This window comes from Hemiscyllium ocellatum, chromosome 6 (genome assembly GCF_020745735.1).
Source record: "Hemiscyllium ocellatum isolate sHemOce1 chromosome 6, sHemOce1.pat.X.cur, whole genome shotgun sequence".
In the NCBI taxonomy this organism is placed as follows: domain Eukaryota; kingdom Metazoa; phylum Chordata; class Chondrichthyes; order Orectolobiformes; family Hemiscylliidae; genus Hemiscyllium; species Hemiscyllium ocellatum.
The window spans coordinates 117,954,900-118,099,078 of NC_083406.1; the positions used below are offsets into that span (position 1 = coordinate 117,954,900).

The 144,179-nt window shown below is 45.1% G+C and overlaps 1 protein-coding gene across 2 annotated transcripts; it reads right to left on the minus strand.

The window, feature by feature from the left end:
* Nucleotides 1-1,920: 1,920 nt before the first annotated feature.
* Nucleotides 1,921-114,114, minus strand: LOC132816553 (calpain-5-like). Of its 2 annotated transcripts, none has more exons than XM_060826305.1 (13): nt 113,964-114,114; nt 72,873-73,046; nt 35,968-36,099; nt 33,396-33,604; nt 24,896-25,088; nt 22,772-22,965; nt 20,911-20,988; nt 19,524-19,719; nt 15,367-15,489; nt 12,946-13,142; nt 10,143-10,255; nt 8,970-9,106; nt 1,921-7,925 (listed from the first exon to the last, which is right to left on the minus strand). In XM_060826305.1, exons 2-13 carry the CDS (start codon nt 73,035-73,037, stop codon nt 7,743-7,745), a joined length of 1,920 nt encoding a protein of 639 aa, XP_060682288.1. In that variant the 5' UTR covers nt 73,038-73,046; nt 113,964-114,114; the 3' UTR covers nt 1,921-7,742. The 2 variants fall into 2 exon arrangements, with proteins under 2 accessions (XP_060682288.1, XP_060682287.1); XM_060826304.1 differs by having other exon boundaries at nt 10,134-10,255.
* Nucleotides 114,115-144,179: the final 30,065 nt, after the last annotated feature.

Here is a 144,179-nt window from a genome sequence, read left to right on the forward strand (position 1 = left end):
TGAGGAGAGCATCATCATCTCTAAACAGTCTGGCCAAAGATCCCATTTGATTGTCATCTCAAGTACTCTCCCAAGGGTGATTGCAGTAATTCCAAACCTTACTAATGCAGAGTGCAAAGACAGGTCAAAGGTCAGAGCCAGAGTGGGCAAGAAACCAAAATATCTTACTCATGTCTTTATTTTGTCTTAAAATATACAGAAATGGGCCAAAAGATTTTATTGTCTTTTAGGACTGTGTTAGATCAACATCAAAATTGGAGTATTCACCAACCTCTGGCCCAACTCAAGTGGTGATATCTGTGAATTTGTTTTCTCTTTTTTAAAGTAAATTTCTGTTTATTCCATAACCACAAAGCAAAAATTATCCACTCTTTCTTATCCAATTAAGTTTGAATATTCTTGCCTGGCCTCATCTCAACCTCGGCAACCGGTGCAAGGCCATTTGGACCCCAGAGAAACCTTGCGGTGATGTCATCAAGTTGTGCATCACTTGGTCTACATACCACAGTGTGGTGGAGTTAGAACAAATGAAAAGGAACAATGTGGAAGACACACTACAATGTGGAAGATACACAGACAGCACATGGATATGAACACATGAAGAAGATAGTTTAAATCATTAATGATGCAACTAAAAATTAGGGCTTAGAATATATAAAGGATTACCATGTACAATATTTAGTATTAATGTATAACTGTTAGTGTTACATTGAAGTCTAAATCTGAAGACAGCTCTTGAATTTTCTTTCTCAACCAGTGAAACTTCAACTCTTCCCCAACTCCACCACCTAAATCACCCAATGATTGCCTGCTACTGGGAAGAATGAGAGATCATCCCAGTCATAGCTCCCCCTTCTGGTGGGAGGTGCTTCTGCTCCCATTTGGCCTTAACACCAAAAGAAAACTCAAGACAAGGTGAAGAGACCTTAGAGTGAGGATTTTAAAAATCTCCAGGAAATTGCTGGGAGGAAAATCATTGGGAGGATCTGGGGAGACAATGTACAAGAAAAAATATACATTTATTAGTTATAAAATCATCATATATGCTGGTGAAGGTAATTCGATTGAGTCATAAATCATCCAATTGGTTAATGAAATATCAGAGTGCTTTCCAATTGGCTGTGGAAAGACAAGATGCCATGCGGATGGTCACCTTGGACAACTATTGGCAGGAGAGTAGCAGCAGATGGTGGCAGGTTGTGAGACCATTCCTCCAGGAATATGTCCATTTCAGACTTGGTAACCCTTATTGAGGTGAGTGGGATCTTGTGAAACAATGGTAGTCTGCAGATGCTGGAGATCACAGTTGAAGATGTGTTGCTGATTAAAGCACAGCAGGTCAGGCAGCATCCAAGAAATAGGAAATTCGATGTTTCGGGCATAAGCCCTTCATCAGGAATGAGGAGAGGGTGCCAGGCAGGCTAAGATAAAGTGTAGGGAGGAGGGACTTGGGGGAGGGGATGATGGAGGTGTGATAGGTGGAAGGAGGTCAAGGTGAGGGTGATAGGCCGGAGTGGGGTGGGGGCGGAGAGGTTAGGAAGAAGATTGCAGGTTAGGAGGGCGGTGCTGAGTTGAGGGAACCGACTGAGACATGGTGGGGGGAGGGGAAATGAGGAAACTGGAGAAATCAGATTTCTCCAGATTCCTCATTTCCCCTCCCCCCATCTTGTCTCAGTCGGTTCCCTCAACTCAGCACCGCCCTCCTAACCTGCAATCTTCTTCCTAACCTCTCCGCCCCCACCCCACTCCGGCCTATCACCCTCACCTTGACCTCCTTCCACCTATCCCACCTCCATCATCCCCTCCCCCAAGTCCCTCCTCCCTACACTTTATCTTAGCCTGCCTGGCACTCTCTCCTCATTCCTGATGAAGGGCTTATGCCCGAAACGTCGAATTTCCTATTCCTTGGATGCTGCCTGACCTGCTGTGCTTTAACCAGCAACACATTTTCAACAAACAATGGTAGTATCCCTAGCTTTAGGCCAAGAGACCTGGGTTCAAATCCCACCTGCCACAATGTGTCATAACATGCAGCAATCATATCGATGAGAGAAGGCCCTTTCTGAGGACAGATAGGCTAAGCAGTGATAATGTCGTGGGCCTGTAAGAGGGTTTGTGGAGAATCCTGATCCTGCCTCCTGATCAATAGTATAAAAAGGAGGGAGAATAAGTGAGAATATCTGGCTTTGTATGGGCCAGAAAACTGAACAGTCTTCATATATCCATTCCTCAACATTTTAAAACATGACTGGTCCCAAGTGACACATGCTGTGATTGATCAATCAGTGGTCCAAGATCATTAGACATAGAAGAAGTAGGCTTTTCAGCCCATCCAGTCTGCTCCGCCATTCAATGAGAACATGGCTGATCCTATCATCCTGAAGATAGACTGCAACCCAAATCACTGTGACACCCACACCAATAGGGTCATGCTTGGCCAATCAGAAAGGTGTTTCCAAACTGACAGATCCCTTGCACTTGGCTGAGAATTCAATTTGCTCATGGAACATTAACAAATGGACAGTTACCAGTTGGAAAAACCAGTAAAAGTTGCAAATGGTGCACACTGGTCCAACTGTATACTTAAAACAATCCTCCAGCATGACCATGGCATTCATTTCCAACTATATAATGGTATTTTCCTTCATGAACATAATGTAGACAGTCGTATATACAGCACTGGAATTGCAAATGGACACTGAGAATTTTTCATTTCTTTTCAATTCAAATTTCCGTTTTTTAAATTATGCACCTTACTAAGAAACCAAGAGATTATTCTAAACCCTATGGGATTCACCTTCGACCCATTTCAACATCAGCTAATGGATGTGGCTTCCAGTGACCTCCTGCAAGGACTCCCTCTGCTGCTGGGTTACTGCCTGGCACTCCCATCTCAATTCACCAGGTGAGGAATTGTCAGCAAGCCAAAGGTCAGGCAGAAAAGCCACATCTTTCACGAGACATGGGTGTCAGTGACACAGTTGGCCTTCAGTGGGCCACCTGGCACAAGGCTCAAAAACAAGGAACCATGAGGAAGCTGGAGATATGAAATGAAAACGGAAATTGCTGCAGAAACTCAGCAGGTCTGGCCGTAACAGTGGAGAGAGAAAGCAGAGTTAACATTTCAAGTCCAGTGACCTCTCAGCAGAATTGATAGTAGCTCAGAAAAAGTGGTATGTATGCTGAAAACAAGGGGTGGGAGGATTGAGACGATGAGCGGAGATGGAGTCCAAAGAGAGAGAGAGAGAGAGAGAACACAACTTTTATGCTCTTCCATTGTCATCTTTTCTTTCTCCCTGCCATACTATCATCCATCCATTTATCTGCCCAACTGTCATTCTCTGTCTCACTGGGTTCCATTTTGTCTCATAACTCGCTCCTCCCCACTCCATCTTCAACATAGGTACCACCTTTACCAGGCTACTATCAATTCTGAAGAAAGGTCACTGGATCTAAAACATTGACTGTTTCTGTCCACACAGGTGCTGCCAGACCTGCTGAGTTTCTCCAGCACTCCTTGCTTTCATAACAACCTTCTGGCAATTTGGCGTCCCATTGAGTTGTTTGCGATGTACACCATTTCAAAAAGAAGAGTGAAGATCTAATTGGAGGAGATTTAATTTGACACTAAATAGACATGGAGAGGGCGTTTCCTCATGTCGAGCAGCTGGAATGAGATGTCATAGTGTTAGGATATTTAAGACAGAGATGAGGAGAAATTACTTCACTCAAAGGGTCACGAATCTGTGGGAAGTCATTAGCCCAGAGTATGGTGGATGCTGAATCACTGAGTAAATTTAAGGATGAGATAGAGGGGTTTTTAATTAGTGAAGGGTTAAAGGGTTATCAAGAATAGGCAGGAAGATGGAGTTGAGGCCGAGATGAGATCAGCCATGGTCATGTAAATGGCAGAGCAAGCTCGAGGGGCTGAATGGCCTCCTCCTGCTCCTAGTTCTTCGAATTAACCTTACACAAGGTCCCGAAGCAGACTCAACTGAACCAGGTAGGACTTCTTTCCTTCGAGAATGACAAGTCAATTTCAAATTCTAGGCGGGGAAACACAGGAAGGATGTTACCATTGACCAGAGGGTCACAGCATCAGGATGTGGGCGAGGAGATGAGGAGAAAAGTCTTCACCCAGAGAATGGGGAGCCTGGGAATTCTCTGCCACAGAAAGTGGTTGAGGCCAAGACATTGAATGTTTTCAAGAAGAAGTTAGATATAGTTCCTAGGACTAAAAGGCTCAAGGAGTTGAGGGGAGAAAGTGGGAACAGGGGTTTGAGCTGGTTGATCAGCCATGATCATATTGAATGGGACAGCAGGCTCGAAAGGTCGAATGGCCTAGTCCTGCTCCTATTCTCTCTGTTTCAACCAGAGATGTGGAACTGAAGGGATTAAGGGGAAGTTGAGAAACAGATCATTTGTTTATTCACTTGTGGGACATTGGCATTGTTGGCTGGGCCAGCATTTATTGTCTATCTCTCACTGTGTTTGAGAAGGTGATAGTGAGTTGCCACCGTGCAGTCCAGATCACATCTCGAGAGTCTATACCTAACCCCTCCTCTTTGCGCTCTCCTAACCCACAGGGGAAGCCTCTGTGTAGGGCCCGGCTTACAGCAAACTCAAGCCTGACCTACATTCATGAAGTGCTGGACTACAGGTGGGCTTCCAGCATTGTAGTGAGTATTGTCCCTGTCTCTTGAGATAGAAGGTCTGGCTCTGAGCCCCACTGGAGTCGGTTATGAAAGTTCACAGTGTGGCCTGACAGGCCATGCTGGCGTGTTAGAATCATCGAAACTATATGTGTGGAAACAGGCCATTCGGCCCAAGTGCACGTTGACCGTCCAAAGGGTAACCCACCCAGACCCATTCCTCTACTCTATTACTCGACATTTACACCTGACTAATGTCCCTAATCTACATATCCCTGGACACTATGGGCAATCTTGCATGGCCAATTCACCCTAACCTGCACATCTATGGGAGTAAACTGGAGCACCCAGAGGAAACCCTTGTAGACACAGGGAGAATGTGCAAACTCCACATGTTCAGTCACCCAAGGGAAAAATCGAACCTGGGTCCCTGGCGCCATGAGGCAGCAGTGCTAACCACTGAGCCACCGTGCCGCCCATGCCCATTGCCGTAGCAACCTGAGCTAGCAACCGTGAAGGCTAGATGTTGTCAGTGGAAATACACGAGGAAGTACACTGTGTTGCTCACTGCTTGGGGCAGCCAACGCAGAAAGAAAGATCAGCTGGAAAACTCAAAGGTGCCTGAATTAAAACAATTTATTACCATTCACCATCATTTTGACACTAAAAATATGTGACGAAAAGATCTTAATCATCAAGATTAGTAGCTCCACATCTAACGGTCTCGAAGCGCGGTGTTTACTTCCTTTTCATGAATGTTTCTGACTTTCCTTGTGGTTCTTACTACGATGACAGCTACAAGTGCGAAGATCACCCAAGAGCCTAACTGTAATGGGCACCTTGTCCTAACATCCACAACAGTGACAACTCTTCACAGTTGCTCAGGACTTGCTTTGGACTGTATCAGTGTCACACCAACACACCAGTTCCCCTCCCCTCCCACACTAAGACTCCCCACTCCCCTGTTAAAAACAGAATGCATCTGCAGACTCTCCTCTGTTCCCCTCGGAAGCACTTTCTGGTAATGGCCGCTGGTCGGGAGTGACAGGGGTTGGCCAATCGTCATTCTGTTAGGTCAGACTCGGCGTGAGGCTTTGACCAGTCACTCGGACTGGGAGCACGGAGCCAAGGCTCCGATTACTCTCAGGGACGGTTCATAAGTAATCCAGTGACTTCCTCTGGGGATGGAAGAGGAGTCTGTGCACAGGATCTCAAGTTCACAAGATGCCCAAGTTTTGAACAGTTATTTGGGACATACCCCCATGTATACACACCCATTACACCAAACCATTTTACCATTGTCAACTAGAATGTTGCTATGGACACAAGCCCATCAACAAGGACATTCCTTCATTCCTAAATTGGCACAAAAAAATCCTTCATGCTAGTAAAACGAAAGCATTTTTAACAAAAAAGGTACAAAAAAAAAGCAATTTTTGATAAAAAGAATCCTAAGCTATTTCTTTCATACAACAGATTTAAAAAACGCTATGGCAAAAATCGCGCTCAAAGTGTGCATCATCAGAGAAGGCCTGTGGATCACAAAATGGCTTCCCTGTCAACTACTGGCCCCAACAGACAGTCCTACCCCTGGAGTTGCTGACATGGGGTCAGGTGGGAGTGTGAGAGTCAAGGTACTGACACAAGACACTGCCAAGATTCCCAAACGGGAACCAATCATCATTTAGTGGAAGGGTCAGCAGCAAGTAGAGTTTATAAAGGTCCAAAGGGACAGGAGGAGTGCCATTGGGAATCTGGGAGGGAGGAAGGGAGGGAGGGCAATAGGAATTGGTGCAAGGAAATGCATCATGTAGTGTCCTGAAACTCCGAGGTGAAATGAAAAGAAAGAGCTGATGGTGCTCGGAAAGGGAGTGTAATGATTGGCTGTCACAGAATTTGAATATTGCTGAAGGGAGACAAGTACTCATCTGGATAAATGCAAGAATGCCAAATTTTGAAATGACACGACAATTTATACTGCAGGGAAAGAGGGTGCTGATTGATTGGCAGGTCAGCTCTTTTTAATTGGTGAGTCAGCGTCCACAAAGCAGACTTTCCCAGCATCCTTTTCTTCTGTGTTACAAATTGTTGTGCTCGTTTGAAATTTGTCATTCTTGCACTTGTCCTGATGAGAGTGAAATGAAAAGCTTTACCAATTTGTCTCTTAACAATGTGACAGAGATTAGTATTGCACGAGGATGAATAATTGGTAAAAATGTTAATGTTCTTCTCCCCTGATGACCTAGTCATCAATGCAAATCTCTGGTCAGTGATAATTTCTAGATTAGAAAACTACTTGTTACTCAGAGGATAGTGGTGCTGAACGACAGCAAAGAGTAGGAACTGAGCATTATCCTGACTCCAAGAAAGGGAGTCAAGATATGAAGGGTCCACTAGGGGGGAGAGAGAGAGATTGGAAATTGATGGTGGTCAGCTGTTTATGTTTATCAGAATTAAATACAAGAATGCCAAACTTTACAGCAGTCACAACAATTACTATAGGAACAGTCTTCTTCCTACTTGCCCCTTCCTTTTGGCAGAGGGAGGGATGTGTTGGGAGTGGGGCGATGGGAAAGGGTTGGTAGTGTATATGTTGGGGTTGAAACTGATCATGGGATCCCCTAATCATTCCCTGGCTGTGACTGGCACAGAGTGGAGCTCCAGTTTCCCCTTCCAGTCTCAGTGTTGGTTAAGGCCAGCCAATGAGCAAGCAGGCTGGGTCTTTGGGAATGGGTGTCCATTGAGCAGAGCAACGTTGGGGTGCACAGTCTAAGCAGTGACCTTTGAGCATAGTGGGGGCGGGGGGGTTACTAAGCGAGAAGTGACTTCATGCGGAAACTTACAAGAGAGAAACCTACTGGGGCAGCCTCATGTACCCCACCCCCACACTCCCAAAGGGTCCTAGCATCAAGAAACAAGTACAGGAGACTCCATAAGGGATAGGGCTTAAGGCATCGGTTTGAGGGACAGGCCAGAAGCCTTTTCCCATTTCTAAAATTTCTTATCCGTGGATCCTGGAGGACCCGGTTGAACCCTGATTCGATCGATTGTTCCATGTTTCCGATGGCGACAAGTGCTTCTCTGTAGAGTTTAGATACCGGCCAGCTCATGGCTGCTGCTGATCTTCAAGCTGATGGTCCCAGGAAGTTCACTGCCCTGCCGGTTACTCTTGTCCTTCAGGTGAAGGGTGTGCTGTGGCTGGAGGTCACTGGGGTCAGCCGTCAAAGTCACTTGACCAAGGAACTGGTCACTCAGGACATTGTTATTCCAGATCTGGACAGAGAGAGGGAGAATAAAAAAAAGAAAACTTAGCCAGAATGCCATGGAAAAGAGAAACTTTGCCAAACTCCCAGCCATCAGGATTAAATGCAAGAGTGCCAAATTTCCAATGAATTTCGCTACAGGAGACGTGTGCACTGGTTAGCAAGTTTTCACTGATTGGCTGAGATATTGCCATGGAGAAAGAAGTAGGCTCCTGGGTAAGGCAGAAAATGTTACAAGGCTTGAATGGGTTCTTTTTCTGGATTGGCCTCTAACCTTCCATCAAGCGTGAGAACAAATTTCAAAACCTTAAAGCGAGTTATTTAAATCTGCATTGCATTGTGCTAATAATTGAAGCAAAATATATCCCCTTGTCCAAAATAATGCCATGGACCTTTCACATCTACCTCGGAGGGTGGAACGGGCCTGGATTTAATACCCCATGACAGAGGTGGCAACTCCAACACAACGGCACCCCCTCAGTACCAGCCTAGGTCTTTGTGAGGGAATCTCTGGGACTGCGACATGCCCACAATATTCCAACTCAGGGTGAGAAGGCTACTTGCCCCAAAATCATAGGTGACATGTTGGCATTGGGCACTCCACATGGGCATCACTCCTCTCACATCCAATGTCCCCAATCCCTGATCCACGAATGGGTATTGAAGATGCCAACCAACATGAAAGAAGATGGTGCCAAGACTTTTTCCATGCTGCCATAGCGGTGTGTATGGGAAGCTTGGTCAGAGAGATGGAATATCATACAGGGCACATGGGAAAGAAGGGTTTGGTTATGAAGCTAATTCCCACAGTTGGCCATGAGGAATCACCAACCAGGCTGATGGACTGGGTGGCAAGATAGGTGGGCAAATTAATTGGCTCGTTCTTTCAGAGGACTGGTGCATGCAATGGGCCAAGTGGCCTCCTTGCCTTCTATTTGGATTCTACACAGACCAAGCCCTCAGCTTGGTTCGCGATGTCTGTGGTATTGTCAAAGCAATATCTAAAAGAGAAAGGACAAAGGGAAATTGTCAGGGCACATCGAGACTCTCTCACCTCAATGCGGATGGGGTCCTTAGGATCTTTCCTGTAGAAGATTCCCTTGATGTCAAATTCCGGATTCACCGTGTTCTTGTGGATGGGCGACCGGACCTTCTCTCTTCCGCACCGGATAATGACATATGGGTCAGCTCCTGAGCAACGAAAGAGGTTACTACATCATTCTGATGGTTCCCAAGTCGCCCACGAAGAGGTGACCATTTTTGAGTACCAGGACTGTCATAACTACAGTAGTTGAACTCCAACCCAGTCTTGTTCATCCACCGTCCTTTATACCTGTTGACTTTTGTCACCCGCGCCAATTACACTTACAATTCCCAGCTCTTTTGTGTTATTTAGCCCACGGGTGGGAGAATTGGGGAGAACAATATGCACAGCACCATTGAGCTGGGACTGCTTTTACTGAGGACGTGAGGGTGAGCTGCCATCTTGAACCACTGCAGTCCACGTGCATATTATGGGTAGACCCACAATGCCCTTAGGGAGGGAATTCCAGGATTTTGACCCAGGGATACTAAAGGAACGGGGATACACTTCTCAAGTCGGGATGGTCAGTGATTTGGAGGGGAACTTGGTGTTCCCATGGATCTGCTGCCCTTGTCCTTCTAGATGGTCAAGCTCATAGGTTTTGGAAGGTAAATTGCCACAGTGTATGTTGTGGATGGTATGCAATGCCGTGACTGAGCATCGATGGTGAGTGAATCTTTAAAGATACCAGACGAGTGGGCTGCTTCCTCCTGGGTGGTGTTTGAGCTTCTGGGCTGCCATCTATGCCTTACTCAGAGTCATGCAACTCATCCAGTCAAGCGTGAGTATTCCATGGCACGGTCCCTCATAGACAGTGGACAGGATTCGGGGAGTCACGGAATCAACCCAGCCCAGAAGGAGGCCACTCGGCCCATCACGTCTACATTAGCTTTCCAAGTGAGCATTTCACCTGGTGCCATTCTCCAGCATTACCCCCTCAAGCCCCCAACCCTGCACACTGTTCCCTTCCAAACAGCGAATGCCCTTTTGAATGCCTCAAACTTGCCCCCCACCCCAGCACACCCTCAGCCAGGAACGGAGCCTAGTGCAAGCAGTGGGCTGCAGGCCTGGGTCATGGCCAGGATATGTAAAGATCCAATCTCTCTTTCTCTGTCTCTCTCTTGTGCATTGTACCTGTCTCACCGTCCTGTTTGGCCAATCCACTGGCAGCAACAACGTGAACTTGAGTCACCATCTTGGGGTGCCCGCATAGCCCAGACCAGCAGGTCCTTGGTGGCTCGTTGAGGGTGAGCTCCCTGTGAAGACGACCACAAAGAGAAACAAAAACACAACAAGGAGCACAGGTTTGTGAGGACATCAAGTTAAGGAACTGCCGGCAGCCATCTTGCCGAGTGTCCCTTTCAGAGTCATGTGACCATTCCTGCGATCTTGTTTCCAATGTCACCAGGCCACACCAGGGAACTCAATAAGGGGGATTTCACAAAGCGTGACACGCTGATGTTCTGTCAGGAGCTCATGAGGAAACAACGTGGTTTGGAAAGTGCTGGTGGAATGTTGCACCAATCTTTATCAGAATCAATCAACATTTCAAACCCACTGAGCTCCTTGTGTTAGGTTCCCACAGATTAAGTGTTTCTGAGGAGCTGGCCTGGAGCACAGAGCTCTGAACTGTTACTCGGGTCTGACAGTGAATACACCAGGAACAGTGAGGGAGATTGACCCAGATACGGGAGAACAACAAATGAAGGTAGTATGGTGGTCATAAGGAGAGAGACAGGGAGAGGGGCCGATGGGGAAAAGGCAATCAGTCCCACAGAGGGTGGAGGGGGACACACAGACAAAGAAAGAGGCATGAATCAAAGACACAGAGAGCGAGGAGTGAGATACAAAAAATGACAGAGAGAGAGAGAGAGAGACTGAGACCCCAAGGGAGAAATTCAAAAACAATGAGATGCAGTGGGCAAGAAAAAGAGAAAAAGGGTGCAGAAAGAGACACAGAAAGAGATAGAAAAAGGAGTGAAAAACAGACAGTATGTCTCACGTGCACACAGCCACACACTCTTTCTCTCTTTCTCACACACATATACAAACACACACAGTCATACACACTCACACAGTCACACACATTCAGTCTCACACACACAATCATACACACTCACTCTTAATGCAGTCATCCACAGTCATACACACACTCTCACACCATCATACACACACAGTCATATACCCACGTACACGCTCACAGTTGCTCGCACTCACACTTACTCACTCACTCTCACACACACACAGACACACATACAGTCATACACACACACACTCTGGATGTTACAAGGTCAGGGGTAGAGAAGAGTAATCGACACCTACACCTTCATCCTGGGTGAGAAAGTCATTCACAAATGGGCCACCAAAGTTTCGAAAGCCTGTCCAACAGCCAACTGCCTGCCGTTGATGTCATCCCCACTTGCTCCACTGCTGAGGAAATGGGAGGGGGACAGCAGGGATCACAGTTTGTTTTCCCTGAATGGCCACAGTCATTGGAGACAGTATCACTATATCACCACAGCACGCAGTCACCAGCAGCACCACAGCACCGTCACACTCTCCACCACCAAGGCAGCACCATTCCCAAAGCCAGGCTTCACTTCATGCACATTAAACTCATGATGATAGCAGCACAAATAGCAACCAACACTGAGCAAGGCAGATTAGATAGAATTAACAATGCAGAAACAAGTCATTCAGGCCATCAACTGGACTCCATCTCCATGTTATCTCCATCACCCTCTTCACTTCCCCTGATACTCCATCCCACTTCCCCTACTTTCATTGCCTTGACTTCATTCACACAGAGTCTAGATTAGAGCGGTGCTGGAAAAGCACAGCAGGTCAGGCAGCATCCGAGGAGCAGGAAAATCGATGCTTTGGGCAAAAGCCCTTCATCAGGAATAGGTGGTGATATAGTGATACTGTCTCCATATTCCTGATGAAGGGCCTTTGCCCGAAACGTCGATTTTCCTGCTCCTCAGATGCTGCCTGACCTGCTGTGCTTTTCCAGCACCACTCTAATCTAGACTCTGGTTTCCAGCGTCTACAGTCCTTGTTTTTACCCTTCATTCAGGCATCCTGCCTCTTCTTTCATACGCCATCACTGCCTACTTCAACTAATTCACACGGAAGCGAATTCCCCATTCTCTTCATGCGCTTTTCAAACAGAAAACTCCTTCTGAGTCTGTTTAAACCCATTTCATCTGTTGAAGAAGTTGTCTTCACTGACCCGGGAACAAAACGACAAGAACCAGGAACCATTCGGCCCATCGAGTCTGCTGTACCATCCAATATGGCCGTAGATGATCTTAGCCTTCCACGCCATTTTCCTGACTACTCACTCGCCCTATTTTGATTTCCCCGAGGGACTAAAACTCAGTCTATTGCGACCTGAAGCATATTCCACATTGAAGATTCCCTATCCCAGCCCTCTGGGGTCGGGAATTCCAAACATACCCCACTTCTGAGTGAAATTATTCAATCCTCAAAGTTTGGCCCCTTACCCCAAGACCATGTCCCTGCTTTTCAGATTCCAGACCAGTGGAAATGGCTCTCTCAGGCTCTGCTCCATCCAACCCTTCTACAATCCTAAAATCTTTCACAGCGATTGCCAGTAGGAGATCTCCCACCCTGTTCTCCCAAACTCTGGTGAATTGGTCTGCTCTGCCCTTTCTCCAGTACTTTGGGGAACATACCCGGGGCTGGAGGGGGGGCTGAGTTGATGGGAGAGAGGAGCAAAGGAGCAAGGTGGAGGAGGGAAGGGAGCACGTGGCAGTGTGTAGGCCTTTTGTGTGTGAACGGTGAGGCAGAGGGAACGTGGAAGTGCAACATGCAGGAAGCCAGAGGAGTGGACAGAGGCCTCTGATCCCCAAGAAAGCCTCACCTCCTCCATTGCCACTCGCTTCACTCATTAGGGCAGTCAATTTCCCACTCAAGGTCTTACCTGAAGTTGGATGGCACATCGGTGAAGATCCTCAGTAAGAACTCGCCCTGTATGCCCGGCTCAAAGGTGGTGGGGATGATGACATAGCGTCCCTGAGGGAGCACCTCCCGCAGGAAGATGGTCTTGGAGTTGATGTAGACTGAGCCGGCCACTTTCTGCTGAATGGTGTGCATCCTGTAGTTACGGTTCAACTCCACCTGCCAAAGCCAATCACCTCAACAGTCATCACAACGGTGGGATTCACAGACCGAGAGCGGGAGATAGCGTTCTCACCTCAGAACCAGCTCGCGTCCCGTTTTCCCTGCAGCGTCGGAGGCTGAGGGGTGACCTTACAGAGGTTTATGAAATCATGAGGGGCATGGTTAGGGTGAATAGCCAAGGTCTTTTTCCCAGAGCAGGGGAATCCAGAACAAGAGGGCATAGATTTAGGGTTGGGGGGGGGGGGGGGGGGAGGAAACATTTTTAAAGGACCCAAAGGGCAACATTTTTCACGTAGAGGGTGGTACGTGTATGGAATGAGCTGCCAGAGGAAGTGGTGGAGGCTGCTACAATTACAGCATTTAAAAGGCATCTGGATGGGTATATGAATAGGAAGGGTTTAGAGTGATGTGGGCCAAACGCTGGCAAATAGGACTGCATTTATTTAGGATATCTGGCTGGCTTGGACCGAAGGGTCTGTTTCTGTGCTGTAATCTCTGTGACTGTAAGTGGAGTCAGTGGATGTGAGTGAGGTCTTAAATGAATATTTCTCAACCGTATTCACAGAGGAAAGGCATTGTAGCTGGGGCTTTCAGGTGGAATGATAAGGTTCTAGGATCATGTTAAGATTAATAAGGAGGTGGTATCAGGTGTTTGAGTGAGGACTAACGTGTATAAATTCCCAATGCCTGAAGTGATATATCCCAGCCTGCTATGGAAAGCAAGGGAGGAGATTGCTGGGAACCTGGTGCAGACATTTAATTCTTCGCTGGCCTCAGGTAAAGTGTCAGGCAATTGGAGGATAGCTAATGAGGATAGCTAACTGTTCAAGAAGGGCAGTGGGGATAGGCCAGGAATTATAGAACAGTTAGTCTGGCGTCAGTGGAAGGGGCATTACTGGAAAAAATCTGAAGGTCAGGACTAATCAACACTGGAAAGGCAAGGGTTGTTCAGAGATACCCAGCACGGATTTGTTGGAGATCCTGACTGACTAATTGAATTTTTTGAAAAGGGACTAAGTATATTCATAATGGTAATGCGGTTAACGTATTCATGGACTTCAGCAAGGCCTTTGACAAGTTCCCACATGGAAGTATAGAAATGCTTACCCAAACTCAAAGATAGCTGTTGTGAGCGAGTTTCTTCAGGAGCATGCTTTTCTCTCGTTGCCACTGGAATAGCTCCACAGAGGCCAGTATCCTGTCACCAAATCCCCCTTTATTTATGTGTGGAGAGTGCTCGACACTGATCCAGCTCCCTCAGAGCCTGCTCTCAGAGTGAGCAGAACCTCTGACCCTCCTGCTTATATCTGTCAGCCAGGGCTCTATGACTGGATCAGGTTAACAGCCCCAATCAGGGAACTCATAATCTATCAGGTCCACTTGGCTGACCTTGTTACAGTCAATACAAACGTCAGGTTTCTTTCCCTCAGGGACATGAGTGAACCAGACGGGTTTTACAACAATTGATTACAGCTTCATGACCACCATTACCAAAACTAGCTTTCAATTCCAGATTTGTTTTAATTTAACTTCGATCACCCATGATCTGATTGAATGGTGGAACAGTTGATGGGCTGAATGGCCTACCACCTATCTTATAGTCTTCTATTCCCTGTCATGGGGGGGATTTGAGTTCCTGACACCAGATAATTAGTCCAACGTCTGGATTGCCGGTCCAGTGTTAATATTTGACTGGTGCCATTACAGAAGTGCTTCTCCACCCTCCTCGCCTGGCACTATTTGGGCGCTGGTAGTTATATTACAAATAAAAACACATGGCAGCTTGACACCACTTAGAAAAGTGAAGAAGGGCTTATGCCTGAAACGTCGATTGTCCTGTTCCTTTGATGCTGCCTGACCCGCTGTGCTTTTCCAGCCACACATTTTTAAGCTCTGATCTCCAGCATCTGCAGTCCTCACGTTTTTCTACCATTTAGAAAAGATCATCGGAGACATTTCAGCCTGGGATTTCCTCTCCATTGAGAGAGACTGGCTGCTTATTTAAATGCTGAAAATGTGTTGCTGGTTAAAGCACAGCAGGTTAGGCAGCATCCAAGAAACAGGAAATTCGACATTTCAGGCTAGAGCCCTTCATCAGGGCTGATTCTCCTGTTCCTTGGATGCTGCCTGACCTGCTGTGCTTTAACCAGCAACACATTTTCAGCTCTGATCTCCAGCATCTGCAGACCTCACTTTTTACTGCTTATTTAAATGGTCTTACCTTGTAGACCTCAAACCCCATCGACAGTTTCTCCCCTCTGCCCTGCTTTCGATTATAACGAACATCTTTCTGTTGGAGGCAGATCAATACTTCATCCGTTTCCTTTTTGACATCGAACATGTACTGCAGAGAGAAACCAGAGAAAACACTCTAAAGCACAAAGCGAGTGGTAACCAACACTCCACATTCAGTTAGAGTCACACTATTAGAGGTCAGAAACTTTTCCATATTCACACTCATTCAAGAGTTGCACAGAGTGTAAGGCCGCTACCTATTATAATAATGTTTGGCCATGGGTGGTACAGTGATTCAGTGGTTAGCATTGCTGCCTCACAGTGCCAGGGACCTGGGTTCAATTCCAGCCTTGGATGACTGTCTGTGCGGAGTTTGCACATTTTCCCCGTGTCTGTGTGGGTTTCTTCCAGGTGCTCCGGTTTGCTCCCACAGTTCCAAAGATGTTCCAAGATAGGGTGGATTGGCCAAGCTAAATTGCCCATAGTATTCAGGGATGTGTAAGTTAAGTGCGTTAGCCATGGGAAATGCAGGGTTACAGGGAGAGGGCAAGGGGATGTGTCTGAGTGGGCCGTTCTTCAGAGGGTCGGTGCAGACTCGTTGGTCTGAATGGTGTTTCCACACTGTAGGGATTGTTTGTTAGTGTCATTGTTAAGGTTTAAAAGAATTGGTGGTGAATATTAATAATCTTTGAGCACATGCAGACAGCGAGCTGCGGTACTCAGAGCAATGGGACTGAGCAAGTCAGTAAACTGTCTCCACAAAGGAATGGTCTGTTTCTTAATTTCTATCTAAGCCGACTCGATGGATTCCAAGAATGTAATGGCAATCCTTAGGTGCCTATCTCGAGGTGTCCTCAAGATAGTGATTGTGGGAAAAGATCTGACACCCTGCCTGTCCATAGTCGGCCCACACAGAACATAGGAAAGCAAACTTGGCCAAACAATACCAGAAACACCCAAAATGCCTCAGCAGTGACCAAACAGGCTGACAAGTAAAACCAGATAGCACTCGCAGACAAGGGAATACACTTCACACAGCACACTAACAACACCCTGTCAATGCAGCTGTCCCAAAGCCCCTAGGGCAGTCTGATAACACAGCAATACCAAAGCCACACAAAGAACAGGTCAGACAGAGAGGCACCACCAAGGACCTTGCACCCAGGACAGGAACAATGGAAACACCTTACTGTTTCAAAGGAGACATTCTCACCTACCTGAAAAGAGAGTTGGAATCTCCTGATCCCATCAAGAACTCACTGATACTCTCAGGATGGTACATTGTATCAAGTATCAGGACATTCTTCCGATAACTGCTTCTCAATTATCACCTTTGTTACTGAATTACTCCATTTCCAAATACTTTGTATCTTTCCCCATTTTAATTAACCTTATTGTACAAGATTCCTATAAAACCTGGCTTTGTCCTCAGCTTGAGGAAGAGAACCCTTGATTTACCTGGACAGACTGTCAATGTCTCTTCCAGCGATATCGCTTGTAATAAACAGCTTGTCAATTTCACCCGATCTGGTTTGTGTGGTCTCTGTTTTATTGCGTTGCTGGAAAAGCGCAGCAGGTCAGGCAGCATCCAAAGAGCAGGAGAATTTATGTTTCGGGCATGCCCAAAATGTCGATTCTCCTGCTCCTTGGATGCTGCCTGACCTGCTGCGTTTTTCCAGCAACACATTTTCAGCTCTGATCTCCAGCATCTGCAGTCCTCACTTTCTCCTCTGTTTTATTGGGCTAATTCCTCCGACAGTGATTCACCACTGCTACAGACAGTATGGTCAGAGTGCTTTCACTGAAGCTTGGATTCAACAGAGTGACATGATACTGGAAAACCGGATCAGGAATGGTTTTTTCATCCCCTTCAGACAATTCCACCATTGCAGATTATGACTTACTAGGTCCATGTCAGGGGGGGGGTAATGAAGATTGAAGCTGTGAGGAAACCTGATGTGGGTTTGGAGATACGTACAGGTCGACTGGGTACTTTTCCTTCCCTAATTGGCCAGATGGATTATTAATGACAATCGATAAACTTCATGGCCAGGTCTGCTACAGTCATAAAGTGATCGACTCATACAACATGGAAATGACCCTTCAGTCTAACTAGTCCATACTGACCATAATCCCAAACTAAACTAGTCTCACCTGCCTGTATTCTGTCCAAACCTTTTCTATTCATGTACTTACCTAAATGCCTTTTAAACGTTATAATTGTACCTGCTTCCATCACTTCCTCTGGAAGTTCATTCCACACTCGAACCACTCTCTGTGTAAATAAAGTCGCTCCTCATATTTTTTTAAATATTTCTCCTCTCACCTTAAAAATATGCCACCTGCCCCCCAGTTCTGAAATCCCGTACCCAATGGAAAAATCTTTGCTATTCACATTACCTCTACCCCTCATGATTGTATAAATCTCGATAAGGTCGCCCCTCAGTCTCCTATGCTCCAGTGAAATAGGTCCCAGCCTATCCAGCTTTCCTTATAACTCAAACCCTCCAGTCCTGGCAACATCCTGGTAAATCTTTTCTGAACTCTCTCCAGTTTACTAGTAGCCTTCTGATAGAAGGGCCACCCCTGAACTGCACATAGTACATCAGAAGAAGCCTCACCAGGGTCCTGCACAACCTTGGAGAAAGTGAGGACTGCAGATGCTGGAGATCAGAGCTGAAAAATGTGTTGCTGGAAAAGCGCAGCAGGTCAGGCAGCATCCAAGGAGCAGGAGAATCGACGTTTCGGGCATAAGCTCTTCTTCAGGAATCCTATGCTTCCTGAAGAAGAGCTTATGCCCGAAACGTTGACTCTCCTACTCCTTGGATGCTGCCTGACCTGCGGCGCTTTTCCAGCAACACATTTTTCAGCTTCTGCACAACCTTAGCATGACGTCCCAACTCCTATACTCAAAGGTCTGAGCAATGAAGGCAACATGCCTTCTTAACCACCCTGTCCATATGTGATGCAAACTTCAAAGAATTATGTACCTGAACCCCGAAGTCTTTCTGTTCTACAACACTACCCAAGTTCTCACTTTCACCAAAATGCAACACCTCACATTTATCCAATTAAACCTCATCTGCCACTCCTCAGCCCATTGACCCAATTGATCAAGATCCCTTTATAATCTAAGATAACCTTCTTCACTGTTGACTGTGCTTCCAACTTTGGTTAATCTGCAAATTTACTAACCAGGCCTTCTGCAATCTCATCCAAATTATTTATACACTAATATCAGTTATTTCCCAATTTTCATAAATTACCATTTGGTAATTGCCCTTGAACTGAACGGTTAGCTAAGTCATTTCAGAGACCAGTTAAGGGTCAACTTCTGAGACTCCAAGAATACAGCAATGTGGTTGATTTTTAACTGCCCTCTGGGCAATTGGGGATCAGCCATAAATACTGGCCAAGCCAGAGACATCACACACAGGCCAGAGCGGTAAAGACAGAAGATTTCCTTAATGAACCAGATAGGGTGTTACAATGACAGTGTGTTTAGGTCACTATCACTCAGATTAACTACCATTTGACTGATTTATTGACTTGAATTTAAACTCCACTCGTCACCACTTTTAAAAAATTAATTCTTGGGATAAAGGCATCACTGGTTTGACCAGCATTTATTGCCCAGGAGGCATATTGCTTTGGGTCTGGAGTCATGTGTAGGCTTAAGTTTCCTTCCCCAAAGCACATCAATGAACCAGATGGGTTTTTCCCCAACAATCAATTCCTGGTCATCAGTAGACTCTTAATTCCAGATTTTTATTGAACTAAATAATTTCACCGCTTGCTATGGTGGGGTTTGAACCATGCCCTCTGGATTAAGAGTCCAGTGTCATTTCCAATACCCAACTAAGGCTTGCTGAACATAAAGTCTTATTAAAGCTTTCAAGGTGAGCTGGAGTCTACCAGCTATTCGTAGGTTCTTTGAAACAGTGAAGAGCAAGTCAATAGACTATATCACCTCCAATAACATCACATAGCCTCTTGCTCCACCTCAATCTTCCCTTCGTTCACATGAACCACTGCTCCCTGATTTGCCTCACCTTCCCTCTTCCTGGTCTCAACCCTTGGAGCATCCTCCACATCAGAAAGATATCTGAAATATTGAAGAGCTCAACAAGACGCAGTCCTTACTTGTGGATTCTGCAGGAAGGTGTCGCGGTTATTGATGCAGCCTCCAGCACGGTTTTTCAGGGGGTCCTCGTGCCTGGTCCATGAGCCCTTTACCATGGCCTCCTCCCAGGTCTTGTAGAAGCTGAAGAAGGAGGTGTTGATGATACGGCAGACAACAAGGTCTGTGAAGTTCACACAGAAATCATCAAACGACATCCTGGAATCCAAACAAGGACTGTAGTCAGACAGCACGGCAGGTGAATACACACAACCCTATCTCTTTACTCAACACAGATCAGGGGAGTCTCTCCTCAGAGTACGAGTTAACATTGAAGCTTTCAACATCATTGCTGAAAATGTGTTGCTGGTTAAAGCGCAGCAGGTCAGGCAGCATCCAAGGAACAGGAAATTCGACGTTTCGGGCTAAAGCCCTTCATCAGGAATTCCTGATGAAGGGCTTTAGCCCGAAACGTCGAATTTCCGGTTCCTTGGATGCTGCCTGACCTGCTGTGCTTTAACCAGCAACACATTTTCAGCTCTGATCTCCAGCATCTGCAGACCTCACTTTTTACTCGAAGCTTTCAACATCACCAAAACAGAACTGTCATTGTTGTTTATGGGAACTTGCTGTGTACAATTTCTTACAATGGCTATATTTCATTGGATGAACAGAACTTTAGGCTGTCCTGAGGCTGTGTGAAGGCACAAACTTTATTAGCTTGTTATTCCCAATAAAACACCACCCTAACAAAACCATTTGTTTTTCTTTATTTAGACTCCTAGAACATGGACATCACTGGCTAGTCAACATCTACTGTCTATCCTGATTGCCCTGGAAAAGGTGGTGGTGAATTGTCTTCTTAAATCTTTAGCCTTAAGAACTATATCCAATTCAATATTTTGGCCTCAACTACTTTCTGTGGTAGAGAATTCCACAGGCTTCCCACACTCTATGTAAAGACATTTCTCCTCATCTCAGTTCAAAATGGCCTCCCCAATATCCATAGACTGTGACCCCTGGTTTGCTCCCACCAGTGGGGAGATCCTTCCTGCATCTACTCTGATCAGGGAGGGTCAGGGATCCATTCTTGTTTTCATTAGCCCTTCCAGCAAGAGTGAAACTTTACGTCCCTTCAATGTTTTCCCATATTTCTCACGCAGCCTCTTGCTCCACCTCAATCTTCCCTTCCTCACACGAATCACTGCTTCCCTCCTCCTGTTCTCAAACCTCGGAGCTTCTTCCCACATCAGAAAGGTGTCAACTCAAAGTTAATGAGGCTGGGAGTCCATGATTGCAGGAACTCAGAAGCGACCATTGATTAACTCTGGAACAATCTAGATTCCAAAAAGCAGAAACTTCAGAAACATCTGATCCATCGACAAAAAGAAGACTCTCTGGAAGACTTACCAGAACTCTCCGTCATCCCGCACGGTGACACCCATTGCTTCACGCTCTCCCTTGCTGACCTTCTGCCACTCTTGAGAGCTGTGAAGACAGATAGTTATTCCAGTCTCCCTAGGCTCTGCATGGAATAAGTCCCATGACCCGCGACTGAAACAGGACAAACAATGAGGCCATGTATAGTGAACAAAGGTGATTCACTTTGGACGTGTGAACCACTTCTGGGTATAATAAAAAAAATTAAAATAAAATTAAGGAGGAAATTCAAGCAGAATGTTTTTACTCACAGACATCAAAGTTCCAAGTTTGTGAGCACTGAAGGGCAATTAATCTAAATTGTTCAAGCCATTGTTAAACCCTAGTCAAGCCTCACTCCTTCAACATATCCATCACTTCCCTTCTCTCTCAGATGCTTTTCTAGATGTACCTTAAACAGATCCATCTCATTCTCTTCAAAAACCCTCATGGTGGTGAGTTCCACATTCTGACGTTCAGATGATGATTATCATGATCTAACTGAATAGTGGAGAAGATATGAGAGCCAAATTGCCTCTTTCTATACAAACATACCAGTAAGGAGCAGGCCAATTGGCTCCTCAAGTCTCCTCTATTCAGTCAGATCAGCCATGATCTTATTACCCCATCCTACTCCAAATGACCTTTCACCCCAATAGCTTATCAAGACTCTATCTTTGCCTTAAAAATAGTCAAAGGCTTTGCTTCTGTTGTCTTTGAAGGCTAGCATTCCAAAGATTCATGATCGTCAGAGAATAAAAAATGTCTCACTCTGATGGACCAGACCAGACCCTCTCAAAGTATATTAAGAAGGTAGCCTAGACCTTAATTTTTTCTTATTTTAAAGGTAAATGTCAGATGTTGTGTTCCAGATGCAATTCGATTGGTCAAACTACTCAGCGTTAAGCAAAACACAATTTATTCAAACACTATCATCAAAATACAACAAAAGGCAGATGAACTTGGAATAACTTAGCTCCCCTAAACACACCCTGTGGCGAAAGGATAATTCAGAAAACAGATCTTGCCTCACATGCAATTCAACAGCCCAGGAAGAGAACCCCCAGCTTTTGGCTGTAATTGAGGGTGGGAGAAATAGCTTCCATTTCTTCAAGGGCCCAGCAGCAACTGCTGCTGAAAACTAAAAACTAAAAAGTTCCTGGTACTGTGGGTTGGAGCTTGACCACACCCATTCAGACTGCTTCTATTGTTCCAGCTTTTAAAACAAAATACCCAAGGCTTCACAAGTTGCTCTTCTCTTGTCCCTCAATCCCTCTCGAAAAGAAACTAGGACAAAACACACGTCTTAAAGCCCCAGCATCTTCACATCACCTCTGTCTTGAATGGTTGACATCTTCTTTTGAACCAGTGACCGCAAGTTCTGGATTCTTCCAGAGCAGGAAAAATCCTTTTTGCTCAGTTTCTCCTCAGGATACTGTCTTCAACTACCCCCATTTTGCCACCCTGCCCCCACCTTCTCCTTTATCTGTAGCTCCCCCCCACACACATACACCCCAGTCCTGAATAAGGGTTACACCCAAAACGTCGACTTCTCCACCTCCTGATGCTGTCTGGCTTGCTGTGTTCTTCCAGCCTCTTGGATTCCAGCATCCACAGTTTTTTTTTATTGTCTCTAACCTCAATTGCTTGCTGTGGCAGAGAACTCCACAGGCTCCCCATCTCTGGGTGAAGAAGTCTCTCCTTATTGGTTATTGTTGTGACTTGACATTGCACCAAGGATCACCTCAGCCAATGCCAACATGGTGAAGCTGAGTGCTGTACCACAGGCCTCACCACATGAAGCTGCACCCCCCCAACCCACACCAAGCTGTCGAAGGGGGGGGGGTCTCACCTGTCACTCCACGCCCCGTTCCATTCCTTTTGACCCCAGGGATTCCTCATCCTGATCATGAAGAGCTTTTCTGCCTTGAAGAAGGCCAGGAGGCCGTGGCCCAGGCGTACTTTCCGGACATCAGTCACGGCGTAGGCGTGGCCTTTCACCAGGCCAGTGCTCAGGCGGGTTTCCATCTCGGCAGCTGATGAGACCTACAGTGAACGAAACAAGCCCCAGGATTAACTTAACACGGAGGGAGCTCATGGGACCCATGATCCCAGGGGCGGGGCGGGGGTGGTGGGATGGGGTGGGGTGGCAGGTTTGGACTGAGCTACATGGGGAAGGTCCAAATGGCCAAATAGGCCAGATGGATGGAGGGGGGGGAAGAGGTCAGCAGGGGAACCACTCTTTGCTGTCAGGGAATGGCAACTGACTTTGTTCAAATAACACACAGGCTCCTCGCTCTTTGGGGTCAAACTCAAACAATACCTCCATGTGGGTGTCAGGTCTTGTACCCTGCACCTGGAGATTTATAGAGATGGCCATTCAGCCTCTCAAGCCTGCTGTACTGTTCAGCAAGATCATGGCTGATCCTCTACCTCCATCTCCAAATCTCCCTTATTTCCCTCAGAGCTGGCAAACATTGACATCAATCTTGAATGCAATCGACGACTGAGCATCCACAACCATCGTGGGTAAAGAATTTCAAACATACGCAACCCTCTGAGTGAGGTGGTAGCTGATTCCTGGTTCTGACACTGTGACCCACCCCACTACGGGCGCAGACAGGTCAGGTGGTGGAGTCAGGAAGCATTGACTGTACTTCAAGAAGACTTTCACCGGTTATAAAGCCTTCCTGAGATAGTAAAACGTCAAAAAGTGTGGTGCTGGAAAAGCACAGCCGGTCAGGCAGCATCTGAGGTGCAGGAGGGTCAACGTTTCGAGCATAAGCTCTTCATCCATGCTTGAAACATTGACTCTCCTGCCCCTCGGATGCTGCCTGACTGACTGTGCTTTTTCCAGTGGCACACTTTTCAAACTGATCTCCAGCATCTGCTGTCCTCACTTTCTTCTGAGACAGTAAAAAGCTTTATATCGAGTCAGAGGGTCATAGAGATGTACAGCATGTAAACAGACCCTTCGGTCCAACTCGTCCATGCTGACCAGATATCCCCAGGGTGGGGGAGACAAAAACTAGAGGGCATAGGTTTAAATTAGATTACTTACAGTGTGGAAACAGGCCCTTCGGCCCAACAAGTCCACACCGACCCGCCGAAGCACAACCCACCCATATCCCTACATTTACCCAACACTACGTGCAATTTAGCATGGCCAATTCACCTGATCTGCATATCTTTGGACTGTGGGAGGAAACCCATGCAGACACTGGAGAACATGCAAACTCCACACAGTCAGCTGCCTGAGGCAGGAATTGAACCCGGGTCTCTGGCGCTGTGAGGCAGCAGTGCTAACCACTGTGCCATCGTGCCGCCCAGGTTTAAGGTGAGGGGGGAAAGATTTAAAAAAGACCTGAGGAGGAACTTTTTCATGGAGTGGGTGGTGCATGTATGAAATGAGCTGCCAGAGGAAGTGGTGGAGGCTGGTACAATAACAACATTTAAAAGGCATCTGGATGGGGATATGAACAGGAAGGATTTAGAGGGAAAAGGGGCAATGGGACGAGATTAAGATAGGATATCTGGTTGGCATGGATGAGTTGGACCAAAGGGTCGGCACGGTGGCACAGTGGTTAGCACTGCTGCCTCACAGCGCCAGAGACTCTGGTTCAATTCCCGACTCAGGCGACTGACTGTATGGAGTTTGTACGTTCTCCCCATGTCTGCGTGGGTTTCCTCTGGGTGCTCCGGTTTCCTCCCACATTCCAAAGATGTGCGGGTCAGGTGAATTGGCCATGCTAAGTTGTCCGTAGCGTTAGGTAGGGGGTAAATGTAGAGGTATGGGTGGGTTACGCTTCGGTGGGTCGGTGTGGACCTTTTGGGCCGAAGGGCCTGTTTCCACATTGTAAGTAATCTAATCTAATCTAGTCTGTTTCCATGGTGTACATCTCTCTGATTCTGAGTGCAGTTTCCTGTTATTATTAGCTCCCTGGTCAACAGCACCAAGTGGAGAGTTGATGGTTACCCTGATCGAGCTGCTGATGAGGCCGTCACGGCTGAACACCTTCAGGAGCTTCTCAAACAGTTGCAGTCTCTGATCCTCCAGGGTGCTGAAGTTCCCCTGGACCAGGTCGATCGGCTCCGAGACACCGCCGGTGAAATCCACCAGAGCATCTGCAGTGTTCCCGCCATCCAGAGATTCATAGCAGCCGGCCAGCCTAAAAGAGAAGCAGCCAGATGGTTTCAGCAGCAGGAACATGCATTTATATAGCGTCTTAACATGGGGAGGATACCCCAGGACAATACCAGACAATTAAATATCTTTAAGGGGGCAGAAATAAATAGATTCTTGATGATCGAATGGGCCTGAAAGAGGATTTGGGGACATATAGGAAGGTGGTTAAAATCTCGATATTACTGAACAGCAGAGTGGCCTCAAAGGGCCAAGTGGCCTGTTCTTGATTAGATTAGAATCTCTAACAGGCCCTTTGGCCCAACAAGTCCATACCAACCCTCTGAAACGTAAACCACCCAGACTCATTCCTCTACCCCGACACTATGACCAATTCACCTGACCTGCACATCTTTGGACTGTGGGAGGAAACCCACACAGACACGGGGAGAACATGCAAACTCTACACAGACAGTCATCTGAGGCAGGAACCGAACCCAGGACCCTGGCACTGTGAGGCAGCAGTGCTAACCGCTGAGCCACCCTGCTGCTCACAGTGTATGTTCCTATGAAATTAGTGAACAAAATACTCAGGCTGAAGGGTAGCGTGGTGGTTGGCAGGGACAAGTTGGACCTAAGGGTCTGTTTCCATGCTGTACATTTCTATGGCTTTATGACCGGGAGAGTAATGGAGGTGGAGAGGGGAGACTAGTGAAAAAGATTCCAGGAGGGAATCCCAGAGTTTAAGTTCCTAGGATCCAGGAGGGGCCACTGAAGGTGCAGCAATTGAACTGGGGTGTTACGAGAGCTCGGAAGAGTACAGATTCCCTCACAGGAATGTAGAGCTTAAGAGGGTTTCAACATTGGAGAGGTCCATATAGGAATTTGAGAACAAGGGTGGGAATTTTTAACACAGTAACAATTCTGGATCAAGAGTCAATGTGGATTATTTGGTGGTCAGGGCTTGGTCTGACTCAGGGCTTGAGCAGCAGAGTTTTGGTCACTCTCAGGTTTTACAGGGATCAGTCAGGGGTGTGTTAGAATAGCTGAGTTTAGAGACATTGAAGGCATGGACGAGGTGAACAGATGAGATAGGGAGAAAGTCGCTCACCAAAAAAAACGAATGCTGCAGATGCTGGAAACCTGATATAAAACAGGAAGTGCAAGAGAAACCTCAGCAGGTCTTTGCAGAGAGGAACAGAGTTACAGTTTCAGATTTCTGAACAGAGGTCACACCAGACTCAAAACATGAATGTTATAGCCAGCTTTTGTTGCTCATCGCTAATTGCCCTTGAGCTGAGTGGCTTGCTCAGGTCATTTCACAGAGTAGTTAAGAATCAACTGTGCTACACTCAGAGACATAGAGATGTACAGCACAGAAACAGACCCTTCAGTTCAACTCGTCCATGCCGACCTGATATCCTAAATGAATCTAATCGCATTTTTCAGCAGCTGCCCCATATCCCTCTAAACCCTTCCTGTTCATATACCCATCCAGATGCCTTTTAAATGTTGTAATTGTCCCAGCCTCCACCACTTCCCCTGGCAGCTCATTCCACACATGCACCACCCTCTGTGTGAAAAGGTTGCCCCGGAGGTCCCTTGTAAATCTTTTCCCTCTCATCCTAAACATATGCCCTCTATTTTTGGACTCTGCCATGCCACGGAAAAGACCTTGTCTATTCACCCTGTCTATGTCCCGCATGACTTTATGAAACCTCACCCCTCAGCCTCAGACGCTCCAGGGAAAACAGCCCCAGCATTTTCAAACTCTCACTATAGCTCAAACCCTGGTAACATCTTTGTAAATCTTTCCTGAATTCTTTCAAGTTTCACAACATCCCTCTAATAGCAGGGAGACCAGAACTGCACACAATATTCCAATAATGGCCTAATTGCTGTGGGCTTGGAGTCACATGGAGGCCAGACCAGGTCAGAGATTCCTCAATGTTCTTTCTTGCCTCCATAAACCGAGCTCTCCTTTGGCCCCACAATTGTTCTGTTGATCCCTTGCGTATTCTTGAGTCCTTTCCCATGTAATGCTTGTAATTGGATATTTAATTAATGCAATTATTGTGCCCATTGTTGCAAGGTTGTTTTGTAAATGATGGGAGTGTAGTGTTGGAAAAGCACAGTGGCCCAGTGGTTAGCACTGCTGCCTCACAGCACCAGAGACCTGGGTTCAATTCCCCGACTCAGGCGACTGTCTGTGTGGAGTTTGCACATTCTCCCCGTGTCTGTGTGGGTTTCTTCCAGGTGCTCCGGTTTCCTCCCACAGTCCGAAGATGAGCAGGTTAGGTGAATTGGCCATGCTAAATTGCCCATAGTGTTAGGTAAAGGGGTAAATGTAGGGGTATGGGTGGGTTACGCTTCGGCGGGTTGGTGTGGACTTGTTGGGCCGAAGGGCCTGTTTCCACACTGTAAGTAATCTAATCTTAAAAAAAAGCACAGCTGGTCAGGCACATCATCAGGAAGGGCTTTTGCCCGAAACGTCGATTCCCCTGCTCCTCGGATGCTGCCTGACCTGCTGTGCTTTTCCAGCACCACGCTCTCACCACTGGGCTCCAGCATCTGCAGCCCTCACTTTCTCCTTGTTTGTAACTGATGCCATTATCAGCTAAAACTATTACTCAATGTTGGGTTCAAATGCCTAATTTTTATCCAATTTGAAATGAACAATTATTTTCCTGTCATTCCCTCACAGGATGCAGGCATCACTAGCCGGGTCAGAATTCAGTGGCCATCAAACTGGATAAAAATTAGACATTTGAATACAATACTGAGAAATGTTTTTACCTAATAATGGTATTGTCTACAAAACAACCTTGCCCATCCCTCATTGTCCTCGATATGGTGATGCCGAGCTGCCATTTTAATACAATCCCTACTTTGAAACTACTTTGATTCCTGAAGAAGGGCTTATGCCTGAAACATCGAATCTCCTGCTCCTTGGATGCTGCCTGACCTGCTGCGCTTTTCCAGCAACACATTTTCAGCTCCTGCTTTGAAACTAGACAGAATGGTTTCAGATTTTGCAGAAAGCAAGGTCAATAGTAAGAACTGAACATGATAATATTGCCGTCACTTTCTTTCTGAAGCAGAGTCATACCGGGTTCGAAACGTGAGCTCTGTTTTCTCTCTCCACAGATGCTGCCAGACCTGCTGACTTTCTTCAGCACTTTGTATTTCAGATCTGCAGCATCTGCAGTTTCTCGCTGCATGTCCCTTCCATAGCTCTCATCTCTCGGGTCATCCTTTAATTTCTTGCAAATAGGCAATAAATAAAACAATCACAGTCCCTTGGGATCTGAAAAAGGTTTCAGTGGACTTTGTCTTAAATGCTCTTATTTTTTAAGGTTAGATTACTTACAGTGTGGAAACAGGCCCTTCGGCCCAACAAATCCACACCGACCCTCCGAAGAGCAACCCACCCAGATCCATTCCCGTACATTTACCCCTTCACCTAACACTACGAGCAATTTAGCATGGCCAATTCACCTAACCTGCATATGTTTGGACTGTGGGAGGAAACCGGAGCACCTGGAGGAAACCCACGCAGATACGGGTAGAATGTGCAAACTCAACACAGTCGCCTGAGGTGGGAATTGAAGCTGGGCCTCTGGTGCTAACCACTGTGCCACCATGCTGCCCATTTTTAAAAATTCCTCTTTTTTGATATATTAGGGTGGAAGTACTGTTATTCTGAACATTTTTAAAAATTTTTCTAAACTATTGCTGTGATTTTGAATTTCTGTCATGCTGAACTTGTTTTCTTTAGTTTTTTTATATTTTTTTTCCCAAAGAATTTGTACTCAAGTATCTGCTTCTATGCACCTAAGATGCAATAAACTTTTCATTGCATTCGTATCAGTATATGGGACAATAAAGTTGATTTAATTCAATTCATTTGGCTTTGCTTCACTGTAATTTAACAGAAAAAAGAACTGAGCTCTCAGAACTGGTGCATTCAGGGGGAAGGGAAAGTGGTCTGAATTTTAAGCATTGTTACTCTTAGCTGAAAATGTGTTGCTGGAGAAGTGCAGCAGGTCAGGCAGCATCCAAGGAGCAGGAGATTCGACGTTTCGGGCATAAGCCCTTCTTCAGGAATGTTTCTGCTCCTTGGACGCTGCCTGACCTGCTGCGCTTCTCCAGCAACACATTTTCAGCTCGATCTCCAGCATCTGCAGTCCTCACTTTCTCCTCATAGTTACTCTTACCCCAGTTCCAAGGTCTCCTTTTGCTTGATTGCCTAAGCACTTTGTCCTGCATAGTCCCTCGGGATCACAGGTGACTCAGCTAAGCACCACACAGTGTGACCCCCATTTATTAAAATTCAATTTTAGCAAGATAAAGTAACACGATTTTGTGTGTTTTTTTAGGGTTTAAGGGGGCTTGAGTATGTATTTCACAAACGTCCCCTTTCACAATTCCAAAATAGTCATGTTGAGAGTAGGATTTCAGTGTATTCATTCATGGAATGAGGGTGTTAAAGGCTATGCACCATTTTTCTCTCTCTCTCTCTCTCTCTCTCTTTCTCCTTCTCTCTTCACACCACCCAGCCACAAAACCCCATCTCTGGTCACACTCCAACAATGGTGCACAAATCAGAAGCACAAAAGAAAATGGAAAGGCATTCCACTTTGGAATTTGCGTCCCCATGGTGACTGGACTCATACTCCAGAATCGAGAGTGTGTTGCTGGAAAAGCACAGCAGGTCAGGGCAGCATCCGAGGAGCAGGAGAAACTACATTTTGGGTAAAAGCCCTTCATCAGACTCCTCACACCACAGGCACCATACTCTCGACTCTGATCTCCAGTATCTGCAGTCCTCACTTTCTCTCACATTGTAGAATCCCAGGCTAATGCTCTTGGGGAAATGGGTTCAACTCACATCAGAGTGAAAGATTCAAATTAAGTTAATAAATTGGAGAGATAAAGCCAGACTCATTGATAGTGACCATGAGATCTTAGTTAATGGTTATAAAAATTCTTCTGATTCACTAATTTCCTTCAGGGAAGGAAACTGCCATCCTTACCCAGTCTGGTATGTATGTGACTCCAGACCCCAAACTGATGTGACTGACTTTTGAGCCACCATCTGAAAAGGCCAAGCAAATCTCTCAGTTCCAGGGCAATTAGAGCTGAACGACAAAGGCTGACTTTGCCAGCAATTCCCACATTCCCATGAACAAAAAATATTGTTTCAACAAAGTTTATTCCTATGAACCTCAGCAGCTGTTCAAATATATTTTAAAATTTTGCTCTGTCTCCAGTTCTGAGTCACCATTGTGTTGTAGGTGTCACCATTGTGAATTTCTTTGAATCTCATTCCCCTGGGCAGTGTCAAACACTCCCTCCAAGTTGCAAGACTGCATTCACGTACAGCTGCTCTGAAGTTCCATGCACAGCGACTGGCACCAGGGCATTGATTGTGGCACTGACCTCCACTTCCGGAAGTTTCTACAGGGGTGCATGGGCTTTGGTTGGCAGTAAAAAAAATTAGCGGGAATACCAATAGTATTCCCCACGGCATTATTGCCTTGCTGACTTGGGATGCCTGTTATTGTGTGATTTAGAAATGTAGAAACATAGAAAATAGGAGTAGGCCATTCAGCCCTTCGAGGTAAAAACAATGACTGTAGATGCTGGAAACCAGATTCTGGATTAGTGGTGCTGGAAGAGCACAGCCCTTCAAGCCTGCTCCACCATGCAATATGATCATGGCTGATCATCCAACTCAGTTCCTTGCTCCCACTCTGTTCCCACACCCTTTGATCCCTTTATCCCTAAGGGTTGCGTCTAATTCCTTCTTGAAAATATTCAATGTTTTGGCCTCAAATGTTTTCTGTCACGGAGAATTCCACAGGCTCACCACACACACCAAGAGGGCAAGACATCCTTCTTCAGTAAGTTTCCCAGTTACTAATCCAGTCTGTTCCTAACCTCAGTGGGGCTATTTGACACTGAGCAGCCTATCTGGCTCCACAGCACTGCTGCATCTCTGCTTCAGCTCTTTGTACACTGAAGCCCTCACCCAGGCCTCTTTCCCATCCTTCTACCCCAATCACTACAATGGCCATGCCTTCAGCAAGCAACTCTGAAAAACCCCTTGCCTCTCCACCTTTCCCTCATCAAGTACCTTTCTCAACACTCAATTCTTGGGCCACACCCTTGCTTCATCCTCTGAGTCTTGCTTTTGTAAGCTCGCACAGACTACCAGGGGGACCTGTTTCTATGCCAGAAATTGGTATGGATGGAAATGGTTACTATAAGCTCCAGTTCTTCACTTCTATGTGACTCCACTTATCAAATCTCAATTTCAGAAAAATAAAGTAACACCATTAGGTATTTTTTCAGAGTTTAAGGGTTTGACTATGTATTTCACAAACTTTCCCAAAATTGAGGGTAGGATTTCAGTGTAGAATTGGTTTATACATTCATGAGATGAGATGAGGGTGTCACCGGCTCAGCAGCATTTATTACCCAGAGGGCAGCTAAGCACTGCCCACAATGCTGTGGGTCTGTAGTCACATGTCAGCTAGACTAGGTAAGGATGGCAGTTTCCTTCCCTAAAGGATATGGGGTTTTCCAACAATCAACATCATTAGACTCTTAATTCCAGATTTTTAAATTTTAAACTGAATTCAATTTCCACCACCTGCCAAGGTGGGAATTTGAACCCTAGGGCCACAGAACATCATCTGGGTCTCTGGATTCACAGCCCAGTGATTCTACCACGAGGCCATCACCTCCTGCTATGTGCTGTCCTATGCCTGCAGAACGCAACATTGCTAAACCAAAACCCACTAGTCTGCTCAACTGAGACCAGGGATGAACACATTCAATGACAAGTTGTGGGCTTGTACTCTCTAAATAGAAAAGGTTAAGAGGAGATTTAAGCCGAAAATGTGTTGCTGGTTAAAGCGCAGCAGGTCAGGCAGCATCCAAGGAACAGGAAATTCGACGTGAAATTCGACGTTTCGGGCATAAGCCCTTCATCAGGAATGATTTTCGCTTCCCCGGTCCCCAACGCCTTATCTTCACGATGGACATCCAGTACACCTCCATCCCCCATCACGAAGGACTCAAAGCCCTCCGCTTCTTCCTTTCCCACCGCACCAACCAGTACGCTTCCACTGACACCTTCCTTCGACTGACTGAACTGGTCCTCACCCTGAACAACTTCTCTTTCCAATCCTCCCACTTCCTCCAAACTAAAGGAGTTGCCATGGGCACCCGCATGGGCCCCAGCTATGCCTGTCTCTTCATTGGATATGTGGAACAGTCCATCTTCCGCAACTACACTGGCACCACCCCCCACCTTTTCCTCCGCTACATCGATGACTGTATCAGCGCTGCCTCATGCTCCCATGAGGAGGTTGAACAGTTCATCCACAAAACGTTCCTGAAGAAGGGCTTATGCCCGAAACGTCGAATTTCCTGTTCCTTGGATGCTGCCTGACCTGCTGCGCTTTAACCAGCAACACATTTTCCGCTCTGATCTCCAGCATCCGCAGACTTTTTACTCAAAGAGAAGATTTAAGGCAAGATACAATGGATGCTGGAAATCTGAAACAAACACAGAGTGCTGGAAAACCTCAGCAGGTCTGGCAGCATCTGTGGAGAGAAAGCAGAGTTAAAGTTTTGAGTGCCCTCTTAAAGCGGACAACCTTATTAAAACATGGAAGATTTTTAGGGGGCTTGACAGGGTAGATATGGAGAGGTTATTTCCCTTGTGGGGGAATCTAAGACCAGAGGGTATCATCTCAGAGTACATTTAAGACAGAATTGAAGAGGAATTTCTTCCCTCAGAGAGTCATGAATCTGTGGAATTCTTTACTGCAGAGGGCTGACAAGGCTGGGTCATTAAGGATAGTATCCAGAAAAATGGAGTTGAAGAGAATCGGATTAGTTATGACTCCATGAAAGGGTAGCAGACAACAATGGGCTGAATGATCTGCCTCTTTGGCTAACGTTATTAGAGAGGAGTTCTGTTGTGAGGCGTGAATAAAGAGGAATTGTTTCTTTCGGCAGCCGGTTCATTAACGTAGGACACTGGTTTAACATAACTACCAACAACAACAAGGCATTTAAAAAAAACACGGTGAGTTGTATTGATGTGAAACACGCTGCCTGAAAGGACATTGAAAGCATATTCAATAGGAACTTTCAGAAGAGAATTGTACAAATTAGTGTTGAAAAGACAGAATGTGAGGGACGGGGACTAATTGGATAGTTCTCCAGAGAGCTAGCACAGACATGATAGGCCGAACGGCTTCTGACTGCGCTGCAAGATTTTAACTCCACACAGTGATGCAGTGTGATTCTGGTCCACCATCTCGATATTACTCACTTGGCGTAAGCTTTCTCCACCAGTGCACTCCAGAACTCATTCTTGGAATTGGAGTGACAGTAGATCAGCTGGCCATTGACTGTAGGCAGTCGGTCATCGACCACGACATCGACCCACTCTCCAAAACGCCAGAAGCGGAAGTGGAAAATTCCGGCGTAGTTGTTCGGTCTGTCCACTGCCCATTCCTGTTCTTTCCAGTCCGGGATGACCTGCGGCCCACAGGGAGAGACAACGAAAGGGGAGTTAGTTGATCAGCTCTTCCCAAAGCTTTGCCCTCTAACCATGCAATTGATCCCAAGACATCCAACCCTTCCCTTTCCCGCTTCTCGGCATGTGCCACCAGTGCCCGTTTATACCGTGGAGACCTCTGGCCATTGGTGATTAGCCACTACCATTCCCTCCGGCAGTCCAGCCAAACCCTTCAGTGCAAGGGAACCCAGCCATTTTAGTCAAGTATGTGGGCGGCACAGTTATATGTAGGAAGGCAGGCAGTGAGGATGACACAAAGAGTTTGCAGAGGGACATAGACAGGTTAAGCAGATGGGTAAAAGAGTTGGCAGGTGGCATATAATGTCAGTAAATGCATGTTTATGTGCTTTAGCATGAAGATTAGAAAAGCTGAATGTTACTTAAGTTTGGAAAGCGACAGCACAGAGGGATGAAAGTGAGGACTGCAGATGCTGGAGATTAGAGTCAAGAGTGAGGTGCTGGAAAAGCCCAGCAGGTCAGGCAGCATCAGAGGAGCAGGAAAATTGACGTTTCAGGAAAAGCCCTTCATCAGGAGGCCTGCTCCTCGGATGCTACCTCACTTGTTATGCTTTGACAGCAGAGGGGGTTGAGGGTCCAGTTGGATAAATCAGAAGAGAGGTGATAGATTTAAAAAGGGACCTGAGGGATATCTTTTTCACATAGACGGTGGTGCATGTATGGAATGAGCTGCCAGAGGAAGTGGTGGGAGTGGTGGAAATTACAATATTTAAAAGGCATCTGGTACATAGGAGGATGGGTTGAGAGGGATATGGGCCAGTTTCCGTGTGAAAAAGTTGCTGTAAGAATAATAGGATGGTTATGGTCGGGGATTTTAACTTTCCAAACATAGACTGGGACTGCCGTAGTGTTAAGGGTTTAAACGGAGAAGATTTTGTACGAAAAAATTTTCTGATTCAGTATGTGGATATATTTATTAGAGAAGGTACAAAACTTGACATACTCTTGGGAAATAGGGCAGGGTACGTGACTGAGGTGTCAGTGTGGGAGCACTTTGGGGCCAGTGACCATAATTCTATTCATTTTAAAATAGTGATATAAACTGGTGGTGGTAGAAGGTTGTTTTTCAGACTGGAGGCCTGTGACCAGTGGAGTGCCACAAGGATCGGTGCTGGGTCCACTACCTTTTGTCATTTATATAAATGAATTGGATGTGAGCATAAGAGGTACAGTTAGTAAGTTTGCAGATGACACCAAAATTGGAGGTGTAGTCGACAGCGAAGAGGGTTACCGCAGATTACAACAGGATCTGGATCAGATGGGCCAATGGTCTGAGAAGTGGCACACGGAGTTTAATTCAAATAAAAGCAAGGTGCTGCATTTTGGGAAAGCAAATCTTAGCAGGATGCATACACTTCATGGTAAGGTCCTAGGGGGTGTTGCTGAACAAAGAGACCTTGGAGTGCAGGTTCATAGCTCCTAGAAAGTGAAGTCACAGGTAGATAGGATACTGAAGAAGGCCTTTGGTATGCTTTCTTTTATTGGTCAGAGTATTGAGTACAGGAATTGGGAGGTCATGTTGCAGCTGTACAGGGCATTGGTTAGGCCACCGTTGGAATATTTCATGCAATTCTGGTCTCCTTCCTATCGGAAAGATGTTGTGAAACTTGAAAGGGTTCAGAAAAGATTTACAAGGATGTTGCCAAGGTTGGAGGATTTGAGCTATAGGGAGAGGCTGAACAGGTTGGGGCTGTTTTCCCTGGAGCGTCAGAGGCTGAGGAGTGACCTTATAGAGATTTACAAAATTATGAGGGGCATGGATAGGATAAATGGACAAAGTATTTTCCCTAGAGTGGGGGAGTCCAGAACTAGAGGGCATAGGTTGAGGGTGAGAGGGGAAAGATATAAAAGAGACCTATAGGGCAACCTTTTCACACAGAGGGTGGTACGGGTATGGAATGAGATGCCAGAGGAAGTGGTGGAGGCTGGTACAATTACAATGTTTAAGAGGCTTTTGAATGGGTACATGAATAGGAAGGGTTTGGAGGGATATGGGCTGGGTGCTGGCAGGTGGGATTAGATTGGGTTGGGATATCTGGTCGGCATGGACAGGTTGGACCGAAGGGTCTGTTTCCGTGCTGTACATCTCTATGATTCTATGCTCATGACCTTCCTTAGTCCTTTAAAACAAAAAGTGTCCATTCTTTTCAGGTCAGTTTCTACATTCTGCCATTTAATCTTCATTTGTAGAGGTGGAAGCCCACGAGAAGGATGCTGCAGTACAGGAATGGTGGTGGGTTGAGCTTGTTTCACCATCATTGCTGTTGTATCTATGAGGCCCGAGGAGAATTTAAGGCCCACTTACCTTCTGCCACAAAGCATCTCTGGAGGCTAAGCAGGAACAAGCAGCGACAAACCAGCAGTTACCCAACTGGCCCTGGTTCAGGTCATGGGCACTCATCCCATCCACAAAGAGGTGAGGGCTGTTACAGATTTCCTGTGGGGGTTAAAGAGAGAGAAAATAAAACACCACCTGAAGCGAGTGTGTGAGGAGAGTTTACATCTTAGCATCTTAATTCGTTCAGATTACACGGCATTCCTCAGTGACTTGTACCTCTTGACTTGGTGACCCAAGGGCGTATTTTCAGTTTCCTTACCCAGCAAGGAATGTACTTGTAGTGGAAGGAATTCAGAACAATTTCACCAGGTGTGTTCCCAGCATGAAGGAACATGCCTGATGAGGAAAGACTGACCTTATAGTCACTGAAGGTTTGGAAGGAGGAGGATGTAGTGATTGTCATGAGGTCAGCCCGGTGGCCTTCTAGAATATGAGTTCCCTGATTGGGGCTGTTAACCTCGAACACTGTCGAGAATAGACAGTACACTGAGGTAAGCGGGGGACTCATCAAAGATTGCTGAACTTTTAACTTATTCCTTTATGTCCCTACCTTAAACAACAAAAGACTTTAAAGGTAAACTATTCCCTTTTATTTATTTTTCTACTATTGAATGAAGCAATGCTTCAGTTTTAAACTCTCATTTCTCTTAGTGCTTTGTACCTAAGTTCTTTTTATACCTCGGTACCATGGAGTCTAAAACTGCACCATGTGTGGAGACATGAAACTCTTTTCACTGTACTTCTGTACTTGAGTACATATGACAATAACATCTAAATCTAAAAATCCATCGGGGAGTCCTGGCTGACAGATATAAACAGGAGTGTCAGGGGTTCTCCTCACTCTAGGAGCCAGCTCTGTGCTAACTGGACCAGTGTCAAGTACTATGTGTGCATAAATAAAGGGTGACTTGGTGTTGGGGTAGTGGTCTCTGTGGAGTTATTTCACAGATGACCTTATTGGTAGATATAAGAATCGGAGGGAGCTTGAAAATAAGGATATAAAGAGCACGCTTCCTTCTTGTGAGAAAATCTGGAACTAGGGGGCACCAATTAAAGATAAATGATGATCCATTTGAAACAGAAAGAAGGAGGAGGAATCTCTTCTCTCTGAGGGGTAGCTATGGAGGCTGTGTCATTGACTATATTGAAGGCTGCGTTAGACAACACTTTGATCAACTAGAGTAAATGCAACAGAGGGCAAACAAGAAACAGTTATGAATATATTGAATGGGAGACCAGGCTTGATGGGCCAAATGGCCTACTCCTGCTCCTATTTCTTACAATCTGTATTTTTGCTGCCAAGTTGTGGCTGTACAAGACATTGGTTAGGCCACTTTTGGAATATTGTATGCGATTCTGGTCTCCCTCCTACAGGAAGGATGTTGTGAAACACTTAAAGGGTTCAGAAAAGATTTACAAGAATGTTGCCAAGGTTGGAGGGTTTGAGCTACAGGGAGAGGCTGAACAGGCTGGGGCTGTTTTCCCTGGAGCATTGCAGGCTGAGGGGTGACCTTCTGGAAGTTTATAAAATCCTGAGGGGCATGAATGGAATACTTAGACTCCCGCCTGTGTTGGAGGAGTCCAGAACTGGAGGGCATAGGTTTAGGATGAGAGGGAAAAGGTTTAAAAGAGACCAGAGTCAATGTTTTCGCACAGAGGGTGGTGTGTGTATGGAATGAGCAGCCAGAGGAAGTGGTGGAGGCTGGTACAATTACAACAATTAAAAGGCATCTGGATATGGACCATGTGCTGGCAAATTGGACTAGATTAGGTTAGGATATCTGGTTAGCATGGATGAGTTTGACTTAACGGTCTGTTTCCATGCTGTACATAGAGTCATAGAGATGTACAGCATGGAAACAGACCCTTCGGTCCAACCCGTCCATGTGAAACAGATATCCCAACCCAATCTAGTCCCACCTGCCAGTACCCAGCCCATATCCCTCCAAACCCTTCCTATTCATATACCCATCCAAATGCCTCTTAAATGTTGCAATTGTACCAGCCTCCACCATGTCCTCTGGCAGCTCATTCCATACACACACCACCCTCTGCGTGAAAAAGTTGCCCCCATGTCTCTTTTATATCTTTCCTCTCTCACCCTAAACTTATGCCCTCAAGTTCAGGACTCCCCGATCCTAGGGAAAAGACTTTGTCTATTTATCCTATCCATGCCCCTCATAATTTTGTAAATCTCTATAAAGTCATCCCTCAGCCTCCAACACTCCAGGTAAAACAGCCCCAGCCTATTTAGCTTCTCCCTGTAGCTCAGATCCTCCAACACTGGCAACATCTTTGTAAATCTTTTCTGAACCCTTTCAAGTTTCACAACATCTTTCCAATAGGAAGGAGACCAGAATTTCACACAATATTCCAACAGTGGCCTAACTAATGCCGTGTACAGCCGCAACATGACCTCCCAACTCCTGTACTCAATACTCTGACCAATAAAGGGAACCATCCCAAAGGCCTTTTTCACTATCCTATCCACTTGCAACTCCACTTCCAAGGAGCTATGAACCTGCACTCCAAGGTCTCTTTGTCCAGAACACTCCCTTGGACCTTACCATGAAGTGTACGCGTCCTGCTAGGATTTGCTTTCCCAAAATGCAGCACCTCACATTTATCTGAATTCATCTCCACTGCCACTTCTCAGCCCATTGGCCCATCTGGTCCAGATTCTGTTGTAATCTGAGGTAACCCTCTTCGCTATCCACTACACCTCCAATTTTGGTGTCATCTGCAAACTTACTAATTTCACCTCTTATTCTCGCATCCAAATCGTTTATGTAAATAACAAAAAGTAGAGGACCCAGCACCGATCCTTGTGGCACTCCACTGGTCACAGGCGTCCAGTCTGAAAGACAACCCTCCACCACTACCCTCTGTCTTCTACCTTTGAGCCAGTTCTGTATCCAAATGGCTAGTTCTCCCTGTATTCCATGAGATCTAACCTTACTAATCAGTCTCCCATGGGGAACCTTGTCGAACGCCTTACTGAAGTCCATGTAGATCACATCTACTGCTCTGCCCTCCATCAATCTTCTTTGTTACTTCTTCAAAAAACTCAATCAATTTTGTGAGACATGATTTCCCACGCACAAAGCCATGTTGACTATCCTGAATCAGTCCTTGTCTTTCCAAATACATGTACATCCTGTCCCTCAGGATTCCCTCCAACAACTTGCCCACCACCGAGGTCAGGCTCACCAGTCTACAGTTCCCTGGCTTGTCTTTACCGCCCTTCTTAAACAGTGGCACCACGTTTGCCAACCTCCAGTCTTCCAGCACCTCACCTGTGACTATTGATGATACAAATATCTCAGCAAGAGGCCCAGCAATCCCTTCTTTAGCTTCCCACAGAGTTCTCGAGTACACCTGATCAGATCCTGGGGATTTATCCACTTTTAACTGTTTCAAGACATCCAGCACTTCCTCCTCTGTAATCTGGACATTTTGCAAGATGTCACCATCTATTTCCCTACAGTCTATATCTTGCATATCCTTTTCCACAGTAAATACTGATGCAAAATATTCATTTAGTATTTCCCCCATTTTCTGTGGCTCCTTGCTGATCCTTGAGGGGCCCTATTCTCTCCCTAAATACTCTTTTGTCCTTAATATATTTGTAAAAACCCTTTGGATTCTCCTTAATTCTATTTGCCAAAGCTATCTCATGTCCCCGTTTTGCCCTCCTGATTTCCCTCTTAAGTATACTCCTTCTTCCTTTATACCCTTCTGAGGATTCACTCGATCTATCCTGTCTATACCTGACACATGTTTCCTTCTTTTTCTTAACCAAACCCTCAATTTCTTTAGTCATCCAGCATTCCCTATACCTACCAGCCTTCCCTTTCACCCTGACAGGAATATACTTTCTCTGGATTTTTGTTATCTCATATCTGAAGGCTTCCCATTTTCCAGCCGTCCCTTTACCTGCGAACATCTGCCTCCAATCAGCTTTCAAAAGTTCTTGCCTAATACCGTCAAAATTGGCCTTTCTCCAATTTAGAACTTCAACTTTTAGATCTGGTCTATCCTTTTCCACCACTATTTTAAAACAAATAGAATTATGGTCGCTGACCCCAAAGTGCTCCCCCACTGACACCTCAGTCACCTGCCCTGCCTTATTTCCCAAGAGTAGGTCAAGTTTTGCACCTTCTCTAGTAGGTACATCCACATACTGAATCAGAAAATTGTCTTGTACACACTAAAGAAATTCCTCTCTATCTAAACCTTTAACATTATGGCAGTCCCAGTCGATGTTTGGAAAATTAAAATCCCCTACCATAACCACCCTATTATTCTTACAGATAGCTGAGATCTCCTTACAAGTTTGCTTATCTATTGCCCTCTGACTACTGGGGGGGGGGTCTATAATACAATCCCAATAAGGTGATCATCCCTTTCTTATTCCTCAGTCCCACCCAAATAACTTCCCTGGATGTATTTCCAGGAATGTCCTCCCTCAGCACAGCTGTAATGCTATCCCTTATGAAAAATGCCACTCCCCCTCCTCTCTTGCCTCCCTTTCTATCCTTCCTGTAGAATTTGTATCCTGGAACATTAAGCTGCCAGTCCTGCCCATCCCTGAGCCGTGTTTCTGTAATCGCTATGATATCCCAGTCCCATGTTCCTAACCATGCCCTGAGTTCATCTGCCTTCCCTGTTAGGCCCCTTGCATTGAAATAAATGCAGTTTAATTTATTAGTCCTACCTTGTCCCTGCCTGCCCTGATTGTTTGACTCACTTCTGTTCTCAGCTGTACCCGTCCCAGATCGATCTCTTTCCTCACTATCTCCCTGGGTCCCATCCCCCACCCCCCACCCCCACCACCTTACTAGTTTAAATCCTCCCAAACAGTTCTAGCAAATTTCCCTGCCTGTATACTAGTCCCCTTCCAATTTAGGTGCAATCTGTCCTTCTTGTACAGGTCACTGCTGCCCCAAAAGAGATTCCAGTGATCCAAAAATGTGAATCCTTCTCCCATACACCAGCACCTCAGCCATGCATTCATCTGCTCTATCCTCCTATTCCTGCCCTCACTAGCTCATAGCACTGGGAGTAATCTAGATATTACTACTCTTGAGGACCTCCTTTTTAAATTTCTGCCTCACTCTCTGTAATCTCCCTTCAGAATCTCAACCTTTTACCTTCCAATGTCATTGGTTCCAATATGGACAATGACCTCCTGCTGCACCCTCTCTGAGACATCCTTGATCCTGGCACCAGGGAAACAACACACCATTCTGCTTTCTCTCTGCTCGCCGCAGAAACGTCTGTCTGTACCTCGGACTAAAGAATCCCCTAACACAACTGATCGCTTTGAAGCCGACGTACCCCTCGTTTTATTAGAGCCAGTCTCAATACCAGAAACTTGGCTGTTCATGCTATGGTCCCCTGAGAATCCATCACCTCCTCTCTATGACTTTGACATACGGCTGATCAGCTAGTGTTACGTCCAAAAGATGGACTTCAGAAAGCAATACAGGCAGCATTTGCAATCAGTCATGAACGTTATTTTCGAAACAACCTTTCTAGTTCAGAGATGGTACGACACACCTCTGCAGTAGTGAGAAGTTCTGGCTCAATGATAGGGTCACTACCACTGCATCGCATGCAGCAATGAGACTGAAAGGTATTTAATTTACTTCTCCTGCGTTTAAGTCATTTCTGTAATCACAATTCCCAACTGATCATTTCAACCAGGTAATTTCCTCAGTCAATTAAGCGTCACCAGGCTAGCTGTAATAATAATGCCAGTCAACAGAGACTAAGTCTATTGTCAATTAGCCATCATCAGTTACTCGTTAATCTTCATTAAACCCCAGAACCAACAGTTCTCCCTGTGCCATGGAAACACAACATGTACAAGAACAGAACAGAGAATTAGAATCATAGGGTCATAGAGATGTACAGCCTGGAAACACACCCTTCGGTTCAAATTGTCCATATCGACTAGATATCCTAAATTAATCCAGTAGGAGAAAGTGAGGACTGCAGATGCTGGAAATCAGAGCTGAAAATGTGTTGCTGGAAAAGCGCAGCAGGTCAGGCAGCATCCAAGGAGCAGGAGAGTTGACGTTTCAGGCATGAGCCCTTCTTCAGGATTCCTGAAGAAGGGCTAGTGCCCGAAACGTCGATTCTCCTGCTCCTTGGATGCTGCCTGACCTGCTGCACTTTTCCAGCAACACATTTTCAGCTCTAAATTAATCCAGTCCCATTTTCCAGCATTTGGCCCATATCCCTCTAAATCCTTCCTATTTGTATACTCATCCAGATGCCTTTTAAATATTGTAATTGTACCAGCCTCTGCCACTTCCTCTGGCAGTTCATTCCATATACGCACCACCTTCTGCATGAAAACATTCCTGTAGGTCCCTTTGATATCTTTCCCCTCTCACCCTAAACCTATGCCCTCTAGTTCTAGACTCCCCCATCCCAGGGAAAAGACTATTTACCCTATCCATGTCCCTCTTGATTTTATAAACCTCTATGAGGTCACTCCTCAGCCTCCGACGCTCCAGGGAAAACAGCCCCAGCCTGTTCAGCCTCTCCCTGTAGCTCAAATCCTCCAAACCCGGCAACATCCTTGTAAATCTTTTCTGAATCCTTTCAAGTTTTACAACATCCTTCTTATAGGAAGGAGACCAGAATTGCACATAATATTCCAATTGTGGCCTAACCAATGTCCTGTACAGCCGCAACATGACCTCCCAACTCCTGTACTCAATACTCTGAAACGACACAGCAAGCCCAAGCAGTTCACATCTGTAATGAGATCAAGAATTGGTTACAAGGTTCTCACCTGAGAAACAGACAAAGAAACAGGGAGAAAAACTAAAGTACCACAGATGCTGGAATCTGTACCGAAAACTAAACAATGCTGGAGATCATAGCAGGTCCAGCAGCATCATAGAGCTAACATTTCATGACTAAATGACTTTTCATCAGAGCTGACAAGTGTGGAGGGGGCAGGATTTATGCCATCGTGAGGGAGTAGAGTGCTGCGGGAGAAAGGGTGATGAAAGAGCAGATTAAGTGATTGGAATGTGAGAATGGCAGAACAATGGCGTGTCTTACTGCCAGACTGGGAAGGACAGACAGTCCCAGTGGAGTGGGGGAAGGGGAGAAAGGACATGCTGACAGAGAATGTAACAAGTAAAGCTCAAATGAGAAAGTGAGAACTGCAGATGCTCAAGAGTCAGAGTCGAAAAGCGTGGTGCTGGAAAAGCACAGCTGGTCAGGCAGCATCCGAGGAGCAGGAGAATCGACATTCCTCAACTCTCCTGCTACTCGGGATGCTGCCTGACCGGCTGTGCTTTTCCAGTGCCACACTATTAGACTCCAGAACTAAAGCTAAAAGAAAGGGAAGAAATGGGCGTGAGTTCATAACCTGAAGGCGTTGAATTCAAATGAAGTCTAGAATGTCGTAAAATGCCTTGTCTGTGATTTCCAGCATTTTCTGTTTTCAAATTAAAAACAGATTATGTTTCACAAATTTGAATTTTTTGAGCAAGTGACCAGGTGTGGAGATAAAGGTAATGTAATTAGTGTAGTCGACAGTGACTTCAGGTAGGAGAAAGTGAGGACTGCAGATGCTGGAGATCAGAGTTGAGAGTGAGGTGCTGGAAAAGCGCAGTAGGTCAGGCAGCGTCCGAGGAGCAGGAGAATTGACGTTTCAGGCATAAGCCCTTCATCAGGAATCCTTGGACTTCAGTGAGGCTTTTGACAAGGTCTTGCATCGTAGATTGGGTAAGAAGAGGGAGAAAGTGAGGACTGCAGATGCAGTCCCTCCCCCCCCACCTTATCTCAGTCCCAACCCTCGGATTCAGCACCGCCCTCTTGACCTGCAATCTTCTTCCTGACCTCTCCGTCCCCACCCCCTCTTCGGCCTATCACCCTCACCCTCACCTCCTTCCACCTATCGTATTCCCAGTGCCCCTCCCCCAAATTCCCTCCCCCCCACCTTTTATCTCAGCCCGCTTGGCACACCAGCCTCATTCCTGAAGAAGGGCTTATGCCCGAAACATCAATTCTCCTGCTCCCTGGATGCTGCCTGACCTGCTGTGTTTTTCCAGCACCACATTTTTCAACTAAGCAGTTAAGAGCCAATGGGATCCAAAGTTGGCTTCACAGCAGGAAGCAGAGGGTGTTTTCGTGACTGAAGACTGGAGAGCTACAGGGTTCAGTGTTGGGTCCTTTGTTGTTTACAGTGGACTTTAATGATCTAGACCTGAATGTAGATGGTATGCTCAGTAAGTTCAGACAGCACAAAAATTGTTTGTGGGTAAACAGTGAGGGGGAAAAGCCTCAGACGACAGGACAATATCGACAGGTTGGTCAGAGGGATTGAGGAATGGCAGTTGGTAGATTTTTTTTTAGATTAGACTTACAGTGTGGAAACAGGCCCTTCGGCCCAACAAGTCCACACCGACCCGCCGAAGCGCAACCCACCCATACCCCTACATTTACCCCTTACCTAACACTACGGGCAATTTAGCTTGGCCAATTCACCTGACCCGCACATCTTTGTGACTGTGGGAGGAAACCGGAGCACCCGGAGGAAACCCACGCAGACACGGGGAGAACGTGCAAACTCCACACAGTCAGTCGCCTGAGTCGGGAATTGAACCCGGGTCTACAGGCGCTGTGAGGCAGCAGTGCTAACCACTGTGCCACCGTGCCGCCCTTAACAAGTCCACACCGACCCACAACCCACCCATACCCCTTACCTAACATTATGGGCAATTCACCTGACCCACACATCTTTGGACAGTGGGAGGAAACCCACACAGACACAGGGAGAACGTGCAAACTCCACGCAGTCAGTCGCCTGAGGCGGGAATTGAACCCAGGTTTCTGGCGCTGTGAGGCAGCAGTGCTAACCACTGTGCCACCGTGCCACCTAATCCTGGTGGTACTTAATCCTGAATGAGTGTGAGGTGACGCACATTGGAAGGATAAACAAGGGAAGGAGTACCTGTTGAATAGTACAATCCTCGGAAGTACAAAGGATCAGAGGGACCTTATTGTGCATGTCCATAGATCTTTGAAGGCAGCAGGACAGATAGAAAAGGTGATTAAGAAGGACATGGCGTACCTGCCTTTAATAGTCAAGGCACTAAATACAAGAGCAAGGAAGTTCTGATGGAGCTGTACACAGAAGAACCTCAATTATTCGGCATTCGATTATCCGAATTTTGGATTGTCCAAACAAGATTGCAAGGTCCCGATGCTTGGCTAAACTATGTTATCCAGCATTCTATTATCTGTACATTTGATTATCTGAACAAAATACTCCCCACCCATGTCATTTGAATAATTGAGGTTCCTCTATAATATTAGTTAGGTCACTGCTGAAATAATGAGTGCAGTTCTGGTCGCCACATCATAGGAAGGATGTGATTGTCTTGAAGAGGGTGCAGAAGAGATTCACCCATTCTGAGGAAGGATCACTGGATCTGAAACATTAAGTCCGCTATCTCTCTACACATGTTGCCAGATCTGCTAAGCTTCTCCAGTAATTTCTGTTTTTGTTCACATGGTGTTGCCTGGGATGGAATTATTTAACAATGAGGAGAGAGTAGAGAGGCTGGGGATGATTGGGTTGAGGTGTACAAAGATCTGAGAGGCACAGGCAGGGTGGACAGGAGAAACATTGCCCTTTATTGGAGGGGTCTATAATCGGACAGCATGGTTTTAAGGTAAGGAGCAACTGGTTTAGAGAGTGTCTTTATAATCCAGAAGGTATTGGGTATCTGGAACTCACTGCCCAGTGGGGTGGTAGAGGTGGAAACAATTTAAGAAGCATTCAGATGGGCACTTGCAATACTACAGCATACAAGGCTACGGGCTGAGTGCTGAACTATGGGATTAGAATAGGTGGAAGTTTAATGACTGGGAAGAGCCCCATGGGCTGGAGGACCTCTTGCTGTGCTGTAAAAATTCTGTGATTATGGAAGAGTTGGAGAAACTCAGCAGGTCTGACAGCATCTGTGGAGAGAGGAACAGAGTGAACATTTCGTAGTTAAATTTTATTCAGTTTGGAACTTGAAGAAACAGGGAGGGCATGCACCATATACACACACACACATTCATATAGAATCTCACATACTCATTCATACAGAGTCACTCACACACATAAACAATCATAGAGTCATTCATACACACACACACACACACACACACACACACACACACACACACACACACACACACACACACACACACACACACACACACACACTTCGGTCCTCCAAGCCTGAGCCAATCCAAATCCACTGTCTAAACTTGTTGCCCAATTCCTAACCATCTGTATCCCTCTGCTCCCACATACTCATGTATCTGTCCAGATGCATCTTAAATGAATCTACTGTGCCTGCCTCTACTACCTCTGCTGGCAATGCGTTCCAGGCACCTACCACCCTCTGTATAAAGTCCTTGCAGCATGTATCACCCTTAAACTTTTCACCTTGCATACACACACATGTATACACTTAGAGTCTCTCTCTCTTTCTCTCACACTCACACACACGAAATTGAAAAACAGGTTCCACATAAAGCAACAACCTAATATGTGTTAAGCGATTAGAATCAGCCAGGCCAACAGAGGGAACAACGCCCTCTTTTTCAAATAATAGCAAAGGATTCTCTTTGAAATAAACCCCACTGGGTTTCACCTGACTGAAGAACAGGCAGAGCACAGAACCAGCTCAGTAGTCTGGAATGGAAAAGATGGTGAGTGCTGCATCAGAAAACAGAGAACATAGAACATAGAACATAGAAAAATACAGCGCAGTACAGGCCCTTCGGCCCTCAATGTTGCGCCGACCGAAGCTACCTAACCTACACTAGCCCAATAACCTCCATATGCTTGTCCAATGCCCGCTTAAATGACCATAAAGAGGGAGAGTCCACCACTGCTACTGGCAGGGCATTCCATGAACTCACAACCTGCTGAGTAAAGAATCTACCCCTAACATCTGTCCTATACCTACCACCCCTTAATTTAAAGCTGTGTCCCCTAGTAACAGCTGACTCCATTAGCGGAAAAAGGTTCTCACTGTCAACCCTATCTAAACCCCTAATCATCTTGTACACCTCTATCAAATCTCCCCTAAACCTTCTTTTCTCCAATGAGAACAGCCCCAAGTGCCTCAGCCTTTCCTCATACGATCTTCCTACCATGCCAGGCAACATCCTGGTAAACCTCCTCTGCACTTGTTCCAATGCCTCCATATCCTTCCTATAGTATGGCGACCAAAACTGCACACAATAAATATGAGGATATGTTTCGGTGGAGAACTCTTGTCAGAACAACACCATACGGTAGAATTTGTTTGCCTTGAGGCTCAGCTTCCTACGCTGCACATTGCAGAGATGACCACCCTGCTCAATGTCAGAAGCAATTGTACACTCAACTGTTCTATAACGCGATGGTCATGTTCTTATGCAATCCCATGTTATAGAAAAATTGTGCTTTGGAAACAGCGCCTGAAGTGTTGGCAAAGTAAAACAGCCAACACATGTTTAAAAGTCTGTACTTTAGAAACAGTGTCCCCATTTGTCAATTGGTGTTACAGCAAATTTGCATCAATGAAGCGCATATTATAGCAGAACGAGCTGTAAAGGACTTCAAGATATTCAAGGTAATCAGCTAGACAGAACGTGATTTTATAAAAGGGAAATCAGGTTCGATTCAACTTTATGAAGTCCTTTGGTGAAGTACCATAAAACCACAGGTCCATCCAGCCCACTGTGTCTGCTCTGGCAATGAGACCATGGCTGATCTGATAATCCTCAACATCACTTTCCTGCCTTTTCCCCATGACCTTGATTCCCTTCCTGATTAAAAATCATTCTAGGTTAGCCTTGAATGGCCCACTCCCAACAGTTCTCTGCATTCATTAATTCCACAGATTCACCAGCCTCAGAGGGAAATTCTTTCTGATTAGAGATTAGATTAGATTATTTGCAGTGTGGAAACAGGCCCTTCGACCCAACAAGTCCACGCCGCCCCTCCAAAGAGCAGCCCACCCAGACCCATTCCTCTACACCTAACACTACGGGCAATTAAGCATGGCCAATTCACCTAAACTACATATTTTTGAACTGTGAGAGGAAACCGGAGCACCCGGTGGAAATCCACGCAGACACGGGGAGAATGTGCAAACTCCACACAGACAGTTGTGTGAGGCAGGAATTGAACCCAGGTCTCTGGCGCTGTGAGGCAGCAGTATTAACCACTGTGCCACCCACATCTTAAATGTCAAACCTATTATTTTGAGATGATTCCCTCCAGTCCTAGACTCTCCCATGAGGGGAAACAATCTCTCCACATCTACCCTATCAAGTCCCAACCAACTCAACCTCTCCTCATAAGACAGTCCCTCCTTACCTAGTATCAGCCCTATAAACCTTCTCTGGACTACTTCTAATGCTTTTCCTTCATAAAGGGCCAGAAACTATTCACAGTCTTCCAGCTGTGGCCTGACTCGTGCCTTGTAGTTTTCGCTAAACCTCCTATTCCTTTTGAAATAAATAGTACTCCTAAATCTCTCTGTTTTATAGCTTTCCGCAGTCCTTCTCCATTTAAATAACACTAGCTCATCTATTCTTCCTGCTGAGATATATAACCTCACATTTCCTCATATCATAGTCCATCTGCCAAATTTTGGCCCACTTTCTTAACATGTCTAGATCTCTCTGCAGACTTTTTGAATCATCCTCAACCCTGGCCTTCCCATCTATTTGTGTGTCATCTGCAGACTTGGCTATAGTTCATCTCTCATTCAAGTCATTAGTACATATTGAGAACACCTGTGGCCCCAGCTATGATCCCAGTGGCAACCTACTAGTTACAGGTTTCAATCTCCAACACCATGCACTCCTATCTTCTTCACATGCTACAAAAGGGAAACTGGTGGAAAAACCACACTTGGATTTCTAGCTGGTACTTGGTATCGAAGTTTATTGATTAATATAAATGATCATGGTTTAGGGAGTAGCATTCTGGCATGGATAGAAGATTAACTGCTTAATAGAATACAGAGTAGGCATAACTACATGACATACTGCTACTGTGGCAATTTGGACCCATTGTGTAACTATAACTGGATGGCTCAGTGGTCAGCATTGCTATCTCACATTGCCAGGGACCCAGGATTGCCTCCACCCTTAGATGATTGGCTGTATGGAGTTTGCATGTTCTCCCCGTGTCTGCATCGTTTTCCTCCCAATGTCCACACTGGCTGGATGGGTTGGCATTAGTGTCCAGGGCTGTGTAGACCAGGTGGATTAGACATGGAAAATGCAGAGTTGCAGGGATTGGGTGGGGTGATCTTTGTAGGGTCAGTGTGAACTCAATGGGCTGAATGGCCTGCTTCCACAGTGTAGGGGTTTTATGAGGCCATGATCCGAGTAGGCACTGTGTTGGTTTTACAAACCTGGAGCTACTAGGATCAGGTGTGACTTTCAACTAAATCTCCTCAACTTCACACAGAGGGAACAAGACTGTAGAATGCAAAACAGCCTTCACTTAAAGAAGGAGAGTCAGTCACGAGTGTTAACTTTCTCCAATCGTCTCAAATACAATTGCTTTTTCATGTAGATTCTAATGTTCCTGAAAACTGTAGTATACGGGTCAAACTCCCCATATAATAGTCCCCTTCCAACAGAAAAGGAGTTGGGTTTATTCAGTGTTTGATGTAAAAGGTTGGATCAAACTATTTATATTTTAAGTAAACACATGAATTTATTCTAGGTCACAGTGCAATTTTGGTATTTACATAAACATGAATCACAAAGCTAAATAATATACCGAAGAAGGGTCACACAACTAGAAATGTTTGCTCTGTTTTTTGGCGTTGTATAACGAAAAAGTGCTTGGAAGATGGTTGTCCAATAATAGACCATCAAATAATAGACTCAACGATATAAGTCTCAGCCATTCGCTGGTTCATTTCTCCGAGCAATTTCCTGACCAATCAGGGTCAACCGGGCAGGTTTAAAATTTAAATAAAGGCTGACGTTTAACTGTCATTCATTCTTAAATGGTACATTTGCCATGGCAAAGCCTCTACCAATCAAAGCCCACGTGTCAACCAATCAGTACTCTCTTCTCCTGCAGTATCAATGTTACATCTTCGCCTTGAATTGGCATTCTTGTGAATTATCCTGATGAATACAAGATGGGAAACTTTGGAAAATTGGGCCTTTATTTAGTCATAGATCATTGTTATTCATTATCCCATATTAGTGAGAGGATTTTCTTATTCTAATTAAATTGGTTGTTTAATTTTCAGTCATTTTTCTTTTAAAAATAAATCTAGGACTGTGTGACAGTCATATTGGTCAATCTGCATGGTCCAGGAACTGACCAAACAAAGTAGTAGCAGAAGGCGGCCATTTGGCCCTTCAAGTCTGATCAACCATTCAATCAGATCACGGCTCATCTGGTAATCCCCAAATCTACCTTTTTTGCCTTATTACCTGTGCCCAGCGTGAGATGTCAACTTGGGGCCAGTATTGTCTCTAATCCCCTGAATGTCTAACAGGAAAACACACATCCTCCATTGGTCTGGTCTGTAAGATTTCCATTCTGCTTTAAATATACCATTTAGACAACTTAGAGGTTCACATGGACTCAAGAAAAATGAAGAGGAACAGGGCTTGGGCTCTAACATTCCTTCATCAGATTGTGGTTTTACTTATCCAAACTAGCATTGTACAGCTATACTTATTGACAGCTTTAAAATCCCCAGGTTAATGGTTTCAGTTCAGTGTAACCTTCATCAGCAATTGCACATTGTTGGGAGGGGAGTGGCTGGTGTTATGCCTGGTCATTTTTGTCCATGAGAGAATGTAGCTTGCTGTCGGGTTTTTATTCAAAGCCACTTTTCAGTAAATTACTCAGATTCATCGTAAACATTTCAGTCTTTCATCTGATACGTTTATTTTTTAAATTAAATTAATTACAGATTTTAATTCAAATCCTTCCACTTTGCCAAGAGTATGCAGAAGAGTAAAAAATGAGGTCTGCAGATGCTGGAGATCACAGCTGAAAATGTGTTGCTGGTTAAAGCACAGCAGGTCAGGCAGCATCTCAGGCCCTGATGAAGGGCTTATGCTCGAAACGTCGAATTCCCTATTCCTGAGATGCTGCCTAACCTGCTGTGCTTTAACCAGCAACACATTTTCAAGAGTATGCAGAATCCTGCTCTTGCTTCGAAACATAGAAGGGGATTAGAATTATAGTTAGCATTACAATCCGTTTACTTGTAGCTACAGACAAATTACTTGTAATAAGTAATCATTCTTGGTCATGACAGAAACCCAGTGCATGCTTTGTGTCAGCATCGGGGTGAATATCAGCTTCTTGGAGGAACATTTGAGCACTTTTTAAAATCTTTAACATTTGACTTTAACTTGCTGCAGTTAGATTGAAATGACAGTGAAATGTTCAGTTCTGTTACCTCACTTTAGGAAGGATGTGGGTGTCAGGAAGAGGAGATTTACCAGGATGGTGCCATGGTTGAGGGATTACAGGTCAGGCTGAAGAACCTGGGCTCAAATCCCTTGGAGTAGAACAGATGACGGAGCTGTACAAGATGCCAATAGGTTGAGTTAAGGCAGACAAGGAGATACTGTTCCCATTAGCAGATAAGAATATAAAATATGGGGGGACGCTGGGATCAAATTTAAGACTTTGGGGCAAGAAATGTTCATGAAGAAGGAAACTGTGAGAATATTTAAGTAATGGAGTGATAATGAGCTGGAACTATCCATGAGTGTGAAAAGCAATGGAGTTCCAAAAGGAGAATTGGATAAGCACACAAAATAAATAAGCCAGAACCTTGGAGACTGGGCAGGGGAGTGGGACTCACTGGAATACTGAATGGAGTGTCAAAATGGGCTCAAATGGACTGAATGGCCTCTGTCTGTGATGTAAATGACTTGATATAGCGCCTTTGATGTCACAGAATTTCTTCCCAAATACTTCCATGGATAAGCAATCACGAAAGCCCTTCAAAACAATCCAGTCCAAGTCATCCAACTGCTTATGATTACATCCAATAATGGACCTTTCTCCGATTAGTCTGTGACCTTTATCCTAAGTCACATAAGTTATTGGGTCTGGTGACCAAAGCTACACCCGAAAGACACAAGTTAAGGAGTATGTTAAAGGGGGAGGGGGAAGGTAGCAGAGTCTTGAAGGGAGTTGCTTTGAAAGGCTGCAACACAACAGGCCAGCCATTGGAATGGCCAAGTCGTGAGGTGACAAAGACCTCGATAAATAGTTCAGCAGCGGACGAGGTAAGGCAGGGAGATGGGTGGTACCAACAGTAGAAGTTGATAGTTTTTGTGATTGCAGTCGGAAGCTCCCAATCAGCATCAAATAGAACGCATGTGATGTGGGGAATGCTTGGGCCAACCTCAGACAGTGTTCCGAAGACTGGGATGGAGTCAATGGCTGGCTAAGAGAATTTGTTGTCTCATGGTCAACGGACAGCAGGACATTCACAAATGTTAGTGGGACAGAGAGGTTAGAATTGGGAACAAATCTGTCATCAGGAAAGGTGACAAATATTTGTACAAGTGGCCCCGAAAAGCAGAATGTAAAGATTTCTGTATGTTCATTAACAGCAACACAAAGCACCTCCTTCCTTGAAGAGATTCAACACCAGTGAGTGCCAGCTGATGGGGTCACACACATTTTATTTAATAACCTCCATGACTTTTAGTCATTCTTCAATGGTTCACTTGTTGCCCATTCCTCACTTTCATTTTTATTCATTCGTGAAATGTTGCTGGCTGGGTCAGCATTTATTGCCCATCTCTAGTTGCCCCTTGAGAAAGTGGAGGTGAGCTGCCTTCTTGAACTGCTGCAGTCCAAGTGCTGTAGGTAGACCCACAATGCCCTTAGGGAGGAAATTTATTAGACTGATGGATTTGCTAGGGCCATTTAAAAGGACAATTAAGAGTCAGTCACAATACTATGGGTCTGGAGTCACATGTAGTCCAGATCAGGTAAGAATTAACAATCTAGATGAAGGAACTGAGGGCATTCTGCCTAAGTTTGCAGACCATACAAAGATAGGTAGAGGCAGCATTGAGGAAGTGAGGAGGCTACTGAAGGATTTGGACTGGTTAGGGGAGCGGACAAAAAAGTGGTAGATGGAGTACAATGTGGGAAAGTGTGAGGTCATGCACATTGGTTGGAAGAATAGAAGCATGGACTATTTTCTAAATGGAGAGAAAATTCAGAAATCTGAAGAGCAAACAAACTTGGGAGTTCTAGTCTAAGATTCTCTCAGGGTAAACTTGGAGGTTGAGTCAGTAGTTAGGAAAACAAATGCAACGATGGCATTTAATTTGAAAGGACTTGAATATGAAAGCAAGGATGTACTTCTGAGGCTCTATAAGGCTCCTGACAGACTACATTCGGAGTATTGTGCATAGTTTCAGGAAGGTTGTACTGGCCCTGGAGCATGTTCAGAGGAGGGTCAAAAGAATGGTCCCAGGAATAAAAAGTCGAATATATGAGGAGTATTTGAGGACTCTGGGCTTATATTTGATGGAGTTTAGAAGGCTGAGGGGGCGGGGGGTGGATCTAATTGAAACATATAGAATTCTAATGGCCTGGGCAGAGTGGATGTTGGGAAGATGTTTCCATTGGTAGGATAGTATAGGGCACAGCCTTATGGGTAAAGGGAAGACATTTTAGAATGGAGATAAGGAGAAACTTCTTCAGCCAGAGAGTGGGGAATCTATATTCCTGATGAAGGGCTTATGCTCGAAACGTCGAATTCTCTATTCCTGAGATGCTGCCTAACCTGCTGTGCTTTGACCAGCAACACATTTGCAGTGGGGAATCTATGGAATTCATTGCCACAGAAGGCTGTGGAGGCCAGGTCATTGAGTATATTTAAGACGGAGACAGATAGATTCTTGAGTATCAAAGGGATCAAGGGTTACCGGGGGAGAGTGGGAGAATGGGGGTGAGAAATCTATCAGCCATGATCGAATGGCAGAACAAATTTGATGGGCTGAATGGCCTAATTTCTGCTCCGAAGTGGACAGAGAAGAGGGTTACCTCAGATTACAACAGGATCTGGACCAGATGGGCCAATGGGCTGAGAAGTGGCAGATGGAGTTTAATTCAGATAAATGCAAGGTGCTGCATTTTGGGAAAGCAAATCTTAGCAGGACGCGTACACTTAATGTTAAGGTCCTAGGGAATGTTGCTGAACAAACAGACCTTGGAGTGTAGGTTCATAGCTCCTTGAAAGTGGAGTCGCAGGTAGATAGGATAGTGAAGAAGGCGTTTGGTATGCTTTCCTTTATTGGTCAGAGTATTGAGTACAGGAGTTGGGAGGTCATGGTGCGGCTGTACTGGACATTGGTTAGGCCACTGTTGGAATATTGCATGCAGTTCTGGTCTCCTTCCTATTGGAAAGATGTTGTGAAAAAGGGAGAGGCTGAACAGGCTGGGGCTGTTTTACCTGGACCATCAGAGACTGAGAGGTGACCTTATAGAAATTTACAAAATTATGAGGGGCATGGATAGGATAAATAGACAAAGTCTTTTCCCTGGGGTGGGGGAGTCCAGAAGTAGAGGGCATAGGTTTAGGGTGAGAGGGGAAAGATATAAAAGAGACCTAAGGGAAACTTTTTCACGCAAAGGGTGGTACGAGTATGGAATGAGCTGCCAGAGGATGTGGTGGAGGCTGTTACAATTGCAACATTTAAGAGACATTTGGATGGGTATATGAATAGGAAGGGTTTGGAGGGATATGGGCTGGGTGCTGGCAGGTGGGACTAGATTGGGTTGGGATATCTGGTCAGCATGTATAGGTTGGACCTAAGGGTCTGTTTCCATGCCCGACATCTCTATGACTCTATGTCTTATGGTCTTATTTCCCTGAAATGAATGTGTGAACCAATTTTTAAAAAAATTTAACCTATGTTTCTAATCAAGGATGTTATTGCACATCTCTCGAGGAACTGGGACTTAAACCTGGGTCTTCCAGTCCATTGGTAGGGACATTATCATTTAGTCACTGAGTCACAGAGGTCTAAAGCAAGCACATAGGCCCTTCGGCCCAACCTTTTCATGCTGCCCCATTTTCACAATTAAACTACCACTGCACCACAAGAGGGCCTCAGGCTGCAGCGCGACATAGACAGGATGCAGGGCTGGGCTGAGAAATGGCAGATGGAGTTCAACCTGGATAAATGCAAAGCGATGCATTTTGGAAGGTCAAACTCGAATGCTGAATATAGGTTTAAATATATAATCAACAATCCATGGCAATTTAACGGTCACCATTATGTTTCAATCCAGTTACTAATTGAGTTGAAATTCTACCAGGCCTCCTGGTTGGGTTTGAACCCCCACATCTCGGGCATTAGCCTGAAGGCTATGGATTACTCAAACAGTTGCAGTACACTACACCGCAACAATCTTAGAAAACATGGGAGGGAGTGAATTGAGGGAGGAATGGAAGGGGAGAAGAAGGAATGATGAAGGGGGAAAAAAAAGAAGAGTTAATTTTTTTAAATGTTGAGCATTCCATTGCTTAGAAACAAATAGCGGAAGTAAAGTGAAGGATTTATGTTATAGTCTGTGACTGTGCTGGGAGAGTGCCAACAATTACCATATATTCTGGTGTATACATTGCAGCTCAGATTCCAACCCATCTGATTCTGAAAAAATATGTAGCATTGTGTTTTTACGCCTGAGTGAGCCACAGAAATGTGGGTGACTCTTAACTGCCCCCTTGAGGCAATTAAGAGGGGGCAATAAATGCTGGTGTAGCCAGTGACTGCCACATTCCATGAAAAAAATAAGAAAAATAACTGCTGTTTTGGGTAGGTTTATCAATGGACTAACACCATCAGCATAAACTTTGTCATGTTTGACATTGTGGATCTGCTTCATTTTTGTCAGATGTCTTCATGAACAGTTCTTTGAGGAGGTGCCAAGACAGATCGATGGAAGGTCGAGCGGTGGATGTGATGTATCTAGACTTCAGCAAGACATTTGAGAAGGTTCCCCATGGTAGCCTCAGTCATAAAGTCAGGAAGTATGGGATATTTGGGAGATCGGGCTATCTGAATTCAGAATTGGCTGGCTGACAGAAGGCAGAGAGTGGTTGTAGATGGAAAGTATTCTGCCTGGAAGTCAGTGGTGAGTGGGGTCCTGCAGATCTCTGTTCTTGGGCCTCTGCTCTTTGTAGTTATTATAAATGACTTGGATGAAAAGGTTGAGGGGTATGTTAGTAAATTTGCCAATAACACAAAGGTTGGAGGTGTCATCGATAGTATCGAGGGCTACTGCAGGCTGCAGCGCGACATAGACAGGATGCAGGGCTGGGCTGAGAAATGGCAGATGGAGTTCAACCTGGATAAATGCAAAGCAATGCATTTTGGAAGGTCGAACTCGAATGCTGAATATAGGTTTAAAGACAGGATTCTTGGCAGTGTGGAGGAACAGAGAGATCTGGGTGTGCAATTACATAGATCCCTCAAAATTGTCACCCAAGTGGATAGGGTTGTTAAGAAAGCATATGGTGTTTTGGCTTTCATTAACAGGGAGGGCGAGTTTAAGAGCCGCTAGGATTTGCTGCAGCTCTACAAGTCCCTGGTGAGACCACACCTGGAATACTGTGCCCAGTTCTGGTCACCCTACTGTAGAAAAGATACAGAGGCTTTGGAGAGGGTGCAAAGAAGGTTTACCAGGATGCTGTTGAAAAATGTGGTGCTGGAAAAACACAGCAGGCCAGGCAGCATCCAAGGAGCAGGAGAATTAACATTTCGGGCATAAGCTCTTCTTCAGGAATGAGGCTGGTGTGCCAAGCGGGCTGAGATAAAAGGTGGGGGGGAAGGAATTTGGGGGAGGGACGCTGGGAATACGATAGGTGGAAGGAGGTGAGGGTGAGGGTGATAGGCCGGAGAGGGGGTGGGGACGGAGAGGTCGGGAAGAAGATTGCAGGTCAAGAGGGCGGTGCTGAAATCCGAGGGTTGGGACTGAGATAAGGTGGGGGGAGGGGAAATGAGGAAGCTGGAGAAATCTACATACATCCCGTGTGGTTGGAAGGTTCCTAGGTGGAAGATGAGGCGCTCTTCTTCCAGGCGTCGTGTGGTCAGGGTCTGACGATGGAGGAGGCAAAGGACCTGCATGTCCTTAGCGGAGTGGGAGGGAGAGTTAAAGTGTTCAGCCACGGGACGGTTGGGTTGGTTGGTCCGGGTGTCCCAGAGGTGTTCCCTGAAATGTTCCGCAAGTAGGCGGCCTGTCTCCCCAATGTAGAGGAGACCACATTGGGTGCAGAGGATGCAATAGATGATGTGTGTGGAGGTGTAGGTGAATTTCTGATGGATATGGAAGGATCCTTTGGGGCCTTGGAGGGAAGTGAGGGGGGAGGTGTGGGCGTAAGTTTTGCACTTCTTGCGGTTGCAAGGGAAGGTGCCGGGAGTGGAGGTTGGGTTGGTGGGGGGCGTGGACCTGACGAGGGAGTCACGGAGGGTGTGGTCTTTTTGGAACACTGATAGGGGTGGGGAGGGAAATATATCCCTGGTGGTGGGATCTCTTTGGAGGTGGCAGAAATGACGACGGATGATACGATGTATCCAGAGGTTGGTGGGGTGGTAGGTGAGGACCAATGGGGTTCTTCCTGGTGGCTATTGGAGGGGCGGATTCAAGGGCGGAGGAGCGGGAAGTGGAAGAGATGCGGTGGAATGCATTGTCGACCACGTCGGTGGGAAATTGTGGTCTTTGAGGAAGGAGGCCATTTGGGTAGTTCGGTAGTGGAATTGGTCCTCCTGGGAGCAGATGCAGCAGAGGCGAAGGAATATGGGATGGCATTTTTACAGGGGGCAGGGGGTGGGAGGAGGTGTAATCTAGGTAGCTGTGGGAGTCGGTCGGTTTGTAGTAAATAACAGTTGAGTCGGTCACCCAAGATAGAAATGGAGAGGTCTAGGAAGGGGAGGGAGGAATCTGAGACGGTCTAAGTAAATTTGAGGTCAGGGTGGAAGGTGTGAGTAAAGTGGATGAACTGTTCAACCTCCTCGTGGGAGCATGAGGTAGCGCCAATACAATCATCGATGTAGCGGAGGAAAAGGTGGGGGGTGGTGCCAGTGTAGCTGCAGAAGATGGACTGTTCCACATATCCGACGAAGACGCAGGCATAGCTGGGGCCCATGCGGGTGCCCGTAGCTACTCCTTCGGTTTGGAGGAAGTGGGAGGATTGGAAGGAGAAGTTGTTAAGAGTGAGGACCAGTTCTGGAGGGCTTGCCTTATGAAGAAAGGTTGATTAAGCACAGACTTTTCTCTCTGGAGAGAAGAAGGAAGAGAGGAGAACTGATCGAGGTATATAAGGTAATGAGTGGAATACATAGAGTCAATAGCCAGAGACTTTTCCCCAGGACAGGATTGACTGGTACGAGGAGTCATCGTTTGAAGATATTAGGAGGAAGGTATAAAGGAAATGTCAGAGGTAGGTTCTTTACACAGAGAGTTGTGAATGCATGGAATGCATTGCCAGTGTTGGTGGAGGAACCAGAGTCAGTGGGGATAGCAGTGAGTTGAGGGGTATGTAGGTTAAGTTAGCATGTTTTACATTAGGATTAAACCTCAACACAACATCGCAGGCCAAATGGCCTCTTTGGTGCTGTACGTTTCTACATTCTAATATTGTTTGGTCTCTGACAATTCTTACATTTTGACTGGTCGGCAAGTTAAAATTGCATCCACATTTCTGAAACAACTCAACACGCACCCATTGTTTTGTCAATGTGCAATTATAAACTGTGGGAACGTGACAAACCCCGGTCGTCCGGTTCTGTGAAATCTTGGCCTGCTATTGCAGTATCAAACTGTTTCACTTCAGACCATCCAGGACTGGCTTGGAATCTTCCAATGCCCCGTTTTTGTTCATATCAGACTAAAGACTTGGACAGAAAGCTCAAGAATCTGAGGCCACTCTGACTATTTCCTGTGACATATTTTGCAACGTCACTTTGGTCACATGCTCAGCATTCCTCTGATTGCATATTTATTCTTAGGTGTCTGCCTCAAATTGCCTTTCCTCCAATCACCGATGCTGTCTTTTGTCTTTTAATTTTAAAACTAGGCTGTGTCTTCGCCGGGTCTCCATGATGCCTTGTTCCCACATGGAACACGAAGCAGCAGGAGGTAATGATGCTCCTTTGAAGAGCCAGTGCCGACACAATGGGCCAAATGTCCGCCATCTGAGCTGTTACGATTCTGTGATGCTAGAGTGCGGGATCAGTGAAAATGCAACATTAGGGATATCCTTGACATCACATGGTGAAACCCACAGATACAAGGAGCAGAAAAGATGCCATCGACAGAGACTATCCAATGATTTGCTCCATGGAATCATAGAATCCCTACAGTGTAGGAGCAGGCTATTTGGCCCATTGAGTTCACATCGACCCTCTGAAGAGCATCCTGTACGTACCCACCCCCACCCTATTCCTGCAACCTTGCAATTCCCATGCCTAATCCATCTAACCGGCACATCCCAGGACCATGTGGGGCAATTTAGCATGGCTAATCCATCTAACCGGCACATCCCAGGACCATGTGGGGCAATTTAGCAAGGCCAATCCATCTAACTGGCACATCCCAGGACCAGGTGGGGCAATTTAGCATGGCTAATCCATCTAACTGGCACATCCCAGGACCAGGTGGGGCAATTTAGCATGGCTAATCCACCTAACCTGGACATCACAGGACACTATGGGGCAATTTAGCATGGCTAATCCATCTAACTGGCACATCCCAGGACCAGGTGGGGCAATTTAGCATGGCTAATCCACCTAACCTGCACAACTTTGGTCTCACCAGTGTGAAGTCAACTTCAGTGGTGCATGGTGCTCTGAAAAAGGGTTCTGGATTAGTGGTGCTGGAAAAGCACAGCAGTTCAGGCAGCATCCGAGGAGGAGTAAAATCGATGTTTCGGGCAAAAGCCCTTCATCAGAAATACAGGCAGAGTGCCTGAGGGGTGGAGAGAAGGGTTACTGGGCCCGAAACATTAACTCTCATTTCTTTTCACAGATGTTACCAGGCCTGCTGAGCTTTCCCACCAGCTTCTGTTTTGGTTCAGTGCTGAATGGATGGTTAAATATAAAGAGTTTGGATTTTTTTAAAAACTCAGCAGTCACTATGAAACGTATGGGAAATGAAATGTATTTTTTTCCAAATGCCAAGGCTCAATTGTTACACGAGATCGACTGTTATTTGAATAATTACGGTATATTTTCTTCCTCAGCCTCGCAAGGCCAACAGTTTTCTCAAAGCTTTAGTTGCTTTGGTTAAAGGATATCGCATCAAAACTATCATGAGTCACCATATCCCTTAGATATAGGAGCAGAATTAGGCCATTCGGCCCCATCAGGTCTGCTCCACCATTCTCCTGCCTTTTCCCCATACCCTTGGTCTCTTTACTAATCAAGAGCCTGTCCATCTCTGTCTTAAATACACTCAATGACTTGGCTTACAATGGGTTAAACAAAATTTTGAAACGCTCATATTTTCCAACAATTGTTTTTCACTAAATCACTAAAAATGTCAAGGCTCCTCCCTCCAGCTTGCACCAGATGTTGGCAGACTCATGCTACACAGATCATTGAGTAACATTAGAACAAGTCCTCCTACTCCCTGTAGAGGTGCAGCAATCCAGTTCCTCCTTCAGATTTCACTCTCCCCCCACCCCACTCCGTCCCACGCCCACGCCCCCACAAGGATCATGTTTTATTTTCAAAGTCAATAGAACACAGATGCCAGCAAGAAAGAGATGGGGAAATACAAGAAAGAACAGAGATAGACAGGGAGACAGGAAGAAAGAGACAGAGACAGATAGAGAGAAACATAAACAGAAATTGCTAGTGAAACTCAGCAGCGGGGGTAGCATCTGTGGAGAGAAAGCAGAGTTAATGTTTTGTGTCAAGTGACTCTTTATCAGAGAAGGAAAGAATAGAGAGAGAGAGAGAGAGAGAGAGAGATATGGGAAAGAAATGTGTCTGATATATAAATATAATATGCTGCCTCACAGCACCAGGGACCCAGGTTTGATTCCACCCTCAGGTGACTGTCTATGTGGAATTTGCATCTTCTCCCTGTGTCTGCATGAGTTCCCTGAGAGCATTGGTTTCTTCAGACAGTCCAGAGATTTGCAGGTTAGGTGGACTGGCCATGCTAAATTGTCACATAGTGTGCAGGCTAGGTGGGTTAGCGATAAGAAAGGCTGGGCTAAGAGATGGGTGTGGGTGGGATGCTCTTTGGAGGGTTGGTACGGGGCCAAATGGTCTGCTTCTACATTGTAGGGATTCTATGTATACAATACATTAGGTAGAGAGAGAAATAAGCAGGCAGGGAGCACATGTGGGAGGGACAGTGGAGAAACAATTAGAACTGAAGTGCAGTCAATAAATAAAACCAAAGAGTTTGCATTTTTAAAGCACCTGAGTGTTATCAAGTGCATGACTGGAATTTAGTGAAGAATTGGGTGAATGAGATGTAAAATTGGGGTCGAGAATAAGAGGCCAAATGGAGGAGAGTTAAATCTTTCACTTGTTACTTATATTTATATCTTAGTACTTCAGAAGTATATAGATGTACATTGTGATGCCAAGGCATACAAGGCTATGGGTCAAATGCTGGAAAATGGATTAGAATAGTTAGCTGGTTTTTTTTACCAGCACAGACACAATGGGCTGAAGGGCCTATTTCTGTGACGTAGATCGCTATGACTCTATGAAATGGGCCGACGGGCAAGGTTGCTTCAATTGTGGCAAATACTCCCCAAAGCCTGTCCACCATCTACAAATCACAGGCAGGAGTGTGATGGAATACTCCCCACTTGCCTGGATGGATGCAACTCCAACAACACTCAAGAAGCTTGACACCATCCAGGACAAAGTATCACAAAGGTCCTCCCATTTTTCTAAAAGTTGTTCCTTTTCTCAAGGATACCGTGCCCTTGATTTTTTTTTTCAGAGGGGTCGAAAACAGGCCGAGCTCCGATCAGTCTGGTTTGGTACAGAGATGAAAAGGATTTTGAGAGGCCTTGTGTTTATATGTAAACAGATGAGACTTCAGGCCAAAGTGGTCATGTTTTAGAAGTGACCTTTATAATGAAAGGGGAGTGGTCAGCTCTCTAGCTGAGCAGTTCAGTCCAGAACTAGTTGGGAGTTCAGCAGTGGACTGTGGGAACAGGCTCTCTCTCTTTCTGCCCTTCTAACTTCAACCTGTAAGCATTTGTTCCTTTTTTATTGTGTTTTAAGGGGGTTTGCTTCTTGGGAATATTATGTATGTTCGGAACAGCACAATTAAGTCTCGTTTGGATAGACTGAATTCTGTTGGGGTTCTTTATTCTGTTCTTTGTGTTTCATTGTGTAATTTTGTGAATAAATTTCTGTCTGCTTTAAAACCTGGTAGTCAACCTAGCTAACTTACTCCAGGTAATTCTCACTGTCAGCTTACCAAAACAAATTGCCAAGTTATGATCTGGGCTGGCTGCTTAAGAATGTTTTGAGTAGCCTGGCCGAGTCCATAACAACAACTGTCTGTGTAGAGTTTGCACATTCTCCCCGTGTCTGCGTGGGTTTCCTCCAGGTGCTCGAGTTTCCTCCCACAGTCCAAAGATGTGCAGGTCAGGTGAATTGGCCATAATAAACTGCCCATAGTGATAGATGCATTAGTCAGAATAAATATAGGCGAGAGGAATGGGTCTGGGTGGGTTAATCTTCGGAGGGTCAGTGTGGACTTATTGAGCCGAAGGGTCTGTTTCCATACTGTAGGGAATCTAATTTAATCTAAAAGCAGCCCGCTTGATTGGCACCACATTCACAAGTATCCACTCCGTCCACCCACTGTTTCTTAATTGCAGCAGTGTGTACTATGTACAAGATGCACAGCAGAAATTCACCAAAGATCTTCAAATAGCACCTTCCCAAACCCATGACCACTTCCGTCTAAAAGGACAAGGACAGTAGATACATGGGAACATGACCACCTGCAAGTTCCCCTCCAAGCGACACACCATCTTGACTTGCAAGTATATATCACCGTCCCTTCGCAGTCATTGGGTCAAAATCCTGGAACTTCATCCCGAATAACACTGTGGGCCTACCTACAGCTCATGAACCGCAGCAGTTGAAAAAGGCAGCTCACCACCACCTTCTCAAGGGCAACTATGGACGGGCAATAAATGCTGGCCCAGCCTGTGATGCCCACTTCCCATTTTTAAAAAAAAACTAGCATCTAATGAAGAGGCCATGGAAAGGCAGGGGCCTGCAATGATGGAAATGCCAGGATGAAGCCTGTAGGAATAGGCCCTACCAGAGCTGGCAACCCACAAAGCACAATGGTTGACCTGACTGATCCCAAAGGAAAAGGGACACCTTTAAACACAGCTCATTGGCAAAATGTCAGCGACATCATCATCACTGGAGCAACTCTGTTAGAAGAATTTGTACCCCATGAGGTTAATGCATCTCCTTTACAGACATTTGGCTACATCTTTTATATTTTGTTCAACTAAAGCCAAAGAATACTTTGCCAGGTTACTTTGGCAGCGACGCGATGAGGCACTTTTGGGTCAGGTTTGTTTTGTAAACAGATCACAAAAAGGCCAATTTCCTCTCTCTTTGTACCCCCTCCCATTTGAAACTAATGATTTCTTGGTGGGACGATCTTCCTCAGCCCTCCTTTTTGGTACCACCAAGGTGCGGACAATGGTTTTGAGAGAGGAATAAGTTGATTAGTGATAACACGGTTTTGTGAAGGGTAGGTCGTGCCTCATAAACCTTATTGAGTTTTTTGAGAAGGTGAACAAACAGGTTGATGTGGTATGCATGGTTTTCAGTAAGGTGTTTGATAAGGTTCCACATGGTAGGCTATTGCACAAAATACAGAGACATGGGATTGAGGATGTTTTAGCGGTTTGGGTCAGAAATTGGCTAGCTGAAAGAAGACAGTGGGTGATGGTTGATGGGGAATAGTCATCCTGGAGTTCAATTACTAGTGGCATACTGCAAGGAACTGTTTTGGGGCCACTGCTGTTTATTATTTTTACAAATAACCTGGATGAAGGCGTAGAAGGATGGGTTAGTAAATTTGCAGATGACACTAAGGTCGGTGGAGTTGTGAATAGTGCTGAAGGATGTTGTAGGTTACAGAGGGATATAGGTAAGCTGCAGAGCTGGGCTGAAAGGTGGCAAATGGAGTTTAATGAGGAAAAATGTGAGGTGATTCACTTTGGAAGAGTAACCGGAATGCAAAGTACTGGGCTAATGGTAAGATTATTGGTAGTGTAGATGAGCAGAGAGATCTCGGTGTCCATGTACATAGATCCCTGAAAGCTGCCACCCAGGTTGATAGCGTTGTTAAGAAGGTACACGCTGTGCTAGCTTTTATTGGTAGAGGGATTGAGTTTCGGAGCCACAAGGTCATGCTGCAGCTGTACAAAGCTCTGGTGTGGCCGCACTTGGAGTATTCCTACAGTTCTGGTCGCTGCATTATAGAAAGGATGTGGAAGCTATGGAAAGGGTTCAGCTGAGATTTACTAGGATGTTGCCTGGTATGTAGGGAAGATCTTATGAGGAAATGCTGAAGGACTTGAGGCTGTTTTCATTAGAGGAAGAAGGTTGAGGTGTGACTTAGTTGAGACATGTCAGATAATCAGAGGGTTAGATAGGGTGGACAGTGAGAGCCTTTTTCCTCAGATGGCAATGGATGGCACGAGGGGACATAGTTTTAAATTGAGAGGTGATAGATACAGGACAGATGTCAGAAGTAGTTTCTTTACTCAGAGTAGTAGGAGCGTGAAACGCACTGCCTGCAAAAGTAGTAGACTAGCCAAATTTAAAGCTGCAAATGTGTTGCTGGTCAAAGCACAGCAGGCCAGGCAGCATCTCAGGAATAGAGAATTCGACGTTTCGAGCATAAGCCCTTCATTCCTGATGAAGGGCTTATGCTCGAAACGTCGAATTCTCTATTCCTGAGATGCTGCCTGGCCTGCTGTGCTTTGACCAGCAACACATTTGCAGCTGTGATCTCCAGCATCTGCAGACCTCATTTTTTAGCCAAATTTAAAGGCATTTAAAAGGGAATTGGATAAACATATAGATGAAAATGGAATAGTGTAGGTTAGTTGAGCTTCAGATTGGTTTGACAGGTCAGGTCAGGTCTGAAAGGCCTGTACATTGCTGTAATGTTCTATGTTAACAACGAGTGGCGAAGGCTTATTGGCTGCACAAGGCACAGGGAGGCAGAGTTTGCCCTTGTTCACCTTAAAGAAAGGGACTTACATTTTTAGAGCATTTCCCAGGATGCCTAATGCTCCCCATCCCCAAACTCCCCCCTGCCTCACTGAAGACCACTCAGTAACCAGTGAAGAGTGGTCATTGTTATCCCAGAGAGAAGGTGCTGGCCCATTTTCACGCAGCAATGGCAGAGTGACAAAGATAGAATTCCTACAGTGTGGAAACAGGCCCTTTGGCCCAACAAGTCCATACCGACCCTCCAAAGAGTAACCTACCTAGAGCCATTCCCCTACTACTCTATGTTTACCCCAGACTAATGCACCTAACCTAGACACCATTGGACACTATGGGCAATTGGCATGGCCAATCCACCCTTATCTGCTCATCATTGGACTGTGGGAGGAAACCGGAGCACCCGGAGGAAACCCACGCAGACACGGGGAGAACATGCAAACTCCTCACAGACAGTCGCCCGAGGTGGAAATCAAACCCAGAGCCCCAGCGCTGTAGACCCATGGGCTTCACTTTGGAGAGTACAGGGATCCTGAGATGTAACAGGGCAGGGTGGGGTGGGGATGTGCTAAGCGGAACAGGAATCAGAAAGCCCCTGCACTCCTGTGCAAGCAACAAGATAAACAAACAAGAGTCTGTACAGTCCAACGTCCAGGCACTGCCACTACTGAGCAAAACCCCCAGGACCTTGTCCTTCATAGGAGAAAGTGAGGTCTGCAGATGCTGGAGTATCAGAGCTGAAAATGTGTTGCTGGAAAAGCGCAGCAGGTCAGGCAGCATCCAAGGAACAGGAAATTTGACGTTTCGGGCATAAGCCCTTCATCAGGAATGAGGAATGAGGTTCCTCATTCCTGATTGAAGGGCTTATGCCCGAAACGTCGAATTTCCTGTTCCTTGGATGCTGCCTGACCTGCTGTGCTTTTCCAGCAACACATTTTCAGCCTTGTCCTTCATACTCAGCCTCCTAAGTCTGCCCTTGTGTGTGTCTCCTTTAATCCATTACTCTGAAAACTGCCCGCGGTTGTTACCATGAAGATATCACAATCCTTACTCAGTGGTTAACTGTGGCGGAAGTCACAAGACAGGAGTCTGGTCAAACTCACTTTATTTACTGCCACTAGTTTCTGGAGCATTCCCTGAACAGAAAAAAAATACTTCACTTCGCTCTCAAATGGAAACAGTCAAGAGAACAGCCAAGAATGGAATGTGTAAAAGCAAAACAATTCAGTTTCCTGGCTCTCAACATGAATTGGCCCCGTGCTGAGGGAGCTGAGAAACAGCAACAAAACTAATCAATACTGTCTCTCCACAAGCAACTCCTCACGCTCCTCCTTGATGGTGAGCAGGGAGGAATAAAACTCCAAATCAAAGATCAGCCACATGATTGGGATTTCATCGCTAGTGGAGATTTAGTGGGCTATTTGGTGTCAGGACCTTGTGAGTTGAAATCTCACTCTCGACCATTAAGCACACCGTCCAGTTGACACAACAGTTCAGACAGACTGCTACGAAAAAGAGCAACAGGAGGAGGTCATTCAGCCTCTTCAGCTCAGACTACATTGTTTTATAGATAAACATGGGGTGTGGCTGGGCCAGTATGTGTAACCCATCCCTAATTGTGCTTGAACCACTGCAGTCCGTGGGCAGTACGTTGACCCAAAATGTCCTGAGGGAGGGAATTCTGGGTTTTTGACTCAGTGACACTGAGGGAACAGTGATATATTTTGGTTTAAGGTGGGAAGGGAAAGATTTAAAAGGGACCTAAGGGGCAACTTTTTTTCCCATACAGAGGGTGGTGTGTGTTTGGAATGAACTGCCAGAGGAAGGGGTAGATGCAGGTACAGTTACAAGACATTTGGACAGGAACGTGAACAGGAAAGGTTTACTGGGATATACAGGCAAATGGGACTATTTTAACCTGGAAAACCTGGTCAGCGTGGATTAGTTGGACTGAAGGGGCTATTTCCGTGCTGTATGACTCATTGACAGTGAGTGGCTCAGAGGGGAACTTGCAGATGGTGGTGTTTCCACATATCGACTGCCCTTGTCCTCACAGCCTTTCATACTTTTTAATTAAACATAGTCTTGGTAGCAATGAGGATATCTAGAATATTATGCTTCAATCCATGAAGTCCCAAGCTATTCCCATTCTAGCCCATATAAGATTGGATGCTGCCAGTCCTTTCAGAACCATCACCTTCTGCAACATCTCCAGACCCACAAGAACATGATTAACTGCCCCCTGAAATGGCTGAATGAGACACTCAGTCCAAGGGCAATTAGGGATGGGCAACAGATTCCGGTCTTGCCAGCGACGACCACATCCCAATAAAAACCATCTTCACAACTAAACCTTTGTGACACAAGGGAACATTGCAGCGTATCTGTGCTTCAGACTTGATGGAGTGAATGGCCTACTTCTTCTCCTTCTCAAAGGCTAGTCTATCCATTTCTACAGATAGGGGCTGATGGGAGCTTTTAAACTATTTAGCAAGAACAAAAAGCACACATCCACACACTCACTCGGGCACACACACAGACACAAATTTCAAATTGGGTCAGTCAGCTGGGGAGGCATGTGAGTTGTAAATTCCCATGGATTGGATTTGCACCAAATATTACAAACCGTACAAGAGTTAAAGAAAGAAAAACAACCCTGGCAGCCAACACTGTGCTGGAATACTCAAAATACTCCATGCTGACTAAACAGACCTGAAGTACTGTGTATTATTAGACCTACTGAGTTTCTCCAGAATTTGTTGTGGTTTTCTTTTCTGATTTTAAGCATCCGCAGTATTTGGCTTTGTGATGAAAAATATAAGATCCGGAGAGTATTTGACAGGTGGATGCTGACCAGACAATTTCCCTCAGTAGACAAGCAGATACAGTTTCACCACACGGGCCTGAGGAGGGAATTCTTCACTCAGAGAGTCATTGGTCTCTGGAACTGTCTTCTGCAGATTGCATTGGATACTGAAGGGTCACTGAATTTAGTTCAGACTGAATTTGACAGATTTTTGTCTGGCCACAGGGTCAAGGAATTTGAGGAACAGGCAAAAAAATGGTGTTTTGATCACAAGCAGAATAGCCAAGAAGTTAGTGAATGGAGGATACGGCTCAGTGGGCAACTCCTGTTCCTTATATTCTTATAGGCAACTAACTCTTCAGCTTTAAGCTAATTAATGAATAGGATCAAGGACCCATCAAATCTGAACTGACATTCCGTAAGACCATCTTCTACATCAACCCTATTTTTCCTCTGCTACACCTTTATCCCCTTGTGTTCCACAATATCTTAAACCAAGTTTTGAAGAGACTCAGAATATTAAACATAAAAAATTTCTCCCCATCTCAGCCTCAAATAACTGATCCTTTCTCCCAAGGCATTGGTCCCTGGCTCTAGACTCTCCAATGAGAAAGCAGCCTCTCACTGACTACCCTGTCCAGCTCCTTATGAATTCTTTTGTTTTACTTTTTGACAAAGAGATCAGCTTCTCATTTTTCTCAACTCCAGGGGGTACAAAATGATAGAATGGAACTATCCAGCACAGGAGGTGGCCTTTTGGCCCATCAATTCGGTGTTGACTCTTTTGAAGAGTGACTGATTTTCCTCCTCTTTCTCCGTAGATCATTTATTTCAACTATTCATCTAATTCCATTTGAAAGTCAATTTCAGAATTGTGTCCTGTACCACCAAGTCCAAGTCCATCAACTGCATCCAAAAACAATTGCAGTGGGGCAGGTACTGAACTTTTATATGTCCAGATTTTTTTTCCCGAATAATGATATGCAACAAATCCTGACCTTGCCAGCAATGGCCACATCTTAAAAAAAATTCTTGTGCGAACATTTCTAATAAGTCTAAAACTTTCCCTAATCGCCTTGAACTGAGTGACTTGCATGACCATTTAAGAGTCAGCTACATTGCTGTAGGTATGGAATAACATGTAGGCCAGACTGGGTAAGTGTGGCAGATTTCTTCCAATGTAGGAAATTTGTGAGCAAGGTGGGTTTTTGCAAGAATCAACAATAATTTTACGGCCATCATTGCTTATTCTAGTCACAGATTTATGAATGTAATTTAAATTCTATCAGAGCATTAGCCTCGTCCAGGATGACTAATCACTGCATCACTATCTGTATGTGGAGGAATAATGGCAGATATTTCTGTGTATAATCAGTTCATTCCAAAAAGGAAGAAAGATCCTATGAGGAGGCAGGGGTGGCCGTGGCTGACAAGGGAAGTTAAGAAACATATTAAGTCAAAAGACAAAAAGTATAACATAGCAAAGATGAATGGGAAAAAGGAGGAGTGGGAAGCTTTTAAAGAACAACAGAGGATTACTAAGAAGGAAATACGCAGAGAAAAAATGAGGTACGAAGGTAAACTGGCCAAAAATATAAAGGAGGATAGTAAAAGTTTTTTTAGGTATGGGAAAGGGAAAAAAATGGTTAAGACTAAAATTGGGCCCTTGAAGACAGAAACAGGGGAATATATTACGGGGAACAAAGAAATGGCAGAAGAATTGAATTGGTACTTCAGATCTGTGTTCACTGGGGAAGAGACAAGCAATCTCCCTGAGGTAACAGTGGCTGAAGGACCTGAACTTAAGGGAATTTATATTTGCCAGGAATTGTTGTTGGAGAGACTGTTAGGTCAGAAGGTTGATAAGTCCCTGGGGCCTGATGGTCTACATCCCAGGGTACTGAAGGAGGTGCCTCTAGAAATAGTGGATGCGTTTGTGATTATTTGCCAGAGTTCGATAGATTCAGGATCAGTTCCTGCGGATTGGAGGGTGGCTAATGTTGTACCACTTTTTAAGAAAGGAGAGAGAGAGAAAGCAGGAAATTATAGACCAGTTAGTCAGACCTCAGTGGTGGGAAAGATGCTGGAGTCTATTATAAAGGATGAAATTACGATACATCTGGATAGTAGTAACAGGATAGGTCAGAGTCAGCATGGATTTATGAAGGGGAAATCATGCTTGACTAATCTTCTGGACTTTTTTGAGGATGTGACTCTGAAGATGGACAAGGGAGATCCAGTGGATGTAGTGTACCTGGACTTTCAGAAAGCCGTTGATAAAGTCCCACATAGGAGGTTAGTGAGCAAACTTAAGGTGCATGGTATTGGGGGCCAAGTACTAACTTAGATTGAAAATTGGTTGGCTGACAGGAAACAAAGAGTAGTGATAAACGGCTCCCTTTCAGAATGGCAGGCAGTGACCAGTGGGGTACCACAGGGATCAGTACTGGGACCGCAGCTTTTTACAATATATATTAATGATATAGAAGGTGGTATTAATAGTAACATTAGCAAATTTGCTGATGATACAAAGCTGGGTGGCAGGGTGAAATATAAGGAGGATGTTAGGAGATTACAGGGTGACCTGGACAAGTTAGATGAGTGGATAGATGCATGGCAGATGCAGTTTAATGTGGATAAATGTATGGTTATCCACTTTGGTGGCAAGAACAGGAAGGCAGATTACTACCTAAATGGAGTTAAGTTAGGTAAAGGGGCAGTACAAAGAGATCTGGGTGTTTTTGTACACCAGTCAATAAAGGCAAGCATGCATGTACAGCAGGTAGTAAAGAAGGCTAATAGCATGCTGGCCTTCATAACAAGAGGGATTGAGTATAGAAGCAAAGAGGTTCTTCTGCAGCTGTACAGGGCCCTGGTGAGACCACACCTGGAATATTGTGTGCAGTTCTGGTCTCCAAATTTGAGGAAAGACATTCTGGCTATTGAGGGAGTGCAGCGTAGGTTCACGAGGTCAATTCCTGGAATGGCGGGACTACCTTACGTTGAAAGATTGGAGCGACTGGGCTTGTATACGCTTGAGTTTAGAAGACTGAGAGGGGATCTGATTGAGATGTATAAGATTATTAAAAGATTGGACACTCTGGAGGCAGGAAACATGTTTCTGCTGATGAGGGAGTCCCGAAGCAGAGGACACAGCTTAAAAATAAGGGGTAGGCCATTTAGGACAGAGATGAGGAGAAACTTTTCACTTAGAGAGTGGTGGGTGTGTGGAATGCTCTGCCCCAGAAGGCAGTGGAGGCCCAGTCTCTGGATTTGTTTAAGAAAGAGTTGGATAGAGCTCTTAAGGATTGTGGAATCAAGGGTTATGGAGATAAGGCAGGAACAGGATACTGATTGAGGATGATCATTCATGATCATATTGAATGGTGGTGCAGGCTCGAAGGGCAGAATGGCCTACTCTTGCATCTATTGTCGATTATCTGTTTAACAGCCATTTAACATAAAATAGATTCTCTACAGTAGAGAAACAGGCCCTTTGGCCCAACAAGTCCACACTGACCGTCTGAAGAGTAACCCACCCAGACCCATTCCCCTACCCTATATTCACCCCTGACTAATGCACCTAACACTATGGGCAATTTAGCATGGCCAATTCACCTGACCTGCACATCTTTGGATTGTGGGAGGAAACCAGAGCACCCAGAAGAAACCCACGCAGACATGGGGAGTATGTGCAAACTCCACACAGACATTTGCCTGAGGCTAGAATTGAACGCGGATCCCTGGCGCTATAAGGAGCAGTCTAACCACTGAGCCACCAGTGTCTGCCATCTGCCCCGTGGTCACTTTTGCATCTTGTTTCTCATGCCCCATTCATTCCAAGGGGTTTAATTTCACTAACCAGGCTAATATGGTGCTTTAATGCAGTTAATTTTACTGGTTCACACACATTACACAAACCTAGGGGCATTGTGGCAGAGTGGTAATGTCCCCACCACTGGATCAGAAGATTTGGGTTCAATTGCCACCTGTGATAGAGATGTGTCCATAAGACATAGAAGCAGGAAGAGGCCATTCAGCCCATTGAATCTGCTCCATCATCCAATCAGATTGGCACTGACCTGATAACCCTCAACTCCACTTTCCTACCTTTTCCCCATAACTCTTGATTCCTTTCCAGATTAATAATCGATCTCAGCCTTTAATGTACTTTATGACCCAGATTCAACAGCCCTCTGTGGTGAAGAATTCCACAGATTCACAGACTGGGAGAAGAAATTCCTCCTCGTCTCTGTCTTAAATATGTGACCCTTTATCCTCAGATTATACCCTCTGATCCTAGACTCTTCCCCCAAGGGGAAACAACCTTTCTGTACATACCTGTCAAGTCCCCAAAGAATCTTGCATGTTTCAATAAGGTCAGCTCGTGTTCTTCTGTATTACAATGAGTTCAGGCCCAACCTTTCCTCATAAGACAGTCCCTCCATACCTCATACCAACCTTCTCTGGACTGCCTCCAATGCCAATATACCAGTGCTTATATATAGCACTCAAAATAGGACTCCAGCATAACAAACCCAAACAGGTTGGTCAAACATTATAGTCTTGCACAAGATGAACTGTTCTGCATTGAAGGAGGGCACTCAAGTCAGTCAAAAATAATTAGTCCTTAATTCCTAATTGCCCCAGGCTCAGTAGTTTCCACTAGTGAGCCCATTGGTTTTAGTCAAGTCAGGAAGTAGTACTCTCCGTATTCCAGCAACAACCACCTCTAGAAGGAAAACAGAAAATGACTTACAGTTGGGCGTTTCCAGCGGACATTGGACAGCAGTGCCGTTGTACAGAATAGAGATTCATCATCGGCAATGAACAAAGGGTCTTCAAACAGCTGGTTGCGCTGTTGGCACTCCCTCTTCAGGGTGTGGAAATTCTGGTTTCCATAAGGCTTCACTGAGTCAAACATCCTTCAAACCTGCAACAGGCAAAGACACAAGTTAAAGCATGCAAATCAAATCATCACCCAAATTGTAGAAACACTACAATGGAGGAGCAGGCCATTTGGCCCATCGAGTTCCATCTCCCCACAAACCTGCATTTCCCCTGGGTAATCTAGTTAGCCTGCACATCCCTGGACACTTTATCATGGCCAATCCACCTAACAGCACATCACTGGACAAGAGGAAACTGGAGTACCTGGAGGAAAGGTGCAAAGACAATGAGGAGAATGTGTAAATTTCACACAGGTACCCATGGATGGAATTGAACCCTGGGTCCCCGGCACTGTGAGGCAGTGGTGCTAACCACTGAGCTACCGTGCCATCACTAAGCTCGTTGCCTGAACGAATGTAATTAAACTTTCATACGGGAAGGGGATGCTTAACCACTTCAGGAAATGCAATCAATGAGTGATAGTGACTTTAAACCCACATGCCTGTATCCTAACCTGCACCAAATCCCCTTCATCCATGATCTCTGCCTTCACTGGGTGAGGCAGATTGCAAGAGGAATGCAGGCAGTTTATAGAGAGATATTGATAGGTTAAGTAAGTTGAGAAAATGTTGGCAAGTAGAGTATAATGTGAGAAAACTTGAAGGTGTTCATGTTGGAAGGGAGAACAAAAGAACAGAGCATTATTTAAGTGGAGAAAAACTGCAGAAAACTGCAACACAAAGTGACTCATGCAAAAAAACACAGAAAGCTAGCACACAGATGCAGCAAGTAATCAGGAGGGCTATTGCAATGTTGGCCCTTATTTCAAGGGGGTTGGAGTATAAAAGTAGGGCAGTCTTTCTGTAACTGGACAAGAGGCTGGGGAGACCACATCTGGAGCACTGTCAGCAGTATTGGTCCCCTTATTCATTGGAGGCAGGTCAGACAGGGTTCACTAGGATGATGCTGAAAATGTGTTGCTGGAAAAGCGCAGCAGGTCAGGCAGCATCCAACTCACTAGGATGATCCCTGGATTATCTTATAAGGTTAGGACTCTACTCACTGGAGTTTTGGAGAATGAGAGGTGATCTCACTAAAACATATAGGATTCTTAAAGGGCTTGACAGAGCTATTTTTTTGATAAAGGGCTTCTGCCCGAAACATTAATTCTCCTGCTCCTCGGATGCTGCCTGACCTGTTGTGCTTTTCCAGCACCACACTCTTGACTCTAATCTCCAGCATCTGCAGTCCTCATTTTTAAGTGGAGAAAACTGCAACACAAAGACACACTGGTCAGACTAACATTTAGTGCCTGTTCCTAACTGCCCAGAGCAGGGGTCACAACATTTAGTCAACCACATTTCTGTAGACCTGGAGTTACATGTAGGCCAGTCCAGATAAGGATGGCAGTTTCCTTCCCTGAATAGCATTAGTGAACCAGATGGGTTACTCCATGACAACAATGGATTCATGGTCATCATTAAACTCTTAATTCCAGATTTTGTTGGATTCAAATTCCACCATCTGTCATGGCAGGATTCGAACTCAGGTCCAGGAAGAACATTCCCTGGGTCTCTGGGATAATAGTAATAGCACCACTAGGACAATGCCTTCTTTTAAAGGCTGAGAGGATGTTTTCCTCATGGGAGAGTCTAGGACCACAGGGAATAGACTCTTAATAAAGTGGCACCAATTTCCGACTGAGGTGAGGAGAAATTTCTTAGATTAGACTTACAGTGTGGAAACAGGCCCTTCAGCCCAACAAGTCCACACCGACCCGCCAAAGCGTAACCCACCCATACCCCTACATTTACCCTTTACCTAACACTACGGGCAATTTAGCATGGCCAATTCACCTGACCCGCACATCTTTGGACTGTGGGAGGAAACCGGAGCACCCGGAGGAAACCCACGCTGACACGGGGAGAACATGCAAACTCCACACAGTCAGTCGCCTGAGTCGGGAATTGAACCCGGGTCTCAGGCGCTGTGAGGCAGCAGTGCTAACCACTGTGCCACCGTGCCGCCCACCGTACCTCTTCTCCCTGAGGTATATGAGTCTTTGGCATTTGTTGCCACAGATACCTGCGGTGGGGGGGTGGGGGTGCAGAGTCCTTGTGAACAGTTAAGACTGAAATAGATCCTCGATCAGTCGAGGAATCAAGGGTTATGGGGAAAGGGCAGGAAAGTGGACGTGAGGAATTTGGATCAGCCATGATCCTGTTCAATGATGGGACAGGTTTGAGGGGCTGAACAGCCTACTCCTACTCTTACTCCTCATGGTCTTACTTCATTGATTCCTGGTTAAAACACTCAATTATAAAATTCTCATTCTCATTGTCAAATTACCCCCCTTGCCTCACCCAATCTCACCTCTGCACTGTGGAATTCCCTCCCAAAAGCTGGAATTTGGGGGGAGCTGGTGTTGGACTGTGGTGATACAAAGTTAAAAGATCACACAATACCAGGTTGGAGTCCAACAGTTTACATATGAAAGGACTGAAACCAACATGGTCATTCTAAAAGATGAGAGACTTAAACAATCCAAGTCTTTTTCAATATATAATTTCAGTTAGATTACACTTTTGCTATAAATTCTGTGTCCTACGATTTTATACTCCACAACTACCTGATGAAGGAACAGCGCTCTGAAAGCTAGTGTTTCCAAATAAACTTGTTGGACTATAACCTGTTGCTGTGTGATTTTTAACGATGTATCTCCCGAAAGCTCTCCACCTCCTCTCTCCCACTTTTATAAAAAGGCAATTGTGTGCAGTGTTGGAAATTCAATTGACAGAACAGGCTTGGAATGTGAATTGCTGCTAATATTCTCCATTAATGATTTAAACAATGTGGAAGAATGCCACTTAACCATGTTATTTGATGATACAAAGATCAATGGAATGAACAGCCATCAACTTTGGCTCCAAAAGGATATAACAATATACCTTCTCAATAGTGATAATCTAGAAACAGTGAAGGTCCAACGAGACTTGCGTGGCCCAGCTAAATAGAACATTAAAACATCAATCAACAGCTTTAGAAAATAATCAGATATGCTAATTGAGTGCAGATACTTTTATCTGATGAACAGCAATTCAGGTGCCGTGCTATAATTACGAATGAATGTGTGCATGATGCTTTTCCAAAGATTCCTCCATGGCTTCAGCCTCCCTATTTCTTTAGCCTGCGCCAGCTCCGGCGAAATCACTGTTCCTCTAATTCCGGCTTCTTCAGTATCTTCAGTACCATGCCACTTGCTGTAGCCATGCATTTAGCTGTTAAGCAGCTCCTGACATACTGTAGCAATCCATGCCCAAATGCAGGAAGAGCTGGACAAAATCCAGGTTTGGGCTGACAAGTGGCAACTGATAATGACACCATGTAAGTGCCATCTCCAAGGCGAGACAATCTAACCATCATCCTTTGACATTCAGTGACATTACTGAATTCCCTCTTATATCGACATCCTGGGGGTTACCTTTGGCCAGAAATTGAAGTGGACCAGCCATATCAATGAAGTGGCTAAGACAGCAGGTCAGAGACTAGGAATCCTGCAGTGAGTAACTCTTCTCCTGACTCCCCAAGGCCTGTCCACAATCCACAAGGCACAAGTCAGGAGTGTGATGGAATACTCCCCACTTGCCTGGATGGGTGCAGCTCCAACATCATTCCACCATCTACTGAAGGGCAACTAGAGATGGATAATAAATGCTGACCCAGCCAGCGACACCCACATCCCATGGCTGAAGAAAAACAAAGAGATGCTTTTGAATTCTCTTCCGACTGGGCTCTATCCCTCATCTTTTACAATGTTCCACAAGACCACCTTTCTGGACATCTGTCTTTACTTCTCTTTAGTTGGCGTCGTGTCAAGCAGAGCTTGTTCCCTGCCATTATCAGACTGATGAATGGACCTCTCCAACTTTAAATAATGTTGATCTTGTTTTGTGCACCTCCCATGCAGCCATAACCTTATAGGTCTCACTCTGTTTAAGCACCCTAAGATCTGTCTGTACTCATAAAACAAAGCTTTTCATTGTATTTGAGTACACGTAACTACAATAAATCAAACCAAAATCAAGTCAAAACTTAATTGTATGATGACTCTGTAAAGTATCTTGGGATGTATTGTGATGTTACAGGCACTATATAAATGCAAGCTGCAGTTGATGATAAGGTGTAAATGTGGGTATGTGGGGTAGGTTACAGATTAGCTATTCTTTCCCTGAGCAATGGAATAGGATCAAAAGGCTAAATTACCTCATTTCCAATCAGAAAGGGCGGAGTCACATCCTATTTGGATGGGCTTTCTTTCAAAGCACTTTTCATTTGAAAAGCATCCAAAGTGAATTATATATTGCTCGAGATAACATTAGCAGTTAGCTGTACAGAGATTTTATCAGACTGGATTGGCAGCATCAATGAATATATAAATCTTTCATCTCCTGTGAATAGATGGACTAATGGCTTGAGCGAATCACTGATAAAGGATATTTTCTGCCTTAAGCAGTCGACGGGGGAGGTGGGATAAGAAAGAGGAACAGAATCAGAGAAAATGATCAAGTAATCACTCTTGCTTATTTTGAATCCTTCATGAGCCCAGTTACAAGACAAAACACATCACAGCCAATGAGGTGCCTTCTGAATTACTGTCACTGTAATAATGCAGAAAAAAACATTGTAGCCAATTTTCACACAGAGTGCTAAATTGCCCGTAGTGTTAGGTAAGGGGTAAATGTAGGGGTATGGGTGGGTTGCGCTTCAGCGGGTCAGTGTGGACTTGTTGGGCCGAAGGGCCTGTTTCCACACTGTAAGTAATCTAAAAAAAAGAGATAAAGGACAGAAAATTACTCATTCACACCAGAGGAAAAGCCCTGCGTAGGAAAGTGGGAGTCCCCTTAGAAACTGTCTTTCTTTAGTATGAGACGTTTAGCAGCGTGAGACCTCATTTAACTGTGTTACAGCAGTAACTAACCTCTGACAAGCATGAACAAAAAGTTTAATGGGCTGCACACTTATTGTGATGGGTACTTTCAGAAATAAGAAGGCTTAGAGGGAATTAATGGGGTGAATGAGGGGAACAACGGTCACTCTGATGTCATGAGTAGTTGTCAAAAGGATTGAGACAATCCACTGACACTAGAGTTAGGGGCTAGCACCGAGTGGTCAGGGGCAGAGGGCACTCCTCACCAGGCAGACCCTTGGAGGCAGCAGTCCTCATCGGGTGGTCCTCATGGGGTGGTCTTCAGACAACTGTCTTCTTCAGGTGGAAGACGAAGCAGGAGAGAAGGAGGAAGATCCAGGGAAGAGGTCTCTAACATTCAGCTGGAAAGCAGGCTACTGCCTCTCAACCACAATGAGACTGACACACTGTGTACCAACAGCATGTCCATACTCTGGAATCGGTGAACTATCCCCAATTGGCACAGTCATATAGTTTATCTAATACACAGTGAAATAATTCCATGGAGGCTGGTATCCCATCACCAAATTATCCTTTGCTGACACATGCACAATACAGCCGACTCAATGCCAGTGCCCAGAGTGAGGCGGGTCTCTGAATCTCCTGTTTATCTCTGTCAGCCAGGGTTCCCTGATTGGTCCAGGTTCCCCATCGGAAGTCTCATACTCAACATGATCCACCTGGCTAACTTTGTTTCAATCACTGCAGGCTGTAGAAAACATAACAAATATAAACCACTGCAATCTACAAACCCATTATGCCAAAGATGGTCTGGAGTAAAAAATGAGGTCTGCAGATGCTGGAGATCACAGCTGCAAATGTGTTGCTGGTCAAAGCACAGCAGGTTAGGCAGCATCTCAGGAATAGAGAATTCGACGTTTCGAGCATAAGCCCTTCATCAGGAATAAATTCGACGTTTCGAGCATAAGCCCTTCATCAGGAATTATTCCTGATGAAGGGCTTATGCTCGAAACGTCGAATTCTCTATTCCTGAGATGCTGCCTAACCTGCTGTGCTTTGACCAGCAACACATTTGCAGCAAAGATGGTCTGGAGCCAAGTCCCAGTGTGGACTGGAGGTTAGGTGCCAGCGTGGTTTGGGTTGGGAGGCCATTGTTCACAACTTTTATTTATTCAATGCTGGACTTTTAATTTCTCTATTTTTCTAAGATCTTGTAACTAAAGAATCTGTACCTGAGTACTTTTGTACCTAAGATGGCTTCATAAGTAGTGACTTATAAGCTTTTCACTGTGCTCATTTGAGTACATGTGACAATAAAGTTAATTTATTTTAAACTATCAGAAAATTGAGTTTAAAAATGTGTTGCTGGAAAAGTGCAGCAGGTCAGGCAGCATCCAAGGAGCAGGAGAATCGACGTTTCGGGCATAAGCCCTTCTTCAGGAATGAGGAGGGTGTGCCAAGCAGGCTAAGATAAAAGGAGGGACTTGGGGGAGGGGGCGTTGCGAATACGATAGGTGGAAGGAGGTTAAGGTGAGGGTGATAGGCCGGAGAGGGAGTGGGGGCGGAGAGGTCGGGAAGAAGATTGCAGGTTAGGAAGGTGGTACTGAGTCTGAGGGTTGGGACTGAGAAAAGGTGGGGGGGAGGGGAAATGAGAAAGCTGGAGAAATCTGCATTCATCCCTTGTGGTTGGAGGGTTCCTAGGCGGAAGATGAGGCGCTCTTTCTCCAGGCGTCATGTTGCCATGGTCTGGCGATGGAGGAGGCCAAGGACCTGCATGTCCTTGGTGGAGTGGGTGGGGGAGTTGAAGTGTTGAGACACGGGGTGGTTGGGTTGGTTGGTCCGGGTGTCCCAGAGGTGTTCTCTGAGACGTTCCACAAGTAGGCAGTCTGTCTCCCCAATGCATAGGAGGCCACATCGGGTGCAACGGATGCAGTAAATGATGTGTGTGGAGGTTCAGGTGAATTTCTGATGGATATGGAAGGATCCTTTGGAGCCTTGGAGGGAAGTGAGGGGAGAGGTGTAGGCGCAAGTTTTGCATTTCTTGCAGTTGTGGGGAAGGTGCCGGGAGTGGAGGTTGGGTTGGTCGGGTGTGTGGATCTTACGAGGGAGTCGCGGAGGGAGTGGTCTTTCCGGAACACTGATAGGGGTGGGGAGGGAAATATAGCCCTGGTGGTGGGGTCTGTTTGGAGGTGGCGGAAATGACAAAGGATGATACAATGTATCTGGAGGTTGGTGGGGTGGAGGTGAGGACCAGTGGGGTTCTGTCCTGGTGGCGATTGGAGGGGTGGGGTTCAAGGGCGGAGAAGCAGGAAGTGGAGGAGATGCGGTGGAGAGCATCATCGACCACGTCTTGGGGGAAATTGTGGTCTTTGAAGAAGGAGCCCATCTGGGTTGTTCGGTAGTGGAATTGGTCCTCCTGGGAGCAGATGCGGTGAAGGTGAAGAAATTGGGAAGATGGGATGGTGTTTTTACAGGGGTAAGAGTGGGAGGAGGTGTAATCTAGGTAGCTGTGGGAGTCAGTAGGTTTATAGTAAATATCCGTGTTGAGTCGGTCTTCTGAGATAGAAATGGAGAGGTCTAGGAAGGAGAGTGTGGAGTCTGAGACGGTCCAGGTAAATTTGAGGTTGGGGTGGAAAGTGTTAGTAAAGTGGATGAACTGTTCAACCTCCTTGTGGGTGCATGAGGTAGCACCGATACAGTCATCGATACTGCGGAGGAAAAGGTGGGGGGTGGTGCCAGTGTAGCTGCGGAAGATGGACTGTTGCATATATCCAACAAAAAGAGGCAGGCATAGCTGGGGCCTATGCAGGTGCCCATGGCTACCAATACCGTACAACCCAGATGGCCTCCTTCTTCAAAGACCGCAATTTCCCCTCAGACGTGGTTGATGATGCTCTCCACTACATCGCCTCCCCATCCCGCTCCTCCGCCCTTGAACCCCACCCCTCCAATCGCCACTAGGACAGAACCCCACTGGTCCTCACCTACCACCCCACCAACCTCCAGATGCATCGTATCATCCTTTGTCATTTCTGCCACCTCCAAACAGACCCCACCACCAGGGTTATATTTCCCTCCCCTTCCCTATCAGCGTTCCGGAAAGACCACTCCATCCGCGACTCCCTTGTCAGATCCACACCTCCCACCAACCCAACCTCCACTCCCAGCACCTTCCCCTGCAACCGCGAGAAATGCAAAACTTGCGCCCACACCTCCCCCTTCACTTCCCTCCAAGGCCCCAAGGGATCCTTCCATATCCGTCACAAATTCACCTGTACCTCCACACACATCATTTACTGCATCCGTTGCACCCGATGTGGCCTCCTATACATTGGGGAGACAGGCCGCATACTTACGGAACGTCTCAGAGAACACCTCTGGGACACCCACACCAACCAACCCAACCGCCCATGGCTGAACACTTTAACTCCCCCTCCCACTCCACCAAGGACATGCAGGTCCTTGGCCTCCTCCATCACCAGACCCTGGCAACACAAAGCCTGGAGGAAGAGCGCCTCATCTTCCGCCTAGGAACCCTCCAACCACAAGAGATGAATTTCTCCAGCTTTCTCATTTCCCCTCCCCCACCTTATCTCAGTCCCAACCCTCAGACTCAGCACCGCCTTCTTGACCAGCAACCTTCTTCCCGACCTCTCCGCCCCCATCCCCACTCCGGCCTATCACCCTCACCTTAACCTCCTTCCACCTATCGTATTCCCAACGCCCCTCACCCAAGTCCCTCCTCCCTACCTTTTATCTTAGCCTGCTTGGCACACTTTCCTCATTCCTGAAGAAGGGCTCATGCCCGAAACGTCGATTCTTCTGCTCCTTGGATGCTGCCTGACCTGCTGCACTTTTCCAACAACACATTTTTAAACTCTGATCTCCAGTCCTCACTTTCTCCTATCAGAAAATTGATTACACATGATTGACTGCCTATATTAGATAACTGTGATCGCAAGCCCCTCCATATCAAAATAGGGCCACGGGATCTTTCAGTGTTCACCCAAAATGGCCAGACATGGCTAAGTTTTAACATCTTTTTCAAAAGGTAACAGCTCTGGCTCTGCAGCATTCCCTCAGCAGTGCACTAGAGTGTGAGCTTAGATGACTGATTCAATATTACGGGAAAGGTTTGAACCCAGAACTTGCTCATTCTGACCCCTATTAGTTATCCTTCAACTTTGACCTTTTGTAATAGTTCTATTGACACCCAGGTAATGGCAGACAGTGTAAAGGGTGTCCCAGTCTCAGACCCGCTCACCTAGACCTTGCGCTCAGCTTCCCAATCCAGGATGTATCTGGGGGTTGGGGACTGGATTCCTAATGCAAGTTGGAAGCTTGACTTCCCTTCACTAGGTTGTCAAATAGATCAATCTTTAATCACGTGGACAGAATCCTACTTAAGGCACTACTTAACTCGAAACCAACTGACAAATGTCTAACTAAATTCCTGCACAGAGATATTTTAAACAAGATATACCTGTTAAATCAGTTGGTGTTGAAACAGCAACATTTATCAGAGGCAATGGGTCAGGCTGAGACAATAACTCATTCAGAGTGTTGTTCAAACGGGAAAAAAATTAAAAATCACACAACACCAGGTTTTAGTCCAACAGGTTTAATTGGAAGCACTAGCTTTCGGAGCGACGCTCCTTCATCAGGTGGTTGTGGAGAGTTCAAAAGGGAGTTCATATCTGACAGACAGTTACAAAAAACATTCAACACAATCCATTTAAACTTCTCGGACATGAACATTCATGGGATCTGTGTTTATCTTATGAAGCAGAACTTTTCTGCAATTCAGAGTGTGGTGCTGGAAAAGCACAGCAGGTCAGGCAGCATCCGAGGAGCAGGAGAATCGATGTTTCAGGCATAAGCTTGACCTGCTGTGTTTTTCCAGCACCACACTCTCGAATCCAGCATCTGCAGTCCTCACTTTCTCCATGGAATTTTCCTGCAGCCAGCTCATGGCCTCAGCTTCCCAGAGCAGGGATGGAAAGCCAGGAATTAATCTGTCATGTTAAAATTGGTCCAAAATGTGTTTGATGGCCATCAAGTCCATACTGGCAAAAACATACTAGTACAGACATTAGTCCCGCTCTCCCAGGCTTGTCCATTACATTCAAGGTTGCAACACTTCAAGGGCTCTGCAAGTTTCTTTTAAAGGTTATGAGGGTTTCCACCTCAAATACCCTCCCAAGCCACACATTCCAGACCCCTACCACACTCTGGGTGAAAAGGCTTTCCCCAAATTCCCTCTAAGCCTCCTGTTTTTCACTTTAAAATTATACCCCTCGTTATTGACTCTGAAACCAAGGGGAACCACTGCTTCCTATCCACCTTGTCCGTGCCCCTCATCTTATACCCCTCTATCAGGCCCCCCTCAGCCCTCCCTGCTGCAAACAAAACACCCTGAGCTTATGCAACTGCTCTTGAATCACTGAACTGCTCCATCCCAGGCAGCACCCTGGTGTATCTCCTCTGCACCCTCACATTCTTCCGATAGTGCGGGGACAAGACTGCACACAGTGCTCCAGCTGTGGCCTCATCACAGTTCTGTAAAGTTTCAACATAATCTTCCTGCTGTTATAATCTATGCCACCGTTGATAAATGTAAGCATTCTTAACTCCCCCATTAACCTGCCCTGCCACCTTCAGGGATCTCTGGGCAGGCACCCTAAGACCACTCTGTTGCTTAGAGCTTCCTGGTGTCCTACCATTCATTGAGTACTCTCTTGTCTTGTTCCTTCTTCCTAAGTACATCCCCTCACTGTCAACCACCGGCCAATATTTGCATCATATTCAAACCTACTTATCATTCCCCAACCATCTCATCTGCAACATTTATGAATGTCACAAAGAATAAGTGAACCAGCTCTGAGTCATGTGGTGTGCAGCCACTCACCAGTCTCGGGTCAGACAAACAACCATTTCTCACTACCCTCTGCCTCCACCCTCTAAGCCAGTTTTAGATCCACTCGCTGAGTTATATGCCACAAGCTTTTAGCTTCCTTCTCAGTTTCTGGGCAAAAGTCCCTTTTCTCTACTGTAAGATTTCCTGATTCCAAGAATCTAGGATGGGATTCTTGCCACTGACAAGCTCCGGAACGATCACCGCAAAGACCTCAATGTTGAGAGTAGAATCTACCACTCAACAAACCGAGTGAGAGAACAGTTGGAGGAGATCCAGTACTGGCTCAAACCTCCTGGCTTAATTGTAAAATAATAAAATAATGGAAGGAAGGAAGCAGAGTGCATGTGTGGGGAACAATTTTTACATACATTTTAAAAATGACCTTTTGTGCAAAGTAAAGATAATATATTGGCTTCAAAAACTGAACTCACGGGAAACCACTTTATAGTCAACAACATCCAATTCAAATGAAATATTCTGGTAGTTTTGCCTTGAGGTTTAGAGCAGTAGTTATTATCTGTGCCCAGCATTCAAAGAACACGAGAGTTCTACTTCATGTCCTGACCAATGCTTAGTCTCAGTGAACTTAAAGAAAGAATGACTGGGTTACGCATCAACTTGTAGTGGGGGATTTTGTGAGAACTGGTGACTACAATTCCTCACTTGCTTTAGAGTTCAAAAACTAAAGTACTCCCTTGGTTGTGAATTGCTTGGAGACATGAATAGACAGAATCATAGCATCATTTGTCCACAATCCACAATACTTCTCATGTGCCTGGATAGCTGCAGATCTAACAACACTCAAGATCCTTGACATAATTTCCAGGGCAAAACAGCCCACTTCTTTGGCACCACATCCACATACTGATGATTCCTGATGAAGGGCTTTTGCCCGAAACGTCAATTTTCCTGCTCCTCGGATGCTGCCTGACCTGCTGTGCTTTTCCAGCACAACTCTAATCTTGACCACATCTGCACACATCCTTTCCCTCTGCCACCGATGCTCAGTAGCAGCAGTGTGTACTATCCACAAGATGCACTGCAGAAACTCACCAAAGATCCTCAGACTTCACCTTCCAAACCCATGACCACTTCTACCTAGAGCAGCCGGTACATGGGAACACCACCTTCTGCAAGTTCTCTTCCAAGCCAGTCACCAACCTAATTTGGAAAAATATCGCTGTTCCGTCAGTGTTGGAAGATCCTGAAATTCCCTCCCTAACAGCAGCATGGGTAAAACTACAGCATATGAAGTGCAGTGGTTCAAGAGGGCAGTTCACCACCACCTTCTCAAGGGCAATAAATGCTGCCCAGCCAATGCCACTTCCATCCCTTAAAAGAATGAAATAAAAATCTCCCACGGTGTGGGTGCCAGCAAGTTGCGCAGCAGTCGGTCTCCTGCACCCATCTACTCCAGGCCAGCCACTTCCTCCCTTCCTCCTTACCCTTCTGGTCTTCTTTTTCTCTTCTTCTTTCCTTCATTCTCTTCTTATCAGGGCAGGTGACATTTTGGAGGAGGACGGCCAAAGCAGGACACTTGGTGAGGCAGCGGTGCCGGTCTGCCCTGATCTGGCCTGGCAGTGGAGCCAGGGACTACTGGTTGCAGTGGACCCACAGCGGGGACTCCTGGCATTAGCAAGGTGGTGATGGCAGTGTGGTATGCCCGGAGTGGGGACTCCTGGTAATGAAGGTGGTGACGGCAGTGTAGTATGCCCGGAGTGGGGACTCCTGGTAATGAAGGTGGTGACAGCAGTGTGGTGTGCCCGGAGTGGAGAATCCTGGTAAAGAAGGTGGTGACAGCAGTGTGGTATGCCCAGAGGGGGACTCCCAGTGCCATTGAGGTGGCAGCAATGCCAGGGACCCTTGGTAGGCCTGGACCAGGGACTCCTGTTTCATCAATGAGGAGGCAGAGGCAGCTCCTATATGCCATGGGCCCAGAACTGGGGACTCCTGGTTATCAGCGAGGCAGTAGAAGCAGCAGAACTAGGGACTCCTAGTTGTGTGGGAGTATGGTTTCAACATGGGACTTGGCGACATTGGGAGAGTGGGCCCAGCAATGAAGAGATAACAATTGAGGGTGGTGATCCCCCCTGTTGGTGGGTCCAGCACTGGCAGCTGCGAGCCAATGGAGATGGGGTGGAGGCTCAGGTGTCATTGGTGGGCTCATGGTGGAGGCAGTGATCAAAGATAGACTCTCTCTCAGTTACATCTTTTTATTCTTATATTCTTAAACTATTCAAAATGGTGCCAGACTGTGGCAACAGATGAAGCTTTTAACTATATTTAACTGTATTTTTCACTTTAAAGTACAATAAATCATTCAACTCCATTTAAAATAAAGTTGTTGTCACCTGTCCGACAACATTATTGGCGCTATGGAATTGCCATTTCTTGTTTAGCTTAATACTTTGTTGGATTTACAACAGGATCCAGACCACACCTAGCCATCAGAAACAAGAATGGAACAATTGGCCCACTTCATCGCTACACACCTTGTGTAAACATTGCATTATCCACAGGGGTGGTATCCCGTCACCCAAGTCACCCTTTATTTACACATGGAGGGTCCTTAACACTGATCCAGCTCCCTCAGAGTCAGCTCTCAGAGTTTGAACATGTCTGACACTCCAATTTATATCTGTCAGCCAGGGCTCCCTGATTCAATCAGGCTAACAGCCCCAATCAGGGAACTCATATTCTATACGGTCCACTTGGCTGACCTCATTGCAATCACTACATGTACAACCTGACCACAAGTGAAACATACTGTACATTGAGTACAGGCTTTGGGATGTCATGTTATAGCTGTACAGGATATTGGTGAGGGCATTGTTGGAATATTGCATGCAGTTCTGATTTCCCTGCACTAGAAAAATTGTTGTTGAAATTGAAAGGATTCAGGAAAGATTTATAAGAGCATTACCAGGGTTGGAGGGCTTGACCTATAGGGAAAGGCTGAATAGACTGGGGCTGTTTTCCCTGGAGCATCCAAGGCTGAGGGGTGAGGTTTTTAAATTATAAAGGGCATGGATAGGGTGAATAGCCAAGGTCTTTTCCCTGGGGTAGTGGAGTCCAAAACTAGAGGGCATAGGTTTAGGGTGAGAGGGGAAAGATTTAAATAAGGGACCTAAAGGGCAATTTTTTCACGCAGAGGGTGACGAGTGTGTGGAATGAGTTTCCAAAGGAAGTGCTGGAAGCTAGTACAATTACAACAATTAAAAAGGCATCTGGATAGGTACATGAATAGGAAGGGTTTAGAATGATATGGACCTAACGCTGACAAAATATTAATTAAGTATATCTGGTCAGCATGGATGAATTGAACCGAAAGATCTGTTTCGGTCTGTACAACTCTATGACTCTATCCCCAGAAAGTCAATATATCGGAGCTCAGGTGGGTGGGACACTTAACAATAAAACCAAATTATGTTTAAAAAAAAAGCAAAAGATAACCAAAGGAACAGGTACTAAAGGGTGATAGTGAGTGGGAGTAGTTATAAACCTCACCTTGATTTAAGGTCAGTTCTGTTATACTGCATGAAGACAAATTCTAATTGTTCTCCCACCTGCATATTCTCAAGTCCCTGGTACATTTGCACACCCTCTTTATCTGTAGCTTAGTGAACACACACATTCTCTCAACTCTCTGGTAGAGGTTCTGCTCTTTTCCAGTTCTCTCTACATGTTCATGTAACACTCACATTATCGCTATATTCTTATAAATTCTGCAGATTTCTCAATAACTTACAAACTGAAAACATGCCACCTCAGGAATCAGAAACGAGCTGACCAAATCCCCAATCCTTCTCCCCCCCCCCCACCAAAAAATGATAACTTGTAAGTATGTCTACACATGGGTCTTTGTACAGATATAAAAACAGAAATTGCTAGAAAAACCTAATAGGATTGGCAACACCTGTAGAGAGAAATCAGCGTTAACATTTTGGGTCCAGTGACCCTTCTTCAGTTCTGAAAATGTCAACTCTGATTTCTCTCCACAGATGCTGCTCGACTTATTGAGTTTTTTTCAGCAATTTCTGTTTTTGTTTCTGAATTCCAGCATCTGCAGGTCTTTTGTTTTTGCTTTATTTAGGAGTTCGATATAGTTCTTAGGGCTAAAGGGATCAAAGGGTACAGAGGGAAAGCGATAACGGGGGACTGAGTTGGATAATCAGCCATGGTCATATCGAATGACAGAGAAGGCTCGAAGGGCTGAATGGCCTTCTCCTGCTTCTATTTTCTATACTGCACAATGAAATACAAGTACAACTAATTAGGTAGAACACAAAGCACAAGTCTGAAGTGCTGAAGCTCATTCTAAGTGGAGTGAGACATGACATGAGAATGGGGTCAGGCTTATTGGTGTCTGGTCCCAAAGTCCGTGGGTAGGTGAGGGTGCAGCAACTGCCCATGGGGTGTGCCCTGAGATGTTGATGCCTGTTGTCCAAGATGGACGTCTGGATGAGGAGGCGACGAGCTGCAGTCTTTGACTGGTATTAGCACTTTCTATTAGAGCTGTGGGAGAATGGGAAGCTGCACCTCAATGAGATGAGAACAGGCAATCATGAGCTGGTTTCCATCCATGAGTGTTAAAGGAGGTAAGAGAGCACACTACCGATGCCTTAACCATAATCTTTCACAGTTCGCTGGATTCAGGGGCTGTACCTTTGGATTGGAATTTTGCGCATGTTACTCACTCTCTAAGAAGCATGACGTCTATGGCGGGAAACTTGTTGGAGTCTATAATCAAGATGAGTGGCACATTGGATCAGTGGTTAGCATGGCTGTCTCTCAGTGCCAGGGACTTAGGTTAGAATCTAGGCTCAGGTGATTGTCTGTGTGGAGTTTGCACGTTCCCCCAGTGTCTGTGTGGGTTTCCACCGGATGCTCCAGTTTCCTCCCACAATCCACAGATGTACAGGTTAGGTGGATTGGCCATGTTAAATTATCCATAGTGTCCAAGGTGGAGTAGCTATGGGAAATAAAGAGTTGGAGTGGGTCTGAGTGGAATGCTCTTTGGAGGGTTGGTTTGGGCTCGATGGGCCAAATGGCTTGCTTCTGCACAGTAGGGATTCTATGAAGACAGTGTAACTGATCTCCTCAAAACAAAAAGTTAAATCACAGCGAGTCAGCATGGATTCATGAAGGGGACGTTATGTCTGACAAACATTGTAGAGTTTTATTGCAGAGGTGACAAAGGTAGTGGCTAGAACTAGGTCGATGGATGTAGTTTATATGGATTTCCAGAAAGTTTTTGATTGAATTCCATACACAAGATGGTTCGTTAAGGTGGAGGCTCTTGGAGCTGAGGGCAAATTACTGAAATGAATAGGGAAACTGGTTGAGCGTCAGGAAACAGAGAGTTGGAATAATGGGCGAGTGCTCAAATTGGCAGGATGTGACTAGTGGTATCCCACAGGGATCTATGTTGGGACCTCCATTGTTCACAATATTGACTGACAACTCGAATAATGGCTTAAAGAGTCAAATATTCAAATTTTCTGAAGACACAAAATTGGGTAGCATTGTAGACAGTTGACAATAGCATAACATTACAACAGGATATTGATAGAATAGGTAAGTGGGAAAAGTTGTGGCAGATTGATTTTAATATAAGCAAGAGTAGGTTATCCATTTCAGACTGACAAAGGATAGATCAGGGTAGTTTCTCAGAAGGTAGTGGATGTCTAATGGGATTTGGAGTTTCAAGAGCAGGCCTAGATGCCTAGACAACCAAAAAAAATGTTAATCCCAAACCTTTATTAAAAATGCATTAGACCTCTTGCGTTCAATCAGTGGTGGAACATTTTATTTCAAGGAATGAGCATTAATCACATTGTGAGCAGAAACACACTGTCAGTAAAGGTGACAGATATAGATTCAGTGGCAATTTTCAGAAGGGAATTGGGTAAATAAGACAAATTTACAGGCCTGTATGGTAAAATGGGACAAATGGATCAAAGAGATAGCTGCAACAGGTTGGGCCAAGTGCCTTACCTCTGTATTGATCATGACACATCAGAACACAATCGCAAATGTTAACTCTAAAGCCTTTAACCCCAGGGAGGGTCACTAAAATCTCCCCACCAAGGCACATTCCATCCAAATTGGAACTATGTCACTGTTCTTTCAGTGTCACTGGGTCAAATTCCAGGAACTCTCTCCCTAACGGCATTGTGGGTTACTAACACTACAGCAGTTCAAGGCTCCTTGGAGAGTACCTTCCAAACTCACAACCATTTCCATCTAGAAGGACAAGGGCAGCAGAAACGCCACCCCCTGCATGTTTCCCTCTGAGTCATTCACCATCTTGATTTGGAAACATATTGCCGTTCCTTCACTGTCACTGGGTCAAAATCCTTGGATTCCCTCCCACAGAGCATTGTGGGTCTACCTACCGCATGTGGATTGCAGTTGGTCAAGGCGGCAGCTCACCACCACCTTCTCAAGGCTAACTAGGTATGGGCGATAAATGCTGGCCCAGCCAGTGATGCCCATATTCTGTGAATGAAGCAGCTATTGGTACCAAATTGAGGAAAGATGCTCATACAATATTAGCAGAAGACAGACTCAATTTTGCCAAATTGTAAACATGCGAGTTAGTTAGCAACATGTTGTTTACATCAAGAATAATCAGTGAAGCACTGGTTAAGATACTCTATGTAACTCTTGGAGAATTGGTTAGCTCCTGCTGGGATCAGTCCTTTGTACCCTGAAGGGTGGAGCTTATCATGTGATGTACTTTCAGGCTCTAAGTGCTTTGTAACAACACAGATTATCTTTAATATAGAGAAGGCTCGGCTTTGCAACAAGTGAAGTGCAGCCGAAGGTGGCCATCGTTAATGACTTTGCAAGATGGAAATCATCTACCATTGAGCAGCTGCAGCTGCAAGACTTTTAGTGGTTTTCTCTGACTGTGCTCAGTGATTTATAACCAATATCATCATCAGGCTAAGCCAGAACTCAGTGACAATCTGTGACTCATACTTCCACCCTGAATTAAAACTAGAAAATGTCCCATCCATGAGATCTGAGTCCAATCTTTAGGCTGGTGCCTGGTATGCAGCATTGAGGGAGTTGTTGGTGTCTCCATTGTCAAGGTGAGATGGTAAACGGAGGCTCCCTCTGTCACTACATGCACATTTGATTGATTTGTCAAAGGAAGAGGACAGCAATGGATTAGATGCTGGAGGGAGTAGGGAAATATGTCAGAGACGCTGTGGAGACAGAGCAGAGGGTGTGTGTGTGTATGAGTTTTTGAGGAGAGAGAAAGGCATTGATTAAGGTGTAATGTGGTCAATTTGTGCACAGCGAGTTCACAGAAACAGAAATTCATAGGAACACAACAGCAGAAGTGGTCCTTTCAGCCCCGCGAACCTGTTCCATCATTCATTAAGCTTGGGCCTGATCTGCTTGTTATCTCACCTTTACTTAACTGCTTGTCCCTTACAATGACACAATAATGTGCCTTTCATTGGTGAAGATTAATGTATAAATAGTGTGCAGGTCACCAGTGAGTTGTCCCTGCTTGGCACTGACACAGTGTTATATCGAAGATCATTTATTGCCACTGGAGGGCTAATGCAGTGTCGGTTTTATGTCTCATCATAAACAAGGCAAGTGCAGTGTTCCCTCAACACTACATTAGTTTGTCAATCTAGATTAGAAGCTGAAATTGCCTGCTCTTTGGCATGCAAGCCCACAATCAGAGACAAGACAGCCCCCACAATGACCCAAGGAGTGCAGTGACCAAAGTGCTCCAATGAATTAAAAACTAGAAAACGTAAAGAAGATGTCTTGTTTTAACATCGCTGAGCCAACAATTCCAGCATGTGGCAGTGGAAATGTGTGGGATTTCTGCTATGCCCATCCTGCCCACTTCAATGACACAAAATGTCACATTGCCGGATCTTAACTTGTGAACTAAAACTTATTACAAGCTAGGAAATTATATAGAGGCAGGAAGACATAGCCAGCAATTAACAGCACAGTACATTACTTCCCAAAAAAATTCATTCAGAAGCAATCATTGGACCAAGTATTTCATGAAATTTACTGAAATCCTTTTAATGCTACAGAAGACCTCTGACTTGTTGATAACTGTTTTTGGGGCAATTGACCCCTTACCAATCATCACAACTTGGGATCTTAGTTAGCCTTCATAACTACTGTCTTTAACTCTCCTTTTGCTCTTGCTTGTTAGAGAATTTGCTTACATTTGAACATGTAGAAAGAGACTCAAAGCTTTCTGCTTAATAAAACGAAAGTGCCAAACCTTTGATAGATGGGAATATTCAAATCAGAAAATAAACAGATTAACTAGGTGGTCCATGATTTTATTGAACAGTGGAACAGTCTTTAAGAGCAGAATGACCTATGTCTGATTTTTGTTCTGAAGTTTGCACATTTAAATATGGTGCCTTTAACATAATAAAATATCCCAATGCATTTCGTGGTGACTCAGTGGTTAGCACTGCTACCTCACAGCACCAGGGACCTGGATTCAATTCCACCTTCAGGGCCACTGTCTGTGTGGAGCTTGCATGTTCTCCCTGGGTCTGCTTGGGTTTCCTCTGGGTGCTCTCGTTTCCTCCCACAGTCCAAAGATGTGCAGCCTAGGTGGTTTAGCCATGATAAATACAGGCCTACAACCATAGGGTTTGGGCAGGATGTTCTTTGGAGGGTTGGTGTAGATTCAATGGGCCAAGCGGCCTGCTTCCACACTGTAGGGATTCTATGGTTTTAAAACACGAAACACCAAGCCACACTAAGACAAAAACCTGAATGTCTCAGTTTCAATAGCCCTTTGAGGTAAAGAATTCCACAGATTCATTGCTCTCTGAGATTAGAAATTCCTCCTTATTTCTGTCTTAAACTTGTAGCTCCTTATTCTGAGATGAAGCTCTCTGGTCCTAGACTGTCCCACAAGGGGAAATGACCTTCCTGCATCTGCCCTGAGAAGCTGTCTAAAAATCTATTGATACCTCTAAGGTCAGAGAGCAGTTGCCATGCATTTCAGTGGGGGTCAGGTAAACCCCGGACTTTGCAACCTCAAGAAAGAAAAGTGACCCGAGTGGATTTACTGATCCTCCAGGATTGACGTGGAGTAGAAATGGAAAGAAATCTTCAAGCCTGAAAGCAAAACGGGAGATATCAGATAAGTACAGGTACAAGTGTTTAATATCCATTTGGAGTGCTCCCCATGGAAGTTTCCCCATGAATCGCTCTCTGACCTTAGGGGTATCAATAGATTTTTAGACAGCTTATCAGAGTGGATGCAGGAATGTCCTGATGAAGGGCTCCTGCCCGAAATGTCGATTTTCCTGCTCCTCGGATGCTGACTGACCTGCTGTGCTTTTCCAGCACCACACTAATCTTGGCTCTTTGGAAGTTTGCACTGCTTATAAAAGGGTTTGGATTTTTTTTAAAAAAGTCTATTCATATGATCAGGGTGTCACTGGTTATACAAGCATTTATTACCCATATATATTGCACAGAGGACAGTTAAGCATCAACCACATTGTTGAGAGAATGGACTCACAAGTAGGTTAGAGCAGATAAGGACAGCAGTTTTCTTCTCTGAAGGACATTAATGAACGAGTTGGGTTACCCACCCCTCCAATAATTGGCAATGGATTCATAGCCATTCTAGACTTTTAGTAAATTCAAACTCCCCCATCTACCATGGCAGGATTTGAACCCAGGTTCCTAGAGTCTCTGGATCAGTACTCCAGTGATAATACCACTCGGCCATCACTTCCCATGGATTGCCTACTTCAGGAAGCTGGATGTTCCAAGGTAGGTTTTTGCACAGACTACTTTGCTGTTTACTGGTCCGGGCCAGTCTTACAATGGCAGTTTAGTCAGCATTGAATAGAGCAGCTTCACGATCACAGTGGGATGTCACTTACTTCATTGCATTTGCATACAAAAAAAAACTTGAATTTACCTAGCGCCTTGTCATGGCTTCACACCACGACAAAAATCAGGCCTTCAACCCAATGAGATGTTTCCACTGAGGTCACTGCTGTAATTTGGACACTCAGCAGCCTATCTGCACACAACAAGAGCCAAATAGCAACACGGCAACAACAAATCCTATAGGTAGGGGGTATGAAAAAGAGAAACCTTACAAAAATAGCCACACGTTGTCCTGAAAAGAGCCACTAAAAATAAAATACATCATAGCCTTACCAGACCAGAGGGCTTCTCTCTCATTACAGAGTCGACTGGTGGCGATTTAACACAAGGGTCACCACGTCTCAGGTGAGGGAAGAGATTGAAAGGAGATTCTTTCATGGGGGTAACATGAGAAATGAACCATAATGTTGGTGTCACTATGTATCACAAACTAACCATCCCCAGCTGAGTTAACCAAGCCTCTAAAGGGGGAGTGGGTCACTACGCACTGTAATTAAAACATATCAAAGAAGTCCATCTGCTTAAATTAAAAAGCCCTTGATATACTCTTTTATTCCCTCAAAGTGTCACTGGTTCCTTCAATTTTTCAACTTCCTGCAGTAAAATAGATGTTTTCTTTGAAAAACTACCTCAGAGACAAGTCAAAAACACTCCACTGCCTTTCAAAATTAACGAAGAGGATTCTTTAATTACAGGAATGCATAAAAGAGTCTTTTAAAATTAAAATTTAAAAGTTGGATAATCTTAGGCAAGACTTTACCCAGGATATACTTTGAAGTTAACAGGGGGCTGGCTACCTGGCTGATTTTTGCTTTAACATTGTGTAATGATACATTGAGTTGTTAATTGGAAGACATTGCCTTACCACGGTATAATGCCAATTCCATGCTCCAATTAAGCTGTTGACTAAAAGCAGAATAAAGCCTGAAGGACAGAGTTTGTCAATTTATATAAACATTTCAAAATCTTTATAGGAAGCTGGAAACAAATGACCACATTGTAAACCTGCCGCCTCCAACACAAAATGTGCGAGATCTGGGCAATCCAAGATGGAGGATGAGAAAAACATTATGGCTATAAGAGCTGCTCCTTTTTTGAGGTATTTTCAATGTTGGAGCTGATTTTACTGAATTCTAGGAGCAGTGGTTACCGTTTCATTAGCTGGTGCTGGACGGGTGTATGAATAGAGTCATAGAGTCATATACAGCATGGAAACAGACCCTTCGGTCCAACCCGTCCATGCTGACCAGATATCCCAACCCAATCTAGTCCCACCTGCCAGCACCCGGCCCATATCTCTCCAAACCTTCCTATTCATATGCCCATTCCAAATGCCTCTTAAATGTTGCAATTGTACCAGCCTCCACCACATCCTCTGGCAGCTAACCTCATACACATATCACCCTCTGCGTGAAAAAGTTGCCCCTTAGGTCTGTTTTATATCTTTCCCCTCTCACCCTTAACCTATGCCCTCTAGTTCTGGTCTCCCCAACCCAAAAGGGTTTAGAGGGACATGGGCCACATGCTGGCAAATGGGACTAGGTTAGGTTCGGATATCTGATTGGCATGGACGAGTTGGACCAAAGGATCTGTTTCTGTGCTGTGCATCTCTATGACTCTATGATTGCAGTCTTGTAGGAGCAGTACCATCTCCAAGCCACTCACCATCCAGACTGGAAAATCCAATCGCTGCTCTTTCAGTGTCACCGAGTCAAAATCCTAACAGCATTGCGCGTCTACCTTCAGCATGTGGAGTCCGTCAGTTCAAGAAGGCAGCTCACCACCACCTTCTCAAGGAGCCATAAGAGATGGGCACTAAATGCTGGGCCCAGCCATCCATTTTCACATTGGTTGGGATTAGATCTCTCTACCTTTGATAATTTTGTGTAGCATTGACCATGTTGTTGGGGTTTGATGCAGGTAGCCAGCAACAATCCCGATGAACACAACTCTCAGTTGAGTTACTGAGCAAGTATCAGAAGTAAGTGTTCTGACTGATTAGATTTTCCCCTTAAGTAGCCAAGGAATATTGGTTCCGTCTATCCAATAGATGGAGGGAACCCTCTTTTACATCCTTCATCCCTACCAAAGTGGCTAACTAACTCACTCAGTATGAGGTAAGGTGTGTACCAGTCTTTAACTGGGTCATACTTTGAAAATGGTAGCATTTAGTCTGCAAAACAAGGAAGTATCCATATTTAAATAGTGATCACGTTCACAGTCTTTCCCTTAGGATAGTGGTATAGTGTGACTGGACTAGTAACCCAGCACTGTGTTTTCCTACTACACGTAGAAATGCAGAGGCTCAAGCTAATGCTGTAGGCACAGAGGTTCAAATCTCATTCCAGAAGATGGTAGGATTTAAATACATCTGGGATGTAAAAGTATCAATAATGGTAATTGTCAAATTTCCCATCAAGTGTTGTAAAAAACATCTATCGGGTTCACTAACGTCATGTAGGGAAGGAAATCTGCCATCCTTACCTGGTCTGGCCTACATGTGACTCCAGACCCACAGCAATGTGATTAGCTCTGACAGAGCCTTAGAAACACTCTCACTTCAAGGGCAATTAGGGATGGGCATAAACACTGAAGGGAGGAGACATTTATTTACCCAGAGAGTTGGTGAGCCTGTGGGACTCTAAGTCACTGAAGGTAGTTGAGGCCAAAACATGGAGAGTTTCCATGAAAGAGTTAATTATAGCCCTTAGGGCAATAGGGATCAAAAGATATGGGGATACAGCAGGAAGAAGCTAAGAGTTGGATGGTCAGCCATGATCATACTGAATGGTTCAGCAGGCTCAAAGGGCGGTATGGCCTACTCCTGGACCTATTTTCTAAGCTGACCTTGCCAGCAATGGCAACATCTGGTTTCATGTGATTTTTTAAAATTCATGAGAAGTGTAACAAAATGAAACCATCAGAAATAGTCAATAACAAAAACACTTCAAGCATTACTGAGGGAGTGCCACAATGGCAAAACTGCTGCCATTTATAAACTTCATTAAGACAATACCAAACCTGTTTTACAAAATAGATGTTACTATTTTTACCGTAAGATTTTCTGTGTTCCAATTTACATTCTTTACTCAGTTGTCAGTCCCCAAAAATTAAATTGACTGTCCATTAATCCCATTGTTCATTAATCCCATTTTCCATTCATCCAATTTGCTGTTTTTGGTAACTTGCTGTGCATAAATTGGCTTCTGCGTTTACAAAAACAACTGCTCCATTACAGATATATTTAATTGGAAATTAAAAACTGCCAAAGAGTTTGAAAAGCATTTTTGAAGTTACACAAGAGACACAGAGATAGTGAAATTATTCTTCTGTATAAAAGCAAAATGCAGGAGATCTGTATGCAAAATATTGGAAACATTCAGCAGGTCAGATAGGATTCATGAAAAGAAAGAATTGATCAGAAATGTTCCAATGAAATATAGTGATGTGGTTGCTCAGTAAGTTAGCACTGCTGCCTCACAGTGCCAGGAACCTGGGTTCAATTCCAGCCTTGGGTGACTGTTGGTGTAGAGTTTGCACGTGCATGGGTTTGCTCCGGTTTCCTCCGGGTGCTCCGGTTTCCTCCCACAGTCCAAAGATGTGTAGGTTAGGGCAGATTGGCCATGCTAAATTGTCCATAGTGTCCAGGGATGTGTTACTTCAGGGTAAATATGAATAAGAGTAGGGGAATGGGTTTGGGTCAGATATCCTCTGGACAGTTGGTGTGGACTTGTTGGGCCAAAGGGCCTGGTTCCACACTGTAGAGAATTCTATTATAATAAACGAAATGTCACTTTGACCTGAAGTGTTAATACTGTTTTCACTCCACAGATGCTGCCTGACCTGCTGAGTATTATCAGAATGTTGTGCTTTTACTTTAATCTTTTACAGAATTCAATGATATTAACAGTGGCAATGTACAAAGAACAAGAGAATAGCCAAGGAGAGATTTGTTTTCATATAGTGAGCTCTTTGTGAACAGAATCAAAGACACATAGTTTTACTTTGTGGAGAGAGTTTATTGTCTTGCTCAGACTCACAGCTCTCATCCTCATCCAGTGTCACAACTATTCCCTTTCATGTTGCAGATTTTTCTAATCAACCTGACACAGAGATGTTATTACAAACCTCTGAAGCAGGTGGGATGTGAACCTGAGCCTTCTTGATCTGAGGCAGGGACACTACCCTGCACCACAACAGCATTCAAGAACAAGCAATATCCACAACTTGTTTCTCTTAGCCTCAACAATGTGATTGATCATCCTGTAACATTGTTGACACAAAGAAGAGTTGGAGATTCAGATTTCATAGGAACTTTCTAGAAGTATCTGAGCATGAACTTGCTGGAGTTGAAAAGTGTAGCACTGGAAAAGCACAGCAGGTCAGACAGGAGCAGCAGAGTTGACTTTTCGAGCATAAGCCCTTCATCATGAGCTCTCCTGTTCCTCAGATGCTGCCCGAACGGCTGTGCTTTTCCAGCGCCACACTTTTTGACTCTGACCTCCAGCATCTGCAGTCCTCACTTTCTCCATGAACTTGCTGGAGACTAATATCGTGAAAGATCTGGAGTTTAGGATTAACGGGGATAGGGTTTTCAGTGAGACAGTAAGTCAAGACTGAACCGCCGCCTTCTGGATTGCAAAGTTGTTTTGTGTGAAACTTTCTACCAATAACCCAAACAGGAATAACACATGAAACCAGCAGGTGTTCTCCTTTGGATGACATTTGAACCAACACCCCATCTACCCTCACAGGTGTAAAACACTGCATTTTTGAAATTCTATCTTTTATAGCACCAAATTTATTCATAGCAAGTTCCCACAAGATATTGATGAGATCCTTTTTTTTGTGACATTGATTTATGGACAGATATGGACTAGGACACCAGAGGTTAACAACTGTGCTTCTTCAAAATGTATCAAAACTGACCAGGTCCTTTTCTTGATATTGATTTATGGACTGATATTGAACAGGACACCAGGGCTAACCCCCTTGCTTCTTTAAAATACAGTAAAATAAGAAGGCAGAATTTTAAAAACGTAGTGCTTTATACCTGAGAGGATGGATTGGGCACCTGAGAGAGATTAAAGTCTCATCTGTAAGACAACACCTCATAGTAAGCGTCAGCTAGATTTTTATCTTGGGTCTCTGGAGTGAGTCCTGAACTTTGAAAAGTCCAGGTTCAGGCGGTGAGAAGGCTAACCGCTGAGCCATATCCAATGCTGGACAAAAGTGAGGACTGCAGATGCTGGAAACCCGAGTCTGGATTAGAGTGGTGCTGGAAAAGCACAGCAGGTCAGGCAGCATCCGAGGAGCAGGAAAATCGACGTTTCGGGCAAAAGCCCTTCATCAGCCCTTCATCCTCTATTCCTGATGAAGGGCTTTTGCCCGAAACGTCGATTTTCCTGCTCCTCGGATGCTGCCTGACCTGCTGTGCTTTTCCAGCACCACTCTAATCCATATCCAATGCTGTCAAGTGTTTTATATAAATGCACAATATAAATGCACAATGCACAACGTAAAATAAACTCCTAAATGAGTGAACAGAACTAATCACCAGATCAGTAATTTCCACCTCAAACTGACCAAGGTTCTAAACAACTTGACCTTTTATTCCTGTTTTATAGTAAAGCATTTTAATTTAGTTCCTAACACTGGTCTCAGACATTAATATTACAAATGAGTTTAAAAATAAGTAATAACAGGGCATCCTGTAGGGAAGATTGAAAGGGCCTCAGGGAGTCAATAGACATAAGGACATAGGAGGTAAAGGCCTTGTGCTATTAGCGTTAACCTATTAATCCAGGGACCTGGGTAATGTTCTGGGGACCACCATGGCAAATGATAGAATTTGAATTTAATAAATGTTGACCATTAGGAAAAGCTGATCTGGCTCACCAATGTCCGTTATGGAAGTTGTGGAATAATAGAGATGTACAGCACAGAAACAGGCCCTTCAGTACAACTCATCCACGCCAACCAGATATCATGACCTAATCTAGTCCCATTTGCCAGAAATGTTGTAATTGTACTAGCCTCCACCATGTCCTCTGGCAGCTCATTCCATATACATACCACCCTCTGCGTGAAAAAGTTACCTCTCAGGTCCCTTTTAAATCTTTTTCCTCTAACCTGTGCCCTCTAGTTCTGGACTCCCCCACCCCAGGGAAAAGACCTTGTCTATTTACCCTATCCATGCCCCTCATGATTTTATAAATCACACAACACCAGGTTATAGTCCAACAGGTTTATTTGAAAGTACAGAGTTCAGAGCAGAATGGGACTTGAAGGAAGGTCTGGGATTTATATATTAATGAATCGAAACCTGAAACTCATTTAAGTGGTTAAAGACATAACAGCGATCTATGTTTGTTCAATACACTGCATCAGTTGTATGATACTATGGTCATTTACTATAAATTGTGTACTATGATCCTGCCCCACTAGCTACCTGACAAAGGAACGACGGTCCAAAAGCTAGTGCTTCCAAATAAACCTGTCGGACTTTAACCTGGTGTTGTGTGAATTTTAAGTTTGTCCACCCAAGTCCAATACTGGCTCCTCCTCATCATGATTTTTTAAGCTTCTATAAGGTCACCTCTCAGCCTTGACACTCCAGGGAAAACAGCCCCAGCCTTACCTGACTCCAGACCCACAGGTGATTTGAGACTGCCCTTTTCGGTAGGTGAGGATGGACAGTAAATACTGGTCTAGACAGCAATACCAACAGTAAAAAGTGAGGTCTGCAGATGCTGGAGATCAGAGCTGAAAATGTGTTGCTGGTTAAAGCACAGCAGGTTAGGCAGCATCCAAGGAACAGGAAATTTGACGTTTCGGGCCAGAGCCCTTCATCAGGAATGGCATTCCTGATGTAGGGCTCTGGCCCGAAACGTCGAATTTCCTGTTTCTTGGATGCTGCCTAACCTGCTGTGCTTTAACCAGCAACACATTTTCAGCAATACCAACATCCAATGAATGACATTTTTCATAAAGACGCAGCCCCTCTGATGATATATGGGACAAAGCAGAAGTTCAAAACATCTTCTGAGGGTATCCCTCAGTGTGCCTCTCCATTTTGGCCATCGCTGCTACAGCAACACTTTAAACTGCACTCTTTATGTTCCTCTGGCTGTACTAGTGTGTGTGTCGTACAGACACAGTTTAAACCATCATTTACCACCCCACCCCCATCCCCCACCCCGCTCCATGCCTGCTTTCCTCACTGAGTTCTTGGTCTTTTCTCAAATATGGCTTCAAAGCCCCTGGGATCTAACATGACTCTGTACCAAACTACGCCTCAAGGCAGCTGCTGCAACTCAATATCAAAGTTACTCTCAATATGTCACATCCTCCACATCCCCAGAAAGGAACTAAGAATGAGGTTTATGGATGTCTGAACCCATCCCCGGCACTGCTCTTTCTGTGACTGGTTCTGCAGGCTTTTCAGCTTCTGCTACAGTCTGGCTCCTGAGTGAAGAATCGCATGAGAGAGATTAGATTACATTACAGTGTGGAAACAGGCCCTTCGGCCCAACAAGTCCACACCAACCCGCCGAAGCGTAACCCACCCATACCCCTACATTTACCCCTTACTTAACACTACAGGCAATTTAGCATGGCCAATTCACCCGACCCGCACACCTTTGGACTGTGGGAGGAAACCGAAGCACCCGGAGGAAACCCACGCAGACACGGGGAGAACGTGCAAACTCCACACAGTCAGTCGCCTGAGTCGGGGACTGAACCCAGGTCTCTGCCGCTGTGAGGCAGCAGTGCTAACCACTGTGCCACCGTGCCGCCCACGTGCTGACCAAAGTATATTTTTCTGCCTCTTTTGCTGTACTCTGGTTATTTTCTCCGTCAGTTTCCTGGATTTCTATTCTCATGAAGACTACTCCATCGTGTATCCCAGACACTATCCTTCAAACGGCTGCTGGACATCTGTCATTATGCTCCATTTATCAGATTCCCTGCCCACTTAATTAACATATATATTCCTTTACTACTTCCTTATGTCCACTTCACAACTCAACTTTCCACCCATCTTTATATCATCAGGGATTTTATCAACCAGGCCTCTGATCCCTTTTTTTCTCAGCCCTGAGTCATTTATATAAAAATTAAATAAAATTGAGGTCCAAGCACACCACACATTGCATTTTGTGAAACGGAAAGAGACCTATTTATGCCTACTCCGTGTTTCCTGTCAGCTAACCAACCTTCCGTTCATACCAGCTGGTTGGATAGCGAAATAAGTCTCCAGAAGCTGTATCCTGTCACCAAGTCACCCTTTATTTACACGTGCACCATACATGGGCTCTGACCAACCAGCTCAGAGCCAGTCCCTGGGCTGAGAAGAATCCCTGACACTCCTGTTTTTTTTAGTTAAACAATTACAATTTACAAAACAATTAATATTAACAGCTGTATACAAAGAAATAGCAATTTTACAAGGGAGCAGAGCAGCAAAGCCAGGCCCCAAACCCTATCTTTCAACCAGTTTTCATGGATATGAGGACAAACCTCAAATCCTACTTTCAATAACAAAACAGTAACAGTGACAAATACAAATAAAACAGTCCAATTACATAAAAACAGTGCATTAGATACAGATCCCAGCAACCCACCTGTCCCTCCCACCTTCCGGCCACTCTAAGGCAGCCCACCCCAACGCCCCTTCCGGCTCTCGGTCTGCCCTGACACACCTACCGACCACCCATCCTGCAACACTCCGGTTTATTTTTTTCTTTTTTTTATCATCTGCACAAAGCTTTCAGACAACATGACTACAAACAGGGATTCAGGCTTTTATGTACATCCTTTACCTCACTGTCATCATTAATATGGTAAGTGACGTCATACTGTCTAGCATCGAGTTATAGTGAAATAAAAAGGCAAGTTGTTAGGTTTCTTACAGAAAACACTCCTGTTTACATCAGTCAGCCAGGGCTCCCTGATTGACCCAGGTTAATAGCCCCAGTCATACTCAACGAGATCCACCTGACCAACTTTGATCCAATCACGACGGATAGCTTGCTGATGATGCAGAGTGATGCCAAGACTGTGGGTTCAATTCCCATGCCAGCTGAGTTACCATGACGATTCCACCTTCTCAACCTCAGCTAAGGTGTGGTGAACCCTTGGGTTAAACACACTACCAATCATCTCTCACAAGTAAGAAAGTGGGGCCATGCTGACTTTACGTATATGCCCTCTGCCCTTATTTGTTCTTCGTCCCTCTGCTGAGGGGAAAGGTTTCTTCCTGTGCTGTAAACTCACCAAAACCACTTTGTAGTAGGTTTACTCCAAGGTAGCAGCACAGGGTAGCTGTTTCACCTGTGGTTCAAATATCTGAGACACCTGCAGATGCTGGAGATCAGAGTAGAGAGTGTGGCACTGGAAAAGCACAGCAGGTCAGGCAGCTTCCAAGGAGCAGGAGAGTCGATGACTCGGGCATAACATTCCTGACGAAGGGTCATGCCCAAAACATCGACTCTCCTGCTCCTCAGATGCTGCCTGACAGGCTGTGCTTTTCCAGCACCACTCTCTCAACCCCCACCTTCCCAGACCAGAGTAATTAGTGGTAACTGGGCCCTTTTCAGAGCCAATCATGGGGACTATTTGCCTGTAAATGAGCTTGTGCAACGTAGACCAAGTGATGATTTGGGTATCATTATCACACAGGATTATCATGATCTCACCTGTCTCAGGCCATGAGCCCCTGGATGCTCTCTGACAGAGACTCTGACTATCCAATCAGCTGTCTCTGAGGTGGTCCTCTCTCCCAGCTGACCAAACCTCTTCTCAAACGCTCCCTTGACCCAGCCCTGACTCTTCCTCTAGTTTCTGACTCAGAGCTCATTCTATCTAGGAGGCACACTCTCCATTTCCTCTCTCCTACTCCCATTGAACTGATCACCCAGCCTCAGTCTCTAGCTCCCACGTGAACCAATATTGTAAAATGGTTCTCTCACTCTCTCTTCAGGTGTTGTCCTCCTCTCCACAACAAAACAACACAGATGCCTCCATCTTTACAAACTACCCTCCTAATCCAACCACCTTTTTCTCTCAAAGGTCCTTAAATATGTTGTTGCCTCTAATCGGGGCCTATTTTTCCCAAACATTCCACACTTGAATCCTTTCAACCAACATTCTGCACCCACTCGACCTCCCCCCCACCCCCACATCCTCAACCAAAATGGTTCTTATCCCAGTCACTAAAAAACACCTTATGTAAATTATCCCTCTATGTCCTTCTCAACTGCACTGCAACCTTTGACATAGCTGACCACACCGCTTCCTCCATTGGTCCATCACTGCCACCCAACTAGATGGATCTGCCCTCGTGAATCCACTCATCTGACCAATCAGAGCCTGACTCTCCCCGCAATGACTTCTGTCCTTCTTCCTACTCTGTCACTTCTCGTGACCCCTCCCGCTCCCCACCCCCCCACCCACCCTTGCCCCTCTGCCATAAAATTGTTGTCTCTAGGCTACCTCAACTGATAAAATGATTAGGGAAGGTTCACAAAATTGATTCCAGAGTTGAAAGGTTTGCTTTATGAAAAAGATTAAACAGTTTAACCAGGCAAAAGTGGGGACTGCAGATGCTGGAGATCGGAGTCTAGATTAGAGTGGTGCTGGAAAAGCACAGCAGGTCAGGCAGCATCAGAGGAGCAGGAAAATCAAAGTTTCGGGCAAAAGCCCTTCATCAGGAAATCCCTCTTCATTCCTGATGAAGGGTTTTTGCCCGAAATGTTGATTTTCCTGCTTCTCGGATGCTGCCTGACCTGCTGTGTTTTTCCAGCACCACTCTAATCTAGACTCTGATCTCCAGCATCTGCAGTCCTCACTTTTGCCTGATTAACACCAGTGATAGTCCAACAGGTTTATTTGGAAGTACAAGATTTCGGAGCATTGCTCCTTCATCAGATAGCGAGTGGGGCAGGTTTATAGTCAGGACACAGAATTTATAGTAAAAGAAGAAAGTGCCACATCTATAAGTTTAACAAGAGCTTTATTTGTTAGCCACACTCCTTTAATGTAACCAATTCAAACCCAGTTTTCAAAAAAATTGAGCTGAAAACGTGTTGGTGGAAAAGGGCTCATGCCTGAAACGTCGATTCTCCTGCTCCTTGGATGCTGCCTGACCTGCTGCGCTTTTCCAGCAACACATTTTCAGCTCTGATCTCCAGCATCTGCAGTCCTCACTTTCTCCTTTAAAAAAATTGAACCTGTTTTTTCTAATCAATATGTTCAGCGATGTTATTACACACCTCTGGAGTAGATGGGACCTGAATCCAGGCCTCCCAGTCCAGGGGGAGGGACATCATCACTGCACCACAAGACAGCCCCCTTTTTTCCCCCACCATCAAACCCAATTGATGTTTAAGTAATATATCTATCAACTTTCCCTTCATTCATTCAGCCTCAAGCATTCCTTCAGACTATATCAGGTGACAAGAGGGCTGACAGGCTGCAGAATCTGTTCTGCTAATGGTGATAGGCAGGAGCTGGTGACTTGGAAGTCAGTGGGGAGTGGTCAGTAGTATTGGGGTGACAGAACTAGGTTCTGATGTAAGTTGTAGGGCCTGTGTGCACTGAACATTGAACACAGCATCATTCAGGTTTCACATATCCATTCTTAACTTTGTCAGTAAGAAATGGAGAATAGCTACATGTAGGAGGTACCAGCCACACAATGAACTGGAGCTCAATTACCCTCAGGGCAGGAGCAGGAACAGGCTGGAGAGCTCCCCAAGCCTGTTGTATAATCTGCCGTCACTAAAGGGGGAAAAAGAACCAACTTCCATTTACATTGCAAAATACAGATTGATAGAATCCCTGTAGTGTGGAAGCAGGCTATTCAGCCCATCACCAGCCCTCTGGAGAGTATCCCACCTCATCCTGTAACCCCACATTTCCCCAGGCTAATCCACCTAACCTGCACATAGTGTCATAGAGTCATAGAGATGTACAGCATGGGAACAGACCCTTCGGTTCAACTTGTCCATGCCAACGAGATATCTCAACCCAATCTAGTCCCACCTGCTAGCACCTGGCTCATATCCCTCCAAACCCTTCCTATTTGTATACCCATCCAGATGCCTTTTAAATGTTGCAATTGTACCAGCTTCCACTACATCCTCTGGCAGCTCATTCCATACATGTACCACCCTCTGTGTGAAAGGTCTGCCCCTTAGGTCCCTTTTATAGCTTTCCCCTCTCACCCTAGACTATGCCCTCTAGTTCTGGACTCCCCCACTCCAGGGAAAAGACCTTGTCTATTTATCCTATCCATGCCCCTCATGATTTTGTAAACCTCTATAAGGTCACCCCTCAGCCTCTGACGCTCCAGTGAAAACAGCCCCAGCCTGTTCAGCCTCTCCCTGTAGCTCAGATCCTCCAACCCTGACAATATCCATGTAAAATCTTTTCTGAACCCTTTAAAGTTTCACAACATTCTTCCAACAGGATAAGAATTGCACGCAACATTCCAAAAGCGACTCAACCAATGTCCTATACAGCCGCAACATGACCTCTCACCTCTTACACTCAATGCACTGACCAATAAAGGAAAGCATATTTTTGGACAGTGTGAGGAAACCCAATGCAGGCACGGGGCGAATGTGTAAACTTCACATCAACAGCTACCTGAGGCTGGAAACAAACACAGGTCCGCGGCGCTGTGAGGCAGCAGTGCTAACCACTGACCCACCCTGGCATCTTGGTATACTTCAGAAGGGTTTTATCGAACAAGGTTTGGTTGCAAATGACATAAGGAGATTTTGAACAGGTGACCAAAGAAGCAGCTTTTTAAAACACGTACCTTAAAAGGAAGAAAAAGGAGGCAGAGAGTTTGAGTAATCAAATTCCAGAGCGTAGGAGCCAGTAGTTGAAGACAGGCAACTCTATAGCCCTAGGGATTTCTTAAAAGCTACAAAACACTCACTTAAGCTGGCTTGTCCAAACAAGCAGAAATGCTAGTCATATCCTCAGCCCTTGTACTCAGTCCTATCAGACAGTAACAGACACCGTGCGTGGTGTAGGTTGTGAAAGTTATCACTTAGTTGAGCAGCACTTTGTGAAAGCTAGACAGCAAATTAGCACTGTCATGGCGGCAGTTTAATAGTCTGTTCCTGCATTTCACATCCACACTGGGATGTAACAGTACCAACACACCATAAAAACAATGAACAAACTGACCTTTGTAACAAATTAAATATTTTTGCAGTCACAATGATAGGAAACGTAGCTGCAAATCTGCACACAGCGAACGCCTACCGAAGAGGACACTGTCCAGATTGTTTTATTCATGATAGTCGAGGGAGACACATTGGCCAAGAAACTCTGGAGAACTATTCGGCTGTTTTTGGAAGCAGTGCGGTGGAATATTTTACATTTTCATAACTGTGTAGACGGGGCTTTAATTTTGAAGCTTGTCTTGAACCACTCGCACTGTCCGAGTACTGGGAGAATCAGCTGTAATTTTGTGCTCAGGTTTCTGGAGTGTAGAATCCACAACCTCTGACTCACAGAGTCAACAGGGATAACCACTCAACCACAGTCAAAGACTCGCAAGTAAACTAGCAAATAAACTCCAGTAAGTGAGGAAACAAAGGCACTATTCCAAAATTGTTGGCATCCATTTTCTGCACTCCTTTCCAACCTCAGCCATGCAGACACATGTTAACTCAGGAGGCTGAGAGAGCTTTGTTGGTCCACGGTAACTTGCCAATGTTAACATTTATGACACTTCAGATGTAATTTATTGGAGAATGCCTGTAGTGCAGAAGCAGACCATTCAGCCTATCAAATCCACACCATCCCTCTGAAGAGAATCCCACCTCAGACCCACCATCCCTACCCTATTACTAGAACCCTGCATTTCCCATGGCTAATCCACACAGCCGACACATCCCTAAAACTATGGGGCAATTTAGCATGGCCAACCTATCTAACTTGCATGTCTTTGAACTACGTATGGAAACCAGATACTCAGAGGAAACCCACGCAGACACAGGGGGAATGTGCAAACTCCACACAGACAGCTACCCAAGGGTGGAATGCCTACAGAAGGCATTAACACCTGAAACATTGGTTTCTCCACCCCCTGATGCTGCCTAGCTTGCTGCATCCTTCCAGCCTCCTGCTGGTCTACTGCTGATTTTTTTTCAGCAATTTCTGATCTACAGCACTGTGTTTTAATTAATCATATGAAGCGATTTGCAACATTGCTATCCACAATGGTCATTTATAAATGCCACTGTTGCGTAAGATCACAGAATCCCTACAAAGCAGGGAGAGACCATTCAATCCAGCGAGTGACCCTCTGAAGAGCATCCCCCCCTATCCCTGTAATCTTGTATTTACCATGGCTCGCCTGCACATCCCTGGACACTACAGGGCAGTCCACGAAACCTGCACATCCTTGGACTGTGGAAGGAAACTGCAGCACCCGGAGGAAACCCACACCAACATGAGGAGAATTATCAAACTCCACATAGATGGTCGTCCGAGACTGGAATCAAACCCGGGTCCCTAGCGCTGTGTAGATTTAACATGACCCTCACCTTCATAACCAAGGTGCATAAAATCCAGCCCAATGTTCCCATGGAGGGAGAAAGCAGAGTTAACTTTCCAGGTCCATTCTGAAGAAGAGTCACATGACTTGAAATGTTAATTCAGTTTCTCTCTCCACAGATGCTGCCAGACCTGCTGAGTCTCTCCAGCACTTTCTCCTTGTGTTTTAGATTTCCAGTATCCATGGGTTTATTTTCACGTTCCTAGGGTGATCCTGCCCTACAAAGGGAGACGGGGCCTCAACATCACCACCTGCGACCAGGTGGCACTCCCTCAGGACTGTGCTGGCTGTGCCAACTTAGAACCTGTGCACCATTCGGGGCAGTCTAAACTCCAGGGAGGTGGGGTTACTCAAGATCAACTGGATTTGGGAACCACAGGCTTTGAAAAGCCACATCTGAAAATGCTCCATAATGACCCAACCTGCACACTTAGTGATTAATCCACAATTTAAAAACTGCCGGGTTGATAATGACATGTCAACATTTAATGCCTCCCCATCCAACTCAAGCAGCAGTCACTCAGAGCTGCTATTGAAGGGTACAGTATGGTGAAGACATACATAATGATAGGTTATCAACCAAGGAAGCCAGGGGAACTAGAAGTGGTCATTACCCTGTCTTGTGATTTTGGTTATCCCATAATCTCAGACCTGAAAGACAGAAGGGAAATCACAAAGACAAAGCATGCGAATACTCTAACAATTTCCTCTTCTCAAGTACAGACTGAGATGGGAAGGAAGCTTATAATCACAGCAATTCTATTCACTGATCATCCCTTCTCTTCAACAACCTAGCATCCCAATGGAATTGCTGGAAATACTCCCAAGGATCAGGGGACTGGAGTTACGTGTAAACGTTAGAGAAGCTAGAAGCAACAAAAACAGAAAATGCTAGAAAAGTTCAGCAACTGATTTCTGAGGAAGGGTCACTGTATTAACTCTGATTGCTCTCCACAGATAAGCCAGACCTGCTGAGCTTTTCCAGCGATTTCTGGTTTTGTTTCTGATTTCCCACATCCGCAGTTCTTTCAGTTTTTAAGAAAAGCTAGAGGGGTTCCCTACTTCCTAGATGGGCAGAGATAGGACGGATTAGAAAGCAGAAACAAAACAAAACAGAAATTGTTGGAAAAACTCAGCAGGTCTGGCAGCATCTGAGAAGAGACATCAGTGACCCTTCTTCAGATTTGGATTCGAAAGCAGTTTTATTTTCCATTGTAAGCGAGCCCAATAACCAGGGGGATAGACTTAAGCTAAGATTTGAATTGATTTGATTTATTATTGTATCTAAGTATTGTGAAAAGTTTTGTTTTGTGTGCAGTCCAGCAGGTCTTACAATAGAATGCGTTAGGGTAATAGAACAGAGCAAGGACTACAATGTTACAGCTGGAGAAAGGGTGCACAAAAAGTAAGATCAACATTGGATTTAAAATTTGAGAGGTCCATTCAGAAGTCTAACAGCAGCGGGGAAGAAGCTGTTCTTGAATCTGTTGGTATGTGTTTAAGCTTTTGTATCTTCTACTTGACAGAAGAAGTTGGAAGAGATTATAACCAGGGTAGGAAATTGAGGAGAGTTCTGTTCACTCAGAGGGTGTTGGGACTGTGGAACACATTGCCTGAAAGGGCAGTTGATTCAGAAACTCTCGTAATATTTAAGCAATATTCAGACAGTCACTTGCATTACCACAATCATACGGAGCTATGGATGAAAAGCTGGAACATGAGATTGGTGCAGACAGATCTTTGTTAACAGACAGAAACACACTGGACTGAACATCCCTCTTCTGTGCTGTAAATATCTAGGAGTTTAAGATGGCATAGATTGTCTTGGAGTATAGAAGCCCCATGGAGAGATTCATTGAGGTAATTTTGATAGACAAGATAGGAAGAAACAATTTGATTTGACATATCATTGTCACACATACCTATGAACAGTGAAAAGTTTTGTTTTGTGTGGAGTTCAGCAGATCATAACATACAAAGGTCATTGAGTAATTGAACAGAACGGGGTATAAAAAGTTACAGCTGCAAAGAAGATGTACAAAAAGCAAGATCAACATTAGATTTGAAATTTAAGAGGCCTATTCCGGTCTGGTCACAGCAGGGAAGAAGCTGTTCTTGAACCTGTTGGTACGTGTTTATTTTCTGCTTGGCAGAAGAGGTTGGGAGAGATTATGACCAGGGTGGAAGAGGTCTTTGATGATGTTGGCTGCCTTTCTGTGGCAATATATAGATGAGGTCAATGGATGGAAGGCTGGTTTGCGAGATGGACTGGGCTGTGTTCACAACTCTCTGTAGTCTATTATAGTCCTAGGCAGAGAAGTTGCCATACCAGGCCATGGTGCATCCAGATAGAACGCTTTCTATGGTGCATTGGTAAAAGTAGATGAGGGTCTTTATGGACATTTCAAACGTCCACCAATGAAGAGCTCAGGAAACAAAAGACACAGAACCAAGGAAGGGAAATGAGGAAGGAAAACAAAATACTATGGATGCTAGAAATCTGAAATAAAAACAGAACATGCTGGAAATACTCAGCAGGTTGGGCGGCATCTGTGGTGCAGAACAGAGTTCATTGTTTTGGTTCAACCTGAAGCCTCCACCCCAGAACATGAGAGGAATTACTATCAATCTGTAACATGCTGCCTGAGGGGATGGCAGGGGCAGATTGACTGGGGACTTCCAAAGGGGAATGGTGTTAATACATGGAAGGGGATTTGTGGGATTTGAGGAGGTGGGGGAGAAGGAAGTGGGACTAATTGTATAACTCTTGCTGATACAGGAACAATGGGCAGAATGGTCTCTTTTTATACTACAAGAGCTTATTAGATTAGATTACTTACAGTGTGGAAACAGGCCCTTCGGCCCAACAAGTCCACACCGAACCGCAATTCACCCATACCCCTAACCTAATACTACGGGCAATTTAGCATGGCCAATTCACCTGACCCGCACATCTTTGTGACTGTGGGAGGAAACCGGAGCACCCGGAGGAAACCCACGCAGACACGGGGAGAACGTGCAAACTCCACACAGTCAGTCGCCTGAGGCAGGAATTGAACCCAGGTCCCTGGCGCTGTGAGGCAGCAGTGCTAACCACTGTGCCACCGTGCCGCCCTAAATATGTAGTGGACTGCATCATTCTCAGCAGCCTGACAATATAATGCAAGCCCATTTAACCTTGGCCTTGCTCCAAATCATTTCATAACCGGAGGATGAGTAAAGCAGCTTGATTCGTGCCTCAGGCCTGATTGGAATATCAGAAACCAGGAAGCAGGCTTTGCTGAAGGCTATCATGGCTGCCTATTGGTGTTTACCTTTCTGTGAGCTAACTAACCAACCACCCTCCCTCCAAACTCTGCGAACCATACCCAGCAGCTAAAAAAATCTCACATCTCGAGCTGAACTAGCCAGTTCTTAAACACAGAAGAGTGTGGTGGCCTTTCTTGCAAGAGGATTTTGAGTACACAGGAAGAAAGATATCTTGTTGTAATTGTATTCAGATATGATGCTACATGTAGAGTATGGTGTACTTTGCCCAGAGAATGATGTAGAGTCATAGAGGTGTACAGCACAGAAACAGACCCTTCGGTCCAACTCGTCCATGCCAACCAGATATCCTAACCTAATCTAGCCCCATTTGCTAACACTTGGCCCATATCCCACTAAACCTTTCCTGTTCATATTCCCATCCAGATGCCTTTTAAATGTTGTCATTGTACTGACCTCTACATCTCCTCTGGCAGCTCATTCCACACATGCATCACCTTCTACACAAAAAAAGTTGTCCCTTAGGTCCCTTTTAAAATCTTTTCCCTCTCACTTAAACCTATGCCCTCTAGTTTTGGAATCCCCTACCCTGGAGAAAGACCTCAGTTATTCACTCTATCCATGCCCCTCATGGTTTTATAAACTTGTGTAAGGTCACGACTCATCCTCCAACACTCCAGGAAAAATAGCCCCAGTTGCAAATCAATTTGTACGCAAGTTGGAACACCATGCAGGATAATATAAAAAGCCATAAATCTTCAGAGATTGCCTCTTTAAAATCACAACCGTGTATAGGATCACGTTCATAAGTATGAGCATTTGTAAGTTAGATGTTCACAATTTGTATGATAATGGCGTCAACTGCACTTTTACCTACTCTCTGTGTTGAACATGTCTCCGAAAATCAGGATGGATAATTTTCAGAACAACAAAAACACTCCAATTTAAATTTCACAGAATGAGCTGCACCACTTTCAAGCTATTGATTCTCCTACTTGCACGTGCCGGGGGGGAAACACAACAGTATTTGTGCAAACTGTAGCCCAGAAAGGTGTCAGCTATATTTTTCATCTTCACCCAGGTTCCAGAAGCAAACTACTGGAAATCTAAAATAACAACAGAAAACGCTAGAAACATCAGAACACGGCTAATGAAAGGTCATTGACTTGAAAAGTTAGCACTGCTTCTGTGTGTATATGTATGTGAACCTCTCTTTCACAGATATTGCTAGCTCTGCTAATGCTGCATCCCTGTATTGACAGGGTCAGTTAGCTGCTTCACAACACACAGTGACACCAACAGTATGAGTTCAATTCCAGCAAAGACTGAAATGAAGGACCCTCCTTCTCAACCTCTCCCTTTACCTGAGGCACGGTGACCCTCAGGATAAACCACCACCTGTCATCTCCCCCTCTCTAATGAGAGAGCAATCCCTGTGTCTGCATCTCATCTATGTACAGTTTAAAGTGAAGAGGGATGAAGTGAGTAAGGAACATCGGTTTACAGTGTCATTGATCAGGGGAACAGAAGTTTGACAGTGTTGGTAAAAGTAGACAGTGCATTTATATGCTCTGGAGAGTTCTGACTGAAAGGAGACACTGAAATAAGTCGCAACAGGAAATTCATTCGAAGAATTAATTTATAAACAGCTCCAGTAAATAGGGTTTTCTTCCAAACTGTACGATTTCGCAGCAACTTCTCCCTTTCTTAAACCCTGACCACAAAAGATGCAAACAGGACACATTGCAAAACAAAAGGGCAAGTCTGTCACACTCAGGTTACAGCGAGAGGAGGGGAAGCATATCGCTAAATGTCACCGAAAAGTACATGTCCCTCCCCCAGATGGCATTAAACACTCGATGAGTCACCAAGAAATATTGACTTAACGAGCGATTCGACCTCTCTGGTTTCAAAACCTGTCAAATTTACGAAACTCTGGATGGTGTATACACGCTGAATTACGACAACCTACAGTCTGAAATAAACAGAAAGTGTGTCCCTTGTCGTTTACATTGCAGACCCCGCCTTAAAAGTTACAATCGCGCAAAACGCACCAACATAGAAAGACTGGTGAACGGTATGTTCAAATCTAACATTTTAGGAAAGCAGTTACAATCTAACAAGTCGGAGTGAACAATAAAAAAGACATCTTTTAGCCCTCTCGCCCCTGAGAGTGGGGAGTCTGAATGAACTGATTCCCTGCCACTTTGTTACAGTCCAACAACAGCAGCAGCAACATTGTATCCGATCAGGGAGTGGGGATCCCGAATTGGAAGTAACTGATTTGTATCCGATTATTGTGAGGGATAAGGAAGGGCCCGGGAGAATTCTGCTAAGGTCTCACCTCCCAAGAGAGCGAAGTGTCCTGGTCGGCTGCAGATTGCTGGCCTCTACTGGGCTGTCGAAGCGCTGTCTGGACTGGGGAACTGAGCCAGACTGGACACTTACTGCTACTCGCTTTCACCCACAAATACTCCTCACCCCCTGAGTGGGAGGAGTGCGGAAACGCCGCTGCGCATGTATGCTGGCTTTATTATAATACAGACACACACACACACGTTAGATAAAGGCTGGGAACTGTAGTTCTCATTGGGCAGGGAGGGAGCGCTGAAAAAAAGAAACAGAAATTGCAGGAGGAACTCAGCAAAGTTTAACAGCATCTGTGGAGAGAGAACTGATTGTGCACCAATCCTGTGGCTTATGATTGATTAGGTTAGGATTATGCTCACTGGAGGTTTGGGGGAGTGGGGGCATATCGATAAAACAATTCTAAACAGGTTAAATGCAGATAGGTATGAGCGAAATGACTGCTGATGCTGGAATCTGTACTGAAAACAACAAATGCTGGAGAGCACAGCGGGTCCAGGAAGGATGTTCCCGATGGAGGTGGTTGGGCGAGTGCAATGCAGAACCTGGGGTCATGGTTTAAAGGTCAGGGGTAAACCTTTTAAGACTGAAATGGGGAGAACTTTCTGCAGCCAGAGAGTGGGGACGCTGTCATAGAAAGCAGTTGAGGCTAAAACATTTGAAGAAGGAGGTAGCTATAGCTCTCGTGGCTAAAGGGAACGTGGGAGGTAGGGGGTATGTAGGTGAGTAGGACTGAGCACAATGACAGCTAGGAACCTAATGAATGGGGAAGCAGGCTTGAAGGGCTGAATGGCCTACTCGTGCTCCTATCTTCTATGAGTTCAGTGATTCTTAAAAAAAGATGATTTGCATTTCTTTAACCCCCACCTTCAGCCTACAGAATCCTTTTGGATTAGATTAGTAAAGGGGATCAAGGGTTATGGGGGTGAGAAGCACATCAGCCATGATTGAATGCTGGAACAGGCACAATGGGCCGAATGGCATAATTCTGCTCCCACACCTTATGGCGGTATGGTCTCAATGTGGACACTCCACTGAATGCAGAAATGAACATGAATTCTGAAGAGCAGTTGTAAACCGTTGGAAGTATTAACTTTGTTTCTCTCTCCACTGCAGTTACCAGATCTGCTGAGTTTCTCCAGCACTCTCTGGAACCCTCTGCAGGACCCCGTTCCCCAGTCTCCCTGTCCTCACAAATATCACTCACCCAACTCGTCTGCAGGGTTACGGTTCCCTTGATCTCGGAAGTTTGAGGGTTGATCTTACAGAGGTTTATAAAATCATGAGGGGCGTGGATAGGGTGAAGAGCCAAAGTCTTTTCCCTGGGATGGGGGAGTCCAAAACTACAGGGCATAGGTTTAAGGTGAGAAAAGAAAGATTTAAAAGGGACCTAAGAGGCAGCATTTTCATGCAGAGGGTGGTGTGTGTATGGAATGAGCTGCCAGAGGAAGTGGCAGAGGCTGGTACAATTACAACACTTAAAAGGCATCAGGGTGGGTATATGAATAAGAAGGGTTTAGAGGGGTATGGGTCAAATGCTGGCAAATGGAACTAGATTAATTTAGGATATCTGGTCGGCATGGATGAGTTGGACTGAAGGGTCTGTTTCCGTGCTGTACACCTCTATGACTCTATGACTGATTAAGTCCCACAAACTGCTTGTAACCACCTGCACTGCCCACTCCAGTAACCTACCCACCTCAGTGCCCACTCCAGTAACCTACCCACCTCAGTGCCTATTCCAGTAACCTACCCACCTCAGTGCCCACTCCAGTAACCTACCCACCTCAGTGCCCATTCCAGTAACCTGCCCACTCCAGTAACCTACCCACCTCAGTGCCCATTCCAGTAACCTACCCACTCCAGTAACCTGCCCACCTCAGTGCCCACTCCAGTAACCTACCCACCTCAGTGCCCCATCTGGAGTGTGATTCCCAAACAAGCTCCACTGGTAAAACATTATTTGGACCACAGAATGGGATAGAGGGAAGTTCACCAACAAAGCTCGTGACAAAGCTCGTCTGTTGAAAGACAGGCTCTGAACTACCACAGCAAGAGTGGCCCTTGTTGAACACATATTGGAACAACAAAAACTGGAGCAGGAGTAGGCCATTCAGCTCTTTGAGCCTGCTCTGCCCATTCAATATGATCTCGGCTGATCATCCAACTCAGATTCCTGTTCCCACTTTCTTCCCCACACTCTTTGATCCCTTTAGCCCCAAGAACTACATCTAAGTCCTTCTTGAAAACATTTCAATGTTTTGGCCTCAACCGCTTTCTGTGGTAGAGAATTCCCCAGGCTCCCCACTCTCTGGGTGAAGACATTTCTCCTCTCTGAGTCCGAAATGCCTACCCCTGTAGCAATGGGGCCTCAGTGCAACCCCCCCGTGTTGTGGAGAGACATAAACAATGCTGCACATTATCGAGGGCTGTTCCCCTCTGCAGACTGAGGGGTGGACTAATCACCCCAAACTGAACAAACGAGGAGGCTCTGGCAACTTAAGTGATTAAACATACTCCTATAATATCAGAAATAAGCAACTAATTTACACCCAGCAAGCTCCCACAAACTGAGGGGTGCGGAGGTTAGGTTATTTTATTTTACATTAGGATTAATTCTCGGCACAGCATTGTGAGCCGAAGGGCCTGTTCTGTGCTGTACTTTTCTATGTTCTATGTAAACAATGAAGGTGGCACAATGGCACAGTGGTTAGCACTGCTGCCTCTCAGCATCAGGGACCTGAGTTTGATTCCAGCCTTGAGTTACTGACACTTTTGGGTTTGCACAGTCTCCCTGAGTCCACCTGGGTTTATTCTCAGTGTGTGCAGGTTAGGTGGATTGGTCAAACTAACTTACCCATAGTGTTCGGGGATGTTCAGGTTAGATGTATTAGCCACAGTAAATATGGGGATAGGGTGGAGGTGCTGGGTCTGGGTGTGATGGTCTTCGGAGGGATGGTACAGACTCAATGATGAAGGGCTTATGCCAGAAATGCCGATTCTCCTGCTCCTCAGATGCTGCCTGACCTGCTGTGCTTTTCCAGCGCCACACTCTTTGACTCTGATCTCCAGCATCTGCAGTCCTCACTTTCTCCCAAATGAGTGGAACTCCAACAATACTGAGGAAGATTGACCCCACCCAGGCAAAGCAACCTATTTAACTTGCACCTCATTGGTCACCTTCAATATTCACTCCCTTCAACACTTAACCAGTAGCATACACTGTCTACAAGATGATCTGCAGCAAGGCTCCTTTAGCACCACTTTCCAAACCTCTGACCTCTACCATCTAGAAGGACAAGAGTAACAGATGCATGGGAACATCACCACCTTCAAAATTCCTTTTTCCCACATACCTTCCTGACTTGGAAATATACTGCCATTCTTCCATTGCACTGTGCCGAAGTCCTGGATTTCCCTTCCTAACCGCAAGGTCCCTACACCCCAAGGACTGCAGTGGTTCAAGAATGCAGCTCACCATCCCTTTCTACAAATAGAGGCAAACTGAGCAAATGGGCAAATAGAAATGGGCAATAAATTGGAACCCGGTTAAAGCACAGCAGGTCAGGCAGCATCCAAGGAACAGGAAATTCGACGTTTCGGGCCAGAGCCCTTCATCAGGAATTCGGGCTCTGGCCCGAAACGTCGAATTTCCTGTTCCTTGGATGCTGCCTAACCTGCTGTGCTTTAACCAGCAACACATTTTCAGCTCTGATCTCCAGCATCTGCAGACCTCACTTTTTACTCGAATAAATTGGAACCCAACCAGCGATACACGTCTCATGAAAGAAAAAGAGGAAGATTGTTGTCAAGCTGATCTCAAGTGGTTTAGGGTAGAACAATTAGATTAATAAGATGCTGGAAATGGTAACTGAAAACTGAAAATGCTGTAAGACCTCAGGTCAGCTAGCTAGCATGTCCTTCTTTGACTCAGTATCTGATAATACTGCTGTGGGGAGTTTCACTGTAATGAAGGTGGCTTATAATTTTAATAGGAACAATGTCCCTGCCTCTGAATCAGAAACTCTGGGTTTGAGGCTCATTCCATGAATCTATCATTTTCAGATTGGCAACAAGTGCTGTGCCATAGGGGCCAGTGATGGCTCATCAATGTTTTGCAATTTATATAAATGACTGGGATAAAGGGACTGAAGATACAATTCCTAAATTTGATAATTGTACAAAGACAGGGAGGAAAGCAAGTTGTGAAGAAGACAGGAGGAGGCTGCAAAGGGGCACAGATAGAGTCATAGTCACATAGTCATAGAGACGTACAGCATGGAAACAAACCCTTCGGTCCAACCTGTCCATGCTGACCAGATATCCCAAACCAATCTAGTCCCTCCTGCCAGCACCCGACCCATATCCCTCCAAACCTTCCTATTCATATACCCACCCAAATGCCTCTTAAATGTTGCAATTGTACCAGCTTCCACCACTTCTTCTAGCAGCTCATTTCATACACGTACCACCCTCTGTGTGAAAAAGTTGCCCCTTTAAGTCTCTTTTATATGTTTCCACTCTCACCCTAAACCTATGCCCTCTAGTTCTGGACTCCCTGACCTCAGGGAAAAGACTTTGCCTATTTACCCTATCCATGCCCCTCATAATTTTGTAAACCTCTATAAGGTTACCCCTCAGCCTGAATTAAACTCCATCTGCCACTTCTTAGCCCATTGGCCCATCTGGTCAAGATCCTGTTGTAATCTGACGTCACCCTCTTTGCTATCCACTACACCTCCAATTTTGGTGTCATCTGTAAACTTACTAACTGTAACTCTTATGCTCACATCCAAATCATTTATGTAAATGACAAAACGTAGAGGACCCAGCATCGATCCTTGTGGCACTCCTCTGGTCACAGGCCTCCAGTCTGAAAAACAACCCTCCACTATCCTGTGTCTTCTACCTTTGAGCCAGTTCTGTATCCAAATGGCTACATCTCCCTGTATTCCATGAGATCTAACCTTGCTAATCAGTCTTCCATGGGGAACCTTATCGAATGCCTTACTGAAGTCCATATCACGTGAATGTGCAAAGGTCAGGCAAATGGAGCATAATGTGGAAAACGTGAAATTGTTCATTTTGGCAGGAGAAATAAAGAAAAAGCATATTATCTAAATGGTGAAAAATTAAAGAGCTCTGAGATCCAGAGAGTACTAGGTGACCTGGTGTGTGAATCACAAGAGCATGTGTGCAGGTACAGCAATTCATTAGGATAGCGAATAGAACACCATTTATTGTGAAGGGAATTAAATACAATTGAATGCTTCAGCTACATACGGTGTTACTGAGACCGTGTACAGTATTGACCTTATTTCAAAAAGAATACAAATGCATTGGAAGCATTTACTAAACTAATTCCGGAAAGGGTGGTTGTCATATGAGGAAAAGACTAGACTTGTATCCACTAGAATTTATTGAGAAAAGTGAGAGGCAACTTTATTGAAATGTATAAAATCCTGAGGGGTCTTGACCATGTGGATATGGAGGGGATGTTTCCTCTTGTGGGGGAATCTAGGGGTCACTGTTTCTAAATAAATGGTCTCCCACTTAAAACAGAAATGAGGAGAAATTCTTATTGATTACTGTGAATTTTGGAACTTCCTTCCTCAAAAGGTGGTGGGAGCAGTTTCCTTGAATATTTTTAAGACAGTGGGAGATAGATTATTGATACACAAGGAAATGAAAGGTTATTGGTAGGGGTGTAGAGTAATCAGATCACCTATGATCTTGAAAGCAGGTTGAAAGGGATGAGTGGTGCACTCCCTTCTAGTTTGTATGTCGCTGTGTTTGACTTGGAGGTGCTGATGTTGGACTGGGATGGACAAAATTAAAAATCATGCAGCATCCGAGAAGCAGGAGAATCGATGTTTTGGGCTTCCTGATGAAGGGCTCTTGCCCGAAACGTCGATTTTCCTGCTCCTCAGATGCTGCATGGCCTGCTGTGCTTTTCTAGCAACACACACTCTCGACTCTGATCTCCAGCATCTGCAGTCCTCACTTTCTCCAAGTTAAAAATCACACAACACCAGATTATAGTCCAAAAGGTTAATTTGGAAGCACAAGCTTTCAGAGCCTCCTTCATCAGGTGGTTTTGGAGATTAAGATCATGCTCACAGAATTTATAGCTAAAGGAGTCCAGTGTCATGGAGATGTGATACAGTAAACAATTTTAGATTAAAACATTGATCTTTTATAATGGGATATGTTGATTTCTGTTCTTTGATATGCAAATCCCAGCTAGTGCTTCCAAATAAACCCATTGGACTGTAACCTGGTGTGATTTTTAACTTTGTTCCTGCCTTTGTATGTCCAGGACTTAATGGCAAAGAAGGTGCCAAACAGGTTGAACAACACACCTCAGGCAGATGGTAGGAGTGGCAGTTTCATGGGCAGCCATATGTAATAACACTATCCATAGCTACAGGCCGCAACTTGCACACAAAAAAATGCTGCCGTGGCAACTCAGACTCCCTGACCATATATGTTACAAGCATGTTCGATTGAATGGTCTCCTATGTAATAAACGGGGCCTTCAGTTGTTGTGGTTCTGTTTGCCGAGCTGGGAGTTTTTGTTGCAAACATTTCATCCCCTTTCTAGGTGACATCCTCAGTGCTTGGGAGCCTCCTGTGAAGCGCTTCTGTGCTGATTCCTCCGGCATTTATAGTGGTGTGTCTCTGCCGCTTCCGGTTGTCAGTTGCTGTCCACTGCAGTGGCCGGTATATTGGGTCTAGGTCAATGTGTTTGTTGATAGAATTTGTGGATGAGTGCCATGCCTCTAGGAATTCCCTGGCTGTTCTCTGTTTGGCTTGCCCTATAATAGTAGTGTTGTCCCAGTTGAATTCGTGTTGTTTGTCATCTGAGTGTGTGGCTACTAAGGATAGCTGGTCATGTTGTTTCGTGGCTAGTTAGTGTTCATGGATGCGGGTTGTTAGCTGTCTTCCTGTCTATCCTATGTAGTGTTTTGTGCAGTCCTTGCATGGGAATTTGTACACTACATTGGTCTTGCTCATGCTGGGTATCGGGTCCTTTTCATGGTGAGTTGTTGTCTGAGGGTGGCTGTTGGTTTGTGTGCTGTTATGAGTCCTAGTGGTCGCAGTAGTCTGGCTGTCAGTCGGAAATGCTCCTGATGTATGGTAGTGTGGCTAGTCCTTTGGGTTGCGGCATGTCCTCGTTCCGTTGTCTTTCCCTTCGGCATCTGTTGATGAAATTGCGCGGGTATCTGTTTTTGGTGAATACCTTATATAGGTGTTCTTCTTCCTCTTTTTGCAGTTCTGGTGTGCTGCAGTGTGTTGTGGCCCTTTTGAATAGTGTCCTGATGCAACTTCGTTTGTGTGTGTTGGGGTGGTTGCTTTCATAGTTCAGGACTTGGTCTGTGTGTGTGGCTTTTCTGTATACCTTTGTGGTGAATTCTCCGATATATATATGAACAAATCAACGGAACACCCATGGGCTCACCAATCTCTGGACTCATGGCAGAAGCAGTAATGCATAGGCTAGAACAAACAGCCTTAACGCAAATACAACCCAAACTCTGGGTAAGATATGTGGATGACACCTTTGTAATCATTAAAAACACGGAAATAGAGAACACACACCGGATCATCAACGCCACACTCACAGGAATCCGATTCACGGGAGAGGAAGAAAAGGACAACCAGCTCCCATTCCTAGACGTGATGGTACAGAGAACACCGAACAGAGAATTCAGCACAAAGGTATACAGAAAAGACACACACACAGACCAAGTCCTGAACTATGAAAGCAACCACCCCAACACACACAAACGAAGTTGCATAGGACATTATTCAAAAGGGCCACAACACACTGCAGCACACCAGAACTGCAAAAAGAGGAAGAAGAACACCTCTACAATGTATTCACCAAAAACGGATACCCCCGCAATTTCATCAACAGATGCCGAAGGGAAAGACAACGGAACGAGGACATGCTGCGACCCAAAGGACTAGCCACACTGCCATACATCAGGAGCATTTCCGAACTGACAGACAGACTGCTGCGACCACTAGGACTCATAACAGCACACAAACCAACAGCCACCCTCAGACAACAACTCACCAGGACAAAGGACCCGATACCCAGCATGAGCAAAACCAATGTAGTGTACAAAATCCCATGCAAGGACTGCACAAAACACTACATAGGACAAACAGGAAGACAGCTAACAACCCGCATCCATGAACACTAACTAGCCACGAAACGACACGACCAGCTATCCTTAGTAGCCACACACTCAGATGACAAACAACACGAATTCGATTGGGACAACACTACTATTATAGGGCAAGCCAAAAAAGAACAGCCAGGGAATTCCTAGAGGCATGGCACTCATCCACAAATTCTATCAACAAACACATTGACCCAGACCCAATATACTGGCCACTGCAGCGGACAGCAACTGACAACCAGAAGCGGCAGAGACACACCACTATAAATGCCGGAGGAATCAGCACAGAAGCACTTCACAGGAGGCTCCCAAGCACTGAAGATGTCACCTAGAAAGGGGATGAACGTTTGCAACAAAAACTCCCAGCTCGGCGAACAGAACCACAACAACAATTTGCCACCCAGGTAAATAGTGCTGAGATGTTAGGGGTAGATTCTTTACACAGCGGGTTGTGAGTTCATGGAATGCCCTGCCAGTAGCAGTGGTGAACTCTCCTTCTTTATGGTCATTTAAGCGGGCTTTGGATAGGCATATGGATGTTATTGGGCTAGTGTAGGTTAGGTAGGATTCGGTCGGCGCAACATCGAGGGCCGAAGGGCCTGTACTGCGCTGTATTTTTCTATGTTCTATGTTCTAACGAGCACCCGAGCTACAAATCTTCTCACAAACTTTGGGGCCTTCAGTCCCATCATTAATCTTAACCTGAACTGTTCTCTGTAGTGGTCTTCCTTGGGTAACAAGGTAATAAGTGCCAATGGCATAATGGTACTTAATAAATATGCATAGCTGGTGGTGTGGTAGTAATGTTACTGAGTTCATAATCCAGAACTCCAGGATAATGCACTGGAGATACGAGTTTGAACCACACTATAGTAGATGGTGAAATTTACATTTGGTAAAAGTCTGGAATTAAAAGCTGTTGTTATTGTGTCACATTAGTTTGACCAGCCCATAGGGGATGCTCTATCATTGGAGAGAGAAGTGACTGGTGGTGATTTAACCTGAGGTAATCATTATCGATTGTTGTAAAAATCCATCTCATTCATGAATGATCTTTCAGGAAGAAAAATCTGCTTACATGTGACTCCAGACCACCAGTAATATAGTTTACTCTCAACTGCCTCTGAAATGTCTTCACAAGCCACTCAGTTCAAGGACAATCAGGGATGGGTAACATATGCTGGCCTTTTGTGGTAGGTAATGGCCTAGTAGCATTATCACTGGGTTGTTAATCCAGGTAATGTTCTGGGGAGCCAGGTTCAAATCCGATCACTGCAGATGGTGGAATTTGAATTCAATGAAACAATCTGGAATTAAGAGTCTAATGATGATCACAAATCCATTATCAATTGTTGGAAAAACTTGTCTAGTTCACCAATATCCTTTCGGGAAGGCTGCTACATCCTTACCTGGTCTGGCTTATGGTGACTCCAGACCCACAGCAAGGTGGTTGACTCTTAACTGCCCTCTGGGGTAATTAGAGATGGTCAGTGTACGCTGGCCTAGCCAGTGAAATCCTTGCCCCATGAATGAAAAAAAACTCAAGTCCAGTGAACAAATATTCAGAAAGAGTATGATTTGAGTCTGTGTTCAAGCATGTTTTCACGTATTTAAAGTTATGAAGGTTTGTCACAAGTTCAACGGTAATTAAGTTAATAAAACGAATTAAGTTCATTTGTTAAACGAGATGGGATTAAGTGACGATGTTCAAGTTGCCACGTTATCACTGTTAAATTGTAACCAAGTGAGCAGGCAGAGACGGTGCTGCAATCTTACAGAACGGGTTACAATGTGTCCTGTTCTAACCTGCCAGCTGCTCATAGTCTCAACAATGCTGTACAGACAGTTACCAAGGTACAGTCTGCTACTTAATAGATGCCTTGTTAACATGATGGTACCAAGCCAGCTACAAGAGGTTTGCAGAGAAACAACAAAAAGAGGAACCTTAAAATATCAGGGAAAGTGAAAAAAGGGGAGTTGTCAGCATTCTAATTCAATATCAATTCCTAGCTTAAAAATGTGAAATCTCCAAGCATTTGAATTTAGAAACAGAGAAAAAGCAAAGCAAAGGGACAATTTTATGCCAAATAATTTGAACAATTTGAATCTGAATTATGATTAGATTCTGTCAACAGTATTTATATATGATTGAATGATTCTATGATTATTTGTTTTTCATTTACTTGCATTAAATGTTCTTCCCAGTAAGGTTCAACTGCAGTGATCCCAACTTTGAATTAGTAGGTTCCAGATTGAAAACAAACTCTAGATTTCAGGTGTAAAAACCATGCCAACATTTCAGTGTAGGATTGAGGGAATACAGCACTGCATTGTTGCAGGTATTATCATTGTTAAACCAAGACCCAGTCTGTCCTCTCAGGCAGCTGTATAAGATTGTGTGGACCGATTTTGAAGAACATCAGGGAGTTCTCCCTTGGTGGCCTGGCTGACACTTGTCTCTTCCTCCATGTTACAAAATGAGATTATCTGTGGGAGTTTGCTGAACATATGAATTGATTGTTGTGCTCTCTACATTATAACTGACTACACTTCGACAGAGTTTAATTGGCTATAACGTGCCATGACTCCTCTTATGGTCATAGAGTGTGCTTTAGAAATGCAAGTCTTTATTCATTGTCCTGAGATGGAAGTGGTAAACCTGTTCCTAGAAGCACATCTAGGAATACAGTCAAAGTCATGGAGTCATACTGCATGGAAACAGTTCCTTCAGTCCAACTAGTCAGTACTGGACCATGTTCCCAAACTAACATAGTCCCACTTGCCTGCAGTCGGCCCATATCCCTCCAAATCTTTCCTCTTCATGTTGTAACTGTACCTGCATCTACCACTTCTTTTAGCAATTCATTCCACTTGAGAATCACCCTCTGTGAGAAAATGTGGTCCCTCGGGTCCTTTTTAAAACTTTCTCCTCTCGCTTTAAAAGTATTCTCTCTAGTTTTGAATCCCCCAGCCTCAGGAAAAGACCCTTGCCATTCACCTTGTCTGTGCCTGTCATGATTTTATAAACCTCTGTAAAGTCACCCCTCAACCTCCGCTGCTGCAGTGAGAAAGGTCCCAGCCTATCTCGGCCTCTCTTTATAACTGAAGCCCTCCTTTCCCAGCAACATCCTGGTAAATCTTCCCTGAACTCCCTCCAATATCATTCCTATAACAGAGCAACCAGAACTGTACACGGTTCTCCAGAAGTTAAAGATCACACAACACCAGGTTATAGTCCAACAGGTTTAATTGGAAGTACTTTAGCTGTCGGAGCGATGCTCCTTCATCAGGTGATTGTGGAGTATGAGATCATAAGACACAGAATTTATAGCAAATGTTTACAGTGTAATGTAACTGAAATTATATATTGAAAAAGACCTGGATTGTTTGTTAAGTCTCTCAGCTTTTAGAATGACCATGATGGTTTCAGTTCTTTCGAATGTAAATCACAAAACTTTTTTTTAAAAGTTACATTCTCAAGTGCACTTTAACAATTGGTGTCATGTCGGCCCAGGTAAGGTATTGAAGGTGTTAACTCTCTGTGAGACTATCTGTGCCACAGTGGTCAGACTGATTCTAATCTAAAAAAAATGGATTTACAGATTATTACATGGATTCATGCAGTTTTTGAACAAAGTAAAATGTAATTCTGCAAGTACAAATTCACCCCACAAACTTATACGTGAATGTGTGCATGTGGGTGTGTGCGGTGCAGGGGGTTATGAGTGTCTTTGAGAGGGTGTGTGTATTTGTCTGAGTGTGAGTGTAAAGTGGTTTAAGTCTGTGAGAGGGTGTGTGTGGGAGCGTATGTGTGAGTGTATGAGAGAGGGTCGTGTGCGTGTGTGTGTAGTGCACTGGAGTCACCTGTTGTGTGAAATGAACCCAAGGTCCCAGTTCAGGCCATCCCCTTGGCTATCAGCCTCTGCTCGGTCACTTTGCATTGTTGCCTGTCCCGAAGTCCGCCTTGGAGAATGGTCACCCAAAGGTCCGAGGTCAAAGGTCCGAGGTCGAATGTCCCGGAACACTGAAGTTTTCTCCGACTGGGAGGCCTCACCAACATCCTGTGCAGCCTTAACATGACGCCCCAACTCCTACACTCAAAGGTCTGAGCAATGAAGGCATCTTAAACACCCTGTCCACATGTAACTCAAATTATGTACCTGAACCCTCAGGTCTTTCTACCCTACAACACTACCTTATTCCATTCTGCTTTGCTCCTACATCTCCTGCTAATACTGCATTTACTGTGTTATACAGGTTAGCTCTGGGTCCAGAAACCCCTCGATTTTTAAACACTTCTGCTGGACTTCCACCACCTAAACTCTTCCCCACTCAGCCCTAACACACACATAAACACACACTGACTCACTCACAGGCCAAACCCCTCCCTATCTCTATTACCTCCCTAGTACTGCAACTCCCTGAAGACACATGTTCCTCCAATTCAGTCTTCCGTACATTCCCCATCATTCCTCCATTTAGCAACCTTGTCTCCAACATTCCAGATGTTAGACTCTGGAATTCCCATCAATAGTATCTCCAGTTCCTTCTTTGTTTTTAAATCGCTCCTTACCCCTCTGTCCTAATAGCATCCGAAATGCCATCTTTGGATCCAATCACAGTTTCTGCGCAGGAAGTTACAAATGGCACTATATAAATCTAAATTGTTCTTATTTAGCTACAGAGGTGTCAATCCATAAAGCCTTCAGTTGTTCTCATAACCCCGAGTCAGTCTTAGTGTTTATCCCACATTGTGAAAAGATTGACTATTGAGCAAAGTAGAAAAGAACAGCACAGGAAGTGATAGTCAGCTGTGGAGATCTGTTGTCTCCTGTGACACAACCCAACTGCATCCAGTCAACGGCTGTACCTGATAAATCATAGTTAACTCGGAGAAAGTGAGGACCGCAGGTCAGAGTTGAAAAGTAGAAAAGCGCAAGAGGTCAGGCAGCATCTGAGGAGTAAGAGAGTGAATGTTTTGGGCATAAACCCTTCATCAGGAATGTGGGGGAAGGGGAGGGTTCTGAGAGATAAATAGGAGGGGTGTGTGGGGCTGGAGGGGAGGTAGGTGGGAAGACAATAGGTGGAAGTAGGTGGGGGTGGTGATAGTGATAGGTTGGAGTGAACGCTGGTGCAGATAAGTGGGAAGGAAGATAGGCAAATGGGATAGTTGAAGAGGGCACTCTGATTTGGAGGGTTGGATCTGGCATGAGGGTGGTGGGAGGTGAGATGAGAAAACTGGCGAAACCGACTTTGATACCGTGTGGTTGAAGGGTCTCAAGGTGGGAAATGAGGCGCTCTTCCTCCAGCCATTGGGTGGCTAGGATTTGGCAATGGAGGAGGCCCAGGATTTGCGTGTCCTTGATGGAGTGGGAGAGGGTGTTGAAGTGGTCAGCCACAGGGCAGTGGGGCTGGTTGGTGCGTGTGTCCCAGAGATGTTCCCTGAAATGTTCCACAAGTTGGTGTCCTGTCTCCCCAATGCAGAGGAGACCACATCGAGAGCAATGCTTAGAGTAGATGAGGTGTTTGGATGTGCAGGAAAATCATCGTTAACCCCAGGGTAACAATGAAAGCCTTTGTGGGGTTACTCCCAGATGTTGCAACACTGGCCCTCACTCTGTCATGTGCAGCTGGGTGGTAAGGAAATGAGGAAACCTGGGGTGAGGCTTCCCAAAGGCATATGAGCAGTGAATGTCTCCCACCTACATTTCTACACAGAAACAATTCTGATCCTTTGGAAACAACAAAGAAATCCAGGTTGGCAGTGTGGTGATAGAGGAATATCACAGAATCCTTACAGTGTGGAAGCTGGCCATTCAGCCCATCGAGTCCACACCAACCCTCTGAAGAGGATAACATTCAGACCCACCCCCTACTCTATCCCTGCATTTCCCCTGACTAGACACGATGGGCAATTTAGTACAGACAATCCACCTAACCTACATAACTTTGGACTATGGAAAGAAACCAGAGCACCCAGAGGAAACCCACAGAGAGAACAGTGGCACAGTGGTTAGCACTGCTGCCTCACAGCGCCAGAGACCTGGGTTCAATTCCTGCCTCACGTGACTGGCTGTGTGGAGTTTGCACGTTCTCCCCATGTCTGCATGGGTTTCCTCCGGGTGCTCCGGTTTCCTCCCACAGTCCAAAGATGTGCGGGTCAGGTGAATTGGCCATGCTAAATTGCCCGTAGTGTTAGGTAAGGGGTAAATGTAGGGGTATGGGTGGGTTGCGCTTCGACGGGTCGGTGTGGACCTATTGGGCCGAAGGGCCTGTTTCCACACTGTAAGTAATCTAAAAAAAAAGAACATGCAAACTCCACACAGATAGTTACCCGATTTGAACCCAGGCCTCTAGCAGTACTCGCCACCAAGCCACCCCATGTTCTAGGTACAAATTAGATAAATAACCAAGGCCTTGTTACTCTGGCTTTTGGATGTAAAAGACCCATGGCCCTACTGCGAAGAAGCGTAAGGGAGTTCTCCCTGATGTCCTGGATGATATGCATCCCTCAACTAACATCCCTGAAACGAAAGCAGAAATTCCTGGAGAAGCTCAGCCTATCTGGTGGGATCTGTGGAGAGAGAAAGCAGAGTTAATATTCTGAGTCCAGTGACCCTTCCTCAGTTCAGTTTCACTTCAGTTCTTTGTGTTTTACATCATTAAAACAAATTAGCTCCTCATTATCGTGTTTTAATATTACATTTGTTTGTGTGATATGGACACCTCTGACTGGTACAGCAAGCATTGCCCATCCCTAATTGCCCTGTAAAGGTGATGGTGGGCTAGGGGGCCTTCTTGATCCCCTTCAGTCCCAAATGGCCAAGAGACACCAAGAGTGTGGGAGGTCAGAGAGTTCCCCAGTATTTTAATCCAGCAACACTGAAGGAATGATGATACGGTTAGTGATAAGTCAGGATGGCGAGCAGCTTGGGAGCTGGGTTTGTGCAAACTGGTGATATATTCCATTCCAGACAGAATAAAAAAATCTGAAATACAGTTGGCACAGTGGTTAGCACTGCTGCCTCACAGCGCCTGAGACCGGGGTTCAGTTCCCGACTCAGGCGACTGACTGTGTGGAGTTTGCACGTTCTCCCAGTGTCTGTGTGGGTTTCCTCCGGGTGCTCCAGTTTCCTCCCACAGTCCAAAGATGTGCGGGTCAGGTGAATTGGCCATGCTAAATTGCCCGTAGTGTTAGGTAAGGGGTAAATGTAGGGGTATGGGTGGGTTGCGCTTCGGCGGGTCGGTGTGGACTTGTTGGGCCGAAGGGCCTGTTTCCACACTGTGAGTAATCTAATCTAATCTAATCTAATCTAAGGTGTTCCCCCATATCCACAGATGATATGTTCCAAGAACTACTGCAGACACCAGCAACTGTGGATAGTAGTGAACAGACTCATTTATTTGGGAAATTTACCTACTCTAACAGCCCCCTAGAATTAGTTCTGGAATGTTCCATGTAATATTTTTGGGCTGTGGTAAACCACGGATAACAATGAAAACCTTTGTGGGGTTACTCCCAGATGTTGCAACACTGGCCCTCACTCTGTCATGTGCAGCTGGGTGGTAAGGAAACGAGGAAACCTGGGGTGAGGCTTCCCAAAGGCACATGAGCAGTGAATGTCTCCCACCTACATTTCTACACAGAAACAATTCTGACCCTTTGGAAACAACAAAGAAATCCAGGTTGGCAGTGTGGTGATAGAGGAATATCACAGAATCCATACAGTGTGGAAGCTGGCCATTCAGCCCATCGAGTCCACACCAACCCTCTGAAGAGGATAACATTCAGAACTGAAACTGTGGAAACCGAATCCAGGGATACAGCCTTTCTGCTGTACTTGGTAATGCATGTATCTGTTGTACCGGTATTCCATTCTGAGGTATGTGAGTTTTATTGGTAATTTCTTCTGGGTTACATCACAGCAGTGTTTACAGTTCAAGAATTACATCATTGGCTGTAAAGCACTTTAGGATGTCATGAAAGTTTGTGAAAGGTGCTGTAGAAATGAAAAGCATGCATTGGCTCAACAGCCCAAAGGGTCTCCCTATGTGCAGTAATAACGTTCTGCCTGTAAAACCAAATTTTCGCTTCATTTATAATAAATTAATTTTGAAATACAGTCACAATGTTGTTGCAAGCAAAATAGGACTGTTCATTTGTGCACAGCAAGATGCCACAAATGGTAAATGTATTAAATTATCAGTCAGTCTCTTCTTTTGTTTGGTAAAAGAATTTAAGTCAGGTCTTGGGAGGTTCCTTGCTGTTACTGTCTCTGATCTTTACCACTGACCTGAAGAGACAGACTTTGTACAGTTTAAGATTTATTTGCTCAATGGTTCTCTCTAATGTGGCCTTCATTAGCACTGAATCATGTGTTCACTCTCCCTAGAAGAGAAGGTGGCTCAGTGGCTCGGGGACCCCGGGTTCGATTCCAGCCTTGGGCAACTGTCTGTGTGGAGTTTGCACATTCTCTCTGTGTCTGCATGGGTTTCCTTTGGGTGCTCCAGTTTCCTCCTATAGTGCAAAGGTGTGCAGGTTAGAGAGATTGTCCATAGTGTGCAGGCTAGGTGGGTTAGCCATGGGAAATGTGGGGTTACAGGGATGGAAGTGGGGCTGGATCATTGGTGGGTCAGAGGGCTGAATGGCCGCTTCCACATTGCAGGAATTCTATGAAGTGCCTAAACAGAGAACGTAATGACTTGCTGTGTCAATTTTGCTATCTTTTACTCAGACAAAATACACCCAGAATAAGATAAACAACTACATATCTTGCATCAGTATTTACAGTGGAAAAAGCTGTGGAAGATTTAGAATGTAGGGAAATAGATGGTGACATCTTGAAATATGTCCATATTACAGACAAGGCAGTGCTGGATGTCTTGACATGCATAAAGGTGGATAAATCACCAGGACCTGATCAGATGTACCCTCGAACTCTGTGGGAAGCATGGGAAGTGATTGCTGGGCCTCTTACTGAGATATTTGTATCATTGATAGTCACAGGTGAGATGCCAGAAGACTGAAGGTTGGCTAACATGGTGTCACTATTTAAGAAGGGTGGTAAGGACAAGCCAGGGAACTATAGATCAGTGAGCCTGATGTCAGTGGTGGACAAGTTGTTGGAAGAAATCCTGAGGGACAGGATGTAAATGTATTTGGAAAGGCAAGGACTGACTAGGGATAGTCAATACGGCTTTGTGCATGGGAAGTCATGTCTCACAAACTTGATTGAGTTTTTTGAAGAAGTAACGAAAAGGATTGATGAGGGCAGAGTAGTAGATGTGATCTACATGGACTTCAGTAAGGTGTTCAACAAGGTTCCCCGTGGGAGACTGGTGAGCAATGTTAGATCTCTTGGAATACAGGGAGAACTAGCCATTTGGATACATAAGTGGCTCAAAGGTAGAAGACAGAGGATGTGGTGGAGGGTTGTTTTTCAGACTGGAGCTATGGGGAGAGGTTTAACAGGCTGGGACTGTTTTCCCTGGAGCGTTGGAGGCTGAGGGAGTGATCTTATAGAGGTTTATAAAATCATGAGGAGCATGGATAGGATAAGTAGACAAAGTCTTTTCTCTGGGGTGGGGGAGTCCAGAACTAGAGGTCATAGGTTTAGGGTGAGAGGGGAAAGATATAAAAAAGACCTAAGGGACAACTTTTGCACACAGGTAAGAGTATGGAATGAGTTGCCAGAGGAAGTGGTGAAGGCTGATACAATTGCAACATTTAAAAGGCATCTGGACGGGTATATGAATAGGAAGGGTTTGGAGGGATATGGGCCGGGTGCTGGCAGGTGGGATTATGTTGGGTTGGGATATCTGATCGGCATGGACGGGTTGGACCGAAGGGTCAGTTTCCGTGCTGTACATCTCTATGACTATGACTCGATGACATATGCTAAAGATATAAATTAAAATAAAAATTGCTGAAGAAACAGCAGCATCTGTGGTACGAAAGCAAAGGTAATGTTTTGAATCCAGTGACCCTTCTTCAGAACTGCAAGTGTGTGTTGAGAGGTGACAGTAGGCCATCTTGCTGTCACATTGTCAACACCCATTCCCAGAATCACATGGTGTTATGGTTGAGTATGAGGCCATTCAGCCCATCATGACTATACTGGGTCATTGAATGAGCATTTTCACTGAGTGTCACTTTCCTTTCCATTACCCTGCACATTATTGGAATAGAAATAATCATCTAACTGTGTCTTTAACACTTTTATTGAACACTCAATGCTATATTGCCAACCATTTCCATGGCCATTCACTGTCCTGTTCACCTGTTGCTCTACCCATTGAATGCCCTGTTCTCTCAAATAGCTGATACTTTTAGAGTAAGTACAGTAATACTTACCTAGAATTAAAAGTTATCGTCATAACTCATTTGAGCAGAGTTTCAATAACCCCCCAGGCTCTCATTGCTAACATTTCTATCCTGTGCCTGATGTAATGTTACAATGAAGCACAACACAAGTTCGAGAAACAACTCATTTTCCACATAGACGCTTTACAACCTCAAGCTCTCCATATTGAATACTACACCTTCAGAAACTGACCACATAATGCCTGTCCCTAACTTTGTTACATTCTTTGCCTCTTCTATAGCCTTGTCGGGTTGCTTTTCTGTTTGTCCTCTGTTGTTTTCAAAGGCTTCCTGCTAATCCCCACCAACATTGCATGCTTTCTCCTTTTGCTTTTGTGCTTTCTCTGACTTCCTTCACCAGCCATAGTTGCTTCATCCTCCCCTTAGCACATTTCTTCTTCCTTGGGAAGAATTCCAGCCATTGCTATTCTACCATCTTCCCTGCTAGCCTTCCCTTTTAATTGACTCTGGACAGCTCCTCCCTCAAGACTTTGTAGCTACCTTTACCCAACTGCAGAACTGCTACATCTGATTATAGCTACTTCCTTTCTAACTGCAGGGCAAGTTCTATCACATAATGGTTACTGCACCTCATGGTTCCTTCATCTTAAGCTCCATAATAAAGTCTGCCACATTACATCTATACTTCAACCCCCTTGAAATAAGGCCCTTCCTGATTACCTGCTGCCCCTGTGTGCCAGCTTTCAACTTCCTCATTGGAAACATCGAGGAGTCTTGGTTGAGGCTTCCATGTTGACAAGTGTAAGCTACTAGGATGACCCCTTATGTCTCCATGTATCTCTGAAAGCATTTAGGAAATGTTCCTCAACATGACCCAAAGTAAAAAGCTGCCCTTACGCTGGGAGGTGGTCAGGGGAGAGGTAGTCATCCCACCATCATGGTTATCTGTCTTATGTTCAGTGGTTAGAAAGGTTCAATCACGTGATTGTCATATGGAAAGCTACCAACCCCGAGAAATAAAGTATTTTAAGGGGCCCTTGTGCACAGTTTTAATCTCATAAAATCCCTAAAATCCCTGTAGAAGCAGGTCATTTAGTCCATTGAGTCCATACCAACCCTCTGAAGAACATCCCAACCACCCCCCCCAAACTTATCAGGGTACAAGGTTATGAGGAAGGGGTGGGGGGGCGTGGTGAGTAAAAGGTATTGAAGTGATTGATTGGCCATGATTGTATTGAATGGCAGGGCAGGCTTGACGGGTTGAATGGCCTAGTTGTAATGTTTGTCAGGTGAGTCTTTCTTTGTCTTCCTTCAATGGGAGATGGGCCATGAGCAATGGAGGAAGAGTTCCCAAAAACATCAGCTAGAGAGCAGAACATCAACAATATTGAGATTAGTTCCCTCTGTGTTGGTTGTCTGTTCCTCCTCTGGTATCATTGAAGAGCTCTCAGCTGTGATGGGTGGTAGAACATTCCTGTACATTTAGCTATAGTATCATACCTAAAGTACTGCTTCTTAGAGAACTGAATGAACCAGCTTAAAATTGTGTACAAGTACTCAGCTACCCAATTTTTTTGACTCTATTACTTCCAAATACAAAACCTTACAGTACCCTCTCGAAGCCATGCCTTGCCTCTGTCATCAGCAAGATTCCACAGTCAACGATGAGTTGAAGGACCACGCAATTGTTTGATGAAGTCAATCAAGGCATGAGCATTGCTCAGGACACAGGAGACAATGTCCTCACTCTCCTTTGAGATGGGAGGAGTGGGATATTTTCTGTCAGTAATATGAACAGACAGAGCTCAAGGTCCAAAGTAACCCCCCAAACTATAATAATTAGGCCTGCACTATAATATATTATAACATTCATCATTCTGGGAAGTGAAATAACAGAGTCCTTTTGTAATTCACATTTAGAATTTCAAAGTCGCTTGAATATGTTAAATCTCTAATTTTTAACCTCTCCATTCAGTCTTTTGAAGTTGTATTTTCAGTCTTGATATTTAAATACATTGCGTTTGACTAAGGCAGTAAATGGATGAAGTAATTCACATCATTTACAGCACAGTCTGTGAAGATCCAAGTATTACTCAGTGATTATGGATCAAGCAACAAGAACCACCCCTTTGATCCCGAGACCAATTTATACTTCCCACTCCTTAATTACAAATCTACACATTTGTAACAGTCCCAATCTTTTGAGTGGGTTGCACAGAAACATCTAAAATACAAGCCAGAGGAAAAGGTCTGAGCTTAAAATAGAAGTCTTTGTTCTTCTTCACTTATCTCCTTGTTTTATGGCAAGGAGGTCTTCGTAATTCCTGATGTGGAGGTGCCGGTGTTGGATTGGAGTGGACAATGTCATGACATTGAGTTATAGTCCAACAGGTTTCTTTGAATTTCCAAGCTTTCACAGCCCTGCTCCTTCATGAGGTGAAGTGACTTGACCCTTTCAAAGTTAAAAATCCCACAACACCAGGTTATAGTCCAGCAGGTTTCTTTAGAAGCATTAACTTTCGGAGCGCCGCTCCTTCATCAGGTGGTTGTGGAGATCACCTGATGAAGGAGTGGCACTCCGAAAGCTAGTGCTTCCAAATAAACCTGTTGGACTATAACCTGGTGTTGTGGGATTTTTAACTCTGTACAACCCAGTCCAACTCCGGCATCTCCAAATCATGATCCTTTCAGGCAGTGTACTCCGGATTATAACAATCGACACAAAATAGGAACACCACCGACCTGCAAGTTCCCCTCCAAACCATTCACCATCCTGGCTTGGAAATGCATTGCCATTCCTTTACTGTCGCTGGGTCAAAATCCTGTAATTCCTTCCCTTAGCAGGACTGTGGTGCACCTAAACCCTCTGGACAGTAGCAGTTCACATAGGTAGTTCACTACCATGCTCGAAGGGGTAATTTGGGATGAGGAGTAAATTCTGAGCCCAGTCAGCGATGGCCACATCGATGAAGAGAAAATTGTTTCCGGGAGCAGAAGGGAACCCAGATTTCAGGTGATTGTGGAAAGCACCCAAGGTGACATGAGGAGAATATGTTCAGTGTGAACTGTTATAACCTGGAGTGTATTGCCCTAATGGATCAAATGACTTCATCTGATGAAGGAACAGCGCTCTGAAAGCTTGTGACTTCAAATAAAACTACTGGACTATAACCTAGCATCATGTGACTTCTAACATCTTTATTCCTGACTTTTCTTTCTGTTTTTCTTAAGTAGTCATGACTGCCGATGGCCAGTAGTACATGGAATACTATAATGTAGATTCCCTTCACCACCATGAGACTCTTTGAGGTATGGGGGTGTAGGGGTTTGCAGCTTAATCTGAACCCTGTCCTAGCACTCTGTTCACACATGGGCACTCCCAGAGGGTTTCTGAAAAGTGTATTCAGAGGATGCGGATGTGCATTGCCTGGCCAGCATTTATTGCCCTTGAGAAGATCTCCTGTTCAATCTGACTTGTAGCTGCTCTTCTCATGAGATTGCTGTTCTTTATCTGTCCCATTTATCTGTCAGTGATACTGGTGGAAAGGGATGGTACTAGACTAGTGTGGTGGCATGGTGACTCAATGGTTAACACTGCTCCCTTGCAGCACCAGGGATTTGGGTTCAATTCCAGCCTTGGGTGACTGTCTGCATGGAGTTTGCACATTCTTCCGTGTCTGCGTGGGTTTCCTTTAGGCACTCCGGTTTTCTCCCACAGTCCAAAGATGTGCAGGTTAGGTGGATTGGCCAAGGGAAATTGCTCACAGTGGTCAGAGATGTGCAGGCTAGTCATGGGAAATGCAAAGTTACAGGGATTGGGTAGAGGAATAGGTGTGGGAGAGATGTGCTTCAGACAGTCGATGGGCTGAATGGCCTCCTTCCACGCTGTAGGGAATTCGATGACTATTACCACAGGTTATTACCATGATTCAACTCCCACCGTGACACCTGATAGAATTTAAACATTCAGTGAGTGAATAAAATTTGAGAGTTGAAAGTTAGCATTGATGATGGTGAGCATGAAATCACCATCGATTGTTGGAAAAACCCAATTGTCTCACTCATGTTCTGAAGAGAAGGAAATCTGCTGTCAATCCCTGGCCTCACCTCCAGGTGACTGCAGACCCACAGCAATGTGGGGATTGTTGACCCGCCTTCCGAAACAGCTGTTTCCCTGGATGGGAGATAAATGCTGGTTTTTCCAGTGATATCTGTATCCACGAAAGGAAGAAAGATCGCTCTACATCCATCGTACATTAGAACAAAGGAACAGGGGGAGGCCATTCAGCCCTTCAGGCCTGTTCCAACATTCAATGAGATTTTGGCTGCTCTGTAGCCTAACTCCACAATGAGTCATCGAGGTCTACAGCATGGAAACAAGGCCCTTCAGCCTAACTTGCCCATGCCACCCAGTTTTCACAATTAAACTAGTCCCATTTGCCTGCATTTGGTCCATTTGTGGGCGGCACGGTGGCACAGTGGTTAGCACTGCTGCCTCACAGCGCCAGATACCTGGGTTCAATTCCCGCCTCAGGCGACTCTCTGTATGGAGTTTGCACATTCTCCCCGTGTCTGCGTGGGTTTCCTCCAGGTGCTCCGGTTTCCTCCCACAGTCCAAAAATGTGCAGGTTAGGTGAATTGGCCATGATAAATTGCCCGTAGTGTTAGGTAAGGGGAAAATGTAGGAGTATGGGTCTGGGTGGTATATGCTTTGGTGGGTCGGTGTGGACTTGTTGGGCCGAAGGGCCTGTTTCCACACTGTAAGTAATCTAATCTAATACCCCTCCATACCCATCCCATTCACGTACCTGTCTAAATGTTTCTTCAATGACAAATGTTTGGAGTTGAAATGCCCATCAGCCATGATTGAATGGCGGAGTGGACTCAATGGGCCGAATGGCCTTACTTCCACTCCTATGTCTTGTGGTCTTATGATAATCACCTCCATCAGTGCTTCCAGACACACCTCACCCTCTGTGTGAAAACAATTGTCCCTCCGGAACCTTTTGTATCTCTCCCCTCTCACATTAAACCTATGCCCTTTAGTTTTAGAATCTCCTACCATGGGGGAAACTGTCGGCTATCTACCTTATCTGTTAAAAATCACACAACACCAGGTGATAGTCCAACAGGTTTAATTGGAAGCACACTAGCTTTTGGAGCGATGCTTCTTCATCAGGTGATTGTCTGAAAGCTAGAGTGCTTCCAATTAAACTTGTTGGACTATAACCTGGTGTTATGTGATTTTTAACTTTGTACACCCCAGTACACTGGCATCTCCAAATCATACCTTATCTGTGCCTGTCATGATTTTCTGGACCTCTATAAGGGCATCTCTCGAACCTCTGATGCTTCAGGGAAAAAGGTGCCAGCCTATCCAGCCTCTTCTTATAACTCAAATATTCCTTCCCTCAAGACCTGCAACTGCTATATATTGCCCGTCGGGGAACTACACACAATTGACCCCCTCTTTCTGCTGCCCTCTACTTTAGCCTGTCAGATCTCTGTAGCTGGATGATAATTGCTGGTCAAACCCATTCTTGGATGACTGTGTTTCTTTTTGGGAAACTTGAAATCCAGGAGCAGGATTGTCTGCACTTGTTACCTTACATGGCAACAGCCCATTAGAAATCCGTCATTTGCCATGAAGCATTAAGGATTTTGCAAAGTTAAAGCAGATGCTGTATAAAAATAAGTCTGTCTTTGTCTTCTAAAGGAACACTCTTAACTACTCAGAACCCTGGACTGTCCCTTTATTTGCTGCAGGTTTATAGAAGGCCAGGAATTGAGCTGTCATTATATCACATGTTATTTTACTCCAATTGCAAAGTTGATAAGATAAACATTTTGCAATTTCATGACTGCAAGTGTAGTGACACCCCCCCAAATTTGAAAGAGTACAGAGTTCCAACTCTGAGTAATAGATTCGGGATGAAAGGTGAAGTCACTATAGTCCAGGGGCACTCAGTAAAGTAATTACAGTGATGTCCGAACCAACCAACCCAATCACCCCGTGGCCACCTCCAGGCCGCCCGAACCAACCAACCCAATCACCCCGTGGCTCAACACTTTAACTCTCCCTCCCACTCCACCGAGGACATGCAGGTCCTTGGACTCCTCCACCGGCAGAACACAACTACACGACGGCTGGAGGAGGAGCGCCTCATCTTCCGCCTGGGAACCCTCCAACCACAAGGTATGAATTCAGATTTCTCCAGTTTCCTCATTTCCCCTCCCCCCACCTTGTCTCAGTCGGTTCCCTCAACTCAGCACCGCCCTCCTAACCTGCAATCCTCTTCCTGACCTCTCCGCCCCCACCCCACTCCAGCCTATCACCCTCACCTTGACCTCCTTCCACCTATCCCACCTCCATCGCCCCTCCCCCTAGTCCCTCCTCCCTACCTTTTATCTTAGCCTGCTTGGCTCTCTCTCTCTTATTCCTGATGAAGGGCTTATGCTCGAAACGTCGAATTCTCTATTCCTGAGATGCTGCCTGGCCTGCTGTGCTTTGACCAGCAACACATTTGCAACAGTGATGTCAAGGTCAAGTCAAGTTGCCACAGTCTCACCAGATGATAGGGCTGTCTCCAGTTGGAGAGAGATGACTGATGCTGGCTTAACCTGAGGGTCACAATGCCTCAGGCAAGGCAAGAGGTTGAGGAGAGTCCTTCATGGTAATCTCAGCTGGTGTGGGAATTGAGTCAGTGTTACTGGCATCACTCTGCATTGAAACCAGCCATCCAGCCATGAGGGGACTCGGGTGACATCAATGAGGCTAGAACCCAGTTGTGTTTATTCTTACCAATTCAGTCACATGATGTGGGTATCACTGGCTGGGTCAACATTTATCACCCGCCCCTGTAGAAGGTAGTGGCGAGCTGCCTTATTGAACCCCTACACCCCTTGTGTAGATGCCCCCATAGCACAGTTCAGACACAAGCTCCAGGACGTTGAACCCACTGTGTTTCAATAAGGTTGCCTCTCATTGTTCTACATTCCAACTACTCGACCTCTCCACTGGTGGAACAGAGAAGTATTACCAAGTCAGGACGGTGTGTGATTTGGATGGGATCTTGCAGAGGCTGATGCTCCCACATATCTGCTGTCCGGGTAGAAATGATCATGGGTTTGGAAGGTGCTGCTGAAAGTGAATTGTTGCAGTGTATGTGGGATTTCAGACTCCACATGGTTGTCCATGAACTGTCATCAAGGACAATTGAAGAGTGGCATCAAACGCTGACCTTGCCAGTGCTGCCCCTCTCTCCTGAACGAGTAAAAGTAACACTTATTTGTAACCCGAAACAACTGAGCAAAATGCAGACTTAATCCAACTCATGGGAAATGAACAAATCTCTGATAATGGGCTGATTGAACATTGCAGTATGGCTCAGTAATTGGCATCCAGTCAAGTAAGAGAGACGCCTCTCACTGTATCACTGTCAGTCTTTGCTCACTCCTTCAACACCAAACCTACATATGAACTAACCGTTATTCTTCAACTTCATCAGCTCCGGACTGCTCCTCCTGCCTTTCCATTTTTATTTGGACCTTTTTTTTTAAAATCTGCTGCTTTTTATCTCAGAGTAAACTTTTTGATTAAAGGCTGCAGAGATAAGTATAGACAGGAGACTCCTTTTAATATTAGAGTAATAGCATTGGCTCAGACACTGGGCTGTCTGAGTGTCAGCGACACAGTGATAGGTACCTACCAGGTTAAGGGCACTGTGAGAGTGTGTAACGGCAAAGTGCAGAGGGGGTTCAGAGCCCCCTTCTTAACATTCAAAACAAAACCTCAGGGAATCCATCACCACATTACCCTTCCACCTATACCCCTTCTCCAATCTTCACATCGACTGAGGTAAGGTAGGTAATGGTTCGAGGGAGGAGAGTATTGATGATCATAATGTGGTTGAATATTAGGGTATTGCAAGATTTCAGAAGTGATGAAGAGGCAAAGGTGGACTTTGATGACAGGATAGGGACATCATTAGCTGGATCAGCGATTGCTATTCACCCCTAATTACCCAGAGAGCAGACTAGAGTCAATCACATGACTGTAGGCCAGACTGGGTAAGGATGACAGATTTCCTTCCTTTAAGGCATTAGTGAGCCAGGAATGGTTTTTAACAGCAATCGGTAACGGCTATATGGTCTCTAGGCCTCTATTGAGTTCGCATTTCACCATCAGCCATGGTGGCATTCAAACCATGCGCCCAGAACATTGGACTGGGGTTCTGGGTTGCTATCTAGAGACATTAGCACTACACCTCCACTTTGTCACTAATGTGTGTGGGGAAAAGGGAAAACTGAAGAGAAACTGAGGGTGGAAGAGGGGAAACTGTGTCAGGGAGGAAGAGAAACTGAGGGGAAAATGGAAACTAAGGAGGTAGTGGGAAATTGAGAAGGGAAGAGGGATACTGTTGGGGAGGGAAGGGAAACAGAGGGGGTATGGGGGAAACTGAGGAGGGAAGAGGGGAAACTGTGTCAGGGAGGAAGGGAAACTTAGGTGGGAAAGAGAAACTGAGGGAGAAAGAGATACTGAGGGAGGGCTACTGAAAGAGATGAAACTGGGGTCTGGGGAAAGGGAAACTTAGGTGGTAAAGGGAAACTGAGGGGAAAGAGAAACTGATGGTGACAGAGGTGAAACTGTGAGGTGGGGAGAAAGTGAAACTAATGGGGGGGATGGGGGAACTGGGGGGGACATGGAAGAGGTGAAACTGGGAGAAAGGTAAACTGAGGGGGAGGGAAGGGAAACTGAGGGAAGGGGTAAGAGGTGAAACTGGGTGCAGGGAAAGGGAAAAGTAGGCCAGGGAGGGGAACTAAGGAGGGAAAGGAGTAAGGGGAAGGGAGAAGAGAAACTGAAGGGTGGACAGGAGAACAGGAATGAGAAAGGGAAACTGGAGAATGGAAAGATGGGAAACTGTTGGTGAGAAAAAGGGAAACACAATGATAGGGAAAGGAGGAAAATGAGGGGGTGAAGGGAGACTGAGGCGAGAGGGGAGATGTGAGTGGGAAAATGTAAAAGCAGGATTTCTGGAAGGTGACAGTGTCTCAAAGAGTTTCCCAGCCGCTGACGCTAACTGTCTCTTGCTGCAACTTCACAGTAAACCCAGGGGTGGGGTTTCACTGCAAAGAACATGCTGGTGTTGAGCCACATTTGTGCTTACCCTGCATAGGAGTAAATGTGAATTTATGGGGTTCAGTGCCTGTGTGATGCCCAGGCTGTAAGACGTGTGTCCCAATGAATGGAAGACCATTCCAAACAATATACTGACCATTTGCAGTGGGCAGTGTGTGTCAATTATATTCCACCAGACAATTGTTCAAATATCTCAGAACACTGTTTATTTTTGTCCAACATTAGATGTAATTCAGTTATTGTGAAGAGATTTAAGTTTTATTCAGAGCTAACTCAGACCCAGGAATATTTCCTTGATAACTTTGGAGAGGGTGCAGAAGAGGTTTACCAGGATACTGCCTGATTAGAGGATATGAGCTCTAAGGAGAGGCTAGAAAAACTCAGGTTGTTTTCTCTGGAGTGGCGGAGGCTGAGGGGAGGCTTGATTGAAGTCTATAAAATTATGAGATGCATAGATAGAAGCTTTTTCCCAGCGTTGAAATGTCTAATATTGGGGGCACGCATTTCAGGTGAGAGGGGGAGGTTCAATGGAGATGTGAGGGACAGGTTTTTTACACAGAGAGTGGTAGGAGTGTGGAATGTGCTGCCAGTATTGGTGGTGGAGGCAGATATAAGAGGGGAGTTTAAGGGACTTTTAAATCAGCACATGAATAAGCAAGGAATGAGGGAAGATGGACCAAGGGCAGGCAGAAGGGATTAGTTTGATTTGGCATCATCAACATTGTAGGCCAAAGGGCCTGTTCCTGTGTTATACTGTTCTATATATGTTTTACTTTCTCTGAGCTGAGTTCAAATTCATTAACAACAACTGCTTGGTTTTGTGTGTGTAAGATTTACATAACCATTCTTCAGGAAATAATGCTGACCAAGAATATTGGCTTCCTGAAAAGAGCCTGATTAATTTTAATAAACTTGGGGAAGCTGGAGACAACCAGATATTTTAAGGGTTCGGGATTCTTCTCTTCACATAATATACTTAATCACTTTAAGAGGTTTATCAGATTTGTTTTAGTTGCAACAAAAAAAACTTAAACAAGACAATTAACTAATTGCATAATTTTATTTACAGCAGTTGACATTCAGTGCACTTTATATGGACAAGTAAACTGCTATGCCAAAAGCTATCAAAAGATGTAATGCCAAATTAAATCAAATTCAGTTTGATGTTATTTATAACTATTCAAGAATATGTAAGATCGTATGGGTATATATAAGAATAGCTAAGAATAAAGTATCCAACAATGTCTGAAAATGGGATATCCATCAACATTTAAAATTTTACCTAAATCCTTGAGTCAGTAAGAAATTCCCTCTTACTGAGAATACTTTCTGAGAAGCATTATTTGACAGTTTCCAACATGTCAGTGACAGGGTCTTTGTTGAAGTGTGATTTGGAGCTCTCCTGTTTTGAAAATGTGGGCATTAACCCACTGTAAAAGTTCCACCCACTTGCATGTCATGCTGCATTTTCTACCATTATTTTTTAATTATTCAGTGAAGTCTCCGGAAGTTTGAGCTTTTATGTTGTCAATACTATCTTATAAAAACAGAAAGAACTGCAGATGCTATAAATCAGTAACAAAAACAGAAATTGCTGGAAAAGCTCGGCAGGTCTGTCAGCATTTGTGGGGAGAAATGTTTTGGGTCCAGTGACCTTTCCTCAGAAATAAAACAATAATATTTTATATTCCTTTCATGAATGTAATTTTGCTCTCTGAGCTGGGAGATTTGTTCAGATGTTTTGTCACCATTCTCAATAACATCATCAGTGAGCCTTCAGTGAAGTGCTGGTGTTATGGCCCACTTTCTATTTGTGTGTTAAGGTTTCCCCGGGCTTGTGATGTCATTTCCGGTGTTGGTGATATCATTTCCGGTCCCTTTTCTCAGAAATGACATCACAGGAAATGACATCACCAACCCAAAGAAACCTAAACACCTAAATAGTAAGTGGGCCATAACATCTGCACTTCACCGGAGACTCTCATTGGTGATGTTACCCAGTACAGTGACAAAACATCTGAAAACAAACCTTCCAACTCAGCGAGCTAACTTACATACTTATCATCAACCTGAGCTCCAAATGTTCTGAAAACTCGCTAATATTCCTTTCGTCTCTGCCTTAGTCTTTCAATTTTAAAATAAATATTTGTTCAATGTTTATCAGTGAAGATGTTTCATTTCTCTGTCTTTATGAGTGTTGTTTTACTCTATTTTCTAATGGTATTCATGTTGAAAACTAAAATCTTTATCATTTTTATCAATGAGATGGTTTCACTATTTCTCCTGGAATTAACACTGAATTGTTGCTGTTCAGTGTTATGTTGCCATGTGCTTTTCCAAAGCCTTTATTTTGTTACCTGTGCTGGTTACTAAATTAATATCTTTGTGTCTCTTACATTTTTTTCTCACCCAAACAGATGTATCTAACCAGATAATACTACAATTGTATGTATTTGTTAAATGATCCGGCTAAGAATTATTCCAGAAATCATTTCAGACCATCAGTCAGGCTCACGGTGTGACAAATTGCTGTGCACA

Excerpts from the sequence above, each read along its gene's own strand:
- LOC132816553 (XM_060826304.1), bottom strand. The coding sequence starts at position 73,037 with ATGTTTGACTCAGTGAAGCCTTATGGAAACCAGAATTTCCACACCCTG. Across the intron at positions 36,100-72,872 it reads TCCGCTGGAAACGCCCAACT|GAAATCTGTAACAGCCCTCA; the intron begins GTAAGTCATTTT and ends TAACCCCCACAG. Across the intron at positions 7,926-8,969 it reads AGGACCCCATCCGCATTGAG|ATCTGGAATAACAATGTCCT; the intron begins GTGAGAGAGTCT and ends CTCTCTGTCCAG.